General features: G+C 43.1%; 2 protein-coding genes and 1 pseudogene across 3 annotated transcripts; 2 read left to right on the top strand and 1 right to left on the bottom strand.

The window, feature by feature from the left end:
- Positions 1-29825: 29825 nt before the first annotated feature.
- On the bottom strand, positions 29826-75525 carry LOC132820316 (sodium- and chloride-dependent neutral and basic amino acid transporter B(0+)-like; annotated as a pseudogene).
- A 630-nt stretch (positions 75526-76155) lies between these two features.
- Positions 76156-88583, top strand: LOC132820187 (interferon-inducible GTPase 5-like). Its single transcript, XM_060832155.1, has 2 exons — positions 76156-76304; positions 87143-88583. The coding sequence occupies exon 2, from the start codon at positions 87150-87152 to the stop codon at positions 88380-88382; it is 1233 nt and encodes a 410-aa protein (XP_060688138.1). The 5' UTR covers positions 76156-76304; positions 87143-87149; the 3' UTR covers positions 88383-88583.
- Positions 88584-105043: 16460 nt separating this feature from the next.
- On the top strand, positions 105044-118590 carry LOC132820430 (thymosin beta-10-like). Of its 2 annotated transcripts, XM_060832557.1 has the most exons (4): positions 105098-105142; positions 108021-108148; positions 113404-113534; positions 118154-118590. In XM_060832557.1, exons 3-4 carry the CDS (start codon positions 113417-113419, stop codon positions 118195-118197), a joined length of 162 nt encoding a protein of 53 aa, XP_060688540.1. In that variant the 5' UTR covers positions 105098-105142; positions 108021-108148; positions 113404-113416; the 3' UTR covers positions 118198-118590. The 2 variants fall into 2 exon arrangements, with proteins under 2 accessions (XP_060688539.1, XP_060688540.1); XM_060832556.1 differs by lacking the exon at positions 108021-108148 and having other exon boundaries at positions 105044-105142.
- The last annotated feature ends 25589 nt before the right edge of the window (positions 118591-144179 follow it).

The raw sequence follows: 144179 nt of genomic DNA, 5'->3' as shown, positions 1-144179 counted from the left end.
CTATGAAATGACTGGACAGATAAAGATAGACTAGTTGCGACTCTACAGTTAGGGGAATGGACTGAGAAGTTGGGCCAGACTATTCAGGAGAGATGTTGTGTTTCGACACACAAAGATTGGTAAAATCACCTACAGTGTGGAAAGAGGCCATTTGGCCTATCAAGTCGGCACTGATCACCTGAAGTGCATCCCGCCCAGGCCCAGACCCCTATCCTCATAACCCCAGATTTCCCATGGCTAAACCACCTAGCCTGCACAATTTAACATTACCAATCCGCCTAACCTTCAAATCTTTGGACTGTGGGATGAAACTAGAGCACCCAACGGAATCCCACGCAGATACTGACAGAACATGCAAACTCCATGCAGTCACCTGAGGCTGGAATTAAACCCAGATCCCTGGTGCTGTGGGGCCCCAGTGTTAAACACTGAGGCACCGTGCCACTCGTAGATGCTTGGAATTCTATTCCACAAACAACAATGGACGCTGAACCAGTTGTTAACTTTATGTCTGAGATGAATCCATTTTTGTTAAGCAAAGGTATTAAAAAATATGAGCCAAAAACAGGTACGGGGAATTATGCCACAAATTAGTCATGATCTCATTGAATAGTGCAGCAGGCTCAATTGGCTGAATGGCCTACTCCTGTTTCTATATTCAAGCATTTGATGGATTCCAGAAATCAGTGATGACTGCAGAATTTAAAAGTTGGGAGTCACAGATTAACAAAAGGGGGTTAAATGCATAAAATTTAGGATAATTTATTAAGTAGACTATTAAGAAATGACACACGGTTTACCAGTTACAGAGAGTGAATGGAGGGACTGGAGCTGATTTCTGCTGTCCAGGAAATCATCAGATTCAAGAGGAATTTCTCGCATTAGAATTAATATCACAAATTAAGTAAAGCACTATGTTAATAAAATAACTTGCAGAATTTGCTAGGTGCAAAGTCATAAACAATTATACAGCATCACTGGCTGACAACCCACAAATAGGCATACAGAAAGAACTAAAAGAGACATGTTAAAAATTGCTGTTTTCCAAGAACTTTTACTTAAATCCATTTTGTCAATGACTGTTCATAACAGTTCAGCAACCTTGGTCATAATGGCCAAGTCAGGTTCTCCCAAAAGATAGCTCCTCTTCACCGGAAAAAAGCAATGAATTTATGTTGGGATTCTAAGTAAAAAGCGTTCTATCTGGATGCATCACAACGTTGTTTGGCAATTGTTTTTCCCAGTCCATCACACAAACCAGCCTTCCATCCATTGACTCTGTCTATACTTCCCATTGCCTAAAGCAACCAACATCATCAAAAACCCGGCCCAACCGGGTTATATTCTCTTCCATCAGGCAGAAGATATAAAAGTTTGAATGCATGTACAAATAGAATAAAGAACATCTTTTTTAGATTAGATTCCCTACAGTGTGGAAACAGGCCCTTCGCCCCAACAAATCCACACCGACCCTCCGAAGAGCAACCCACCCAGACCCCTATGTTTTTTTTACCCCTGACTAATGCACCTAACACTATGGGCAATTTAGCGTGGCCAATTCACCTAACCTGCGCATCTTTGCATTGTGGGAGGAAACCAGAGCACCAGGAGAAAACCCATGCAGACACAGTGAGAACGTGCAAACTCCACACTGACAGTTGCTCAAGGCAGGAATTGAACCCGGGTCCCTGGCGCTGTGAGGCAGCAGTGCTAGCCACTGAGCCACTGCACTGCACTCTTCTTCCCCCTTATTATCAGACTTTTGAACAAGCCTCTCAAATATTGAAGTTGATCTTTCTTTGCACCTTCTCCGTGGCTGTAACACTGTGTTCTGCACTCCATTCTGCTACCCTGATGCACTTTAAATGGTACAATCTGCCTGTATTGCACTCAAACCAACTCTTTTCACTGTATCTCGGTACATGTGACAACAATAAAGCAATCAAATCAAAGTGTTGTTTCCATATGATGATAATTTGTTTACCCTAATTTTTTTTAGATGGATTTGTTACACTTCCAAACAGAACTGTAACTTCACATATCTTTCTAAGTGTTTGTATAAAGCCTCTCTATTATCTCGAGACGTGTCAACTATTTCATTTATTCTTTCCTCTGACATACTGTAACCATTACTATAATGGATTCCAGGATTGATTCTTAGAACAAAATATTAGTTAGTAATCATCTTAAAGGCTGCAAAATTACAGTTAATGCCTTAAAGATCCAGATAACATTCTCTAGAATTTTAAAGTAAAAAGTTTTATGTACTGAGATAGCATAGGTCATCTGAGATGTTTTTGCTCTAATAAATCAAAGCAGTTATGTTTTATACTGAGGTATCTTTGGTGTCTACAAATTCCTGGGAGTTATTTTAGAACCAAGCTCATAGTTGGTAACAAAATCAGAAATTGCAGGAGAAACTCAGCAGTTCTGGCAGCTTCTGTAAAGAGAGGGAATGTTTAAGGTCCAGTGCCCCACTTCAGAACTGAACTCCAAACATTATTCCTGTTTCTCACTCCATAGCTGCTGCCAGACTTGGTTAGCTTCTTCTGCAATTTCTGTTTTTGTTAGAGAGTTTCAGCATCCACAGTTAATTGTTTTATTTTCGGTAGTTGGTAAAGCTGATTAAGTTGTGGTAATGATTTAGAATCGTACCTTGTTGAGTGTTTAATCAACAATAGGTTGGACTCAGTAAATTTGCTTTTGCATGAGGTAGGATCTTAGCAGTGCAGTTGGGGAATATTGTTTCTTGTCAGCTCTATTTGCTGCCTTTCTCTCTTTTATTGAGTTAACCGTTTTTTTTTATTCATTGATGGGATGAGGACGTGCTGGCTAGGCCAACATTTATTGCTCACCCCTAATTGTCCAGAAAGCAGTTAAGAGTCAACCACATGACTGTGAGTCATGTAGGCCAGACCAGGTAAGGACAGCAATTTTCTTCCTTGAAGGACATTAGTGAACCAGGTGGACTTTTCCAACAATCGGCTCATGGTCATCGTTAGACTCTTAATTCCAGATTTTTGTTGAATTCAAATTCCACCATTTGTCGTGATGGGATTCAAACCCAGGTCCCCAGAACATGACTTGGGTCTCTGGAGTAATAATCCAGCGATATTGCCATTAGGCCATCACCTCCCCCATACCATGTTGCAAGGAAACACTGTCTCCCAGTATTCTTTGTCTGAAGAAGACTTCTCAGAACGGATCATTTTGAAAAACTGTTTCCTGTCCAAACTTTTTTGCTCCTCTTAACAGCTAGAGATCATGGTCCTCAGCAATGATAACAGGGCCATCCACGTGATTTTCGGCAAACTGTTTCTTCCTAAGCTGTTGATAGCATTCAATACAGTCCATAAGATCTTGTAATGTTATTACACATAGAATTCTTATTCAGCAACTTCAAAATTACTTTAACTTTGGTTGCAACAACACAAAGTTCTCTCCTGTAGTATCTAATTAGCTATATTCCTTGACTAAAGAGTTTCACATTGTCCTGTTTGATGCACCATTTTCATCACATTGCCGTTGAAAAACATTCAAGTCTCTATTCAGGGTTCAACCATTTATCTGAAACTATTTGTTACAATTGTTACAATCTGCATTGCCATTTTTCTCACACTTATCATTGATTTAGGTGCCTGGCTTTTGAAGACTTCAGACAGTGTCCTGTACCGAAATGGCAAATGTATTAACTAAAAAAGAACAGAATGTGGTTAGAAAATGATGGATGATCAGGACTTAAGGATGTGAAGAGTCAGGAAGAATTGTCAGCCTGTGGCGAACCTTCAGTTGTCAGTAGCGCATTTCGTTAGAATTAGAATTACAATTAGATTTATTGTCACATTCTCAAATGAATACAGTGAAAAGTTTACAAGTTGCCACTTACTGCTCTATTTTAGGTACAAGGAGGTACGGATGCTCAAGTACAAATGCTTAGGGAAAAAAATAGAAAAGTAAAGAAATTAAAGGTTCAGCAACACAGGAGTAAATCAGAAAAATAAAGAAATAAAAAATTCAGCACAACAATCTTTCCAATCCAGTCCATGCCAGTGTCTTGCCCCTAGTCATTGATGGGCCTTGATTCCAGATTGCACAGGGCTTTATCTTGAGGTTCTCGAAGTTCAGTCTTCAGAATCTAAACTGTTGTGTAGTGTGACCTTTTTCTTAGATTTTATGAGGTCATCGTTCTGCTCCATGAGTCTACAGTTAGCAGAGAGCAATGAAGAAAGAGTCAGAACTAGATAAGTGCAGGCATCCTGGCGTGGTGCACAGCTAGAGCTGGTTATGGAGCTAGGGAGATGTGAGGCCACAGAGGGGTTGGAAAACAAGATTGTGAATTTTAATATTAACCTATTGCTTAAATGGAAGCCAATGCAGATCAGTGAGCATAGAGTGAATGGAGCTTGCTCTGAGTAAAATGAAGTCATGTTTGTAGAAGGTGGAGCATGATTAGCCACTGGTAGAGTGTAGGAATGATCAAGATTTGGACTGAACAAAGGCATGACTAAGGAAGCAGATGAGCTGAGGCAGAGGTGGAGTCAGAGGTGTCACTAGGTGGTCTGAGTGATGGGCATGGATGTACGGCTAAAGCTCACCTTAGTATCAAACATGACACCAAGATTATCACCTTTCTGGGTCAGTCTCAGACATCGCTGTGGGACACAATTGAGTTGGTTGTGATGGAATTGAGTTTGTAGTGAGGATTGATCAATCATCTTATTACTTAGTTGGGAGAAATTTCTGCTCATCCAGTACCGGGTGCCTGATAAGCAGTCTAATAACTTTGCAACTGTGAAAAATCAGGAAAGGTGGTGGTGGCAGAGTGAACATCATTAACATAAATTTGAAAAGTAAAAGTGTGCTTTTGGATGAGAGGCATAAAAGGAGAAATGGGGAGTCTGACTTTAAATATCTGGATATTCACAATTATAACTCCGTAGTTGATCTGCTTTTCTGGATTTTGGTTTGACTCCTGTTTTGCACCATCTGTATATTTAATAATGTTCTGCATTTCAGGAAACAATCAGAATTATTCCAGTCAGTTTTTTGCTGTGGTTTCTCATGCCAGGAGTTGGAACTTATGTATCAGCCACCAGTCTATTAATGACGAGAAAAATGAATGCAAGTCAGTCAGTTGGCTACAAAATACAGGCCTCAATGATTCGACTATTTTCGATTTGGAAATTATGTTTTTTTTTTGTGATTCTCCCTTTTACTGGTAAGGTACTTTTCCCATTTTCAGTCACCAGTACTTTTAGATCTCTCATGTCTTTCCCTGCCTTTTTCACCAGCCTTTGAAGAGAAGCATCATCCAGCCCTAGCCATTTATGGAAATTGCTCCAACCAGTATGGCAATGTTACAACTAAAGGGTAGTGCAGAAATTCCAATGTCCCAGAAAGTATTGCCATCATGCAAACACATTTCCTCAGCTCTTTCCTTTTCTTCTCTACAATCTCTACATGTGTTGCAAATGCTAGTCACAGTATCTATGCATAATCAGAATCTCATAAAACATTGCTTCTCGCTGGAGTTAAGGAGGTTGTGATCCATTGCCTCGAGCTAGTTGGTTATCGCTGTGATGGAAGCCGCGCCCCCATGCTCATAGTTCCATCACCACTATCTCCAATGTCCACTCATCTTCGGTCAGCCGCTGATGATCAAGCACCAAACACTGTAAATAATTTCCTTGTTATTGTGTTCAATGAAGGGAGTAGTCTGGGTGCTGTGTATACAAGAGATCAAATGGACGTCAATTCCCCTTCTCATATTATACCAAGCCAAGCAAAACTTTTCAACAACCAACTTGCTTGAGAGGATTCACACCTGAAATATTTCACTGTAACATCGGATTTCATAAACATTCAGGGTTAGACTTCTTTATCAGCTCCAGCACACTCAGTTATCGAAAGGGCAGGGTGTTCTAATCAGTCCCAAAAGCAGCCTTCACCACATACTGTGCATTGTTTGTAAGATCATCCAATACTACATTCAGCAGATGGTAGATCTGAAGAAATTATGGTCTTGCTCCAAAGAGGGCCTCAATGACTGGGATGGTGTAATGGATAACATCATTTACTAAAATGGAACCAGCAGTGATCCCATTCACTCTATTTCCAAGTAATTCTCTCATTATTCTGCCCCCAACCAAAGATGTTTTCGCCACTGCTTTCGGATCTCCTACATCTTTTCCTGCCTTTCTTGTCAGCCTTTGAAGAGAGGCATCATCCAGCCCCAGACATTTACGGAAGTGTGTAATTGCTCCAACCAGTATGACAATGTTACAACAAAAGGGTAGTGCAGGAATTGGCACAAATTCCACTGTCCCAGAAACTATTGCCAACATCCAGATCTTTTTCCTTAGCTCTTTCCTTTTCTTCTGTACAATCTCCAAACTTAAATTTGCAAGTGCCAGTATATGCACACTTCTCTTTATATTTGGAAGATTATATTCAAGGGTGCTACTGAAGAGATTAAATCATACAGATTCAGCTCAAGGTTTGAAAGCAGGAACACTCTGGGTGATGGGATCCCTGCTTCACACAACGTCCTGGCACATCTTTTTTAGTTCGGCTTTTTCATTACCATCTCTCCTTTGTTTTCTCAGTGCACAACAATCATTGTCAATTTTAGATTGAATGAAGTAGAATTTCTTCCCCAGCTGTTTAGAACATAGAACTTAGAACAATACAGCACAGAACAGGCCCTTCGGCCCACGATGTTGTGCTGAACATTTGTCCTAGCTTAAGCACCTATCCACGTACCTATCCAATTGCCGCTTAAAGGTCACCAATGATTCTGACTCTGCCACTCCTACAGGCAGCGCATTCCATGTCCCCACCACTCTCTGGGTAAAGAACCTACCCCTGACATCCCCCCTATACCTTCCACCCTTCACCTTAAATTTATGTCCCCTTGTAACACTCTGTTGTACCCAGGGAAAAAATCTCTGACTGTCTACTCTATCTATTCCCCTGATCATCTTATAAACCCCTATCTTATAATTCTTTGGCGAATTTTACATCATTTTCTCTGAATCGGCAATCTGAGATAATGATGAATGAATCATAGTTTTGAAAATTCATTTCCCTCAGGTATTTATGTGCTGGGAACTTTGTTGATCCAATTCCTGGCAGATCCCAGAAACAAACATTTGGCAGGTTGGAGTATCTACTGGGGATGTTCTGTTCTTGTTGTAATTGGAGTGGTGGGGTTCAAAGGCAGAGATGTGGAAAGTGGGGGTGATATGCTGGAGGGTATACCCCACCAATCTCCAGATACAATGCATCATCCTCCGACATTTCCACCACCTACAGTCAGACCCCACCACAAGAGATAGATTTCCCTCCCCACCCCTATCTGTGTTCAACAGAGATCATTCCCTCCTATGCCTCCGTCCCCTCCAGCAACCCACCCTCCACTCCTGGCACCTTCCTCTGCCATCACAAGTGGTCTAAAACCTGCGCCTCCACTTCCCCCACCCTACCTCCATCCAAGGCCCTAAAAGATCCTTCCATGTCCATCAGAGATTTTCCTGCATATCTAAACACCTCATTTACTGGGTCAGTTGGTCTCAATGGGGTCTCCTCTATGTAGGGAGACAGGGCGCCAACTTGCAGAATAGTTCAGAGAACATCTCTGGGACACACGTACTAAACAACCCTACCGACCCGTGACTGACCACTTCAACTTCCTCTCCCACTCCACAAAGGATATGCAAGTCCTGGGCCTCTTCCACTGCCAAATCTATGCCACCCGACAGCTAGAGGAAGAACGCCTCATTTTCTGCCTCGGCATCCTCCAACCACATGGGATCAATGTTGATTTCACCAGTTTCCTCATCACCCCTCCCTCCAACTTGGCACCACCCTCTTTAACTGTCCTACCCATTCATCTTCCTTCCCACCTATCTGCTCAACCTTCCCCTCCAACCTATCACCATCACCCCCTACATTCACCTACCTTCCAAGCTACCTTCCCCCCAGTCCCACACCCCCTCCTATTTATCTTTCAGCTCCCTTGCTAAACCCCACCTTCCTGATGAACAGCTTATGCCTGAAACGTCTACTCTCCTGCTCCTCGGATGCACCCTGACCTGCTGTGCTTTTCCAGTGCAACATTTGTTGACTCACTATTGAATGTTGGTGTTGGTGAGCTGAACCTCAGGTGCTGGGGTGAACTAGATCTTAGGGTACAGGAGGATTAGATACCAAAATGTCAGACAAGTTGGACATGAGGATCAGTGGCTATAGATTTAGAACTCAGGACAATGCCAACCTCTTTCAGGGAATAGAATGTTTGTCAGGAACAGCATCTCACTTCTCTTCAGTAGCCATCTTTGTAAGCTTACTTTGCTTCATTCTAGTCCAGTGCTTGGACGCAAAATGATTCAGTTTCTTACAGTAGGGCATGCTTTTCCCATAGTGGCCATCCTCCTACCTTATGTGGTTGGCCCTTACAGTATTTACATCCTTCATCGTTCTGCTGGCCTTTCTGTAAATATTTCTTATCTTACTCCATGGTTGCATTCTCTCTCAACATATCCATTCTGTCATTATTACTCTCTGGCTAATGATTGACAACTTCAAAGCTCATGTGTTGGAAGCATTCTTGAAAATAAATGGTGATAATCTTGCAAATGTCCAAATTCACAGGATTCAGGTCAATGTCTTTGTGCAAAAACATACTCATCGATATTCTCCCAATCTTCCTAAGGTCTGAAATTAAATCCATACTGTCCATAACTAACATCAGCAGAGGATTCCAAATGGGATTTCAAAACCTCCAATATTTTTCCCATCTTGATTTTCTGCTCCTTAGTGAGATCTAGGATACAATTATAACCTATGATTTACCATAGTGTCATGCCTCACTGAGAATGTGTTCTGGAATCAAGCCTTGCTATTCCCAATGTCATCACAAAAGTTAAACTATTTATCAAAACCTCCAAATTTACCTGTAGATCGGCCCTCCAGTTGTGTGTGTGTGTGTGCATGTTTATCCTTCAGGGGAGTTTTATAAAGAGGTTTTAGAATTTTGACAAGTAGAGTTATAAATAAACAGTTCAGGGTTGTTTACCTGCAGCTAGGATAATCCCTGGTGTTGTATATCATTGGCACAGTGTCAGCTTGTGCTGTTTGTGAAACACTGAGCTAGAAACTCAGGACCCTGAATATCTGTACTGGGATTTTACATCCTCATAAGAAATTCAATTTCATGTTGTGGAAAAGTTGAGACTTCTCAGGGAGATATAAACCAGATAATCAAGCAACATTAAATTCCAACACCCTATCCCCCAAATCTTGTGCAATGATATTCTAAGGACAGCATTGAGGTATATTTTGAACAACTCTCTTGATACAGTCTGCACTCCTGCATCAGGCAGATTGTTCTAAATCCCTCACACTGAGTTGGGTTGTGACTGTGAAAAATGAGTTATAGTGAGTTTACATTCACCAGATATTAATTTCGATTGGGCTCAATGAGTCAAGATGCAAACCAGTGATGGTGAATTAGCAGTTTCCTCACACCTTAACAACCCAGCTCAGATTATTTCAAATATTATCCCTTCTTCTGGATTCCCTCACAGGAGAAAACAGTCCCTCTTTATTTACCCCTCTTTATGAACACCACAATTAGATTACTATCAATCTTTGAAACTCAAAGGAATGTCAACCACACTGATGTAACCTGCCCTCTTAATTTGACTCTTTAATCACTGGTATCATCTTGACGAATCTGTGCCCCGCAGCTGTACTCCAGAAGGGGTCTAACCAAGTCTCTGTTTATCCTTCTCATTGCCAAATTCCAATCCCTGAAGATAAAGACCCCAAATCCAGCAGCCATTTTGATTCTGCTTTGTCTGGCTGCACTCAGTTCTAGAAGTACTGTGGATGAAAACCTCAAAGCCCTTTGCTTTGTCACACCTCCACGCCTCTTGTCCTATTTTGTTTCTTTTTGTATATGAAGTGCTCAATAGTGGGGGATAAATTAGTCAAGATCATATCCCTTTTTGATGCCGATACCACCATTCACATTAAGCCTTGATTAGCTGACTGCGACCAATTGATTAATGTCTCAAACTCAATGCTCACAGGTTTATGGATTTAAGATAAATATAAGAATAATCCAATTTTCTTGTCTTACCTAATGTATATCCTGTGGAGAGTCTATTGCTGCTAACACATCAACACCTTGATCAAGTGTCAGTCCTGTTGTTTCTGAGGAAAACAGTTATCCTGTTTGATTGGCTGATATCATACTTTCTCAGAAATGCAACTCCTGTTTTCTGATCAATAGGACTTACGAATAGAAGTTGTCGTCAGGGGGACGAGTACACAAACATTCTTCAATAAACAATGGTTAGCAATTCAAACTTATTCATCCTTCCACTTTCCCAGGAGAATAGTATTACCAGTTTTTTTTCACTCATTCACAGGGCTAGGGCATCACTAGCTAAGCCAGCATTTATTGCCCATCCCTAATTACTCAGGGGGCCGTTAAAAATCAATCACATTGCTGAGTCTGGAGTGACATGTAGGCCAGAACAGGTGAGGATGCCAGATTTCCTTCCCTGAAGTGATGTACATGAGCTTTTCTAATAACTGACAATGGATTCGTAGTCATCATTAGACACTTAATCTCAGATTCTATTTATTGAATTCAAACTCCACCATCTTTTGTGGTAGAATTTGAACCCGGGCCCCCAGAACATTCCGGAGTCTCTGGATTAACAATCCAGTGATAATAAAACTAGGCCATCGCCTCCCAAGATGCTGGGCATACTCAATGCTTTATTCACAAGATTTGTTTATAGAATGAGGAAGGTTTGAATTGTTTCTAAGGAGACTAATCCTCCTTAAATTACTCACACAGCATTGAAATTTACACTTCAACTTTACCTCAGCTGCTGTGCTAGCTATGGTTCAGTTATCACATGTTCCCACACATGAGAATGCACCTGGTAATTATGACTGACAGCTAGCTGCCAGATTCTGGTTGTGCTTTTAACGCAAGCTGGTTGACTCAAATTGCTTAGGGCAAAGCCCTGAGAAAGAAACCATGGAATTCCTGTCACTTATTTTGTTGAGTTGGAACAAGCGTAAGTGTGTATGCATGTTCTTTCTGTCCACAAAGTACAGGGCCCTGTGGATTAGTACATGTAAAGCTCAGTACCTGCAAGTGTGTTGATGTAAGATCAACTGACAATCCCTGATTGCTCTCAATATAATTTTTCACACACTTAGGATCATGTAGCGGGTGTGGGGTGTGGGGTGTGGGGTGTGGGGTGTGGGGTGTGGGGTGTGGGGTGTGGGGTGTGGGGTGTGGGGTGTGACAGCACCACACCCCACTGCACTGCACCTATGGCCACGCTCATCTTAAAAATGCCTGATCTCAAAAGTTAAGCAGACTCAGGTCTGGTTAGGACTTGGATGGGAGACTGCCTGGGAATACCAGGTACAGTAGGCTGTTTCTGCCAGCAGTGGCTGCTTGTGTCACCACTCTGCACTTTTGTTGAGCCACACAATGGAGTAGCAGGTTAATTTTCACTGTTTGATCACAAAGTATTGCCAATTGATGTGAAGGGCACTGCTTATTACTGGCCACTTCGATGTTTCTTTTCTTCCTGGAAACTAAATAAAGATTTGTACACCTTGTGTTTTTCACTGTGTCTCACACCTGCACACACACAACATGGGTGCGGGGAAAAATACGCACTACCGCAGAAAAGTAAAAATAAACAAGAGGGCTTCTGTTCATTCTGAGAGCTGGCTCTGAGGAAGCTGGGAAAAAAAACAAGTGTTGTCCTATTGCAGAGTCACATCTAATGATGTTCACTATGTTGCGAGTTTCGCTGGTTGGCTATGTTTAACATCTTGCTTATGGTGAACAGCTGGTTGGAAATACTGTTTCATAATGATCAGTTCACGTGGAGACTAGAGTCCAAATGGCTGGGGTGAGGAATTTGACAAGTTCCTTCAAGTTAGGGACAAGGCAAGTGGTAAGACTGCTCTTCTTGGAGTTGTTAATAAACAAAGGATATGTTTGTTTTAATGTGAATTCAAGGATCCTCAAAAGCTGGTGAGTTTTGAAGCAAGTGGAGCTCCTTGCCTGGAATCTGTTGCTTTCTTTGTCAGTGACATCACACTCAAAAGTTCAGAACATGTGACAAAAGTTCTCCAAAATTCTAAAGAGTTTCATTCACATGTTGTTCATCATTAACAGACAATGGGTGATTTAGATTCTGCCCCGTCAGATCTGATATAATATGGTTAATGTAATTTCTGCAGTTTCATGCATTTATACACACACACACACATTCTACTCATACATTCACACACACACATAACACACACACACACACACACACACACTCACACATAAACCCACATACATACACACACCTACACACACACACACTCACTCATACACATACACACACCTACACACACACACTCACACACACACACACAACATACACACACACACCTCACACATAAACCCACACACATACACACACCTACACACACCTCACACATAAACCCACACACATACACACACCTACACACACACTCACTCACACACACACACACTCTTGGTATGAGTGGGGTAATTTCTGTACTAAAACTGAGGTTTAATGAATAGAAGCTAAATTATGAAACTAATGATTGACTAGGCCATAATGAAGCATGAACTAGAAGTTACCTCTGTAAAGCCAGGAACATGGTAACCTTGGGCAAGAAACCAAGGAATGCTTCGATTAGACACAGAGGGCAAAATACAATGAAAGCTCTTTTCATGACATACACAAAAATCAATAAATGTTATAACTAGTAGAACATGAAGATACCAAATAGCAGAAATTGTAAAATAATATAACATTTTAATTAAAGAAATTGGCAGAGAAAAGCGTGAAATGCTTTAACCAATGGAATTGTCATTAATGATTTTTAATGTAAGAAAAATCCATAGCGTGAGATGTTTAAACCAATGAAATTATCACCAATGTATTTGAATGGAAAAATAATGTATAAGTATTAGTGCTGTAAAATCTTCCGTTGCGATTTCCGAAGTCTTTTTTGGAAACTCGCCCAATCTTCGAAGATTGAATAAACATCTGTTGCTCCGTTTGTGTGTGTCTCGCAGTATTTCGATTTGCCACAGGAGAAGTGATAGCCGGTGGGGATAAGGGCTGATACCAGTCAACTTAGAGTTCGCCTTTTTGAACTTAACCTTGCGGACAGTCTCCCTTGATACAAGGGTTAAAGGACAGTCTGCGGTTGGCAGAGTTCGGAGGCAGGACCCGGTTGTTCTGAATCAGATCCCTAGAGTTAGAATAGTTAGCCAAGTGTCAGGAACTATTCTCCGGAGATTCAGAAAGCCTAGACAGAAATCACTTATAACAAATTTGGGGGCTCGTCCGGGATCCTAAACAGAACTCCCACGGGAGGCTCTGAATGATTCTGGGACACTGTGACACACACAGATGTTTGAGCAAACGATGTGAATAGGTGGCGCTCGCAATAAAGTAAAAAGGTTGAAGCTTCGAAAAAGTAAAAAGGTGATTTTTTACTTTGAGTCGGACAACTCCGTGCACGGATCAAGGTAAGAACCTTCTCTGGTATTTGGGGTTTTCGCGGAATTGAGAAGGGTACACTGCCTTGTCGACTCGGTGGTTGTGACAGCTAACCGGGATACAAGGGTTAATTGAGTAACCAGAGTGTAGGTTAGCCTGAAGACCAACCATGGGTGGCCGAGGTTCCAGGTCTAAAAAGGAACGGGAAGACGAAACCCCAAAAATTCCCCTTGATAGTCCGCTGGGACGAAAATTGGGGAATTGGAGTCCCTACGAAAGTCGGGGCTTAAAGATAAAGGAAATGATAAAATACTGTTGTTTTGTTTGGGTAAAAGAACCCATCCGTCCGCCATCAGTGATCTGGCCAAAATTTGGATTGGACGAGGATTGGGTTTGTCAAATTTTAAATGATTATGTAAAGAATAAACAGTATCCAGGTTTAAAGGAGAACGAGTATGCTGCATGTTGGGTAGGGAACCTGACAGGAACTGCTCCAACCCCAGTACCCTTATATCCTTTAACCCCACTGAATGAGAGTAAGTGGGAAGTGTTAGAGAACTTACCCCCGCCTGTGGCACCCCCGCCATATGCTCTTCAGGAGGAACAACGGCAGCGGCCGTTGGAGAATCAGGGAGCGGGATCCAAGGGATCTGGCGAAGGGGACGTGGAAGCCACAGCAGCAGGGGCTGAGGGGGTGAGGAGATCTGCACGACTAAAGGAGAGAGAGATGAGGGGAAAAGGTGATAAAGAAGTAGTGAGACTGTGTCCCCTACGGGAGGTCCCGTTTGGGGAACGGACCACAGGATTTGTTGTAGCACCATTAAACTCAAATGATATAAGACAACTGAAGTTTATTTTTTACCAGCAGCTTGCAGTAAGACCGACAGAGAGAGAGAGAGTGCGAGAACTGCTCGCAAAACATTTAACCCTCTGTGATTCGGTTTGAATGCACATTGGTTTGTTGGTGATTGAATGAGGAAGTTTTATTCACTGGAGCTTGAGTTCCAGGATTGTTTTAAATGTGATTTTTATGTAAACTTAATATGATTTATTTTCAATATGTGAAGGACAGTTGTAGTTCCAATTCAACAGTAGACTGTCGGGAAAAAAAAGACGATAACTTCCATGGTTATTATCTGAGACCTTGGATTCGGCCATTAGAATTTTTTTTTAAACTTGAATTGACAAATTATTGTAAGACAGCTCTGATTATTTTACGACCTAAAGTGTTGTAATTGAGAAATAATTGGTCAGGAGTACATAAGAAAACTAATTTTGGATCTAAACTAGGGTACTAAATCTGGGTGATTACAGTGGATTTTAAAATTGGGAACTGTATGCATTTTACATTTTAAATATTAAATACTGAATAAATGGACGTAAATATATAAATATGTTTACAAGTTAGGAACAGGCTTTAAAGTTAGTCAAGCATGAATTAATAAGTTGGGGTTTGAGGATATGAGAAGCTAGGAACATTGCAATATTTCTTAAAAAAAGGAAGAACGTATCGACTAAAGTGCCGATAGGGGACAAGGAGATTGGGTTTGTGTGTGACCCCCTCACCAGTGGGGAGGTCGGAACATTTAAAAGGAAATGACGGTCCTGGATGAGAATCCGATAGGATTGTCAGAACAAATTAATTTATTTTTGAGGCCCAGTCTGTATATGTGGGCTGAGTTAATGTCTATTTTTGAATATACTATTTACTGGGGGAGAAAGGAGACTTATATGGGGATACTGGATAGGGAAAGTGTTAATTGAGATTAAAAAAAAACTAGTAGCAGTGCCGGTATTAAGCTTGCCGGACAATTTGGCATGAGAGGGGGATGGTTAGGGGTGAAGACAAATATCCCCTTCAGAACCCTAACTGGGACCACCACAATATAGAAGGGTGGAATAATATGTTAGACATGCAAAATTTGATAATCCAAGGGATACAAACTTGCATCCCCAAACAACAAAATTTAGCCAAGGTTTTCGACCTGAGGCAGGGAAAGGACGAGTCTCCCTGTGCATTCTTACACAGATTAAGGGAGTCGGTTAGGAAATGTTCGGGTATAGACCCAGATGGGGAAATAGGATGACGGATGGTAAAGGTTCACTTCGTGACAAAGGCATGGCCTGATATCCAGAAGAAGTTACAGAAGATAGAGGACGGGAACGGTAGAAATGAGTCGGAGTTGTTACAGGAGGTTCAGAAAGTATTTGTATAGAGAGACATAATGGCGGAGGAACGGAAGGCTAAGATAATGGTAGCAGTAGTAAGGGAGGACTGTATGAAAGACAAAAGGAGTCGGATAAATAAGGTGGTTATCTAAATCTGAATATTTATGTCTTTGTGGGCCGGCCCCCGATAGGAATTTTGTGTTGGTGAAGATTTATGTGTGTCTTTGTGTGTGTAAATTTGATTGTAAAAAAAAAGTCTCTGTGGATGTGAGAATTTGTGTTTGTGTATGGATTTTTTTTAAAAAGGCTTCTCAGCTAACAAGCAGTTTAACACTTTGTGCTCTGGCTTGAATTCATCTGTTTGTTAATGGTTTTATGTGTGAAACTTGTTGTTTGTCATTTGATTCAGTGTGCTATTTTTGATTGTAATTTTATGAATGCTCAACGTTATTTTTTTTTTCTCATGATATGATTTTATTAGAACTTAAGGAGGACCCTGATACTGGGAGAAAACAGCAGTATAGGTGGACTGTCTTAGCTGAAGGTTTTACCGAGTCACCAAACTTGTTTGGACAGATCCTAGAACAAGTTCTTGAGGGCTTGACTTTAAGACCAACTTTAAAGTTAATTCAGTATGTGGACGACCTCCTGTTGTCCGGTCCCACCCAAACTGACACACAGCAGGGAACCAATGATTTATTAAACTACCTTGCAGTGAAGGGATTGCGAGTTAGTCAGAACAAACTACAGTATGTGGAACGGGAAGTAAGATATTTAGAGCATTTGATCAGTCAAGGGCAGAAGAGAATAAGCCCTGAAAGAGTAAAGGGAATTGTAGAATTAGGACTACCCCGAACTAAGAGGGAACTCCGAAAGTTCCTGGGTTTGCTGGGTTATTGCAGACTCTGGATAGATAATTATGCTACAAGCAGTAGCAGCCACTGCTAAGCTAGTGGAAGAAAGCCAGAAACTGACGTTTGGAGCACCACTGACTGTGGTTACTCCTCACCAAGTCCGCACTATTTTTTTTTAGATTAGATTACTTACAGTGTGGAAACAGGCCGTTCGGCCCAACAAGTCCACACCGACCCGCCGAAGCGCAACCCACCCATACCCCTACATTTACCCCTTACCTAACACTATGGGCAATTTAGCATGGCCAATTCACCTGACCCGCACATCTTTGGACTGTGGGAGGAAACCGGAGCACCCGGAGGAAACCCACGCAGACACGGGGAGAATGTGCAAACTCCACACAGTCAGTCGCCTGAGGCGGGAATTGAACCCAGGTCCCTGGCGCTGTGAGGCAGCAGTGCTAACCACTGTGCCACCGTGCTGCCCTTAAATTCTGAATCAAAAAGCGGGACGATGGCTCACAGACTCCCGAATCCTGAAATATGAGGCAGTGCTCTTAGATAGAGAGGACCTTAAGATAGAGGTGGGTGCATGTTCAAATCCGGCTGACTTCTTATGGAAAGGAGGACCATTCATGAGATTGAGTGCAAGGTAGTAATAAGTTAGAACAATTCCAAATTCACACGACATGAGGGGTGGTATCCACCTTCAGGAAAATGAGGCAGGGGAGCAGGGGCTCCAGGGGCAAATGTACCCAGTTACACAGAGAGATAGGCTGCCAGTGAGGCAGGGGAGCAGTGGCTCTGGAACAGATGTACAAAGAAATAGGCTGCTGATAAGGCAGGGGGAAACAGAAACTCTGAGGGTAGATGCGAATTAATATGGGTAACTTGAGAGTGAGTTTCAGGACGTTGAGACAGTAAGTAGACTGTATTGCGCTGAGATTGTTCGTGGGGGCTATACGGCGTGTAGGGCTGCATTGAAAAACGGTAGGTAGGGAGCGGGAGCTCCGGGGGCAGATGCGCCCAGACACAGGGAAAACATTACATTTGACAACTGCGATGTGCTTGAAAGAATTAAAATGTTACTGACAACCGACGCTGAACAGTTCCCAGACACAGAATACAGTGACAGGCAGACATAGACAGAGAGACCAACACCGTATGAGAGAGAGAGAGAGAGAACGGAAGCTATTACATTTTGTTGAGTTTCTGGCTGAAAGTTATCTGTTCGTTAGTGCATGAATGTTTGAGTGTTTATCACCTAGAGCTTGAGTCATGAGATATGTGTATCTGTAAATATGTTGAGACTCTGGGCTTCGCTGTTTCTCGTTTACTCCACCAGGGATTCCTGACTCAGACACCACCTCTGGATTTCGCTGTGCACACTATTGAACCCGGTGAAGGGGTTTTGATCAAACATTGACAACAGTTAACTCTCGAACTTGTGTGGGACGGCCCGTTCCTAGTACTCCTCACCATTGAACGGCGGAGAAAAGCTGGCAAATGGCCAGTCACCTCTCCAGTTAAGAAAGGAGTCTGGACAGCCGAATCAACACGTGACCCACTGAAACTCAGACTGAACAGACTTTGATTAACTGACTATACTATGGCGACGTGAGTGCGGGGACTGATTCTTCAGAATTGTATGTTAATCTTGTTTTGTGCTTTGATATATTGTTTAAGTTCTTAGCACTAGTCAGAATTATGCTGCTATTCCTGTTACTTCTGAGTTTTGCTCATATATCTTTTTCAGATGTTGTGTTAATGATTTCTGTTTCGGAATTTCCACAAGTTATAAAAATTGATGCTTGCAGCCTAAGTAGAATGCCCAGATGTAGAGTTTCAAAGGGAATATCTTTCCTCCAAGATACTTCTTCACACCCTACCGAACCGCAAAAGCCACCGCCTAGCATCACTATCCATAGAGCCCCCTTTAGCCCAGCCCTAAACTGTTTTGACAGGAAGTGTCATCCTATATATATCTCACCATTAAAAATGCTTCCTCTGAAGACTCATTTCCCCATAAAAATGGGTCCCAACTCCTTAGTAAAGATTTAAAGATAGAGATGACAGTGTATGGGAAGCGTTTTGTGGGCTGCTATTTTTGAATTGGCGTCGGACGGGGACAGCCTTTGGGATTCCTTGATTCTAAACTGCAACCTTTAACCCCTTACACTGATCCAAAGTCACTGCAGATTATAGAGGTTAAAGACCTGAGACAGACTCTTGAAATAGAAACAGGATATGGATAAACAAATGCCTGGATTGAATGGGTTAAATATACTGTAAAAAGTCTGAACAAAAGCAATTGCTATGCATGTGCCTCCGGTAGGACAGTGTCTCAGGTAGTTCCCTTTCCGCTCGGGTGGGAGCGAAACAAACAGGGCATGGAACAGGCTCTCAATGTTGTACTTTTATTCCCAACAATACGGCCCCTGATGGCTCGGTGACCCGTGCCCTGGAAGGTCTCCAGGCACTGGCTGATGAGATAGCTGAGAATTCATGTGTAAATACTAATTGGACTGGCTGGCTAGAGCGGTGGTTCGATAAATGGAAGGGGGTGATGGTCTCAGTGGTGATTACACTTCTGTTGGTAATCGGGATTTTAGTTGCTTTGGGCTGTTGTATAATTCCATGTCTGCGTGGTCCAATTACCCACCTTATTGAGACTACTTTGATTAAGAGTGACCCGCATACAGTTGTGGGCATTCACCTTCAAGCTGATGCAAATGACCCTGAGGCTGATTGGAATAGACAGGCCACGATTATGTTGCAGAAATTACAGACTGCATAAAAAGACAGGGGGGATTGATATAATATGGTTAATGTAATTTCTGCAGTTTCATGCATTTATACACACACACACACACACACACACATTCTACTCATACATTCACACACACACATAACACACACACACACACACACACACCTCACACATAAACCCACACACATACACACACCTACACACACACACACTCACTCATACACATACACACACCTACACACACACACTCACACACAACATACACACACACACCTCACACAGAAACCCACACACATACACACACCTACACACACACTCACTCATACACATACACACACCTACACACACACACTCACACACAACATACACACACACACCTCACACATAAACCCACACACATACACACACCTACACACACACTCACTCACACACTCTCTTGGTATGAGTGGGGTAATTTCTGTACTAAAACTGAGGTTTAATGAATAGAAGCTAAATTATGAAACTAATGATTGACTAGGCCATAATGAAGCATGAACTAGAAGTTACCTCTGTAAAGCCAGGAACATGGTAACCTTGGGCAAGAAACCAAGGAATGCTTCGATTAGACACAGAGGGCAAAATACAATGAAAGCTCTTTTCATGACATACACAAAAATCAATAAATGTTATAACTAGTAGAACATGAAGATACCAAATAGCAGAAATTGTAAAATAATATAACATTTTAATTAAAGAAATTGGCAGAGAAAAGCGTGAAATGCTTTAACCAATGGAATTGTCATTAATGATTTTTAATGTAAGAAAAATCCATAGCGTGAGATGTTTAAACCAATGAAATTATCACCAATGTATTTGAATGGAAAAATAATGTATAAGTATTAGTGCTGTAAAATCTTCCGTTGCGATTTCCGAAGTCTTTTTTGGAAACTCGCCCAATCTTCGAAGATTGAATAAACATCTGTTGCTCCGTTTGTGTGTGTCTCGCAGTATTTCGATTTGCCACGGGAGAAGTGATAGCCCGTGGGGATAAGGGCTGATACCAGTCAACTTAGAGTTCGCCTTTTTGAACTTAACCTTGCGGACAGTCTCCCTTGATACAAGGTTAAAGGACAGTCCGCGGTTGGCAGAGTTCGGAGGCAGGACCCGGTTGTTCTGAATCAGATGCCTAGAGTTAGAATAGTTAGCCAAGTGTCAGGAACTATTCTCCGGAGATTCAGAAAGCCTAGACAGAAATCACTTATAACAGATCCATTAAACATTTCATAGACCATAAGAAATAGGAACAGGAGTAGTCCACTCAGCCCTCCAATGACTCCATCATTAAATAGGGTCACGGCTAATCCAGCATTCCTCACATCTGCTTCCCCATAACCTTTGATTCCTCTAATTAAGAATTAATCTCAGCCTTAAATATACACAAGGATTTTGCCCCCACCAATCTCCATGGCAAGGAATTGCAAAAACTCAAAACACTCTGAGGAGAGAAATTAGTCTGCATCCCAGTCTTAACTTAGAACCCTTTTAACCTGAGGCTAAGCCTTCTGATCCTCGACACTCCCACGTGGGGAAACATCCTCTTAGCATTTACCTGTCAAGCCCCTGAAGAATCCTGTACATTTCAATAAACCCTAGGGTTCATATAAACCCTAGTAAGTAGAGTCCCGACTCATTTAGCCTTTGCTCATACAACAGTCCCTCCATATCAAGAGTAATCTTAGTGAACACTTTCTTAACTGCCTCCAATGAAATGATACCTTTCCTTAAGTGAGAAGACCAAAATTGCTCTCTGTATTCCAAAGAAGTGCTCACCAGCACCTCGTACAATTGCAGTAAGACTTCCCTGCTCTTAAACTCCAACCGCATTGAAATAAGAGCCACCAATCCATTAGTCCTCCGGATTCCCTGCTACCTGTGTGCTGGCTTACTGTGTTTCACACACAGGTACTCCCAAGTCCCTTTGTCTCGTGGCTTTTTGCAGATTTTGTCCATTTAAGTAATATCCTATGTTTTCATTCTTCCTTCCAAGATGAACAAATTTACATTTTTCCACATTCTCCTTTTGTCAATTTACTTAAACGTTCAATATCTCTCTCTATGTCCTTCCCAACATGCCTTTCCACCTATTTTGGTGTCATCTGAAAATTGTGCTACAGTATATTCACATCCTTCCTCCAAGTCATTAATATGTATTGTAAACAGTCACGATCCCAGCACTGGTTCCTGTAACACCTCACTGGTCATGGATCACCAACCTGAAAAAGAACCTCTGATCCCCACTCATTATTTCTTACCCATGTGCCAATTCTGTAGCCATGCCAATATACTACCTCCAACACCATGGGCTCTCACCTTCCGACTTAACTTTTTGTGAGATATCTTGTCAAACACCTTTGCAAACACCAAATCTACTGATTCCCATCTATCCAATGTGTTTGAGACTTCCTCAAAAAACTCCAATAAATTAATCATCTTAGGAGATAGACCAAAAAGAGAGAATGCTGGAGAAATTCAATTGGTGTGACAACACTTGCGGAGAGAAAACAGAGTTAAGGTTTGAAGTCCAGTGTGACTCTCCTTGAGAACCCAGAGGGGCTGGAGAATGGAGGTTTTCTTTATACTGTCATGAGGGGAGGGGGTTGCAATGTGAGGAGAACAGATTGTGAGAATGCCAGAAGCAAAATATATAGAGCAAATGTTGGCAATGGAGAAACAGAGGTATAAAATAGATAAATGTGAAAGGGAGAAAAAGTGACGATTTACTGAAAGCAAAGCCAGTGAGACATGAACAAGAGGTGGGGCGGGAGTGGGATTATAATCAAATGGAGGACTGAATTCACACTCTGAAGTTGTCAAACTCAGTGGTGAATCGTAAAGGCTGTAAATGCCTCAGCAAAATTAGATGTGGCTTTCCCTCCAACTTGCATTAAGCATTGTTTGAACACTGCTGCAAGCCTAGGATTTAAACATAATACCCGAGTATGGTGGTTTGTTGAAATGGTACGCAGCTGAAAGATTGGACAGAGCAGAAATGTTCAGTAAAGCAGCTTTCGTTTGGCCTTACTGGTATAAAGGAGATTGAATTGTGAGGAGCAAATGCAGTAGATTACATTGAAAGAAATATAATTAAAGTGTTGATTCACCTGAAAGATATGTTTGGGCCTTTGGACAGTGAGGAGGGAGAGAGTAAAAGGGCAAGTGTTAGACTTTCTATGATTGTATGAGAAGGGGCCACGGACAGGTGAGGAGTTGTTAGGAGTGACCAACGAGTGGACAAAGAGTGCAACAAGGGTCCTGAGAAATGCTGATGGTGGAAGGGAAGGTATATTTGGTAGTGGCATCCTGCTGGCAGAGAGGAAATGATGGAGAATGATCCTTCCAATGCAAAGAATGATGGCATAGAAAGTAAGGACAATCAGAGCACTTGTTCTGGCAAGGAGGAAGGCAGAATTGTGGAAAATGGATCAGACATGGGTGAGAGCCCTGCCAGCTCCTGGGGTGGGGATCTGCAGTTGGGGAGAAAGAACCACCCCAATGTCATCAGGTGGCATCAGAACTGATGACATGGCAACAAAGAATGGAATGTCATAGAGTCTGAGTGTTACACAATGCAGAAACAAACACTTCTGTCCAACTCGTTCAGGCTGGCCAAGCATCCCATAATCTGACCTAGTTCCATTTGCCAGCATTTGAACCATATCCCTCTGTTCATACACCAATCTAGGTGCCTTTTAAATTTTGTGATTGTATCAGCCTCCACCACTTAGTTATAGAATCCTACAGCACAGAGATAGACCCTTCAGCCCAACCTGGTTCATGGTGACCAAAATGTCCATCCATATGAACACCATTTCCCAGCATTTGGCCCAGATCCTTCTAATCTTTTCCTATCCATTTATTTGTCCAAATGCCTTTTAAATGTTTATAATGTACCCGCCTCAATCACGTCTGCTGGCAGCTCATTCCATATACATGCCACACCATGTAAAAAAGTTGCCCCTCAGGGTCCCTTTTATTCTTTCCCCTCTAACTTTTAACTGATGCCCTCTCGTCCTTAATTCCCCAACCCTGGGAGAAAGACTGAGTGCATTGACCCTACCCATGTCTCTCATGATCTTATACACCTCTATAAGATCCTCCCTCAGTCTCCTACACTGAGTCCTAGTTTGTCCAACCTCTCCCTATCGCTCAGACTGTTGAGTCCTGGCAACATCCTTGTAAATTTATTCTACACTCTTTCCAGTTTAATAACATTCTTCCTGTAGCAAAGTGACAAAAACTGAACACAATACTCCAAGTGCGGTCTCATCCATGTCCCATACAACCGCAACATAACTTCTCAACTTCTATACTCAATATCCTGATTTCTTCACTGCCCTGTCCCCTGTGACTCCATTGTTTTGCTGCTTGTTCCATAGACACACCACCCTTTGCATGAAAACGTTACACCTTAAGTCCTTTATAAATCTTTCCCTCTCATCGTAAACCTGTGTCCTTTTGTTTTGGACTCCCACATCTTGGGTAAAAGATCTTGGCTATTCACCCTATCCATGGTCCTCATGACTTTATAAACGTCTATAAGATCAGCCCTCAGCCTCCAACAGTCCAGGAACTGGAATCCTTGTAGGAAGTAGGGAGTGAGCAGGTGTAACTGTGGGGTGTCAGAGAGTTAGTAGTGGATATAGGTGGACAGCCTATCCTCAGAAAAGGAAATGGTGAAATCAAGGAAGGGAAAGAAAAGTCAAGTGGACCAAGTGAATGTGAGAGAAGAATGGAAACAAAAAGTAAAACTGGATTATTTTTTCTAAATTCCGGATGAAAGCAGGACTGATTACAACAATATATCGAATAGAATTGTGGGTAGCGGTCTGTGTAGGACTGGAACAGGAATACTCCAAATGCCCCACAAAGAAACAGGTTTAGCTGGGGTCATGAAGGGACCCAACACCATACTTGGAGAAAATGAGATGTCTTCAAGGAGAAGTTGTTCAAACTAAGAACAAACTGAGCTTGGTGGAGGAGGATACGGTGGATGGAAATGGTTTAGGTCTCGTTTCAGAACCATCCTAATGGGGGATTGTGGGAAAAGATTTGCTAACCCACAATAGGCCCACAAAAGCAAATTGGCCAAATTGTACCAGGACACCCAGAATTCCCGAGCAGCTCACAAACTGGGTCAGATGGCACACAGATAATGGAATATGCTTTCAAGCTCCCATGGACATGACAGAGATCTCAAAGCCCTGAAGCAGTTTCACAACCCAGCAACAGCAAAGCCACACAAAGGGCAGGACAGACAAACAGGCACCACAGGACAATGGAAGCACCTCACCACTTCAGAAAAGACTTTAACACCTACTGGGAAGATAAATGGAACCATGATACTGTCAGGATGTTGCATTGTGTGAAGGTACAGGAATTTCATCCAATAAACTGTTTTCCAATTAGCATCTTTGCAACTAAATTACTCCATTCCCAGACACATTGTAGTTTCCCATTTCTTAATCAGTGTCATTGTGCAGCATTACTATAAAACTGGTCCTATCCTCAGCTCTGGGAGGAGAAATCAAATTCTCTGTGCAGACTGTCAGTTCTCTACTCCAGAGGAGCAAGACCAGCAGCAAATGGACACTGTTAACCTTGTAAATTGTTAAAATGGGGTTTAAAATTGCCAGCATCAATGTGTGTAGCATCAAATCGGCTACACGATGTGTTTCAACGATGGCCTTCCTGGTCAGCTTTAAAGCCGACCTCCTGTTTCTGCAGGAGTGTGGGATACCGCACCTCAGCAGCTACAGGAGATGGTCGAGCTTGTGGGCCCATGGGCAGTCAGTTTGGTCGGGAGGCAACGATAGCCGCGCCTCCGGCCTGGATATCCTGTTGCGAGGAAGCAACTTCACCATCTCCGAGGTTAAGGAGGTGGTGGGCAGGCGCCTCCTCGTCGCCAACGTTATGTACAAGAATGCTCCCCTGAGACTGATCAATGTGTATGCCCCAGTGGGTAAGAGTGAACGGCTGGCCATCCTGCAGCAGCTTCCACTGTTGCTGGCTACGTCCAGGCCGGTCATTCTGGCCGGAGACTTCAACTGTATCATTGATGCAGATGGACGATCCGGCGGGGGGGACAGTAAACTGGACGCCATGTCCAGAGCCCTGAGGGACACGGTAAAAGATGCCAAGCTGCACGACGTCTTCAGCACCCCTGCAGACGGAGCGCAGCGTAGATACACCTGGTCACGGGCAGACGGATCTATCCGCTCAAGGATAGATTACCTGTTTGTGTCCAGAATGCTCTTGGTCAGATCCACCGACGTCAAGCCGGTGTTCTTCTCTGACCACTGCCTCCTGCTGGCCAACTGTCACCTACAGGACGAACAGCGGGCGGGTAAGGGAACGTGGAAGCTGAACACTAAGCTGTTGACCTCAGGAAACACTGAAGAGCTCAAGAGGGACTACGCAGGTTGGAGAACCGTGAAGCCCCTCTTTGAGTCTCCAGCAGACTGGTGGGAAACAGTTAACGGGAACGTCAAGAGGTTCGTCATCCTCAAAGGTGTTCAGGAGGCGAGAGAGAGGCGGGGAAAACTGTCCCAGCTCCAGGAAAGTATGCAGAACCTGCTCCTGCTGCAGACGATGGGGGTCGATGTCACGGAGGACCACAAGGAGGTGAAGGGTCAGCAAGCCTCGCTCTTTTCCTCGGAGGCTTCCAAGATAATCTTCCGGTCCAGGGTCCACTCGGTGGCGCAGGGCGAAACGTGCTCACGCTTCTTCTTCCAGAAGGTGCACAAAGAGAGCTCTGTGCTCAGCAGCCTGAAGGAAGAAGACGGCTCGACAACGTCATCTCAGGCTGACATCATGAGGATCAGTAAATCCTTCTATGCCAGTCTGTATGACGCGAAGCCGACCGACAGCGCGGCGTTCCTGTCGTCTATCACGGAGGTCTTAGACGACAGAACACGTGGGAGGCTGGACCAGCCGCTATCTCTGGGTGAGCTGACCAAGGCCCTTGAGTCCTTCGAAAAGAATAAAACTCCCGGAAGCGATGGCTTACCGGTCGAGCTCTATTCCGCTCTGTGGGACTTGATTGGCCAGGACCTGCTGGAGGTGTATGTCAGTATGCTTCAGGCGGGTACCATGAGCGAATCCATGAGGAAAGGCATCATCACCCTCATCTACAAGTGGAAGGGGGAGAGGGAGGAACTCAAAAATTGGAGAACGATCACACTGTTGAATGCGGATTACAAAATCCTATCAAAGGTAATCGCCAACCGGGTCAGGTCTGCTTTGGGGTCGGTGATTCACCCTGACCAAACCTGTGCTGTGCCGGGCAGGAAGATCGCTGAGAGTCTCGCACTCCTCAGGGATACGATCGCCTACGTGCAGGACAGAGGGTTGGATGCCTGCCTGATCAGCCTGGACCAGGAGAAAGCCTTTGACAGGAGATCACACAGGTATATGAGAGATGTTCTCTCCAAAATGGGCTTTGGGGAGGGAATCTGCAATTGGATCAGACTGCTCTACACCAACATTGTCAGTGCAGTCTCAATCAATGGGTGGGAATCAGATAGCTTCCCAGTCAGATCTGGAGTCAGGCAGGGCTGCCCTCTCTCTCCTGCCTTGTTTGTGTGCTGCATAGAGCCATTTGCCGAGTCCATCAGGAAGGATGCGAGCCTGAGAGGGGTGACTATTCCGGGCAGCGGGGGCCTGCAGGTTAAGGCCTCCCTGTACATGGATGACGTCGCCGTTTTCTGCTCGGATCCGCTGTCCGAGCGCAGACTCATGTGCATTTGTGACCAGTTCGAACAGGCCTCGGGAGCCAAGGTAAACCGAGGCAAGAGCGAGGCCATGCTCTTCGGGAACTGGGCCAACCAATCCTCGATCCCCTTCACTGTCAGGACCGACCACCTGAAGGTGCTTGGGTATTTGGTTCGGGGGGGCTGGGGCGTGCACCAAGTCTTGGGAGGAGCGTATCAGTAAAGTGAGGCAGAAACTGGGCAGATGGAGGCTACGGTTGCTCTCCATCACGGGAAAAAAACCTGGTCATCAGGTGTGAGGCACTGTCATTGCTGTTGTACGTGGCACAGGTCTGGCCTATTCCCAGAACCTGCGCCGCTGCAGTAACCCGGGCCATCTTCCAGTTCATATGGAGTTCAAAGATGGACCGGTCCGAAGGGACTCACTATACAAAGATCTGGGCAACGGGGTAAAAAATACACCCAATGCCACCCTCACCCTGATGGCCACCTTTGTGTGTGGCTGCATCAAGCTGTGCGTGGATTCCCCGTATGCAAACACCAAGTGTCACTACGTACTGAGGTTCTACTTGTCCCCGGTGTTGTGAAGGATGGGTCTGGCCTCGCTGCCGCGGAACGCTCCGAGTAGTTGGACCGTTCCGTACCACCTGCCCTTCATGGAGAAATTTTTGAAGAAAAACACCTTTGACCACAAGTTCATCAGGAAGTGGTCAGCACGTAGCATCCTTGGGACCCTTCGGGAAAAGGAGAGGGCGGATCCTGTCGAGTGGTTCCCTGAGCAGACTGTCAAAGCAATTTGGCAGAATGCCTCATCGCCAGAACTTTCCAACAAGCACCAAGACATGGCTTGGCTGGTGGTGAGAAGGGCTCTACCTGTGAGATCATTTATGCACGCCCGGACTCTCAGCCACACCGCACGCTGCCCTCGAAGCGGCTGCGGGGGGGACGAGACTGTCAAACACCTCCTTCTGGAATGTACCTATGCAGAGGAAGTCTGGAGAGGAATGCAGTGGTGTTTGTTGAGGTTCGTCCCGAGCAGCGCCGTGACACGGGACTCCGTGCTCTACGGCCTGTTCCCCGGGACGCACATCGAGACGAACATCAACTGCGTCTGGAGGATCATCAACTCGGTGAAGGACACTCTCTGGGTGGTCCAAAACCTGTTGATCTTCCAGCTGAAGGAGTTGACCCTGAATGAGTGTTGCAGACTGGCACATTCCAAGGTCCAGGACTACGTGTTGAGGGACGCGCTGTAGCTCGGGGCAGCTGCCGCCAAGGCCTGCCTAAAGATGATCAGGGGGCCCATGCAGTCAGTTGGGCTCTACTGACGCCTCGACTCAATATATGGGCATATGAGTGAGAAATGCACAGACCTGTATGAAATAATGATAATTCTAAGCTGTGTATGTAAATGTTGACATATGTATGGCATTACCTAATGTACAGTGTATCAAATTATTTTATGAATATTTTACGAATAAAGTATATTTTTTGAAATAAAAAAGTCAGCTAGTCTGTTTTCTCCTCCAGCGATATTTCTTGCAATAAACTGTTTATTTCACTTCGAGCTGTGTTTTGGGATCTCTAACCTACTGGGCACATTTCTCCGACAGAGATGGATGTGTAAAAGAATCAATCATCTATGGTGAAGAGGTGGTGGCTAGTGAAAAAAAAACTGGAAAATGTGGAAACAGTGTAAAGTCTCAGAAAAATCATGAATTTAACTGGGAAGGGGCTGAACAAGAGGGGACAGATAAAGTCAACAGTGACTAAGTTGACTAAGTAAGTCAACTTACTATAACTAAACAAATAATTTCAGTGCAACAGACTGAAACTATGAGTCCTCTTTGTGGATTTTGGGAAGGAGGTAGAAGTGGGCTGTGCAGGGTTGAGGGACAATGAGGTGGAAAACTGTTGAGGTGAGATCTCCAGAGGAGATGAGACCAGTGATAGCCCTGGAAACTATTGCCTGCTGTTCATGGGGATAGGTGGTGGATAGTTACAAGATAGATTGTTGCTTTTAGCCTCTCTGTAGGCACAATGAGTCTTGTTGCTGAACAAAGCTCAGACAGCAGGAATTTGAGATCCCTTTCATTTGATATTTTGCAGAATGCTCACACAATGGCAGGTGAAGAATTCTACAAGTAAGCCTTGCAACCACCTCCCTCTGCAGTTCATTGGTAAACGCTTTGGGAACTTTGGCCAAGTTGTAAACCATTTGATCTAAAGATCCCACGCACAAATCAATAAAAAGACAGTAGACAGAAGCAGAAAACTGGTGAATGAAAAGTAGGCTTTCTATTGTCAACCAAGACTTACTTGCTTCCAAAAGGGAATTTTTACCTGATGTGGCAATGCTTCTATTAACTCCCACAGAAGTAGATATCATAATATTAAAGAATCCATCAGACACTTATAACACAAAAATTACACACAAACGTTAGATTTCTCTGAGTATTAAGGCTCATATTAAGCTGGTTACAACAGAGGATCAACAAACAGCTGGCTTCAAGTGATGCTGAGTAAAGATGGAGTTTGAAACTGTTACAGCTTCAGGTCACATGCCACAATACAAAGGTGATATCCTGAGAAAGTCTCTTAGTATACTGACATAATTATGACCATAAGATAGGACACAATATGTTACATACTTGCTCAATATTTATTAGAGTATTGATTATACAGTAAACTATTTACTCTACAGGGGAAACATCAGAAAAACGAAGAGTTGGCATATCTGTGAACCAGGAGGAAGTGAGGACTGCAGATGCTGGAGATCAGAGCTTAAAAATGTGTTGCTGGAAAAGCGCAGCAGGTCAGGCAGCATCAAAAGATCAGGAGAATCGATGTTTCGGGCATAAGCCCTTCTTCAGGAATATCTGTGAACCAGCCAAGCTGCTTATTCTTCTACAGAACATGAAAGAGGATGTACATCATAACAGTGGTGGGTTTTCAGAACCATTATTTATAAATTTTCTCTAAGATGATTATATCTCTGTTGTAATATGACATTGTGCGTAGTCTAGGACTTCTGTAGAATTGGGCCTATTTCTATATCTCTCCCCTTTGTGTTGTTTTAGGTACGGACCCCAGTCAGAAGCTGATGTGCAAGCAGCAGAAATTTTCTGTGAAAGCAAAAGTAAAATGTTTAATCATTCCTGCCTGATTTTTACCCATCATTAATATCCAACTACAGCAAAACCTGATTCTAATCTGTGTTCTGCTTCTTGTTTCAACAATGTCAAATTGTAAATGGGATTCAATTTACCCTAATACTTAATAACAGGGGAAAAATCTCACTCGGGGAGTTATAGAGCATTTGTTATAAACCAGAAGTATGGATTACTTTGGACTGTTTGAACTAATTTGCCATCCTTACTAGAACCAAAACATAGATTCAAACTAGCAGGTTGATCATAGAGAGACAGGAAAACAATACCGCAATTTCCAAAAGTATATAAACTATTTTGAGCATAGCAGCAAGTGTGAAGGAGGATGCAGTAAAACTCATAGGCTATAATTAACTAATAATGTTAGTGAGCTGCAAGCACACATTGGTTCATGAGATCATGCTTACGGAGCCTGACTCAAACGAGTGGGTTTTTAACATTTCTGATTAACAAGTAGTCATGAAGAGTAGAGTAAGAATAAAAGAAGGGGACAGTGTCAGTGTTGATTAAGAACAACGCTGTAGTTCTGAAGAGCTACACTGATCGCAAAATATTCACTCTGTTTCTCTCTTCACAGATGTTGCCTGAGTTCCTCCAGCATTCTCTTTACTTTTTTCTAAGCATTTTGCAGCTGTTTTACTCTGCTATTCTTTTGGCTAGTGGGGTGTTAACACTCCATTCTCTTTAATTGTTTCAAATTTTCTAGCATCTGCAGTATTTTACTTTTAGTGGGTGTGCCATGTGGTTCTGGGACCTCATATTTCCAGAGTCTTCTGATTTAAGGAATACAGTTAGAAAAAGATAGTGTTGGGAGTTCCAGTTTCAGACTAAGAAAGGAAATTGCTGGAAAAAGTTTAAGAAGTGAAACAAAATTGGAATTGTAATATTAGGCAAATTTAATTTCCTGAATGTAAAGAAAAACATGCTTCTGATTATAACGAAAGAGCAAAATTTCTCGTGTGTACAGAGTAGTTTCTTGATCAATATGTCACCAGTCTAACTTGGAATGAAGCTATATTGAATTTAGTTCAGGAAAATGAACTAGTTCAGGCAATTGTTTGAGTTACTATCAGGGATCAAAGAGCTAACAGTGACTGCAACGTAATTTAGTTTCCAGGAATTATCGAAAGCTACACTGAAAATATTAAGGGCAAAAATGCTCCATGAGAGATCATTTCAGTGATCTAAAAAGGGACCTAGCACAAGTAGATGAAAAAAGTGATTGTCGGGTTAATGCTGGATTAGATAGAATCTTGACTGGTGTGGCTGTCAAAAGTCATAGGAACGAGAAGCTGATATTGACCCTACAGTGATGAGCTTATCAAATAACAGAATATACTCAAAAGACAGAATGGGCTACTCCTGCTCCTAATTTATATGTTTGGATATTCATAAAGGAATCACACATCAATGTAGCATTCAGAAAGAAAATAATTCACGTACAAAGAATATTCCTTTGAAGGGAAAAGATAAATCATTCAAAGTTTATGCACCATGAAGAAGCACAAAGATAAATTATGATCAGACAAATAAATGAAGCTTGTGTTAAATGTCAGGAGGTAGTCTCAGTTAATAATGCTGAAAATTATAATGACTATTTGACAGAACTGAATTTAATATCAGAGGAGAAGAGCAGTCATGAGAGAAGATTAACAACAAACAATAAATTGAAATTGAAACCATTTTAAAAACATATAGGATGGGATTTTCATTCCCAGGTCAGGATCTGACATGAGTTGAAAAATGTAGCACTGGAAAAGAACAGCAGTTCATTCCTGACATAGGGCTTATGCCCAAAACATTGATCCTCCTGCTCCTTGGATGCTGCCTCACCTGCTGTGCTTTTCCAGTACAACGTGTTTAAATTCTGACTCCAGCATCTGCAGTCCTCACTTTCTCCCTGGATCTGACATGAGGATTACGCCCAAACCCTAACCCCTTGTGGGGTGTCTTTGGCACAGCCACATCAATGTTTAACAAGCTTCTGAATTCATGAGCAGAGAGGGAGCTCATCATCTCTCTAAGGGTGGCACGGTGGCTCAACAGTTAGTATTGCTGCCTCAGCGCCAGAGACCTGAGTTCGATTCCAGCCTCGGGTGACTGGCTTTGTGGAGTTGGCGTGGGTTTCCTCTGGTTACCTCCCACAGTCCAAAGATGTGCAGGTCAGATGAATTGGCCATGCTAAATTACCCATAGTGTTAGGTGTATTAGTCAGGGGTAAATATAGGGTAGGGGAATGGGTCTAGATGGGTTATTCTTTGGAGGGTCAGTGTGGACTTTTTGGGCAGAAGGGCCAGTTTCCATGCCATAGGGAACCTAATCACCACAGATAGGGGCTATGGGGTGTTGAAAAGGTGGTCCTGAAACCAATAGGACGCTCTTGAATCTGACACATAATAGACCTACCTACTGAAGTGGGATGGGCTAATTTCCCATGCAGGGAGACAGAGAGAGGTGCCTCAATACTGAAACACACTCTGCAGAAAAGGTCAGATTCAAAAGATGGCCATAGGTGGCTTATAAGTGTGTGGAGGGCCATACACCTTCTTAAGGTGGCCACAACTTTGACACAGAAATGCTGTGGGTCCAGAGGAAGAAGTCACACAGGATGTTTTTTATGGCCCCATCTGCCTTATCTATCATGCCTAAATCAGAAGAACTGTGTATAGTGCTGGTTACCATAGTTACATAGAGATATTAATGCACTGGAAGCAGTTCAAAGAAGGCTTACAAGACTAATACTGGATTGAGTGGCTTGCCTTATGAGGAAAGGGTAGAGCGGGTGAATGTGGAAAAGATGTTTCCCTGTTGTGTAAAAATCTCAAACTTAGGGTCACAGTTTAAAAATAAGGGGTCACTCATTCTCTCTCTCAAAGCATGAAGTGTCTTTGGAATTCCTTTCCTCGGAAAGCAGTAGGTACAGAATCATTTGGTATTTTTAAAGTAAAGGAGGATAGATTCTTGATGACCAAGTAGAAGAAAGATATTGGCGATATGCAGGAATGTAGACTTGTGGGTAAATTCAGATCAACTAGAATCTTATTGAACGTTGCAGCAAGACTGAGGGGTTGACTGGCTTATTTTTGCTTCTTGTTCTTATGTTCAGAAGCACTTTGATGCTTAAATATCAATAACGTTTCTAACTTTTCTCCATCCAGTTCTGGACTGCAGTGGCTGAGGATGCAGGTTAAGGCAATGAAGAAGCTGTATAGATTAAGCAGGAAGACACCGTGGTTATAGAATCTATCCCCTTCCTGATCCTGTGCACTGCAACTGATCCCGGAGCTGCTGTTGTCCCAGCAGAGATCACCAGTCCCAATGGAGTTGCTGGGTCTGATCAGTTGTTGGACATCTCATTTGAGTTGGGGCCCCTTCACCTGCAAAGGTCCAGAAGCCATGATAGATGCCTGATGTCTGATAAATGTTGAACTTTATTGAGGTTTTCAGAAATAGTCTAAGGTGACTGGACAGTTAATCTCTCACCTGGTAATATTATTGACATGTTTGAAAAACAGAGGATGATTGGCCACTGCCGGATTCTTGGACAATTGAATTACTTGTTAGTAATTAGTTCGGCATTGTTCTGTCACTTCATTATTGATGTAGAATAAAAAGCCATTGGCTAACGATTTAAAGGAGAAATGAAAAAAAGCCTTTTATTGACTCAGACAATTTTCAGGATCAGTAACACTCTGCCTGAAAAAGACAGTGTAAGCTGATTCCATAAATAATTTTATAAATAAGGCATTTGAAAATAGGGAACTTTTATGGACAAGTGAAAGAATTGAATTTGCCCTTTGCCACCTGACAAATCAATTTACATCCAACAAAGTACCCTTCAAGTGCAGCTACAGGAGTTCTGTAGGAGAAAATCTGTTGATGGAGGGATGCATACTGACTGGGATAATATGGAGAAATCCTGCTGTTCTTCAAAGTAGGTTTATGGCTCTTTCCTGTAGATTTCAAATGTCAAGCTTTAGAGTGTTTCAGTGCAGAAGGATCTGGGTGTCAAAGTGCATAAATCACAGAAAGCTAATATGCAAGTACGGCAGGTAATAAGAAGGCAATTGGAATTTTGGCATTTATTGCTCAAGGAATAGAGTAGAGATGTAATGCTGCTACTGTACAGAACATTTAGTATACATACAATGTTGGTCCTCTTGAGAGGGGATCGAGATGTATTGGAGGTAGTTCAGAAGAAAATCATCAGGGGCGGCCTAGTGGCTCAGTGGTTAGCACTGCTGCCTCACAGCGCCAAGGACCCCGGTTCGTTTCCAGTCTCAAGTGACTGTCTGTGTGGAGTTTGCACATTCTCCCCATGTCTGCATGGATTTCCTCTGGTTTCTCCCGTTTCCTCCACAATCCATAGATGTGCAGGTTAGGTGGATTGGCCAGGCTAAATTGCCCATAGTGTTCAGGGATGTTAGATGCATCAGTCAGGGGTAAATGTAGAGTAATAAGGTAAGTGGATGGGTCTGGATGAGGTATTCTTCGGAGGATCAGTGTGGACTTATTGGGTCAAATGGCCTTTTTCCACACTGTAGGGATTCTTTGAAAAACCCCTCACACTTCTATGAAATTAATTGCAGAGATAAAGGTTTGTCTTAAGAGGATAGAGTGAGCAGTTTAAGCCAACATTCTCAGGAGCTTAGAAGAACAAGAGGAAATCTAATGGAGGTATATGAGATGCTGAAGGGGATTGACAAAGTAGGCAGAGAGCATGTTTCTTCATGTACGGCAAATCTAAAATGCAAGGTTATAGACTTAGGATATGGGGTTACAAATTTAAAACAGAGATGAGAAGAAGTTATTTCTCTCAAAAGGTCATGAATTTGTGGAATTCACTTCCCTGGAGAGTGGTGGATGTTGGAATGTTGAGTGAATCTAAGAGGAGATAGAAAAAGTTGACGGGTTAGGGACAGTGGACAGGAAAGTGGACTTGAGGCTAAAATGAGATCAGCCATGATCATATTAAATGGTGGAGCAGGCTCAAGGGGCTGAACTGCCTACTCCTGATGCTAATTCTTATGTTCGAGCCTCATTTAGACCTTTCCTCTAAAAGGTGATAGCTTTAACAATGTAGCATGCAATGAGAGTGCCAACTTTGATTTTGGTGAGCATGTCATGGAGTCTTACTCAAACACATAACTTCCTGACTCCAGGAAGGAGTGCTTCCAACTGACAATTGCTGACTCATGCACTCGCAAAAAAAAAGTCCTCTAGAGTAAGCAGGAATGCTGTATGAAGGAGCAAGCTTATGTCACTGGGTTGAATGGTGTTCTTCTGACTTCAATTAGTTCAAAAAAATCATTGCCATTTTCCAAGTTATGATGTGGAGGAGCCAGTGTTGGACTCATTTCCTTTCTAAATTGACCCCCACCTTTGGCAGGTGATCAACTTGGAAGATGTTAAAAATCACACAACACCAGGGTATAGTCCAACAGGTTTACTTGGAATCACTAGCTTTCAAAGTGTTGTTTTGGGCTGAGGAGTGGCAGATGGAGTTCAACCCTGTCAAGTGTGAGCTTGTCCATTTTGGAGGACAAATAAGAATGTGGAACTGGTTTATTTAGAAACACTAGCTGGACAACCACCTGATGTAGAACATAGAACAATACTGCACAGAACAGGCCCTTCGGCTCACGATGTTGTGCCGAACATTTGTCCTAGCTTAAGCACCTATCCATGTATCTATCCAATTGCCGCTTAAAGGTCACCAATGATTCTGACTCTGCCACTCCCACAGGCAGCGCATTCCATGCCCCCACCACTCTCTGGGTAAAGAACCTACTCCTGACATCCCCCCATACCTTCCACCCTTCACCTTAAATTTATGTCCCCTTGTAACACTCTGTTGTACCTGGGGAAAAAGTCTCTGACTCTACTCTATCTATTCCCCTGATCATCTTATAAACCTCTATCAAGTCACCCCTCATCCTTCGCCGTTCCAATGAGAAAAGGCCTAGCATTGTCAACCTGTCCTCGTACAACCTATTCTCCATTCCAGGCAATATCCTGATAAATCTCCTCTGCACCCTCTCCAAAGCTTCCACATCTTTCCTAAAGTGAGGCGACTAGAACTGCACACAGTACTTCAAATGTGGCCTTACCAAGGTCCTGTACAGCTGCAACATTACCTCATGACTCTTGAATTCAATCCCTCTGCTAATGAATGCTAATACACCATAGGCTTTCTTACAAGCTCTATCCATCTGAGTGGCAACTTTCAAAGAGCTATGAACATAGACCCCAATATCCCTCTGCTCCTCCACCCTACTAAGAACCCTACCGTTAACCCTGTATTCCGCATTCTTATTTGTCCTCCAAAATGGACAAGCTCACACTTGACAGGGTTGAACTCCATCTGCCACTCCTCAGCCCAAAACAGCACTTTGAAAGCTAGTGATTCCAAGTAAACCTGTTGGACTATACCCTGGTGTTGTGTGATTTTTAACATCTTTCAAGTTGATCATCTGCCAAAGGTGTGGTTCAATTTAGAATGGAAATGAGGAAACATATCTTCAGCCAGAGAGTGGCGGGCCTGTGGAATTCATTGTGATGGAGCGCAGTGGAGGCCGGGCATTAAATTTTTTCAAGGCAGAGATTGATGAATTCTTGATCTCGCAAGGAATTAAGGGCTACATAGAGAGTGCGGGTAAGTGGATTCGAAATGCCCATCAGCCTCGATTGAATGGTGGGATGGACTTGATGGGCCAAAAGGCCTTACTTCAACTCCTATGTCTTACAGTCTTATGGTCTTAAACTGTGGTAGAGTGGGGAATTTTACAAAAATTTTGCCCGTGAACTTTCAAAGATATCAAGATATTTCCTCTTACCTGACACAAGGTGGAGCCCTCAGCTTGAACAACTCTAACTATGGCGATTATGGGAATCCACATTGTACAGAAAATGGTTATGCACCAACCCAGCACTACTGCCCAGTCAGGATATTCAACAGGTCCGTATGTTGGTGGGCCAAATGTGACTAAGGACCAGAATAATATTGCCTAAAATGAAACAAACACACAAAACTATATCAGAAATGTGATAAAATTGATTATCTGTTCAAAGATCATTTTCCGATTAAATCATCAGTAGATGTGACATCTCCTTACTGCCAACACACACGGAGTGACAAAAAGCCAACAGATTCTCCACCACAGCCAGAAGAGCCAGTTCTTTTCTCCAATCATCATCTCAATGTCCTTAATGAATCTGTTTATCCCTGTAAACAACAAGGCAGCAGAGAGACATAATCATCCATTTTGTCCTGTCTTCAGGGCAGTTAGGGGTGAAGATAGATTAAAAAAAAACCTTTTCAGGCATGCACCAGATCTCACCGGGACCTTCATAGACCCAGAGGGTGGGGTCACTTTGACTGCCACCACTTAGAGTAACATCTCCATCAGCAATTAACAGGAAGTTGGCTGCAATGAAACTTACCCCCAACAATAAGCAACACTACCTCACAGCAAATAGAGAGGTCACAGGGTGACTGATGGAGAAGACTCTGCCATTCTCAGATCACTGAAATCAGCTGGGAGAAAGTCTTTGAAGTGAGCACTTGAATTCCTACTTCACAGATACATAGAAAATAGAAAGTTCAGGGCATTCAGCCCCTTGAGTCTGTGCTGTCATTCAATATGACCATGACTCATCATCTAACTCAAAACCTTGTTCCCACTTTCTCCCCATACCCTTTGATCCCTTTAGCCCCAGGAACTGTATTTAATTTCTTATTGAAAACATTCAATGTGTTGGCCTCAACTGCTTTCTGTGGTTAAGGAGGCTGGTTAGTTCATTTGGCTGGTTTGGAATGCAGAACACCACCAAACAGTGTGGGTTCAATTCCTGTACCAGCTGAGGTTACCCTAAAGATCCCATTTCCCCAACCTCACCTTTCACATGAAATGAGCTGGCCCTCAGGTTAAATTCACCACCAGTCATTTCTCTCTGTAAAATCACAGTTCTCCAGGACTATAGTGGATTTAGGTACATGGTGGATTTTCACAGGCTTACCACTTTCTTAGTGAAGAGATTTTCCATAGAATAATAGAATCGTTATAGTGTGGAAGTAGGCCATTTGGCCCATCAAGTCCACACAGACCCTCAGACCAGCATCCCAAACACCTCCGCCCTTCTCTATCTCTGTAACGATTTCCCATGGCTAATTCACCGACCCAGCACACCCTTGAATACGATGGGCAATTTAGCATGGTCAATGCACACAACCTGCACATCTTTGAGACAGAAAACTAGAGCAGCTGGAGGAAACATACAGACACAGGGGGAACGTGCAAACTCCGCACAAACAGTTGCCCGAGGATGAAATCAAACCCAGGTCCCTGGCTCTGTGAGGTAGTAGTATTAAACACTGAGTCAGCACACTGCCCCTCAGCTCATTCTCATCCCTTTTTGCTTTATTTGACAGTATTTGTGATCACCATTAGCTTTTTAATCCCAGATTACTTTACTCAATGCAAGTTGAACATCTGCCATATTGATATAGTCCAGAGCCACTCAATTCACATGTCTTAATACCGCTGAATGTCCATGAAAATATTTCTTACAGTGCAATCATTCTATTTCAGTGTTTTCACTTACCATAGATCCAGCTCAGACCAATGACCTCCAGCAGAGCAGCTGTCAGAATGCCCCATCCAGCAGTGAAATGATCAATTAACTTGATCCAGTAAATTCCTGCCTGGAAGGTGAAGGTACTGCATATCAGATTATAACCCCTCCAATCAAAATAAGTCCAGCTTGTGCCAAAAGGTGTGCTCTCAGTTCTTTTTTAAAATTCACTCCAGGAATGTGGGCATCGCTGGCTAGGCCAGCATTTATTGTCCATCCCTAATTGCCCAAGGGCAGTTAAGAGTCAACCACATCACTGTGGTTCTGGAGTCACATATAGACCAGACCAGTTGAAGATGGCAGATTCCCTTCCCTGAAGGACATTAGTGCGTCAGATGGGTTTTCCGACAATTGGCAATGCCCTCAGTAGATTCCTAATTCCAATTTATAAAAAAAATTGAATTCAAATTCACTATCTGATGTGGTGGGATGCAAACCATATTCCCCACAAAAGCGGAGTTTCAGGATTAATAGCTTAGTACTATTGTGCTACTAAATTGTCGAGGGAAGCCTATGTAAAACAGATGAGGAGGAATGTCTTCTCTCAGGGGGTTGTAGTCTTTGGAACTTCTTGCCACAGAAAGCTGCAGGAGCAGAGTTCTTGTGTATATTTGTGGAAGCCATTTTCTTGGCTATGGCTTCCCTCCTGGTCAAGGAACCATTTTGCTTATGTGCCCCTCACCCCAGAACAATTTACTCGGCATGTTAGCTATGGCAGTCCTATATGCCCCTCACGCAGCCTCTCTGTTCACGGTGACACATCTTGTCTGCTCAGTGTTTCTCCACTGTGATGTTTTGCTAGGGCAACTAGCTTAGATGCTCAAGGGTGCTTAGCCCCGTCAATTAGTTTACGATGTATTGCCAAAGTGTGTGGCGCTTCTAATTAAGGACATTTGTTACAGCATGTTAGGTGATAACTTTCATTCCTGTTCACTTGTGGAATGTGTAGCATCTTTTAGGGCTGACCTAGAGAGCTGACCCCTTATTCAGTACCTCCTCTGGCCATCCTGACACCTTGTAATAAATGGTCAGCCTGTGCCTCAGCCTAGGTCTTGTTTCTGATATTCCCTGTAACTTTCTGCTGTACTTCGGAATTCGACCAAGCCACTGCTAGGACAGTTGGTCTCCCCATGATGCATCATGTGTTAAACTAGTCAATGCTCAAGATCTGCCTCTCGAGACTTTCTTCAACAATATGTAAGGGTAAAATAGATAGATTCTTGGAGAAAGTGAGGACTGCAGATGCTGGAGATCAGCGTCAAAATGTGTGGTGCTGGAAAAGCGCAGCAGGTCAGGCAGCATCCGAGGAGCATAAGCTCTTCATCAAGAATGTCTTCATGCTTGACCCATCAACTCTCCTGCTCCTCAGATGCTGCCTGACTGGCTGTGCTTTTCCAACACCATAGACAGATTTGTGATCAGTACGGAAATCAAAAGGTTATGGGGAAAAGGGTAGGAGGGTGAATAGGAGGGGGGTCAGATCAGCCATGGTCTTAGTAAATGGCGGAGGGGAGTCTACTCCTGTTCCTATTTCTTAAGGGCAAATTCTACACATAAACATCGGTGTCCATGCATTGAAGAATTTCCTGATGTACCCCAATTGTAGGTTATGGCCATAGATTTCTGCTCAGAGTGGTAACCATTACCAACTGAGTCAAGCTAACACTGAGGTGGAAACTTGATAAAGTTGTCATCTTTGCACCCAAAAGAGATTTCAAACAATATCCTTCATTTAGCATGTGTCAAAAAAAAAACCCATCTGGCTTAAGAATGCCCTTCAGGGAAGGCAATCTGCTGTGCTCGTTTGGTCTGGTCAACATGTGACTCCAGACCCACAGTGACGTGGTTGGCTTTTAGCTGCCCTCTGGGCAATTAGAGATAGTCAATAAATACTGGCCTGGCCGGCAATGTCCACATTTCTGGAGTGAATTAAAAAAGTCATGAGAGCACACCCTCTGGCACCAGACTTGACTTATTTTGACAGCCCATAATAAACTGAGGCCCATTCTTGCTAAGGCTGTTAATTCGGAGTTGAGGAAGGATCAGTTAGCCCCACTGCATAATACTAAGCAAATCATAGCATCCCTACAGTGTGGAAACAAGCCATTAGGCCCAACAAGTCCACACCAACCCTCCAAAGAGTAACCCACCCAAATTCGAAGGAAAAAAACACAAGAACAAAGATTCCATTTTTTATTAACTCCTGCGCAATTCCTGCTTTTGCAGAGTTATGACCAGAACTACTTGTGGAAAGGCAGCACAGTATTAAATGAATTACATACCTGAGTTACGCATTCAAGGCCAAAGCAATAAAACAACAACCAAATGACAGTTATCAGATAAAGGCGCTTTGGTCGTAGAAACGTAGGGAACTGGTCCACCAGGGCTGTCATGATTGTTTCTGATTTTAAAAAAAAAGAGTGAAATGTAATCAGTAACTAATTAACAATTCTCACAGTTACTGAGCACCTGCCAAGAGATTGATTGAATTTCTACAGTCCAGAAAACAGGTGAGGACAGATTCTTCTATTCATGTGTACACGCTCTGGAACATTGCAGCAATCTGGGTGGATTGTTAGCTCCTTTCTAAATTACAAAGCAGAATATTAACGCACAGCTTTCTTTCACTTAAACATCAGGAGGAATGATTTGACTAAGTGACCCTGCTGGATAGCTTGATAACTGCAGTGTCTAGCTGCAAATGTGTTGCTGGTCAAAGCACAGCAGGCCAGGCAGCATCTCAGGAATAGAGAATTCGACGTTTCGAGCATAAGCCCTTCATCAGGAATAAGAGAGAGAGAGCCAAGCAGGCTAAGATAAAAGGTAGGGAGGAGGGACTAGGGGGAGGGGCGATGGAGGTGGGATAGGTGGAAGGAGGTCAAGGTGAGGATGATAGGCCGGAGTGGGGTGGGGGCGGAGAGGTCAGGAAGAGGATTGCAGGTTAGGAGGGCGGTGCTGAGTTGAGGGAACCGACTGAGACAAGGTGGGGGGAGGGGAAATGAGGAAGCTGGAGAAATCTGAATTCATACCTTGTGGTTGGAGGGTTCCCAGGCGGAAGATGAGGCGCTCCTCCTCCAGCCGTCGTGTAGTTGTGTTCTGCCGGTGGAGGAGTCCAAGGACCTGCATGTCCTCGGTGGAGTGGGAGGGGGAGTTAAAGTGTTGAGCCACGAGGTGATTGGGTTGGTTGGTTCGGGCGGCCCGGAGGTGTTCTCTGAAGCGTTTCGCAAGTAAGCGGCCTGTCTCACCAATATAGAAGAGGCCACATCGGGTGCAGCGGATGCAATAGATGATGTGTGTGGAGGTACAGGTGAACTTGTGGCGGATATGGAAGGATCCCTTGGGGCCTTGGAGGGAAGTGAGTGTGGAGGTGTGGGCGCAAGTTTTACATTTCCTGCGGTTGCAGGGGAAGGTGCCGGGGGTGGAGGTTGGGTTGGTGGGGGGTGTGGATCTGACAAGGGAGTCACGAAGGGAGTGGTCCTTGCGGAACGCTGATAGGGGAGGGGAGGGAAATATATCCTTGGTGGTGGGGTCCGTTTGGAGGTGGCGGAAATGGCGGCGGATGATACGTTGTATGCGCAGGTTGGTGGGGTGGTAGGTGAGAACCAGTGGGGTTCTGTCTTGGTGGCGGTTGGAGGAGCGGGGCTCAAGGGCGGAGGAGCGGGAAGTGGAGGAAATGCGGTGGAGGGCATCGTCGATCACGTCTGGGGGGAATCTGCGGTCCTTACTTGCGGAACGCTTCAGAGAACACCTCCGGGCCGCCCGAACCAACCAACCCAATCACCCCGTGGCTCAACACTTTAACTCCCCCTCCCACTCCACCGAGGACATGCAGGTCCTTGGACTCCTCCACCGGCAGAACACAACTACACGACGGCTGGAGGAGGAGCGCCTCATCTTCCGCCTGGGAACCCTCCAACCACAAGGTATGAATTCAGATTTCTCCAGCTTCCTCATTTCCCCTCCCCCCACCTTGTCTCAGTCGGTTCCCTCAACTCAGCACCGCCCTCCTAACCTGCAATCCTCTTCCTGACCTCTCCGCCCCCACCCCACTCCGGCCTATCACCCTCACCTTGACCTCCCTCCCCCTAGTCCCTCCTCCCTACCTTTTATCTTAGCCTGCTTGGCTCTCTCTCTCTTATTCCTGATGAAGGGCTTATGCTCGAAACGTCGAATTCTCTATTCCTGAGATGCTGCCTGGCCTGCTGTGCTTTGACCAGCAACACATTTGCAGCTGTGATCTCCAGCATCTGCAGACCTCATTTTTTACACTAACTGCAGTGTCTACTCATTCTCTTGCCTTGAAAAATCCTTTTGCTGCTAGCTTTCCAGAGGTTGGTGCTGTTGTACCATTGAAGAGAGAAGACAATGGGTGGCACAGTGGCTCAGTGGTTAGCACTGTGGCCTCTCAGCACCAGGGTCCAAGGTTCGATTCCAGCCTCGGGCGACCGTCTGTGTGGAGCTTGCACATTCTCCCCATGTCTGCATGGGTTTCCTCCCACAGTCCAAAGATGTGCAAGTCAGGTGAATTGACCATGCTAAATTGCCCATAGTGTTATTAGTCTCATTAGCCTAAGGGAAATGGGTCTGGGTGGGTTGCTCTTTGGAGAGTCGGTGTGGACTATATGTGATTCTATGACAGATAGAAGTCTGCATAAGTTGTCGATGGCCTTACGCACTGCACAGTGAGCTCTGTCAGATTCTTAACAAGTCAAGAAATCCAGGGCAGTCGACACAGAGAGCAAAGGTGGTAGTACTGGTTAAAATGGCCATAAGAATTATTCTGGGCCTTTACACTGGAGTTTGGAATACAAGTAAGAAATGATGCTGAATTGCTTTAGGCCACAGCTGGAATATGTGCTGTGGCAATTCCACTGTCAGTCAGATCGTTGAGCCAATGAAAAATGACATAGAGATATCAATCAGATCCTGAAAGTCAAGACCTAAGGTTGAGAAGAAAGGCTAAAATATTTTGAAACCTTCTTCATTAGAATAGGAGCAATGTAAAGGCAGATTTCAAAATAATAACAGGTAAATTGTGAAAGAATGCAGCAGTGGCTGTTAACACGAGGATATTAACAGAGAATTTTCACTGAGAGATTGAAGGTCAGTGATGTTAGAGGGATTTATTTTGCTGGAAGTGGTGCCAAGAAAGTGATTGGGGGTCACTGAAAAAAGGAAATTTGTTCAATGGTTGGAAAGGACAAAGTTTTAAAGGAAATGTGCTACAGGCAATAGGTTACCTTGCGGTGCCTCCTGAAGCATGTAATTTCTAATTATAATTCACCCATAAATCAGTAAGGCAGGTAGACTGTGACTCTGACAAAATCTCTTGGGGAGCAAGGAGGCAAGATCAAGTCAGAGACCCTCTGAGAAGTAACTTCCTCATTTGGTACCCAGTCCCCACTCCAAACCTAGCTCTGTAGGAGCAGGAAATTTCCACCATGGAATGGGATGAGATCAGATGTCAACTGCTAAACAAGCTCTCACTGGCACAACTGGAATGGGCTGAATGGTTACTTCTGCCATACAATTGTAATGACTGAACATTCCACCATTTAGATTGGAATTGCCGAGTGTTGAGATGCCACAGAAGTCATCAGTAAATCTGAAAGGTCGAATGTGAGATTTGTTATCAGTGACATTTATAGGGAAAAAGCAGTGACGGTGTCTAGGAAAAGGAACAAAAAAGCCAGAATTCAACCCACAGACTCCCGATAGAGGCAGCGCCAATTGAGATGTAAACAAAACAAAATCTTCCAGATTATAGGTTAACATATGTTACTGTTTAAAGTGTATAAGGTAGATGGTGCATTAAGATAATGGGTAGACAATTCTAGGAAAGAAACATTACACATTTATCACAAATATTACGAAGAATTATTCTTCAACCTTGTAATAAATCAGAGACTTTATGGTGTAGAAAATTGCTGCTGCTACACATATTGAACAGAGAGTAGGTGAATGCATAATCATTATGGCTGATTGTGTTTTGTGCTCATTCAGCACCAGGGTGTGTTGCTACCATGTTAATCAAAGTTCCTAGTTAGGTGTTCAGGACCCTGTCTGAAACTGCCATTAACCTCTTTGATGAGGGGGAAACAGCTTCATTGCTGTTTGAACCTCATTTACACAACAAGATGCTGAGTGACCACAAAATGATCCAAACAGGCTGGAGTAATATTTGTGGACACTTGGAAATCAACTAGTGCTCATTACAGGGGCAACAAATAATTTTTCTTAATTGATATTAATCTTTTTTTTTTAAAAATCAAACTTAACAGGAACTGTAGGTGCAGGATTGTACATTCTGCTCTCATTGGTTTCTCATTCTCCCAGAATTAGGAGGCTCCCTTTGTTTCTAAAATGGGTGCAGACAATAATAAAATGGTAATAAATAAACAAGACTGGAGATTAATTTCCCACTATGCCAGAATTGACCCTTTTAGGAACAACAGAGTGGCTCAGCGGTTAGCACTGCTGGCTCACAGCACCAGGGATCCGGATTCAACTCCAGCCTCAGGCGTTTATCTGTGTGAACTTCCTCTGCAGCTGTACAGGACATTGGTTAGGCCACTGCTGGAAAATTTCGTGCAATTCTGGTCTTCTTCCTATCGGAAAGATGTTGTGAAACTTGAAAGGGTTCAGAAAAGATTTACGAGGATGTTGCCAGGGTTGGAGGATCTGAGCTACAGGGAGAGGCTGAACAGGCTGGGACTGTTTTCCCTGGACTGTCGGAGACTGAGGGGTGACCTTATAGAGGTTAAATTATGAGAGGCATGGATAGGATAAATAGACAAGGTCTTTTCCCTGGGGTCAGGGGAGTCCATAACTAGAGGGCATAGGTTTAGGGCAAGAGGGGAAAGATATAAAAGAGACCTAAGGGGCAACTCTTCCACACAGAGGGTGGTACATGTATGGAATGAGCTGCTAGAGGATGTGGTGGAGGTACAATTGCAACATTTAAGAGGCATTTGAATGGGTATGTGAATAGGAAGGGCTTGGAGGGATATGGGCTGTGTGCTGGCAGGTGGGACTAGATTGGATTGGGATGTCTGGTCAGTATGGACAGGTTGGACTGAAGAGTCTGTTTCCATGCTGTACATCTCTGTGATTCTATGGCCCTACATGCAGGTTAGGTGAATCGGCCATGCTGAATTGTCCATAGTGTTCAGGGATGTGTAGGTTAGTTGCATTCATTAGGGGAAATGTAGAGTAAGAGAGTAGTGGGAGGGGTCTGGGTGAATTACTCTTTGGAGGGCCGGTGTGGACTTGTTGGGCCAAAAGATCTATTTCCATACTGTAGGGATGCTATGATTCTAAAATATGTATATAATAGGCAACACTCCAATCAGGCACAATACCATTTCTCCATTCACATAACTCCCTTCTATAAAAGTGAAAAAGAGTTCAATTAAATAATATCTCACTTACCTAAACCTGCAAACAGAGTTTCAACTCCCAGAGTGACCAGCATGAAGAAAAATAATGTAGACCATAAAGGTGCCCAGGGTAATTGGCAAGGGCCTCTGGGTAGACAATGAAAGCCAATCCAAAACCTATAGAGCAGAGAGAATTAAAGCTTCCACACAAAGTGTCTTTTCTCTGCAAGATACAGGAACATCTTGGATTGGCAAGGTGGCTCAGTGGTTGGCCCTGCTGCTTCACCGTGCCAGGGACCTGGATTTGATTCCAGCCTTAGACAACTGTCTGTGTGGAGTTTGCATATCCAGTGTCTGTATGATTTGGAGTTGCCGGTGTTGGACTGGGGTGTACAAAGTTAAAAATCACACAACATCAGGTTATAGTCCAACAGATTTAATTGGAAGCACACTAGCTTTTGGAGTGGTGCTCCGAAAGCTAGTGTGTTTCCAATTAAACCTGTTGGACTATAACCTGATGTTATGTGATTTTTAACTGTGTCTGTATGCGTTTCCTCCAGGTACTCTGGTTTCTTCCCACAATCCAAAGATGAGCAGGTTAGGTGGATTGACCATGCTAAATTGCCCCTAGTGTTCAGGGATGTGTTGGTTAGTTGCATTGTTAGGGGTATATGTAGGATAGGGGAATGGGTCTGGGCGGGTTACTGTTCGGAGGGTCAGTGTGGACTTGTTAGCCGAAGGGCCTGTTTCCACACTGTAGGGAATTCTTAAAAAAAATACAATAAATTTATTTCTGCATGTACCTGACTGTGCAATGTCTGAAACAGGCTTATCTTGCAGATGAGCCATGTGTCCAAGGATGGAGAAGATGGCAAAGCCAGAAAATATGCTTGTAGCAGAATTAACAATGCAGACAATGATGGTATCTCTGTAGCAGTTGTTGTGGAACTTGTTGTAGGATGAAAGTGTTATTAAGCTCCCCCAACTGATTGATGTTGAATAAAAAATCTGTATTGCGGCATCTTTCCAGACCTGGGAAAGAGAAGTGACAATTAGTCAGCAATAGAAGATTTCAACAGGCACCATGCCATGCTTTTGTGTGTCCTCTTATATGTCACAGAATTAGAATGAAATGACTCTCAACTAGGGTTGGTCCATACTTTTAACTGAAATTTACATTGTTTAACAGGCAACCATTTAGAAACAAGAATCAAATGGCATGGGTAATAAGTTGCAGATGATACCAAAATTGGTGATAGTGTGGACAGTGAAGGAAATTATCTAAGGTTACAAAGGGATTTTGATCAGATGGGCGAATGGGCTGAGGAGTGGTAGATGGAGTTTAAGTTGGATAAATGTGAGGGATAGCATTTTGGTAAAACAAACAAGGGCAGGACTTATATAGTTCGTGGCAGGGCCCTGGGTAGTCAAGCTGTGTGTAAAGATTTGTAGCTCGTGTGCCAGTTGCAGTTGTTGTGGGTATGTTCGCCGAGCTGGGAACTTGGTCTGCAGACATTTTGTCCCCTTTCTAGGTGACATTGTCAGTGCTGCTGAGCCTCCTGTGAAGTGCTGCTGTATTGTGTCAGTTGGAATGTATTTGATTTCGCTCCCGCTGCTTCTGGATGCTGGTTCTGGTTGTTTGTTGCAGTGGTCGGTATATTGGGTCTCAGTCAATGTGTTCATTGATGGAGTCTGTGGATGAGTGCCATGCTTCTAGGAATTCTCTGGCTGTCCTCTGTTTGGCTTGTTGTTGTGTTTCCCAGTCAAATTTGTGATTCTGGGTAGTGCTGTTGAACACAGAGACCCAGGGGATTCTGTGAAACTTGCATCACAGGTAGACAGGTGGTTAAAGGGAATTTAACAAGCTTTGCTTCATTGTTCAGTCCGTTGAGTTGAGACATCATGTTGAGGTTGTACAGGATGCTGGGAGGCCACTTTTGGAGTACTGTGTACAGTTCTGTTCACCCTACTATAGGAAGAGAGTGTTATTAAATTGGAGAGGGCTCAGAATAGATTTACGAGTGTGTTGCCGGAACCAAAGGGCTTGAGATATATAGATAGGATGGGACATTTTTCACTAGAGCGTAGGAGGTTGATGGGTAACCTTAAATAGGTTTATCATCATCATGAAGGGCATAGACAAGGTGAATAGCAATGGTCTTTTCCCTAAAGTGAGGGAGTTCAAAACTAGGGAGCATTTTTTTTAAGGTGAGAGGAGAAAGATTTAAAAGGGACCTGAGGAGCAGATTTTTTTTCTTTTATAGAGGGTAGTTTGAATGTGGAATGACCTTCTAGAAGAAGTGGTAGATACAGGTACAGTTACAACATTTAAAAGGCACTTGGACAAGAACATGAATAGGAAAGGTTTAGAGGGATATGGGCCAGATGCAGGTAAGTGGGACTGGTTTAGTTTGGGTCTGTTTCCATACTATATGACTATATATGCAGTTTCTTGGACATACACAAAATGAATATTTAGGGTAAAAAGAGACACAGTGTTAAAGCTTTTTGAGTTGCTCACTCAGAAGAAAATTGCAAGAATGTCAAATGTCAGAGAACACCAAGTTACACTGCATAAGATGATGCTGGTTGGTTGGCAAGTGGAATTCAACTGGTAGAAATAATGCCACAAACAAGTTAACAGGGAATAATAAACTAATTGAGGTTCTATTTAAGTTTGAACCAAACTACTATGATTGATGAAAACTGGTGCAATGCAGAAGGCACCAGTGTATGTTTTTAATAAGTGGAAAATCTCTGTACATTACTTCCTTGGCAACTAAATAAAAGCTTCAGTAATGGTACATTCCCCATGGCAACACTTTGGCCATTCAGAGTTGACTTGTCTGGTTTGAATTTAAACAGAACATTGGCAGATAACTGTTGCATGCACTCTCAATGGCAATATCTTTTAGAATAAGAGTCAATCTGTATCTACTATCCATGTAGTGCAAATTGTTGTTCCCTTTGCAATTTGGTATTCTTGTGATTCTGCCCTGATTGTGTGTAAGAAGAAACATTTTGATAGCATGTCTGATCTTTTCAACAAATCTCAACTATGAAAAAGCAAAAACAACACAGCTAATGCATATCATGAACCTTTGACATTGTTTTTTTCCCACCTTGCCCAATCCCACCCTCCACCATCAAGCTGGTGATTCAATTCTAGCTCATTGTATCTCATCACATCTTATTCCATTTTAATCCTTTCTATCTGCTACTTGCCTGGAAGCCAAACATCATAAATTAAACAGCCCCGTCTTATCCCAAGGAATGAAGTGTCACTTTCTTGCAGTTCCTTGCACCAAACATGATTGATTAAAAGCTGACCAATAACTAACAAACCCAAAGCAATGCTCAGGCCTTCAACGTTTTGCCTCAGACATCCTGGAGATAAATAAATAGGAACCTGAATCTGTTTGTCAGAAATTTACGGATAACTTCCATGGATTCCTATCATATTTACCTCAGCATCAGCCAGTCTAGAGAAATCTGACTGGCTTCCAATGTAGAATTCGATTCCTTTATGGGCTCCCTCCAGGGTAACCCCGCGGATCAAGAGTGCAGTCAGAACCACATAAGGGAATGTTGCAGTGAAATAAACCACCTGAATGTGGAGAGTTCCAGGTTAGATTTCTCTGTATCGCTTGTGTAATATTGGATGGTAAAATAATATCATCAAGGAATGATCCAAAAGACAATTGGGACAATAATAACTATGTAATGTTCATATTTAACACTAGGCTGTGCATTGTAACAGCATTTAAGGAGCGCCTTTGAGTTATTTATGTCTCCCGTTCAGCTAAGTTTAAACATTAAAATGGAATAAGATGATGAACAAATGGCACAGTGGCTCAGTGGCTAACATTGCTGTCTCACAGCAGCAGGGACGCGGGTTTGATTCCAGCCTCAGGTGACTGTCTGTGTAGAGTTTGCACATTCCCCCCATGTCTGTGTGGGTTTCCTCTGGTTGCTCCAGTTCCTCCCATAGTCAAAAGATGTGCAGGTTAGGTGGATTGACCATGCTAAATTGTCCACAGTGTTCAGGGATATGTACAGTAGGTGCATTAGCCAGGGGAAATGGGTCTGGGTGGGTTAGTCTTCGGAGGGTCAGTGTGGACTTTTTGGGCAAATGGCCTGTTTCCACACTGTAAGGATTTTATGAATATGTTTTAATACTCACATTTACTCAACTTTCTTTCTCATTCCTCAGACAAATCTGACTTCAATCAAATAAAGCCCTTCATCTAACAGTAATCTACTCAATCACTTCACCCTGTAGTACCCAGTCTTCCAGAGTTATAGGAAATGACCCCAGAGACCCTGTATCCCTTCAAACTAGGGACATAATTACAGGGATTTGGTGAATTCACTGCTGTTCCTTCCACAACACCAGAGAAAGATCTTTAAATCTTCTTCAGAGCGCTCTTCACCTGCATTGCTCATAAATTATGAATCTCACATTTCACAGCAACAGAAGTGTGTCTTTATTTGGCACCTTTAATTATTAAATAAGCAAAATGCTTCTTCACACAAACATTAGATAACAAGAAGTGACACTGAGTCTGCATGGGAGAGGAAACCAGGCTTACCCTCTTGCTGGACAGTCAGGGGGTGTAACAGCCTCTACACTGCTAGGAATGCCCAAGCTGGTTTTACTGCCAGCAGGCCAGGTACTGGATCAGAGGGCTTTTACCTGAAACGTCGATTTTCCAGCTCCTCAGATGCTGCCTGATCTGCTGTGCTTTTCCAGCACCACTCTAATCTCAACTCTGGTTGCCAGCATCTGGAGTCCTCACTTTTGCCCAGGCACTGGATAAGGCTGAGACTTCCTATGTCCAGCCTTTGAGATCTCCTGGCCAAACAAATGGGAACGATGGCCATTTCTAGAGCTGCAGCCAGTATCTGGAAAGTCTGTCATCAAGATAACAGGAGGGGGTGTATGATTTTGGATAGTAACTCCTGTAATTGGAAAAGCAGACAAGTACAGACAGGTAATGTCATGTAACAGTATTGGGGGCTGTGAGGGCAAACACCTCCATTGGACAAATTGGCCCAGGCTGGGAAAGTGCCCATTCTCCACTCACATAACAGAGTGTGAGCATCCTTTCCACACTCTCCAGTCATTTCTAACACCACCTGTGCAATGAACAAACCCATGGATGTGATGTTCTAATTTTACTGTTGCAGCAATCTGTCCTTTATGTCAACAGTCCAATCCGTTTCATCACTCGTCATTTTACCTTTCCTGAAGATTTGATTCCTTTGGATAGCACAGTTCCAATGATCAGCCAGGCCAGAAGCAGACAGAGGGCTAAATACCAAACCATCTCCCCTGTCTCATCTATTGAACTAGTCCGACGTAAAGCCACTTTACTGAAGAACAGAATGACAAAAAGCATCTTTGATAGGACTCAGAATGTAGACAGTATTTAAGCAAATATATCCAGTTTTGAATGATGTCTAACTCAATCAGTTCGACTTTTGGAAATGGAATTTTGGAAAAGGTTGGGTTATATTCAACACTATTTAATTAAAACAAAGATAAAATTTTATGTTTTTATGATTTTGCTCTCTACTTTTACTGATTTGATTAACAAAGTTAAACAGAGAAAGCATATCAAATTCCCTGGAGGATTGATTGGATTTGAAGGCATTCCTAACCATGTTTCATTGACTTTCTTATATTAGCCCAGATCTTCACATACCAGACACAGAGCCAAAAGTGTACATTTGGAACCTGTGGGGTCACCCTGCTGCAAGCCTATACATCTACCTACTTATCCAAAATATATATTCACTCAGTCATGCACTCACCCCATTCAGTGAAACACCAGCCCCACACTGGACTGTGAAGTGTACCTGACAGCAGCTAATGCCATTAAAATGGAGCATGGTCAGTCCACCCACAACGGTGCAGCACCATTATGTGGCTCTTTGACAGACTCTGTGCTCTGTGTAAGTGAAGAAGCTGGGCTTGCAAGACTTGGAGAATGTAAAGCAGTATTTAGGTGAAAACAAGTTCAAGCAAAACAGCAATCTCATGATGATTAGTCAAAACATCTACACGGTGGCAATGTTAAAGCACAGTACTGTTCTCCATTCAGTTCGAGCATTATGGGTTATTTAATTAAACAGAGATAATTAGAACCAATTCTCATGGTGAATCTGTTCCTTGATTAATAAATAGAAATGTTCAATAAATGTTTCACTATGCAAACGTTGTTAAAATAAGCCTGCAGTCTTAGAAAACAGGAAACTGTTTACAAATGAAGGACTCCTGTTGCGATGTTATAGTTTACCTGGAGTATGATATAAATAAAAGCTCCATTGAAATCAAACAGCTTCCCTTTCATTCAACAGGACATTCACCAACTAACCTTTCTACGAGGAGTTACTGGTCCAGCTGCACAGGTTATAGGTGCAGCTCTCTGCAGCAATGTACTTACTCCCAGTATTGCTCACTCGGACCCTGGTGAGGAATGGAGATTACTGATCCATTTGGACAACTTTCATTGTTTGTCTGCAGCCATGTTGTGTTAACAATTTTAAAATATCCATCGTCCAGAGTGAGATTGCAGAGTGGATCTGGAACATGTGGAATGTGTTTAGAATTGCAGCGCACCAGGAACAAAGCTGTTATTTCTAGTGATTAATCAGGATCACTGGCTCACTGTGACTGATTCAGCTTGATGGTTACAGATGTGTCAGAGAAAAAGAGATACAGTCTCTTTCAGCACTGTCATCCTTTCTGTGCACTGGTGCTTTTATTTGACAGAAACTAGACTTCTGCTAAACAGATTAAAGATATTAAATTACAGGGTTCCTCCAGTGAGTGATTATTATTATAAAGCTTATCAATATGCAAAGAAACACACTGTGCTGATAGAATCGGGACTCCTTTATGCGAATTCTTTCAATTACTGATATTTCCACTGAAGTTAGAGTTCTCAGAGTTGAAGTGATATCATAATAACACAGAGCCAAAATACAACACATGGTCCTGTTGTTATCCATAGCCCCAACTGATTAGAATTGTAATTTTCAATGGATTGTAATATTTAACTCAGTGTAACACAGTCTAATTGTAACAAATGATTCAATTATAATGCACTGCCCCATTTAGTATGTCGTATGACAGACCTTGAGACAACACACAATAGAAATATGGAAAATAGGAAAGGAATCAGTCTTTTGACCCAGTTTGTCCAATCTAACATTCAGTATGATTATTCACAATACACCATCACAATCCCATGCTTCACTCTCTTCTCATAAGCCTTGGTTCTATAAACCCATTTCTTTCTTAAATATATTGGGTGATATGCCCTCCCCGGGTTCGCTATCTTATAAGTGAAGGACTTTCTCTTATCTTGGTCCCCTAGCCAACTGAGAACCCTGAGTGTGAGGCTCCTTGGCCATGGATCCCTGCATCTGGGCTGTCCAGTTCTGTCAGAATTGTAAATGTGGCAGAAATATCCCTGTTCATTCTTCTGAACTTGTGTGCACATACCCAGTCAAATCAATCTCGATTCAAATGACAATACTGCTATGCCAGGAATCAGCCTGGTGAACCTTCATTGTTCTCCCTCTTCGCAAGGAGTCGAAAACAACATACTTCATGTGTAATTCTGAAGAAGGGTTCTGATGAAGGTCATGATTATACCCAAAACATCGATTTTCCTGCATCTACGGATGCTGCCTGACCTGTTGTGCTTTGTCAGCAGCACACTCTGATCTCCAGCATCTGCAGTCCTCACTTTCTCATACTTTGTGTGCAGTAAACCATCCTCATTCCTGTATTCAAATCCTCTTGTGTTGACAGCCAAAGTACCATTTCTCCTGCTTACTGCTTTCAGTGAGTAGTGTACAATGACATCCAGGTCCCTTCATGCAACCATGTCTCCCAATCTATCACCATTTAAATAATATTCTGCCATTCTGTTTTTCTGACCAAAATAAACAATTTCACACCTGTCCACATTATACTGCACCTACCGTGCATTTGCTCACTCACTCAACTTGTCTAATTCACACTGAATCCTCTTTACATCCCCATCATTCATAATCCTACCTAATTCTGTGTCATCAGCAAATGTGAAAATAATATATTTGATTTTTTTTCATCCAAATTGTTGATCCTTACTGGGAATTGCTGGGGCCCAAGCACTAATCCCTGATGTACATCAATTGTCACCACCTTCCACTTCAAAAATGACCTAGTTAGTTTTCCCCAGTTTTCCGAGTGCAATTTCTCAATCCATTAGATTGCACCACACATACACCTTTCTCCTGCGCCCCCTCCACTCCCTGCCATCCCATGTGCATTCATTTTTTCTTGGGACTTTATCAAAATCTTTCTGTAAATACAAATAAGGTTCTCCCTTATCGATGAGTTATATTCCAGAAAACCCCCAACAGGTTTGGCAAACTAACTTCCCTTTCAGAAGTCTGTCTGGACTTTGTGTACTTCCATTGGTATTTTGTAAGTGAGCTATTAACCTATCCTTTATAATAGACCCTGACATTACTACTGATTTCAGGTTAACCAGTCTGAAAATTCCAGTTTTTTCTTTCCCTCACTTTTAAATAGCTGAGTTACATTTCCCATCTTCTGATCTACCAGGACTGTTACAGATTCAACAGAATTCCACAGATTTAACAGAGTTTTGGAAGAAAGTTATCCCCACGTCCATTATTTCCATGTCCACCTCCTTTAGTTCACAAGCAGGATATTATCAGGCCTGGGGATTTATTAACTTTCGATTCTATTAATTTCTCCAGTACTAGTGTTTTGCAAATACTAATCTCTTGCAAGTTAATATTCCTTTAAATTTCTGGCAAGTTATTTGTTATCTATGAAGACAGATGTGAAGTAGCTGTTTAATTACTCTGCCATTTCCTATTTTCCATTATCAATTCCCCTGTGCCAGACATTGAGGGTCCTACATTTGTTTGCACTAATCTTGTTCTTTTCAAATACTTATGATCTTACAATCTGCTTCCATGTCACTTGCCGGTTTACTTTCATACTTTAGTGTCCCCCTCTTTATCAATCTTCCAAATTCTAAACTTCTCCAGTTATCAACATTGCTTCAAATAACATCTGCCTGAGTTCCCTTGAACTTTTGCTACCATCTAGTCTTGCTGGAAGGCAGTAACTGCGAGTGCCAGGGGCTTGTAAAGGTGACAACCTATCATATTTGGCAGATATCCTTCCAGTTGGAGGGGGTAGGGTGGATTAATATGCACAGAGTATAAATGGATTGTTTGAAATACATCCTTCCCTCCAACACAACCTGTTAAATTATCCACATGGACTGTATCATGGAAACAAACTGTAGCCCATCAACTATCATGATATTCTACATAAACACTATGCTGTAAAACAAACTGTCCAGACAATCAACAAACGAAGTGGGTACTGTGGAATTTGTTGCAATAACATCTGGCCATTTACTGCATAGAAAGTGCAGCAAACCTTGCCAGCACTTCTCCAGAAAAAAATTGTTTGTAGCTGGTAGCATGGTTTTACTGGTCCTGAGTTAGAGATTGCAGGGTACAGAGTAACAGATTGCTCACTGACCGTATAAGCTACATACTTGCCAAAGGTTTAAACATAGAAAAATAGAACCAAAGTAGGCCATTTGGCTCTTCAAGCATGATGTGCTATTCAATATGACCATAGTTGACCATCCAAATCCATCCCCAGTTTTCTTCTCCCATACAGTTTAGCCATACAAGGTATTTCTAACTTCTTCATGAGAGAATCCAGAACTAGGGATCATAGTTTAACAATGATGCCCAATTTTTTTCAAACAATTGCAGATTGTTATCAAAGCCCATGTGGTTTATTAGTGCCCTTTACAGAGAGAAACTGCCATCCTTACCTGGCCTGGCTTAGAGTTCACAGAGATGTAGAGCATGGAAATAGACCCTTCGGTCCAACCCGTCTAAGCCAACCAGATATCCCAACCCAATCTAGTCCCCCCTGCCAGCACCCGGCCCATATCCCTCCAAATCCTTCCTATTCATATACCCATTTGTACCAGCATCCACCACTTCCTCTAGCGTCTAATTCCATACACATACCACCCTCTGAAAATGTTGCCCCATAGGTCTCTTTCATATCTTTCCCCCCTCACCCTAAACCTATGCCCTAGTTCTGTACTCCCCAACCTCAGGGAAAAGATTTTGCCTATTTATCCTATCGTGCCCCTCAATTTTGTAAACCTCTCTAAGGTCACCCCTCAGCCTCCGATGCTCCAGGGAAAACAGCATCAGCCTGTTCAGCCTCTCCCTATAGGTCAAATCCTCCAACCTGGCAACATCCTTGTAAATCCTTTTTGAACCCTTTCAAGTTTCACAACATCTTTCCGATAGGAAGGAGGCCAGAATTGCACGCAATATTCCAGCAGTGGCCTAACCAATGTCCTGTACAGTCGCAACATGACCTCCTTGTACTCAATACTCTGACCAATAAACGAAAGCATACCAAATGTCTTCTTCACTATCCTATCTACCCGTGACTCCACTCTCAAGGAGCTATGAACCTGCACTCCAAGGTCTCTTTGTTCAGCAACACACCCTAGAACCTTACCATTAAGTCCTGCTAAGATTTGCTTTCCCAAAATGCAGCACCTCGCAGTTATCTGAATTAAACTCCATCTGCCACTTCTCTGCCCATTGGCTCATCTGATCAAGATCCTGTTGTAATCTGAGGTAACCCTCCTTGCTGTCCACTACATCACCAATTTTGTTGACATCTGCAAACTTACTATCTGTACTTCTTATGTTCGCATCCAAATCATTTATGTAAACAACAAAATGTACCCAGCACCGATCCTTGTGGCACTCACTGGTCAAAGGCCTCCAGTCTGAAAAACAACCCTCCACCACCACCCTCTGTTCTCTACCTTTGAGTCAATTCTGTATCCAAAATGGCTAGATCTCCCTGTATTCCGTGAGATCTAACCTTGCTAATCAGTCTCCCATGTGGATCCTTGTCGAATGCCTTACTGAAATCCATATAGATCACATCTACTGCTCTGCCCTCATCAATCCTCTTTGTTACATCCTCAAAAAACTCAATCAAGTTTGTGAGACATGATTTCCCATGCACAAAACCATGTTGACTATCCCTAATCAGTCCTTGCCTTTCCAAATACATGTACATCCTGTCCCTCAGGATTCCCTCCAACAACTTGCCCACCACGGAGGTCAGGCTCACTGGTCTATAGTTCCCTGCCTTTTCCTTACCACCCTTTTTAAACAGTGGCACCACGTTAGCCAACCTCCAGTCTTCCAGCACCTCACCAGTGACTATCGATGCTGCAAATATCTCAGCAAGGCCCAGCAATCACTTCTCTAGGTTCCCACAGAGTTCTAGGGTACACCTGATCAGGCCCTGGGGATTTATCCACCTTTAACTGTTTCAAGACATCCAGCACTTCCTCCTTTGTAATCTGGACATTTTGCAAGATGTCACCATCTACTTCCCTACAGTCTACATCTTCCATATCCTTTTCCACAGTAAATGCTGATGCAAAATACTCGTTTAGTATCTCCCCCATTTTCTGCTGCTCCACACAAAGGCTGCCTTGCTGATCTTTGAGGGGCCCTATTCTCTCCCTAGTTAGCCTTTTGTCCTTAATGTATTTGTAATAACTTTTTGGATTCCCCTTAATTCTATTTGCTAGAACGATCTCATGTCCCCTTTTTTGCCCTTGTGATATCGCTCTTAAGTATACTCCTATTTCCTTTATATTCTTCTAAGGATTCACTCAATCTATCCTGTCTATGCCTTACATATGCTTCCTTCTTTTTCTTAACAAAACCCTCAATTTCTTTAGTCATCCAGCAGTCCCTGTACCTACCAGCCTTCCCTTTCACCCTGACAGGAATATACTTTCTCTGGATTCTTGTTATCTCATTTCTGAAGGCTTCCCATTTTCCAGATGCGAACATCTGCCCTCAGTCAGCTTTCAAAAGTTCTTGCCTAATACCTAATCCAAAATAAGGGGATGTAAGATCATTAGGATCTGCAGGAATGTAGAGTGGAGGTTAAAATCAGATCAGCCACAATCTTATTGAATGACAGAACAAACTCAAAAGGCCTAGCGGCCTTCTCTTGTTGCTGGTTTGCATGTTTATATGTAAATGATTTTTGGTCATAATGGAGTGAACACAGGAGGTGCCACTGTGACGATGCTGCCACTTTAAGAGATTATTTTGTCCTTGTTTTTGGAAGAGAGGTTGTAAGGCAGAGATACCAAACTGTCTCTAACAAAGTGAACAATGAGAGGCCTTGGGTTTTATTTTAAGTTGGAAAAATGAAAGTAGTCTGTGTGTAGCCACCTCTCACAGCTCAGGCTTTCTAGTTTTCAGCTTTATAATTTTAAGCAGGAGCCTTTGGGGTCTCAACTGAGTTGGGAGCTTCATGAACTTTCTCTGAATTTTCTTTTGATCTTTTTTTCCCTCCCGAATCGGAGAACTGCATGCGAGAATCTGTGTCTGAATTTCCCTTTTTACCAAGGGATGTGTTTCTGGGATGTTACTATTTTGGAACAGTTAATCAGTAATGGATACGATATTTACTATTCAATTAACTGTTCTAAAAGTTAAGTTATTCTAAATTCCATTTTCTTTTGTTTGTATTTTAAATATAGTGTTCAAATAAATTGTGTTTTGCTTACCATCGAGTCATTTGACCAGTCACATTGCATCTGGAGCATGGTACTTCACATCTGCCTTCAATATAAGAAAAAGTTAAGGTCCCGGCTACCTTAAAATATTATCAGGGAGTCTGGTCAGGTCTATACACCACTCATAAATCAACATCCCTCCAGACTCAACCCAGAGAAGTTAGCGCAAGTAAGTAAGAGATCAAGTTCATGATTGACAATGACATTATTGAACAGAGTCTTATAAAGGTGTGGGTTGCTCAGCGTGATGGTGTGAACACCAGGCAGATCACAATGGCTGGATAAAGTATCACCAAGTCAATATTATGGAAATGACGAATTTATATTGATTCTGACTGGAGGAATATACAGTATTGGAGAGGATTAGAAAGACACAGTTTGTTATAAAAATGTATTCATTAATGGGATATTGACAAGTTACTTTGACCAATAAAGCCTCAGAAATATCAGCTCCATTAACCCCAATGGAATTTATCAATATAAATACATGCCCTTCAAGTTGAAAAATGCATCAGCAATATTTCAATGATTAACCAGCAAGGCCATCGGACAATTATGCAACTGTGTGGTATTTATTATGATTTGGTCAAAATCAGCTATGTCTGGGAGGAACATATATACCACATGAACAAATGGAGAAATTAAAAAGCTACTTTGTCCACGGTCTTTTTCAAAAGTGAATTTTCTAAAGCAAAAATAACAAAATCATGGGACAAAGCCAAGTAGCACCAATAGAAGCAAAAATAAGCAGTCAGAGGATATAAGAAGAAATATGCAGTGGGTAAGTACTACCATAGGTTTGTTCAGAATTTTAGCATATGCTGCTTCCTTTGATAATTTATTTAAAAATTTGCAAGAGATATGAATGATAGTGTGATTTCAGAATACGTTTGACAGGTTGAAAGTTGTACTGACTGTTGCACCAATTTCAGCAGCACTGAATTATGCATTACCATTTAAACTGGTAGTTAATGCCAGTGACATTGGCATTAGTGCAGCTTTATTACAAGCTGACAAGATGGCAATCAAACAAATAGTCAGCTATTGTTTTATGCAAGTAATATTGAACAATGGAAATTGGTATTGGCTATGCAACACTTTTACATTGACATATACAAAAACTCAGACTTATTTATATAGATTACAGCTCTCTAATTTATCTTGCAGAATTTTCCAACAGAACGGAATTAGGTTTTTGTTAAAGTGTAATGCTATAATCAGCCAATTCAAAAATCTTTATGTCAAAGCAAGAGACAGTATCATACTGAATGATTTATCAAAAGCAAACATGGAAGGAAACAGGATTTTTCGTCAAAACGGATCAAAGCGTATATACACTGTAAGACTATAAGACATGGGAGCAGAAATTAGGCCATTCAGCCGGTCGAGTCTGCTCTGCCATTTGATCATGGCTGATAAGTTTCTCCATCCATTCTCCTGCTTTTTCCCCACAACCCTTGATACTTAAGAACTTATCTCCATCTTAAATACAGTCAATGATCAGGCTTCCACAGCCTTCCGTGGCAATGAGTTCCATAGATCCACCACTCTCTGACTGAAGATGTTTCTAATTATCTCCATTCTAAAAAGGTCTTCCCTTTACTCTAAGGCTGTGCACTTGGGTCCTTGTCTCTCCTACCATTGGAAACATCATCCTCACACCCACTCTGTCCAGCCAGTTCACACAGGTATGCAGTTAACGTCAAAGTAAAATCAGAATTGAATTAATCTAATCATAAGGAAATAATTGAAAATTAAAATCCTTTTACAAGTACATATACTGTATTTTTCCATGGGGAGCTGTGAGGTGGGATGAAGTTTCATAATATGTTATTACTTCTATTTGAGATTGCAGAATTGAAGTTGGAAGCAACTGCATTTTCTTCAGAAAGGTCAGATTGCTATTTTGAACAATGAACTCAAAACAGCATTTTCAAGAAATTTTACAATCTCTGTGAAATGATGAGCAAACTATCTTGAGGAATAATTGAAAAGCTGTCTGGTGACTTGTGGTTTGCAGTACAATGTAGGGGAACAGAAACAGATTCATTCAGAAATTCAGGCAACATGGCAGAAGTGCTGATAGTATCCATCAGCAATAACAGTCAAGGCAGGGCTGGGCAGAGGTCCTTGATTACAGGACAACACCAGATGCAGAAGGCTGTCAAGCTATCAGAGGACACATCCTCCAAAACATGAAGATACGAGTTTAAGGAAATTATTTTCTATAGTAATAGTGAGCTGAGTTAGAGGCTTAGGGAGAGACATGAACTGAACATAATAGCTTGACACCATGTGTAAATGATCATCAATTTGCCAAAACAGAAATCACTTGCTGCTGGTTCAGCTGAATTTTAGTGTGGTGATAGGGGTAACCCTTTCCTGAGGTGTTGTTGTGTTAAAAGGGAAAAATAATTCTCTCAGATATTAATCATGAATTCATTTCATAGTTCCAGTATGGTGTAATATAGTTTGTATTTTTTGTGTCTTTTACTTCCAACATAAAAGATTCAAATGAGGAACATTTCAAATGTTTTGATCCCAGCTGATGGGAATACTGGACAAATCAGTTCCCACAATGAAACCTGGATTGTTAGACCATAAAAGTTTATTTTTGGAGCTGGTTACTTTTATGATTAGTTACTGAATGCATTTACACAAAGCTGACAATGTTCAAAAACACAAGAATGCAAATTTATAATAAAGAAATTTCAAAATGTTTTGTATGGAGATGTTAGATTTTAACATAAGCAGAAAAACAAAAGTGTCAACATTTTCCTGAGCAATATCCTTTATGGATCCTCAGCCCCAGAGAAATATAATTCCTGTTTTAACACTTGGCTTTTTAATTAGCATTTCAATTTTCCTGTTGTTAGACTTTTAAGACTGCCTTTTAGTTCTGATGGTTTGAAGGTCCTTTCAATTCTGATGGTCTAACCCCTTTCTCAGTTCTTACATCTTAAAAATTTGTGTACTAACTCTCCTACTCCAACTTCACAAACTAAGACCCTTCTCTATGGTGTCTATTCTCCTAAACTGAAAACTTGATTCTTCTGCTTCGAGTCAACTGTTCTCTTGAACTTCTAATTCTTCTGAACTGAAATTAAACTTCCATTCAAGGAATGACTACAACATTGTGGGGATATAGAGGTGTGATTAGTATGTTCAGTACATCTCAGTATAAACATGTTGATTCATCCCTGATCAGTACACAAACACATAAGCTACCTATCTTATACATACAGTATCCATGTGTTCTTGGTGTTAAATGGACATGGAGTAAAGCTTTTGGTATTATTTCTTTCTTACTTTTCAAAATGATTTGTCTCGATTGTTTTGTACCTTTGAGGTTGTGCGTGAGGTGAACAATACGGAAAGTTTGGTCATCTGAATTTTGCCTTTCACTTTGGTTTACATTTGTGCACCTTGCCTTACTGCCATCTTGCTGCTCCTGTGTTTTGATCTGGGATCAGGCTTAACCTTTGGAACCAACTGCCTGCAAAATCTCTCATTGTCACATGCTTCAGTGATTAAGAAAAGCTGAACAGCTTTTGGGTAGATGTGACAAACCACATCTGTAAATTTTGTTGGTTGATTGTGCTTTGTTGACTAGAGCAAGAGTGTGCTGGCTGAACACAGTGAGGTTGTTCTGCTGCTGTAGCTTCACACTTGCATCAATCATTAAGGAATGCCATATAATGTCTGGCCCTCTCTCTTACTGGAAAATTCCTCTCTTCAGGCTTTAAGTGTTGTCAAACTCAAAGAACTACTCTGACAGTCCCACTTCAGAAAAATCATACTCATGCCAACAAATTGGTCAGTAGATTGTTGGGTCTGTTGTCTGTATACCATGAGTTGGATTCTATTCATTCTGAACTTTAGTTTTAACTTGAGTTAACCTTGAGAACCTTCTATGCCATTATTGTGTCTTTAAGATCACCCATGGAAAACACACTTTGCAAATTTTGTAATTTTTGTGAAAGTACACTTTGCTTGGATTTTACAGCTCTTTTTTCAGGATCATCTATCTTTTGGCAGATAAAGTATAATTTCCTAGCTTGTTTAAACAGTTACAATTCTGTAAATGTGTCACTGGATGCCCAAAGCCTTATGAGATTTCTGCTATCCACGAATCAGCCTTTAAAATGTTGCACTGTACCAACATAAGACAACTGTTCCTTATAGTATGTCAGCATATGTTAAAACTGCTCTTTCCTTAAGAACAAAGTTCTTGCCGTTGTTCTAAAAATCTATTACTTAAACATCAACTCTCTGGAGCAGAGCATCCAGCTTTCGAGCTTTCTGTACTGCACTTGGCTTCTGCTCCATTCTATGTGTAGAATTTAGCTTTTTTGTTTTACTTTTAATTAAGGCAATCTTAAAAAATTATTTTGTCTTAAAAGTTCATACATTCTTATCAAGAAGAAAGCAGCTCTGTTGTCTTGATCATTAATGCTTAACTATAGATTTCTGTAGTTGCATGGACTCTCAGAATCTGAATCACGATGAGCTACTTTCTCATTGTTTGAATTTTCTGTTGTTTTGCAAATATCGGCCAATATACTGGAGTACTTCACAGATAGTAACTTCTGCTATCATGATTTGTATTTACCACTAAAAGGATAACTTATCTCATGTAACAATGTATTTGTCACCTTCTGTAACAAAGGCCGCTGGTCTTGAATATTGTGGAATCAAAGAATCCAACAGACATTTACTGCAAGGTGTGTGAAGGTTTGTAGCTCAGGTTGAGGTTTAGGGTGTAGGTTTGCTTGCTGAGCTGTAGGTTTGATATCCAGACGTTTCATTACCTGGGTAGGTAACACCATCAGTGGCGACCTCCAAGTGAAGTGAAGCTGTTGTCTCCTGCTTTCTTCCTGTTTGTCTTACGTAGTGTTTGTGGCAGTCCTTGCATGAAATTTAGCCCGAGGATACACAAACACCAGCTCGCCACAAAAAGGCACGACCCTCTCTCCCTCATAGCCCTGCACACGGATGAAAAAAAACCACCATTTCGACAACACATCTATCCTGGGACAAGCTAAGCAAAGACATGCCAGAGAATTCCTAGAGGCCTGGCACTCCAACCACAACGCCATAACAAACACATAGATCTAGATACCATCTATCAATGCCTCAGAAAATGAACATGAAATGACATCACCACAAACCCCAGGAACCCCATCCAGGAAAAAGATATAAATAGAAATAGAAATAATAATACCCTAGACATTTCCTACAACTAACTATTTTGTAGAACATTATACTCAAATGTGTCTATGGTAATATTAAGCCAATAGGTGACAACAGAGCATATGTTTCCAGTAGAATGTCCTGCTTCAAGTGATCTTGGGGAAGATGGATTGAGACATTTTTGCTGTCAGATCACATGCCATAATACAGTGATGATATCATGAGCATATTTCTTAAAAGTATATTAACATACCGATGAAAAGGCAGAACACAGCCTACTCTGGTACATATTGTTGCAAAACAAAATCCCCAAAATCATCAGGAAATTCATACCTTTCGGGTATGTGCAAATCTGCTTCTCCAAGTTTATGTCAAAGTCGTAATCACCCATTTGTAAACCTCTGCCTTCACTAAATGTTTATCTAACTTTAGCAGAGAACACAGCAAGATGGCACCGGATATGATCGACTCCTTGTGAGAACCTGAATGCAGATCTAAGTTTCCTACTTCCTATAATCACCCTACACTCTTTAAACTTAATAGAATGCATTTAAAAATTACTAATAACTCTGTTTTCACAAACTCTTAATATTCGCCTGTACCTGTGATTTTGTTTTGCCGCTGCTTACTTATTATTTACTATCTATGCTACTTAACTGCATTGCTTGCAAGACAAAGCTTTTCACTGTGCCTCAGTACACGTGACAATAAATTCAATTCAATGTGGACAAGTTCCACTTCACAGCCACCACCAAGTCATAGAATAAAGAGCTCCCTCTACTGTCTTAGACTGGGAGAGCTGTCGCTCAGATGAACCCAGTAACAGCCTCACATTGTTATACTCTCAGAACGATACTCAACAGCCGATATCCCACACAGCAAGATCATCACCAAACTCTCTTCCATTGACAGGGAAGATTCACCAGAGAGTATATTGAGTATAGAACATAGAACAGTGCAGCACAGTACAGGCCCTTCAGCCCACGATGCTGTACTGAGCATTTATCTTAAACTACACACCCCTCAATTTACTGCCATCCATGTGCTTGCTCCACTGTCGCTTAAATGTCCCTAATGACTCTGACTCTACTATCACCGCTGGCAATGCATTCCATGCACTCATCTCCCTCTGCATAAAGAACCTACCTCTGACATCTCCCCTATACCTTCCTCAATCACCTTAAAATTATGAACCCTCGTGACAGCCATTTCTGCCCTGGGGAAAAGTCTGTGGCCATCCACTCTGTCTATGCTTCTCATTACTTTGTACACCTCTATCCAGTCACCTCTCTTCCTTCTCTCCAGTGTGAAAACCCTGAACTCACTCAACCTCTCTCCATAAGATAAGCCCCCCAATCCAGGCAGCATTCTGGTAAATCTGTGTACCCTCTCTGAAGCATCTACATCCTTCCTGCAATGAGACAACCAGAACTGGCACAATATTCCAAATGTGGTCTAACCAGGACCTTGCAGCTCTTAAACTCAATTTCCCTGTTAATGAAAGCCAAAACACAATATCCCTTCTTAACAACTCTATCAATTTGGGTGGCAACTTTGAGGGATCTATGGACATGGATCCCAAGATCTTACTGTTCCTCCACATGGTCAAAAATCCTGTCTTTAAACCTGTATTAAGCATTCAATTCGACCTTCCAAAATGAACCACTTCACACTTAGCCATCTGCCACTTCTCAGCCCAGCTCTGCATCCTGTCAACATCTTGTTGTAGACTGCAACAGCTCTTGACACTATTTAAAACACCACCGATGTTTGCGTCACCAGCAAACTTATTGACCCACCCTTCCTCTTCCAAGTAATTTATAAAAACTACAGGCCCAAGAACAGATCCCTGGACATCATTGGTCACTGACCTCCAGGCAGAATATTTGGAATATTTTCCATCCACTGCCACGCGCTGAATTCTTTCAGCCCCCCAATTTTGTACTGGACAGCCAGCCTACCGTGGGGAATCTTATCGAAGGCCTTACTGAAATCCATATACATCACATCCACTGCTTGAGCTTTGTCAACTTGTCTCATCACATCTTTATAGACTCAATAAAGGCTTGAGAGGCATGACCTGCCCCTCACAAATCCATGTTCACTATCTTTAATTAAACTATGTTTTTTCCAAACAGTCATAAATCCTATATGCGTATGGTATAGTAGTTAATAATACACTGCACTTACAACAGTCAGAATTAACTCTTGCTCTCAAATATTACATTTGAACTTTAGGTACAGATATAAACAATACCCACAAATGTCTATGATATTTCATTGACATGATTGATCTGTGCGATCAAAGTAATTATTAATATATCATTGCTTATATAAGAAGATAGTAATGAGAGCAGCAATTGGCTATTGTATCCCCAAATCCAAGATCTTGTAACATAGGTCATGTTTTAACACAGCTCTATTTTATCCCCCATTCCCTCATCTTTTAGCTCCCTAAATGCCCAAACTAATCTGTCTTTCTCAATCTCAGAGTTTTCAAGTGGACCTTGGCCCCCACATAGCCCTTGTTCCCACCTTCCTGATCTCTTAACCTTCTCTGCACTCCTCAGACCCCAGATGCACCTCAAGACCCAGTGGGTTAACAGTGGGCCACTGCACAGGATACATGACGATGAGGTTCAAGGCCCTATACTTGTGCAACAGGATGTTAACACTGAGTGAGGATGCACATGTTCCCAATTTAAATCCTGGTAATCCATTGAGCAGAAGTGAAGAAAACAAGAAAATATTCATTGAGACACAGTTACAGAAAGAAAGAGCTACTCTATGGGAGGCAAACTAGTTCTTGCAAACCACTTTTGTTCATAAACCTTTATAGCTCACTATCCTGCAATTCCAGTCACTCAATAACAATTAGTTGGATATTTTACACTACTGCGTTATTTTGGGTTTGGGGAGAGCGGTAGCATCATGCAATATAGGTCGACAAGCTAACCCTGCAGCTCCCCACACATCCCAACGCTCACCACCACCACACACCCCCCCCCCCCCACCCCGCCCCCACCATGAGGCAGAGGGTCAATGGGTACGGACATCAGTAACCTGTGCACTAAGTGCATTTAAGACATCAGACCACAAGATATGGAAGCAGAATTAGGCCATTCAGCTCATCAAGCCTGCTCCACCATTCGATCATGGCTAATGTTTTTCAACCCCATTCTCCTACCGACTCCCTGTAATCCTTGAACCCTTTACTAATCTATGTCATAAATACATTCAATGATCTGGCCTCCACAGTCTTGTGTAGCAATGAGTTCCACAGAGTCGCCCTCTGTCTGAAGAAATTCCTCCTCAACTCAATTCTAAAGGGTCATCCCATCACTCGGCAACCTTGCCCCCAGATCAGAGTCTCTCCAGCTGATGGAAACATCTTCTCCATGCCCATTATCACAAATACTTGCAGGTCCATTTGGCTCGTTTAAAAACTCAACTTACCACAAAATACCTGTCCCATACCATAACACAGTTGGCACATGCAGATGGCTGCTGGATTTGGAGGGTGCCTTTTTGCTGATCAAGGGAACCCTAGCATCCAACAACAAAAGACAAACATCTCTTTCATTCCTATCCACCTGCACTTCCAAACCCAACAGTGCCACCCTACTTGTCATTCACATCTCTCCCTGCCCAACAGTCATAGCTTCCTCTGGCACCTGGATCTGTCTATTTTGATTTACAGCCCCAGCAGTAACCACAGTGGAGCGCTCTTACAGTCAGGTCGATTGAAAAAGTTGGCCAGCAGCTTCAGAGCTTGAGATTCTCCACTGAGGAAGGACAATTCCAGCTTTCTACCTGTTTGTAGTGCCGACTGCATATTATTTCAGTGGGGCTGACTAAACTGCCCATTAGGCGGAAGTGGGTACTGACAATGTTGGAGATTAGAGTCAAGATTAGAGTGGTGCTTTTTTTGTTTTTCCTGCTCCTTGAATACTACCTGACCTTCTGTGCTTTTCCAGCATCACACTAATCTGAACAGCCCACTCCGATGTACTCCTTGTAACATCCAGCCCAATGTTACTGTTGCTGATTTCTATCAGAGTCTTTCTGCTGCATGATCACAGTGAAGATGGTCACTAATACTCCTGCCCATTTCTCTCATTCATTCAGACTGGCAGAATGAACAGTCAGTGACTATAGTTTCCCCAATAGAAGTACTGTACCTTTGGGAGTCCTGCTGCATGTTTCATCTGCTCCCCACCAACTGAAGCAGTCTGTCCACGGCAGGGGTGATTGGAAGGAAGCAAACAGGTAGTACAGGCTGTAGGCGAGGATGCTGCAGTACGAAATGTTGCCAATTGCTCCGAAAAGGATCATGGTTATACCCACACCTTTAAAACGGAATGAGGAAGAGGCAGAAACTACTAATTTGAAATAAATTCTTGGACAAGGATTCAGATGGTCAAGAAAAATCAATCTTATTTCATTGTAAAAATTGCTGGAAAATCTCAGTAGGTCTGGCAGTTTCAGTGGAGACAAATCCGAGTCAACGTTTCGGGTCCAGTGACCCTTCCTCAGAACACCAGATCCAAAACATTCACTCTAATTTCTCACCACGGATGCTGCCAGACCTGCTGAGATTTTCCGGGAACTTCACTCTTTGTTTCAGATTTCCAGCATTCACAGCTCTTTCAGTTCTTTCATTACCATTAGTTACTGTTATACTGATATCTACAATTCTCTAAGAGTTATTTACAATGTGATACAAGTTACATTTCATTTTATATATATTTATATTCACCAGCCTTCAGATGTCACAACGTGGATGATATAAAGCAAATTGGAGAAATAATCTGTCAGTTATTGTTCCTCCTGATTGTCTGAGGTGTGTGCAAAAGTCATGCATTCACAACCAGGTGAAAAGTAGGAAGCAGTGGTGGTGTAGTGGAAATGTCTGGTAATATTCTGGGACGATGTGGAGATGCCAGTTGGATTGGAAGGGACAAAACCAGAAGTCACATGACGTCAGGTTAAAGTACATCAGGTTTATATAAAATCACAAGCTTTTGGAGCGTTGCTCCTTCATCAGGTAAAGTGACTTCACTTGAAGGATCAGTGCTCCAAAAGCTTGTGAGTTCAAATAAACCTGTTGGACCATAAGCTTTTGTTATTTGATTTCTAATAATGCTCTGGGGACATGGGTATGTGAAATTTCAATTTTATAAACATCAAGAATTAACGCTCACCTAGCTGATGATTGTTGTAAAATGGTTCTTTAGGGAAGGAGATCTACCAACTTTACTGGGTCAGTCCTACATGTGACTCCAGATTGTGACTAACTCTTAATAGCCATCAAATGCCCTCGAGAGCCATTCAGCTCAAGAACAATGAAAGATGGGCAATACTTAATGGTAAGGTCCTAGGGAGTGTTGCTGAACAAAGAGACCTTGGAGTGCAGGTTCATAGCTCTTTCAAAGTGGAGTCACAGGTAGATAGGATAGTGAAGGTGGTGTTTGGTATGCTTTCCTTTATCGATCAGAGTATGGAGTACAGGAGTCAGGAGATCATATTGCAGCTGTACAGGACATTGGCTAGACCACTGTTGGAATATTGCATGCAATTCTGGTCTTCTTCCTATCAGAAAGATGTTGTGAAACTTGAAAGAATTGAGAAAAGATTTACAAGGATGTCACCAGGGTTGGAGGATTTGAGCTATAAGGAGAGGCTAAACAGATTGGTGCTGCATTCCCTGGAGCGTCGGAGGCTGAGGGGTGACCTTATAGGAGGTTTATAAAATTATGAGGGACATGGATAGGATAAATAGTCTTTTCCCTGGGGTCGGGGAGTCCAGAACTAGAGGACATAGGTTTAGGGTGAGACAGGAAAGATATAAAAGAGACCCAAGGGGCAACTTTTTCATGCAGAGAGTGGTGTGTGAGCTACCAGAGGAAGTGGTGGAGGCTGGTACAATTGCAACATTTAAAAGGCATCTGGATGGGTATACGAATAGGAAGAATTTGGAGGGATATGGCCGGGTGCTGGCAGATAGGACTAGATTGGGTTGGGATATCTGGTCGGCATGGATGGGGTGGACCGAAGGGTCTGTTTCCAAGCTGTACATTGCTTTGACTATAACTCTATAAATGTTGCCCAAGCCAGAAATGCTCCCATCTCGTGAAAGACTAAAGAGGAAAAACAGGTTATAGAGAGGCAATCAATCATTCTCAAAATGTACCTGTGTAGAGTTTTTTTTTACCCATCTGGCCTTAACAGGATAAACTAAACAAAATTCTGTGGAGCAAAGTATGCAGTAGGGGCAGATGGGTCAAGTCTCTGCTTCTATACAAGAGTTTGCTATCTGACCACTGTGAGCAATGCCACAGAAAATGTGCTTCTGAAAATAATGTATGCTAAAAACAATTTATCTGACTTTTTAATCTTGCATTAATGCTCAAAGACATAATGGAAAGGTTAACTGCTGAGAAGTGAATAAAAGAACTTTAAACTTGGAATGGGAGCACTTTTGTATAGAAGCTTTGTGAGGCAGTGGGCAGTGTCTCCACCATTGCATCAGAAGCTCTGGGTCCAAATCCAACTGCAGGACTTGTTGGTAGCTGAGGAACATGGGAGCATAAATACATAATTGTCAACTTTTCCCATATGGTAAAAATAGGAGACAACCCAGATATTGTTTTCACTCAAGTTTCAAGAGTTCTAAATAAACAACAACGGTGGAGTAATGCAAGATTAGCCAGCAGCTCCATTCATTCCTCTCAGCTTTTCCCTGGTCAAAACTCAAGCCTAGCCTTAATGGACACTCGCCTCATTGAAGCAAACTTCCTAATAATAGCATGCTCTATTATCATTCAACACCACCTTGTTCTGCAAGACTGGAAGGAAAGTTCATCCTATGATCTGTAAGGAGCTAAGCCTCCAATCAGAGATTCTGTCTCTCCTTTGTTCCCCCAATCACAGATTCCTTCCGACCCTATCCCTGCCGCTCCTCCAGAGATCCTGTCTCATGAGGAGCAACAAAAGTGGGAAAGAGGGAGTCTGTGATTGGAGGAGCGAGACAGAGTCTTTGATTGGAGAAGCAGCTCCTCATTGATCATGGGGTGAACCTTTTCTGATTGCTGGCCCTCATGATCGAGTTTTCAGAGGGGGTTTGGGCTGACCTCTCCCTGTCTGGCATTGTCATGGCAGAATGATGGTGCAGCCAAGATAAAACCATCTAGGTATTCCATTGTTCCTAAAACAGCTTTCCCCAAGCCCAGAGTTGTGAACTAAACTGTGATGAACTTTGACCTTTTGTTTCATTGTCATGTATGATTTCTGTCATTAATAAAAGTGCCATGGTAGGTCAACTTATAAAACTTTTCACTTTACATAAAAGTACACTGAGGGCAGATTTGTCTGATACACATCCTGCTCTGGACATTTTGAATGTTGTTTGTTGACCAGATGAGTGCTGGACATGAAGTCAAAGAACGCTGGATGTGAACTGAACATGATATAATGCTCTCCTCTCCTGACCCAATGAAATCATTAAACCTTTCCATCATCCAAGTGTTCCATCGTTCCTAAATTGGCTTTCCCCAAGCCCAGAGTCATGAACTAAACTGTGATGAACTTTGACCTTTTTTCAGAGAGTGATTAAATAGGCATTTAGCATGCTTGACTTCATTGCTCAGTCTTTGAGTATAGGATTTGGGAAGTCATCTTGAGGTTTTACAGGCCTCTGCTGGAATATTGCATCCAGATCTGGCCACCTAGTTATTGGAAGAATATTATTAACCCAGACAGGGTTCAGAAGAGATTGACCAGGACATTGCCAGGTTTGAGTTACAAAGAAAGGCTGGATAGGCTGGGACTTATTTCTCTGGACTGTAGGAGGCTGAGAGGTGACCATATGGAGAGATACAGGTAGGGTTAATGAGAGGTGTTTTTTCCCCTGGATGGGGAATTTAAAGTCTAGAGGGCACATTTTTTAAGGCAGGAGGAGAGAGATTTTTAAAAGGCATGCAGGGTAAATTTTTGCACAGAGTGTGGGTTCATGTGTGGAATGAACTTCCTGATGAAGTGATGGATGTAGGCACAATTACAAAGTTTATAAGACATTTTGATAAGTAGATGAGTAGGAAAGGTTTGGAGGATGAGTCAGGAGCAGCAGGTGGGACTGGTTTAGTTTAGGATTATGTTCGGCATGGACTGGTTGGACCAAATGATCTGTTTCTATGCAGTGTGACTCTATGACTATGGCTCTACAATCAGATGATAGGCTCTCAGTGCTAAACTCCTTGCTAACGGCAGCCCCCACCACTTCTAGCCAGGTATGTTTCATCATTGCATCTGACCTCCCTCCTGTCCTTCAGGCAAGAGTCAGAGACCAGGGGCAGCCTTATTCATCCACGTGCTAGACTCCAGCACTTTCCAAACAGTGACACTGAAACCATTATCGATTGTTGTAAAAACCCATCTGGTTCACTAATGTACTTTAGGGAAGGAAATCTACCGCCCTTACCTGATCTGGCCTACATGTGACTCCAGACTCATAGCAATGTGGTTGGCTCTTAACTGCTCTCTGAAATGGTCTAATGAGATTCTTGGTTCAAGGGCAATGAGGAATGAAATGGTGGTGGTTGCTGTTAGCAAGGAGTGTGGTGCTGAGAACCTATTATAGATTTAGATTATAAAGCCACAATCATACAGTCATACAGCATGGAAACAGACTCTTCAGTCCAACCAACCCATGCCAAATATAATGAGGGATGAACAATGAATGCAGCCCCAGCGAGTGGCATCAACATCCCATGAATCCCTACCAATGACATCAGGAAACCCCTGTTGCTGCAATTGAAAGAAACAAAATAGTCAACATCCCATTTAGATGAAAACAGCATCAGTATTAAGAACAAAATGACCAGAGAGTTCTAGAGGTGCTCAGTCTAAATCTGATTGCATTTGAAATGAGGGAAGAGCCATTGCATGTGTCTCTTTCTGTAAGGTAAATGATAGATTCTGGACAGTACAACAGCATTCTGATCATAAAATTACAAACAGGATATTAGCATGATTAAACACTAAAGCTGCAATTTTCACTTTGCACATGACTCTAAAATATGTGGTATTAATTCAGATTACTCCCCAATTACTCAATTTAATTGTTGCCAACCTTATGATGCTGAATAAACCCTAACCTTGCAACATGGGCACAGCTTTCCAGGCTGCAACAGGTCCAAGGCTGGCAAACTGCCCAAAGGAAGATTCCAGAAAAAACATTGGTATGCCAATGAGTGCCAGCATGAGTGTGTAGGGAATAAGGAACACACCTGGAAAAGAGAGGAAATGAAAACTGACAAAGGCTGTATTAATGTTGGACTCACCTGTCTTGTTGACAGTTTTGGAGTGGATGTTAAGTAAAGAAACAAATGGCTCCATTTTATATTAACATTAAAACCAGAATGCAAGGTTATTCAGCATCTAAATTCAAAACAAAAAAAAGTGGTCCATTTCAGCATAGTCAAACAGTTTACAGGGAATTTGTGTGAATGTATGAATTAGGAGGAAGACCGTTTAACCTATTATTTATTTCAGACTTCCTGTGAGGTTGCTAGCTTCTGCAGTATTTTGCTTTTATTAGGCTATTTAGCCCCTTGACTGTGCTCTGCCAATCAACTAGTTTAGTTCAGGAAATTGTCAGCATTGACTAGATGGACCAAAGTGTTTGTTTCCATGACTCAATTGACTCTATGACTCTATAACAAGATTATGGCTGGCTGTTTGAAATCTGAATTCCATATTCTCATCTACCCTCAATAACTCTTGATTCTTCTGCTTAACAAGAATTCAGTTCATTATAGATCATTGCTAGGGTGAAAATACAATCCGTAATCCTGGCACAGGCATCGTACAATGATAACGTTCCTGAAAATGGAGAGTTCATTGTTTCTTTGAAAATATAGAGTTTCAAATGGGACATGATGACATCAAATCAGAAATGTGGGCCATCAAATTACACAGCACTCCTGAATTTTTCTCCTCTATCAAGGTTTAGGGTTTGTGTTGCAAATTTCCCTGAAGTTAGTTTTGGAGTGAATCCTACCTCATCATTTTCTGGCCATTTTCTCTCCCCCCACCGTGCGGTTATTGATGAGAGCCCAGGCCAGAGTTTCCTGCACCTTTTACAGTGTTCAAAATAAAACTGAACTGAAATGATATGAGTCTCAATTCCAACCCTACTGCATTCCTGCCTTACAAGCAGTTTCACTATTATTCCTTTTTGGTGATTGTTTAATACCTGACTAAGCAAATATCAGTGGCAGTGTGATGTAACACATGACGGCAGAGAGATGCTGAAAAAAGAAACAAGCGTCTCGACCCTGGGCTGATTCAAAAGATCCATTCTTACTGAAAAATGAATTGTTACTTTAGGAAGTCCTTAGACTCTTGGATCCTCTCTTTGGTAAAATAGTGTTTCCAACCTCCCCCAAGAATATCCACACAATAGACTTTTTTTTTAAAAAGGCTACCCAAAAAGTGATTAAATTATCAATTGACAATAGTTCACATTAGAGTGTCAGTGACTGACTCACTAACATCCACCTGGTGAAAAGGGCACCAGCACCCAAGACTGGTTTAACCTGCAATTTTCTCCAGTCTCAGCCTCTACTTTCCTCCTCTCAAAAATGGGTTGTAATTAGCACCTGGTTATATCTTCCACATGACAACACAAAATATATTGCTAAACACAGAATAGATTCTGGCTGGTACTCCAGTCATTATTCCCTCTTTCAGCATTATCCAAAACCATACCATTTATCTTGTTGAGTAGATTGAATTTAAATTCTTTATCAATCCCTTCATTTACTTCTGTTTGCTTCCCCCCGCCCCTCTGTATTGTGGACCTGTCTACAGTACCTCCTCCGTTTCTGTAAGCCAGGTAAGGGAACCTCCAGACATTGCCCAGACCCACAGCACAGCCGATCATCGACAGTAAGTAATCGGTCTTTAAGGACCAGTTACCTCGCTCCACATTCTCATCACCTTCCTTCCCAGGATCATTGGTGGCAGCGTGAGAGACAGAGAGGAAAGTTAGACATTCTAAGATGAGAACGCACAGTTTTGTCCCACCACAGGAACACTGCAATGGTCTTCATTGGCAATGAATTGGTAGTTTGGAAATGTACTTAATTTCACAGTGACACTCTGCAATTAACAAAAAGAAATCAAAATCCTCAATTCATTGGCACCTCTCAAGACTTTTATATCAACAAGTTGGCTTGTTTTGACAAAATGCTCACCTCGTCCTTAGGACGGCATGCTTGATAGCGATTCTCTGCGAACCGCGTCAAATTCAACTCTACCTTGTCCATTTGTGGGCAATGACAAACGCTTCTTGCTCAGGGGTTGAAATTTGGGGGATGTCTGAACTTTGTCCAGCTCCAACACACTAGTTAAGAATTAATAAATCCTGCGCCAAGCAGTGACCTCTCCACAATCGTAATTTGGCCTTTTAAACTGCAGTTGTTTGCTGAAGGTTTCAGGGATACAGACCGAACCTGGTTATTTGAATGATCTTCGCAAATGGAAACAAAGACCATTAAGCTCCCTGCAAGGGAAGCTGAATGCTGTCATTTTGAATATGCGCATCCCTCATTAGTTAAAAGTGCAAAGAATAAAAACTCCAAGTGTGTTTGCTTAAAAATGGAAGCTTGAGTTCTCGCTGTAACAGGATAAATTCTTTCATAGAAATTCAGACTGTGTAATATTCAACAGTGACCATTCTCCTAGTTCAGCCAATAACAAAGACGTGAAAATAAAGCTCATAAAATAGTTGTCCGAGTTGATGTCCACCTAATAAAAATGTAAAATAAATCTTGATCTTTTATCGCTAATGATATCTGAAGGTGAGGCACACGATTTTTAATTATGGAAAGTGTTACTGCGCCTATGAACAGAGGGCACTCCATTTCCTGCCCGGTCCGTTCTGAGCCCTCCCCTTTGCCTTTGAAAAATTCTTCGGTTGCAGTTTCGTTTTCTCCAAAAGCTCCTACAGCTGCTTAATGTGGACTAAAACATCGCCATTTTAGGTGTCCGTGCTTCAAAAACACCCTGAATCTGCAGAGAAAAAGCAGTGGAGGAACAGTACAAAGTAAGTATTTTCCTTTTCCACCCAAGGGTCAGATCTCTGAGTGGAATGTCCGTGCACTGTTCAGTTCCTTGCCAATAATTTGCAATGCTGAAGTGCAGAGTTCAGAGAAAGTACTGGATCGGCCCTGAAAAAAAATACAGTCAGTGAAAGTTACAAAATGACATTTTAACTCCTTTCTCTTCTGTTCCCCTTTATCTCCAAGTTCAGCTTGCTCCTGCTGCCTCAGTCCTGTTCTGGTTGTCTAACTTCCGCTCATCTCTCCCATATTATTAACTGTTCCATCTTATCATTGGGGCTGCCACTTTATCCACCATCCCCACTCTCCTTAAAAACCACCCTTAACTCCATTTGTGTAAACTAATGTTCCATTTCCAACTTTCTAATTATCTCTAAAGTCCATGACCATGTTGCCACTTCCCAGATCCATGCTCATATTCCTGGGACTCCACTTCTGGATCCCTCCATTGTAATTTAGTATGGGAATAGCTCTTGTCAGTGGCACGATGACTATGTGACCATGACATGCAAATAGACTTGGAAAATTGTCTAGGTATGTCATGTGCACAAAAAGCAGGTAAAGTCCAACCTGGAACAATTAAAAGTCCCATTGCAAGAACTGAGTCTTTTTATTTTGTGATTTTATCTCTTCAGTCTGTAGTTTTTAAAGAGTTATTTTAAAATTAGTGTTTGAAAGGGTGGCTGCAGTTTTTAAAATAATATACAGGATACCCACACCAAGTATCATGCATATGATCGTTTGGAAAAGTAGTAATTACAGAGAACTTTGAGCTGAGGGGATGTACAGAAGCAACTTTTGCTAACAATAGGAAGATGATTGATCAATGTGTTAAAGACCAGTTATTGATGACAGAAACTCCCAACTGAATGATTGGTTCCCAGGTAACTGAACCACTTGGGCTGAGAACAAGTTACAGAGAGAGAGCTAAGCGTTTAGATCTTCCCTAGCTCAGGAACAGCCTGTCTATTCTCTGCAGTCAAAACTTACTGTAAGCCTGGAGAAAACCAGTTTCTCTTTCCTGCAACAGTTGCCTTAAGCTGTGACCTTTAAGTGATAAGTCAGAAACCTTTTAGAACTGAGCCAGCCACCTTGTATCTCTCACTAACTGGAGGAAGCTTCAGGAGAAAGATGACTGAGGCAGTGTGCTAGCTAACAGAAGAACCACAAGGATTATCTCAGCAATAGAACCTAAAAACAAAGACTCCCTTTCCTGTTGTTTTCCTCCATCAATAACTATTTTACCCTGTGTGTGTGTTTTGCATGTGTGTCAATGTTTATGTATGTGGGTGTGTGCCAATAGGGGAAGTTAATAAGTGAATTTGAATTATAATTTGCTGCATTATATACTGTGGGTTTATAACTATTGCGCTGTAGCTAGAATCTAATTGATTGTAATAGATAGTGATTCGTATTCAGAAGAGAGACCTGATTGGCGCTTTATCTGTAATTTGGGGATATTTGCATAGTTTTGAAAGTTTTTAACTTCCATGACGACTCAGGAATATCAGGACTTTATTTCCAGAACATTACCTCAGTGAGGTATGAAATAATCACCAAAGTGATGGGAGGGATGGTTGACAATACTATCAGATGTGCCAGAACACCCAAGTCTGCTGTCAAATTGTTCTTTAAAAGCAACTCTGACAAAAACTGTTCATAGCCTTTAAAAAAAATCACTCGGCGAAAGGAGAAAGTTGGACCAAATTTGCCGTGGTGGCAGTGTCAGTACAGAATCGCTTCCTAAAATCAATGTGATTACATTGACTCTTTTGAAAATTATAAATGAATACTCCCAACTATAGGGAAGGGATCCTTTCAAACATTAACCTTGCTGGTGACCAACTGAGAGTGGCAAGGGGAGCTAGTTTGTTGAAATGGCAGGCAAGATCATTCTGTGCACAGAATGTAGGCGTTCTACAAAGTGGTCACCCAGCCTGTGTTTTATCTCCCCAATGTAGACACGACCCAACTGTGAGCAGTGAATACAGTAGACTCGATTGAGTGAAGTGCAGGTAAAGTGCTGCGTGACCAGGAAGGTGTGTCTGGAGTCTTGGGTAGTGAGGAGGGAAATGAACAGAGTTTTGGGAAGGGTGTGGGAGGGAGATGTTGTGAATGAAGGAGAAGTCAACTCTGACAGCTAATCACACTCAAACCTGTTGTCAGCTACTAATAGACCCCAATTCATTCTTCCTGGCTGACTTTACCCAACCTTTTGTCTACTCCATCCTTTTTCCTCTCTCTCTGGGCTCTATCATTTATTCTTGCCCCCATCTACCACCTCATCTTTAGCAGGTATACCAAATTTAACTGCGCTACAATCAGTTCTGCTTCCTCTCCACAGATGGTGCCTACCTGCTGAGTTTTTCCAGCAAGTTCAGATTAGATTACTTACAGTATGGAAACAGGCACTTCGACCCAACAAGTCCACACCAACCCTCTGAAGAGTAACCCACTCGGACCCATTTCCCTATTTACCCCTGACTAATGTAACTAACACTATGGGCAACTTAGCATGGCCAATTCACCTGACCTGCTCATCTTTGAATTGTGGGAAGAAACCAGAGCACCCAGGGCAAACCCACATAGACATGGCGAAAGTGTGCAAATTTCACACTGACAGCCATCTGAGGTTGGAATCAAACCTGGGTCCCTGACACTGAGGAAGCAGTGCTAGCCACTGAGCCACCGTGCTGACCCATGGGGTTTTTGTACAAGAGACTTGTTTGACCTCAGCTGGACTGCAGTCTACAGTTGTAAGCACTCTGTTAGAGGAAGGATGTGAACACATTGAAGAGATTACAGAAGCAATTTACAAGAATGGTTCCAGAAATGAGAAACTGCAATAGTGAGGATAGATTGAAGGACTTTGACTACTCTCCTTGAAGAGGTTTGATGAAGACTTTCTGAAAAACCTGCACAGAGGTTGGGTATCCAAATCACCAAGTCAGTTACATTTACTTATGCACAGTCCACTGGCAGTGGCCAGCCAGCTCAAAGTCAGTTGCTTCAACGGAGGAGATTCTAAATCTCCTGTTTATATATTTTTTAAAGCCCCACATGACCACCTAACAGCAGTAGTGCTTATTAATTCCCCAGCATCCACATCATATGCAAGTGTAGGGCATATTGAAGAACAAGTGCATAAAACTTTATTCATATTCTGCCACCAGAAATGGCCAATGACAAGCAGATACCCTTCTCATCAAAAGGGCAATGTTGTGTGATCAAAAAAAAGTGCAGGGGGTCAGGGATTAAATTAAGAGAGAGGTGGAGGGGAATCTCCTGTTTACATTTTTTTTCCTCAATAAAGAAGGAATTTGTTAACAAACTGGCTCAATAATTCAGCCAGTTCAGGATTCAGGTTCCCCCCCCCCCCCCCCTTCCAAAAAAAAAGCAGAAACCAATGTAGAGTAATACACAGACTGTGGCCCAGCCAGCACAGAGTCAGTCCCCTAAACTGAGGAGACACTAAATCTCCTGTTTTTTTTAAAATATTTTATTAACCAATGCAAATTACAAACAAACAGTTAACATTAACAGCTGTACATAAGAAACAGCAATTTACAGGGGAAAAGGAGCAGCAAGGTCAGACCCCCAAACCCCACAATCTGTTCACAGGGAAACAAGGATGAACCTCAAATCCCAGCTTACATCAATCAAAAAAGAACCATTCGACGCAATCACACGCAGACAGTCTGATAAACCCAACAACAAAACTGGTGCATATAACAGACATTCCTGGCAACCCAGCAAACCACTTGTCCCTTCCACCTTCTGGCCTCTCAAAGGCAGCCCGTCCCTTCAACCCTTCCAGCTCTTGCTCCACCCTGACATCTTCTGGCCACCTCTAGGGCAGCCCGTCTTGTTTCCACAACCCCCCCACCCCACCCACCCAGGACGACAGCGATCAGGACAGCCTATCCACCTCTGGCTTCCCTAACCACCCTTCGCACTTTCCGACCACAACTAGGATAGAACATAGAAAAATACAGCACAGTACAGGCACTTTGGCCCTCAATGTTGCGCCGATCCAAGCCCACCTAACCTACACTAGCCCACTATCCTCCATATGCCTATCCAATGCTCGTTTAAATGCCCATAAAGAGGAAGAGTCCACCACTGTTACTGGCAGGGCATTCCATGAACTCACGACTCGCTGAGTAAAGAATCTACCCCTAACATCTGTCCTATACCTACCTCCCCTTAATTTAAAGCTATGCCCCCTCCTAATAGCTGACTCCATACTTGGAAAAAGGTTCTCATTGTCAACCCTATCTAAACCCCTAATCATCTTGTACACCTCTATCAAGTCACCCCTAAACTTTTTCTCCAATGAAAACAGCTCCAAGTGCCTCAGCCTTTCCTCATACGATCTTCCTACCATACCAGGCAACATCCTGGTAAATCTCCTCTGCACCCGTTCCAGTGCCTCCACATCTTTCCTATAGTATGGTGACCAAAACTGCACACAATACTCCAGATGAGGCCGCACCAGAGTCTTATACAACTGCAACATGACCTCAGGACTCCGGAACTCAATTCCTCTACCAATAAAAGCCAGTACATCATATGCCTGCTTCACAGCACTATTTACCTGGGTGGCAACTTTCAGAAATCTGTGTACATGGACACCAAGATCCCTCTGCTCATCCACACTACCAAGTATCCGACCATTAGCCCAGTACTCCATCCTCTTGTTACTCTTACCAAAATGAATCACTTCACACACTTACCTACGTTGAACTCCATTTGCCATCTTTCTGCCCAGTTCTGCAGCTTGTCTATATCCCGCTGTAACCTGCCACATCCTTCCTCACTGTCAACAACTCCACCAACTTTCATATCATCCGCAAACTTGCTCACCCAACCTTCTAGCCCCTCCTCCAGATCATTTATAAAAATGACAAACAGCAATGGTCCCAAAACAGATCCTTGTGGAACACCGCTAGTAGCAGCACTCCAAGACGAACCTTTACCATCAACCACTATCCTCTGTCTTCTTCCAGCCAGCCAATTCCTAATCCAAACCTCTAACGCACCCTCAATGCCATACCTCCGTATTTTTTGCAGTAGCTTACCATGGGAAACCTTATCATACACCTTACTAAAATCCATATACACCACACGCTTTACCCTCGTCCACCACCTTAGTCACCTTCTCAAAGAATTCAATCAAGGTTTGTGAGGCACGACCTGCCCTTCACAAAACCATGCTAACTATCCTTGATCACATTATTCCTATCCAGATGTTCATAAATCCTATCCCTTACAATTCTCTCCAAGACTTTGCCCACAACAGAAGGGAGACTCACCGGCCTATAGTTACTAGGGTTATCCCTACTCCCCTTCTTGAACAAGGAAACCACATTTGATAGCCTGCCCTGGTACCTGCCCAGGGTGACAGCACTGAGGAAGGCCTACCTGCCTTCCAGCTTTTGGTCTGCCCCTATGTACCATCTGGCTCTTGTCCACCCCAATGTGCCATTTGGCCTGTGTACTGCCCTGACCCACCTTCTAGCTACCTCTAGGACAATTCGTCCCCTTCCCTGAGATGACGGAGCACAGGTCATCCTATAAGCTTTCTGATCTCAGCCTACCCCTATGAACCTTTTAGCTTTGGCCGTTGCAACTCACCTTCTGGCCACCTGTAGGACAGTCCATTCCGATTACCCTTTTTTGGGATGATAGCACTCAGAACAGCCTACCCACATCCAGCTCTCAGGGCGACCGGCGTCAAGGTGTCCTACCCCCCCCTCCGGCTTTTGGGACAGCCTACCCACCTTCAGGTTCACAGGATGGCCTACCCACCCTCCAGTTCTCAGGATGACAGCTTTCAGGACGACCCATGAGCCTTCCAGCTCACTAAGGCATGTCAGACACAGGGACACAAAACAGTGCAGGTGATAACTTAACAAGCAACAAGACAAATCAATTACCAACAAACAATCCTTTCTAATACACAGAATCCATTACTAGAAACAGTTGTCTTCAAAACAGAGTCCATTACCAGTAACAGAGTCCACTCCTGAAGGCAGCAAATATACACCCTCAGTACACACACAGGTGTTCAGTCTCCATGGAGACCAGGTGTATCGAGAAAGCACCAACCCACTCAGATGAACAGTGCATTGTGAAGTTGCATTTAACTGAGGGGTTTGGTACACGCGCGTGCACACACCTCGTCCAAAAGGCCAGCTCATCAGGAAAGGCACAATTCCTCACAGGGATTCAGCCCCAGTACCAAAACCCTGCCATAAAAGTCAGTTTTATCCTTTTCCCAAAGTAAAAGGAAAGAGTAACACAGGCTGTAACCAGCCAGTGAAACAACAGTTCCCTAACGAGAACTATTACACCTGAAACACATTGCCTGATCTACACAGTCAATTTAGAAATCAGTCCTCAATAAAAGGAATACCAGCCAGTTTTGGAATCAGGTTGTCCCAACAAAACCCAACAGCAGCAGCAACATTCTGACTGTAACCTAGCTAGCACAGAATCAGTCCCCTAAACCTCCTGGTTATCTTTGTTTTCCCCCCACACTACTGCCTAATAGTGGTTGTGCTTATTTTCCCCCCCAGCACCCATGTTGTGTGTGTGCAAGTGTGAGACAGCGAAAGACAAGGTGTACAAATCTCTATTCAGTTTCCACCACCAGGAAGAAAGGAAACACTCGAGTGGCCAGTGACAAGCAGTGCCCTTTATGTCAACGGGCAATGTTGTGTGATCAAACAGTGAAGAGGAGGGCAGGGACTAAATCAAAATAGAGTTGGAGGGGGAAATAATGCACTCCACTCCCTGCGGCACTCACCTCTCCCTGGACTAGAGCGTAATATCATGTTTATATTGTTTTTTTTATCTCCTGATTATATAGTTTTTTCTTTTAGAAAGTCTCCTCAGTACCAGCAGGAACAATCTCTGGTTATATTATATTAAACAATTACAAAAGAGTTTACAGAAAAACAGTTCACATTTACAGCTGTATACAACAGATACCTTACAAGGGAGTGGAGCAGCAGAGCTCAACCCCAAACCCTACCGTTTAACCAGTTTACAGGGAAGTGAGCACAAATCTCAAATCCCAGTTTCAAACAGGAAGAGAAATCAACAATTTGTACATGAAACAATCCAGTTACATAAAAAAGTGCAGACAATACAAGCCTCCATTCCTCCCATCTTCTGACCACTAAGGCAGCCCGCTCCTACACACCTTCCAGTTCTCAGTCTGCCCTGACACACCTTTCAACCACCTCTAGGACAGCCCACCCAATCACGCCTGGTCAGGTGGGCAGCGCTCAGAATGGCTTACTCACCATCTGGCTCAGGGCAACTGGCATCAGAGTGGCCTACACACCCTCCGGCTTTCAGGACAGCCTACCAACCTTCAGGTTCACAGGATGGCCTACCCACCCTCCAGCTCTTGGGGTGACAGCTTTCAGGATGACCCATGAGCCTCCCAGCTCATAGTAAGACCTGCCAGACCCAGGGACACACAAGATAGTGCAGGTGATAACCCCAACAAACAACACGATACGGTTAAATTACTGAAAAACAGAGTCCTTTCTGGTACACAGTCCATCTATACAGAGCCTTCAAAATGTAGAGTCCATTTCCAAGAACAGAGTCCACTCCAGTATACAATGTGCATTATCATAAGTAGAGTCCACTCCAAACTGCAGAGTCCGCAATCAAGGGCAGAGTCCACTCCTGAAGGCAGCAAATGTACACCTCACAGCACACAGGTGTTCAGTCTCCATGGAGTCCTGGCCCAGCCTTGGAAAACCAGGCCCACTCACAGGAACAGTACATTGTACAAGTGCAGTTAACTCACAGAGGGTTTGGTCCACTCCCAAAGGAAAGGTCTTCTCCCAAACTCCAGGATATAGCAAGTGTTCATCTCCCAGCACACACAAAGGTGTTCAATCTTCAGAGGCCCAGTCCCAGGGCTAGGCCTCCCCACAGGAACAGCTCCTCTGGTAAAATGTATGTCTTCCATAAGGGCTCAGTCCAAACACCAAAAACAGTGACGATACATATAAAAAAAAAGAAAACTAGAGTCCAAGGGCTAAGCACTACCACAAAATCCACATTGTCCTTTTCTCAAAAGTAAAAAAAGGAGAGAAAAGAGTAACACACAGGCTATAAACCAGCCACTGCAACAACAATCCCCTAATGAAAACTGAGTTACACCTGAAACACATTGTGTGCATCAGGAGTTTAACAATCAGTCCTCACTAAAAGGAATACCAGTTAACAAACTGGCAAAATAAATCAGCCAGTTCAGGAATCAGGTTTCCCCCTCCAAAACAGAAGGGAAGCCAAAACTAACAGTAATACACGGACTGTAATACCAGCCAGCACAGAGTCAGTCCCCTAAACTGAGAAGACCTCTGAATCTCCTGTTTATTTTTTTTTAATGCTGTGTGATCAATCTCCTGTTTTTTTTTGGAGGGACACTTGTTTTTTTTAATTATTTTTCCCCCACACTACCCCCTAACTGTGGTAGTGCTTATTTTTTCCCCAGCACCCATGGTGTTTGTGTGCAGGTGTGAGACGCAGTGAGAGACACAAAGTGCACGAATCTTTATTCAATTTCCACCACCAGGAAGATAGGAAAACACCCGGGTGGCAATCTCCTGTTTATATCAGTCAGTCAGGGCTTCCTGATTGTCCGAGGCTAACAATCACAATCAAGGACCTCAAGATCACTACACTTTCAAAATCACAAGTGAGCTAGGTTGAGTAAATTGGGAGAGCTGTTCTCACACTTAAAATGAATAAAAATGAAAGGGCATAGATATAAAGTGATATGCAAACTAAACAAGGGTGAAATGAGAAAAACAATGAGAAAACTACTCAGTGAGTAATGAAGGTACAGAATGCACCGCTAGGAAATGTGGTAAAGGCAGGTTCAACTGATATTGAAGAGGGCATTAGATGGAAATAGTGCACAGGGACATGGGGAAAAGGCAGGAGGTTGGCATGAGGTAATACAACTGATGTAAATATGATGGGCTAAATAGTCTCCTCTTTTAATATTGTGGGCCAAAGGGCCTGTTCTGTGCTGTACTTTTCTATGTTCTATATTTGCAGGAACAGTTTCTGTGATTGTATAATCCCTTGTCTGACATAACCACTTGGATAATGGAGCAGAAGTTCTTAAATTCTGGGCAGCACGGTGGCACAGTGGTTAGCACTGCTGCCTCACAGCGCCTGAGACCCGGGTTCAATTCCCGACTCAGGCGACTGACTGTGTAGAGTTTGCACGTTCTCCCCGTGTCTGCGTGGGTTTCCTCCGGGTGCTCCGGTTTCCTCCCACAGTCCAAAGATGTGCGGGTCAGGCGAATTGGCCATGCTAAATTGCCCGTAGTGTTAGGTAAGGGGTAAATGTAGGGGTATGAGTGGGTTGCGATCTGGCGGGTCGGTGTGGACTTGTTGGGCCGAAGGGCCTGTTTCCACACTGTCAGTAATCTAATCTAAATTACAGGAGGATTTTAATGGATTGGGCAGATGCACTTTGGAAGATGTAATGAGACCACAGCATACTCAATGAACAGCAGGACACTAGGAAGCTCAAAGGAACACTGCAAACTTGGGATGGTTGTCTGATGATAATAGGCGAGGTTAATAGGGTAGTTGAGAAGATGTACAGGACACTGGCCTTTAACAATCACATGATCTGAGGGGATTGAGATGGCAATGCTTAAAATAATGAATGACGGGATGTGGTCAATGGGAGCTGGGTTGCTTTGAAAGATGGAGAGCTCAAATGCCCAGAACTGTAAAGAAAAGCTGACATGTTAGAGATTCAGACAGTGATCAAGAGAAACATTTTTACATCGGGATTTGTGAAAACGAGGGATTAGCTTCCAGGATTAGTGACTGGAGCACAAAGTTCAATAGTAGCAAAAATCAATTGATTATAAGAGCAAAGAGGTTATGTTGGAGCTGTGCCAAACTTTGGTGAGGCCACAGCCTGGAATACTATCTTCAGTTCTGGTGACCACACTAGAGCAAGGATGCGATTGCACTGGAATGGGTGCAGAGGAGCTTCACCAGAATGTTCCGTGGGATGGTGTAGTTTAGCTGTGAAGAGAGGCTAGATAAGTTCAGAAACAAACACAGAATTTACTGAAAGAAGCTCAGTGAAGAGAAATCAGAATCGAGTCCGGTGACCCTTCCTCAGAACTGGTTTTGAGGTGTGTGAGATTATGAAGTGCATGGGCAGGATGAATAGAAAACATCTGAGTCAAAAGGTCAAGAACAAGAGGGAGTAATTTTAAGGTGATAGGAAGGAGGTTTAGATGGGATTGAGGAAACCTTTGTTTTAACCCAGAGGGCAGTGAGGGTCTGGAATGTACTGCCTGAGAGGTATGTTGATGCAGATAACCTCACAACCTTTAAGAAGTAATTGAATGAGCACTTCAATTGTCATAACATTGAAGACTATGGGCTTTTCTAGATGGTGTGACTCATGTAGATTTAGTTGGACAAAAGCCCAACTATACTGTATGATTCTACAGTTCGACATCAGTGTTCGCATCATTGATTCACCAAAGAACAATTTCCACAACACAATAATAATTTCAGCCTGTCATTATCAGTTCAGAGTTGGATTTTCCCATGATTAATCTTTATCAAACGTTTCTAGTGGAGAGTCTTACTTTTTAGACAGCACTACTTAACATGGGGACAAGACTGAACGGTTATCAAAGGGACAGTATATCATAGAGGACAAATAATAATCTGTAAAAATTTGATACTTCTCAAATATTCGTGAATTCATGAATACATAACATTTGTGTATTGATGTTCTTTGCAGAGATCAAATGGCCCAGTCTACCCTCTCCAAGTTCTTCACTCCTCAGGAGAGCAGGAACCTACAGTGTCTGGACAACATGGGGGATTTGGAAACTGTGATTCTTCAGATGAAGAATAAGTCTCACAATTTAACCAACATGCAGCTGAACATTGCAGTGATGGGGGATGTGGGGTCAGGGAAGTCCACCTTCATTAATGCAATGAGAGGACTTCGGAGTGATGACCAAGGAGCTGCTCCAACCGGGAATGAAGAAACCAGGATTGAGCCAACCGGGTATCCTTATCAAGATCTGCCTAATGTCCAACTCTGGGATCTTCCAGGAACAAATTCCTTTGGGTTTGAACTAAATCGTTATCTAAAGAAGGTGAATTTTGAAAGCTATGACTTTTTCATTATTATTTCTCAGGCTCGATTCAGAGAGAACGACGCAGATCTTGCCAAAAAGATTCAAGAACAAGGCAAAGAGTTTTACTATGTCCGGGCCAAAATAGACAATGATGCCCGGTCACTGGGGAGACAAGGTGCTGACCTTAATGAAGGCTGGGTCAGAATCCGCAAGGACTGTATCAGTAACTTCCAAAGTGTCGGGGTTACACCACCTGCTATTTTTCTGATCTCCAGTTTTGATCGAGAGGAATATGACCTTCCTAAATTAAAGAACACGCTCGCCAAGGATCTCCCCAGTATTAAATCAAACATCTTCACGCTGTCAATCCCAAAGATTGTGATGGAAATTGCAGAACCCAAAACAAAGATGTTAGAGAAGAGAGTCAGGATGTTTGGCATTCTTGCTGGAGCAGTAGGTGCATTACAATTACTATTACGAGTTCAAATGCCAGGATCATTGCAAGTTCGAATACCAGTGCCAGTGTTGTCTTTTATGACTACCACTGGATTGACACTTGTTGGGTGGATATATCTTCAGAAACAGCTGAGAATCCGTTATAAGTTGCTGCAAAGTTTGTCCAGCAAAATCTCCAAGCCCAGTTCCATTCTGAAAGATGAAATGAATCGCCAGTTGTCAAGCAAGATACTACCAGCTGTTACCAATACCTTCTTAGGAATCAGCCTCATTGCATGCATGATAACTGGGATCAGACGTAACTTCAGTCCGATGACTCAGTCTATCTTCGGAGCAGTGTCATCCTTTGCTTTTACCTACACGTTGTTGAAGAATTCACAGAGACAACTGTTGGAAACCAAACAACAGTTAGTGAAGAGTGCATTGACTACAGATTGACATGCCCCCTGGACATTTCACCAATCAACGTTATTGCTCAGATTGTAGAGACTGCAATGGTATTTAATATAGAATGTGACAGTTTAATCTGAACAATTGCCAGGTCAAAATCGTTGTGTGTTCTGGGCATAATACGTATTCCTGGTCTTTGTAGTTGTTATTACACTTTACTAAAATAAGAATAAATGAAGATAAACTATATCGATGTTTGCTTGCATTTAGATTTCATTCACTGCTTTTTCAGCTCCTTTAGCTAACACCGATTACCATCAGCCATTTTACCAATCTTTGGAGCGAATGATTTGAATGAGGTCGATCCAGGATGAAAACGTGAAAGTCACTTGCCACTATTGAACTTTGTGCTCCAGTCAATAATCCTAGAAGTTCATACCACAGTTTCACAAATCCATATGTTAAGATGGTTCTCTTGATCACTGTTTGAAATCTCTAACACTTCATCTTTTCTCTACAGTTCTGGGCATTTGACCTCTTGATCTTTAGAAGCAACTTTTTTCTATCAAACATATCCCATCTTCCATTGTTTAAACATTGCTGTCTCAATCCCCTCAAAACATGTGTTCAATATGAATAGAGTGAGCTCTGACAGAGAGGGTACAAAGTAAAAATGAGCTGAAGAAATAGAGCTACCTACTTTACTGGACAGGAACACGCTGGTCTTGTCTGATATCCCAATCTTGATCTGTTACACAATCACATCTCATTGTCTCAGTGATTAGTTGGTGTAAACTACAGGCACAGATCACACTTGTCTATGCTTGTTTTAACTATCAGTTCTCCAGAGTGAGGAGGAAGGGGAAAGGAGGGTTTTCCTTCCCACAGGAATCTGCTTGTAATACTCTGCAACCTTTACTGTTCAAATAAAGTATCTCTCTTCAAACATCTGCCATGATTCATTTGGAGAATATTTTCTCCCCAGTCTGAGTGACAACAATAACATGCATTTATATGGCATCCTTAATATAGTAAAGCATCAGAGTGCTTTATAGGAGCATTATCATAGAAATCCCTCCATCTTTTGGCCCAACAAGTCCAGACAGACCCTTCGAAGAGTATCCCACCCAGACCCACTCCCCTACACCTATTACTCTACATTTTCCCTGACTCATGCACCTAGCCTACACATCCCCGAACACTATGGGCAATTTAGCATGGCCAATTCATTTTTGGGTAGTTATTATCAAATATAATATGGCATTGAGTCACAGAGAAAATATTTGGGCAGATAAATGCAAACTTGATCAAAGAGGTAGATTGTAACTGAGCATCTTGACAGAAAAAGTGAGGTAGAGGGTGGTGGATGTTGATTTGTTTATTGACTGTTTTAATGTCTAGTCACTGAATGGTGGATAATTAGATACTGAGGCAGAGAGGCAGCTGGTTATTATCAATGTCCCAAGTGGGACTGTATTTATCATCTCTGGCACCGAGAAGCAGCAAGTAGTTAAGAAAGAGGAAGAAGTCTTGGATGGTTTCTTGGAAAACTATTGAAAACGCTCCTCAACAATTTCATCAGTTTCAGCACTTTTCATGAAATATGAAGAAATGGTTGGACACACTGGGTACAGAAAAGGCTGTTGATGCAGAAACCATCTAGATATGCTGTTGATGACTTGCATTCCAAACACCTTACAACCTTGGTCCAAACACAAACTGAAGAGTTGAAATCCAGAGATAAAGTGAAAGCAACTGCCCCTGACATCAAGACCATATTTGACTGATTTGTGGCATCAAGGAGCCTCAGGTAAACTGAAATCAATAGGTATCATAGAAAACTCCACAGGTAAGAGTCGTTTCTGGTACATAGGAAGATGGTTGTGGTTGTTGGAGGTCAGTCATCTCAGCTCCAAGGCATTTCTGCACGAATTCCTCAGGGTCATGTCCTGGAACGAAACATCTTCAGCTGCTTCATCAATGACCTTCCCTCCATCATAAGTGGGGATGTTCACTGATGATTGCACAATGCTCAGCACCATTTGCAACTCCTCAGATACTGGGGTAGTCCATATTCAAATGCAACAAGATCTGGAGAATATCCAAGATTGGACTGACAAGTAACACAAGTGGCAGCACAGCAGTTAGCACTGCGATTTTTGACATTCTTCCCGTGCCTGCATTAATTTCCTTAGGGTGCTCTAATTTCCTCCCACAATCCAAAGATACGCAGCTTAGGTGGATTGGCCAGGCTAAATTGCCCATAGTGTCCAGGGATGTGTAGGCTAGTTAGGTTAGCCATTGGAAATGCAGGGATGGGAAGAGGGGTAGGTGTGGGTGGGATGCTCTTCAGAGGTTTGCTATGGACCAGTGGGGCTTTTAGTGTGCTTTCACACTGTAGGGATTCTATGATTCTATGAACATTCATACCACATAAGTGCCAGGCAATGTCCATTTCAAATAAGAGACAATTTTACCATCGGCCCATGACATTCAATGGCATTAAAATCACTGAAGAATACTATCAACATCCTGGCTTTTACCATTAGCCAGACACAGAATTTGACTAGTCATTAAATAGAAGAGCAGATTAGAGGCTAGGAATCCTGCAGGGAATAAGTCACCTCTTGTCTCCCCAGAACCTGTCCACTATCGACAAGGCACAAGTCAGGAATGTGATGGACTATTCCCCACTTGCCTGGATGAGTGAAGCTCCAACAACATGCAAGATGTTCCAGGCCACCCAGGGCAAAGCAGACCACCTGACTGGCACCCTACATATCACTTTCAATACACAGTCACTCCAACAAAGGTGGACAGAAGCCCACACAGAAAACATGTTCATTAACAATGAGGGTTTCTTCAATCTGAGTCCTCTACTACAAGGGCAGCAATTATATGGGTACATGACCAGTTTCTGGTTCCTGTCCAAGTTACACACAATCCTGGTTTGAAAAATACCATCATTCCTTCCATCAGAGGAGGAGTTAAAAACATGGAGCTCCTTTTTTTTAATAATAATGTGGGTGTCTGTACAGGGGTTGCAGAATCATTATCACAGAACCCTACAGTGTAAGAGCAGGCCATTCAGTCCATCAAGTCCACGCCAACCCTCCAAAGAGCACCCTCTCCCACTCCCACCATCCCTGTAAACCTGCATTTCCCATAGCTAACACACTTAGCCTGCACAACCCTGGACACTATGGGCAATTTAGCATGGCCAATTCACCTAACCTGCACATCACTAGATTGTGGGAAGAAGCCAGAGCCACAGAGAAAACCCATGCAGACGTGGGGAGAATGCACAAACTCCACACAGTCGCCCAAGGTTGAAATCAAACCCGGGTCTCTGGTGTTGTGAGACTGCAGTGTTAACCACTGTGCCACCAAGAAGATCGCTCTCCAACACTTTCCCAAAGGTAATCAGGGATGGACAATAGATGGAGGTCTTTAGAGCAATCCAGTAAATAATTGACCTTCTGACCCCCCAAAGCCTGTCTACTATTGATAACGCATGAGTAATAAATATGAACGAATAAAGATACACCCCTAAAATTACATTGGATACAGTATTTGAGGGAAATGACAAATGAACCAGAGATCCCAGGAGGAAATATTCTGAATGGATTGAATTCTTATGATCTAGGATGCAGTGAATGAAAAGAGCAGTGGAAGCAAATTCAATAATAAATTGCAAAGGGGAATTCAATATCTGCATGAATATTAGCATTCAGCAGGGATGGAGTAAGAATGGAAGAGTGAAACTAATCAGATATTCTTTCAAAGAGCTGGCAGAAAGGTGATGGGCTGAATAGAATCTTTCTGTATTTTAATCTTGCATCAATCAATATTATACATTGCATTCCCTAATTCCAATATTCTAAGTCTTAACATTCAAATTCTAACACCATAACTCTTCCATCCTAGACTTAACAGCTATCTCTGTAACATGCACTCGAACGTGCTCGTGTCTGATATGCAAACTTATTGAAAGCCTTCTGAAAGTCGAAGTAAACCACATTCCCTAGTTACCCCTTATCAACTCTACTAAAGATTCATAGAATTTACAGTAAGAAAGAGACCACCAAGTCTGTATCACCCCCCAAAAGGTTGATCTCACCATCAACATTACCTAACACCTTAAGTCCCAAGAGCTCTTCATGTGGGGTCACACAAAGTTCAGAGCAAAGTTGTGAGTCAAAACAAATTGATTATCCTGGAAATCTCCTGTTGAAATTTCCAGAAACATTAGATTTTCAGCATGATCTTTTCAAGAAAGTCGTTTTGCTGTTGGAGTCAAGTGAGCAAAAACCTAGCAGAGTTTCATCATCCCAACACATACTTGGTAAACCATTTGGTCTAACTGAAACCAGATTCATACCATGTTTCTAAACTGTAAGGAGTACACTGATGTACTGACTTAGCTTCCTTTAAAATCATTCCTTCCAGTGTAAAGCGCAAGCAAGATTTGTCAAAATTGACGACGTGGTGAAAAATTCCATAATGTCTTTGATCGCCATTGAAGCTCCTAAAGTGCTTCATGGTCAATTTGAAGGTGTAGTCACAAGTGTTGGAAGGTGTTGGTTTCAAGCCTCACTCCAGAGAATTGTGTACAAAATCTAGTCCAATTTTCAAGTGTGGGACTGACAGAATGCCACACTGCCAGGGATATACCTTGGATGAGACAGTAAAGCAAAACCTCTTTGGTATCCTGGTTGATATTTGTCCCTTAAACAACATCATTAAAAATTAATTTATTACTGTTTATGCAAACTTGCTGTGCACATATTGGCTGTCTGTTTTGCCCTTTGTTACAATAGTGACAGCACTTCAAAACTAAAAACAAAAGACAGTATTTATAATTGCAGAGCACATGGAGAACAATGACAGAGTCAGAAACAAAACCAAAAATTGCTGGAAAAGCTCAGCACGTCTGACAGCATCTGTGAACAGAAATCAGAGTTAACGTTTCAGGTCGAGTCACCCTTCCTTAGAATGAGTAGAGGTGGCACAAATTTGCAAAAAGCAAATCATGCCCGTCAACTCTACTGGAAGTTTTTGAGAATGTCACTACCTGGGTAGACTGTTCAGGAGGTGGTGCAGACTCGATGAGTCTCCTTCTAACTGTAAAATTCTATGATTCTATAGTAGAGTTGATAAGGAATAAGCAGGGAATAAGGCTTACTTGGACTTTCAGAAGACTTTCAATAAGATTGCATATCAGAGACTACCATGTACAATTAAAGTGCATGGGATTGGAATTGTTTATAGATAGTGCGCTTTTCCAGCAACACATTTTCAGCTCTGATCTCCAGCATCTGCAGTCCTCACTTTCTCCTAGAATCATTTATAGATAACTGGTTGACAGATAGGAAACAAAGAGTCAGAATAACCAGGTCTTTTTTCCAAATCACAGCCAGTGACCAGTGGAGTTCCACGGGGATCAGGGCCTGGACATAATATATTAATGATTTAGATGAGGGAACTAAATATAATATCTCCAAGTTAGCAGACAACACAATGTTGGGTGGTAATTTGCAGTTTTGGTCTCCTTATCTGAGGAAAGATGTTCTGGCTGTGGGGGTGTGTGCAGTGAAGGTTCACCAGACTGACCCCTGAGACGGCAGTAATTGGAACCGTTAGGACTATATTCATTAGAGTTTAGAAGAATAAGGGGAGATCTCGCAGAAGCTTTGAAAATTCTAACCGGACTTGTCATGTTTATTGAGCTCTTAGGAATAGGATTTATACACATTTGTAAAATGATGGCCTAATTAGGGACAGTCAGCATGGCTTTGTGCTGGACAGGTCATATCGGACTAACTTGATTGAATTTTTCGAGGAGATGACGAAGGTGATCGATGAGGGTAGATCAGTGAATATTAGGATAAAGTGAGGACTGCAGATGCTGGAGATCAGAGCTGTAAAATGTGTTGCTGGAAAAGTGCAGCAGGTCAGGCAGCATCAAAGGAGCAGAAGAATCGACGTTTCAGGAATTCCTGAAGAAGGGCTGATGACCAAAACGTCAATTCTTCTGCTCCTTTGATGCTGCCTGACCTGCTGCGCTTTTCCAGCAACACATTTTTCAACATCAGTGAATATTGTCTACACTGATTTTGATCAGGCTTTCGACAAATTCCTTCATGGTCAGCTCATCCAAAAGATTAAGTTGCATGGGATTCTTGGCCACTTGGATTCAGAATTGGCTTGCCCATAGAAGGCAGAGGGTATTGGTGGAAGACTGTTTTTCTGGCTGGAGGTCCATGACTAGTGGTATTCCATAAGGATCCGTACGGAGATATCTGCTGTTTGTAATATATAAATGACTAAGATGAAACCGTAAATGGGTGGGTTAGTAAGTTAGCAGACGATACAAAGATCAGTGCAGTTGCAGATTGTGTAGAAGGATGTCAAAGGATGCAACAGAATATAGATTATTTGCAGATATGGGCAGAGAAATGGCAGATGCAGTTCAATCCACATAAGTGTGAGGTGCTGCACTTTGGAAGATCAAATGTTAAAGAAATGTATACAGTTCATGATAGGATCCCGAAAAGCATTGATGTATAGAGGGATCTTGGGATTCAACTCTTTAGCTCCCTGAAAGTGCCTTTATTGTTCAGAGAACTGAATACAAGAGTCAGGATGTCATGTAGCAATCTTTTAAGACCTTGATCAGGCTGCATTTAGAGTATTGTGTTCAATTCTGGTCACCACATTATAGGGAAGATGTGAAGGCTTTGGAGACAGTGCAGAAGAGGTTCACTGGGATCAAATTGTATGAGCTATAAGGGTTAGGGTGAAAGGAAAGGCTGGCAGGTGAAGGGAATGCAAGATGACTAAAGAAATTGAAGGTTTGGTTAAGAAAAAGAAGGAATCATACGTCAGGTATAGACAGGATAGATCGAGTGAACCCTTAGAATACAAAGGTAGTTGGAGTATACTTAAGAAGGAAATCAGAAGGGCAAAAAAGGGACATGAGATAGCTTTGGCAAATTGAGTTAAGGGGAGTCCAAAGCATTTTTACAAATACATTAAGGATCAAAGGGTAACGAGGGAGAGTTAAGGGCCCATCAAAGATCAGCAAGGCAGCCTTTGTGTGGACCCTCAGGAGATGGGGCAGATCCCAAACGAGTATTTTGCATCAGTGTTTACTGTGGAGAAGGACATGGAAGATATCGAATGTAGGAAAATGGAGGTAACATCTTGAAATATGTCCATATTACAGAGGAGGAAGTGTTGGATGTCCTGACATGCATAAAGATGGATAATCCCCAGGATCTGATCAGGTGTACCCTGGAACACTGTGGGAAGCTAGAGAAGTGATTGCTGGGCCCCTTCCTGAGATATTTGTATCATCAATAGTCATAGGTGAGGTGCCGGAAGACTGGAGGTTGGCTAATGTGGTGCCAATATTTAAGAAAGATGGTAAGGAAAAGCTAGGGAACTATAGACCAGTGAGCCTGACATCGGTGGTGGGCAAGTTGTTGGAGGGAATCCTGAGGGACAGGATGTACACATATTTGGAAAGGCAAGGACTGATTAGGGATAATCCACATGGCTTTGTGCATGGGAAACAATGTCTCACAAACTTGATTGAGTTTTTTGAAGAAATAAAAGAGAGTTGATGAAGGCAGAGTGGTGGATGTGATCTATATGGATGTCAGTAAGGCTTTCAACAAGGTTCCCCATGGGAGGCTGGTTGGCAAGGTTAGGTCTCATGGAATACAGGAGGAACTAGCCATTTGGATACAGAACTGGCTCAAAGGTAGAAGACAGAGGGTGGTGGTGGAGGGTTGTTTTTCAGACTGGAGACCTGTGACCACTGGAGTGCCATAAGGATCGGTGCTGGGCCCTCTACTTTTTATCATTTACATATGTGATTTGGATGTGAACACAGGAGGTACAGTTAGTTAGTTTGCAGATGACACAAAAATTAGAGGCGTAGTGGACAGAAAAGAAGGTTACCTCCGAGTACAACGGGATCTTGATCAGATGGGCCACTGGGCTGAGTGGCAGATGGAGTTTAATTTAGATAAATGCGAGGTACTGTATTTTGGAAAAGCAAATGAGAGCAGGACTTATACACTTAATGATAAGGCCGTAGGGAGTATTGCTGAACAAAGAGACCTTGGAGTGCAGGTTCATAGCTCCCTGAAAGTGGAGTCACAGGTAGATAGGATAGTGAAGAAGGCATTTGGTATGCTTTTCTTTATTGTTCAGAGTATTGAGTGTTGGATTTGGGAGGTCTTGTTGCAGTTGTACAGGACATTGGTTAGGCCACTTTTGGAATATTGCATGCAATTCTGGTCTCCTTCCTATTGGAAGGGTGTTGTGAAACTTGAAAGGGTTCAGAAAAGATTTACAAGGATGTTGCCCGGGTTGGAGGATTTGAGCTATTGGAAGAGGTTGAACAGGCTGGGGCTGTTTTCCCTGGAGTGTCGGAGGCTGAGGGGTGACCTTACAGAAGTTTATAAAATCATGAGGGGCATGGATAGGTAAATAGACAAAGTCTTTTCCCTGGGTTCGGGGAGTCCAGAACTAGAGGGCATACATTTATGGTGAGAGGGGAAAAATATAAAAGAGACCTAAGGGGCAATGTTCTCACGCAGAGGGTGGTATGTGTATGGAATGAGCTGTTAGTGGAAGTGTTGGGGGCTCGTACAATTGCAACATTTAAAAGGCATCTGGATGGGTATGTGAATAGGAAGGATTTGGAGGGGGGCTGGGTGCTGGCAAGTGGGACTAGATTAGACTGGAATATCTGGTCGGCATGGGTGAGTTGGACTGAAGGGTCTGGTTCTGTGTTGTACATCTCTATGACTCCATGGGAAGCTAGAAAATCTCAGGTTGTGTTGTCTGAAATTGCGGAGGCTGAGGGTTGACTTGATAGAAGTCTTTAAATTATGAGATGCATAGATAGGATTGACAGTCAGAATCATTTTCTCAGAGTTGAAACATCTACTGCTAGGGAGCATGCAAGAGAGGGGGAAAGTTCAAAGGAGATGTGGGAGGCAAGTTTTTTACACAAAGAGTGGTAGGAATCTGTAAGATGCTGCCAAGGGAGATGGTGGACAAAGACACAATGGGGCATTTAAGGGACTTTTAGTTAAGCACTCGAACATGCAAGGGATGGACCAAGGATAAACAGAAGGGATTTGTTTAACTTGGTGTCATGTCCGCACGACACCGTCGGAAGGACCATTCCTGTGCTGTACTGTACTGTAATTCGTTCTCTGTGTTCTCTGGACAAATGCAGGAAATATATTACCAATGACCAGGGAATCCAGAACCAGGGGTCATAGTTTAAGGATATAGGGTAGGCCATTTAGGACAGAGATGAGGGGAAATTTCTTCACCCAGAGAGTGCTGAGCCTAGAGAATTCTCTGTCACAGAAATCGGTTAATGCCAAAATTTTGAAAGGGGTCAGGTGAAGTTCTTAGGGCAAGAGAGAGAAAATGTTATGGATGAAAAGCAGGAGCAGGGCCATGGTCATGTTCAGTGGGGAAGCAGGCTCGGATGGACGAATGGCTTACTCCTGCTCCTATTTTCTATGATTCACCCTTCACAAGCTCAATATCTCCCAAAGCATTTTTCAGCTTTAAGTTTCAAGAAGCAGTCATTGTCATATCATAGGAAGCGCAACAAAAATAAAAATGCAGCAAGATCCCACAAGCAGTAACAAGATATTGAACAGATAATCTGTTTCCGTTATGTTGTTTGAATATTAAATATTGCACAATGGCAACTTGCCAGCTCTTCTTCCAAATAGTTCCACTAATAGGCACTTCCATCAGTGCAGCTTTCAATCAGTAGTACGCTGGGGTTTCAGCTTCAATTATACGCTCAACTCTCCAAATTTGATGCAGAACTCAAGATGTCATGACTCAAATGAAAGAATGCAACCTGCTGACCCAGGGCTGACAGCAAGACTTATATGGTTAATTGCAATTTTGGCTGCTAACTATTCTAAACTAAAGGAACTTGAAATGATCTCAAAATCTTGTTTTTGTCAGTGAGAAGGCCTCGACTCCAGTCATAACTATGCGGTCATTGTGGAGCCTATTATCACAAGTGCATGAGTGGAAGGAACTAAATAAGGAACAAAGGGATCTAGGGATGCAGGCTCATAGTTCCTTGAAGGTAATATTGCAGGTAGACAGAGTAGTGAAGGAAGTGTTTTGCCTTTATTGGTCAGTGCGTTGAGTGTAAGAGTTGGGAGGTCATGTTGTGGCTGTACAGAACATTGGTTTGGCCATTTTTGGAATATTACATTCAATTCTGCTATAAGAAAGATGTGGTTAAACTTGAAAGGGTGCAGAAAACATTCACAAGAATGTTGCCAAGATTGGAGGATTTGAGCTATAGGGAAAGGCTGAACAGGCTGGGGTTGTTTTCCCTGGAGCGTTGGAGGCTGAGGGATGAGCTTATAGAGGTTCATAAAATCAAGAGGGTCATGATGGGGTGAACAGACATCTTTTTCCTGTGGTATGGGAATCCAAAACTAGAGGGTGTAGGTTCAAAGTGAGAGGGGAAATATTTAAAAGGGAACTAAGTGGCAACTTCATCATGCAATTGTGATGCATGTATGGAATGAGCGGCCAGAGGAAGTGGTGGAGGCTGGTACAATTCCAACTTTAAAAAGCATCTGGATGGATACATGAAACAGGAAGGGTTTTGAGGGATGTGTGCCAAATGCTGGCAAATGGGACTAGATTAATTTAGGATATCTAATCGGAATGGTCAATTGGACGGGTCAGTTTCTGTGCTATATAACTCAATGACTCCTCCATTATTCTATTGGGTGGCACTGTGGCTCAGTGGTTAGCACTGCTGCCTTACAGTGCCAAGGTCCTGGGTTTGATTTCAGCCTCAGGTGACTGTCTGTGTGGAGTTTGCTCCACTTTCCTTCCACAATCCAAGAGTTGTGCATGTTAGATGAATTGGCCACGCTAAATTGCCGATAGTGTTCATGGATGGGTAGGTGGGGTGGATTAGTCAAGACGAAGTAGGCTTGGTTGGGATACCCTTCAGAGGATTGGTCTCGACTTGTTGGGCTGAAGGGCCTGTTTCCACACTTTAGCGATTCTAGTCTTCACTTCAAGAAAATATCAGTGTTAGAAATGTAGGGCTCTTTAAGGGTCAAGCATAACAACTTCAAAGTTGATTGAGACCTGTCAATGTTCAATGAATTTTGTATTTAAGCATCCAATCTTCCCCATTCAACTCCATTTTGATTTAATCCTCATTTTTGATGGTAATGCATTGTGTTGGTCAGGATTTGCATATAATTTGATTCATTGGAAACAGAAGTGGATTTAATTGTGATGGATAATAGGTGATAAGAACCACGGATGATTTGGCGATGGGAGAAGAGAACGTCCCAGTTGTATGCAAGAGCACATCTGGGTATAGACAAGAAAGGAAATGTACTAAATCTTTAGGAATCTCATGATGCAGTGTCCCTACCTCTGACCAAGGAAGCTTAGATTCAAGTCACACTTGTTCCAGAGGTGTGTAATAAAGTCCATTAACTGTTTGATTTAAACACTCAGTCACAGAATCATAGAATTTTGCAGTACAGAAGGAGGACATTGTATCTGTACTTGCTCCTGAAAGAGGACTCTTGTGGTGCAGAAGATCTGGTTAAAGCTTCAGTCTGCCCCAGAGATGTGCTGCAAAATATTTGAACTGGTTCACTGTTTTTCAAACTAAAGGGTTAGCTTCTTCCTTAGTAGAAGGTTGGCTTTTGGACAGGGAAAAATGTAGAAGCTGATGTTTGTGTTAAATTATAGGTTTGGAAAGCTTGTAAATCTCCAATGGTCTTTTGCTGCCTAATTCAACTAACAGATACTGATCTGTTAAACAGGACATTCCAGAGTTACCTTTCCTTGATCATTCCAGTCCTCTCCAAGCTTCCCACCTTCCAGCCTCCACCCAGAACTCTGTACACAAACTCTTATCGAATTCCATTAGCATTGTGGTTATGGATCTACTTTGGATCATTCTCTGTCAGGGCCTCAATTTTAAAATCCTCATCCTGGTTTTCAAAATCCATCCATGGTCTCACCCTCACCTTTCCCTACCTTCCACCCCATGACCTACTTCAGCCCTGTAACCTATTCCTCTAACCTACTGCAGCCCTATAACCTACTCCAGGTCCTCTGAATTGTCTGTATTCCTCTTATGCTGGTCTCTGCTTTGTTCTGGATTTAGTGCCAACTTCATTGGCTCGGCCTGTAGCTAACCAGAGTCTAGATTACAGTGGTGCTGGAAAAGCGCAGCATCCGAGGAGCAGGAAAATCGATGTTTCGGGCAAAAGCCCTTCATCAGGAATGAGTTAGAGAGCCTCTGCGGTGGAGAGATAAATGGGAGGGGGGGGTGTGGGGCTGGAGAGAAGGTAGCCAAGAGTACAATAGGTCAATGGAGGTGGGGATGAAGGTGATAGGTCGGAGAGGAGGGCGGAGCAGATAGGTGGGAAGGAAGATTGGCAGGTAGGACAGGTCATGAGGATGGTGCTGAACTGGAAGGTTGGAATTGGAGTAAGGTGGGGGGAGGGGAAATGAGGAAACTGGTGAAGTCCAACCTGCCAGCTCAGCACCTAGTGAGAGTAGGAATAGGAGAACTGGTGTGAGGGAGAAGGGTTCACATTTTTGGATCATTGGAATCTCTTCAAGGGTAGAAGTGACTGTATAAGAAGGATGGATTGCACCTGAATCGGAAGGGGACTGGTGGGAAGATTTGCTTGAGCTGTGTGTGTGTGTGTGTGTGTGTGTGAGTGCACATGGAAGAGAGAATGAGAGAGAGAGAGAGACACCCAGGGAGATAGTGACTGAAGTGATCAGTCTGAGACTGGTACAGTTGGGGAAAAGAATAAGTCAATCAGACAGGGGAGGTAACAAAGCAGAGAATGAGGTCAGACTGATAAGTTGACCTGCTTTTATTTCAATGCAAGAGGAATAACAGCTAAGGCAGATGAACTCAGGACATGGTTACGAACATTGGACTGGAAAATCATAACAATTACAGAGATGTGGCTCATGGATGGACAGGCCAGGCAGCTTAATGTTCCAAGATATAGGTGCTACAGGAAGGATTGAAATGGGGGCAAGAGAGGAGAGGGAGTGCCGCTTTTGATTAGGGATAACATTATTGGTCTATTTAGGAAGGATATCCCTGCGAATACATCCAATGAAGTTATTTGGTTGGAACTGAGAAATAAGAACGCAATGATCACCTTATTGGGATTGTTTTATTACAGACATCCTCCAAAAGTCAGAGGAAAATTGAGAAACAAATTTGTAAGGAGATTTCAGTTATCTGTAAGAATAATAGGATATTGATGGTAGAGGTTTCTAACTTTCCAAATATAGACTGGGACTAGGATCTTTAGCTATAAATTCTGTGTCCTATGATCCTATTCCACGAGCTGCCTGACAAAGGAGCAGTGCTCCAAAAGCTTGTAGTTTGAAATAACCCTGTTGGACTATAACCTGGGGTTGTGTAATCTTCTTCCAATGGTCTTGGAGGTATCTTCCTTTCTGTGGTTATTCTCGAGTTACCGCTCCTGAGGGTGGCGTTGCAAGGATTCTTATTCTTATTCTTGAGAAACAAATTTGTAAGGAGATTGGGAGGTCATATTGTGGCTGTACAGGTGAAAATGTGTTGCTGGTTAAAGCACAGCAGGTTAGGCAGCATCTCAGGAATAGGGAATTCGACGTTTCGAGCATAAGCCCTTCATCAGGGCTCAGGAATAGGGAATTCGACGTTTCGAGCGTAAGCCCTTCATCAGGCTCAGGAATAGGGAATTCGACGTTTCGAGCATAAGCCCTTCATCAGGCTCAGGAATAGGGAATTCGACACTTCGAGCATAAGCCCTTCATCAGGCCTCAGGAATAGGGAATTCGACGTTTCGAGCATAAGCCCTTCATCAGGTGTACAGGACATTGCTAAGGCCACTGTTGGTATATTGCATGCAATTCTGGTCTCCTTCCTATCGGAAAGATGTTGTGAAACTTGAAAGGGTTCAGAAAAGATTTACGAGAATGGTGCCAGGGTTTGAGGATTTAAGTTATAGGGAGAGGCTGAACAGGCTGGATCTGTTTTCCCTGGAGTATTGGAGGCTGAGGGTGACTTTATGGAAGTTTATAAAATCATGTGGGGTATGGATAGGATAAATGGACAAAGTTTTTTCCCTGGGGTGGGGGAGTCCAGAACTAGAGGGCATAGGGTTGGGATGAGAGGGGAAAGATATAAAAGAGACCTAAGGGGCAACTTTTTCACACAGAGGGTGGTATGTGTATGGAATGAGCTGCCAGAGGATGTGGTGGTGGCTGATACAATTACAACATTTAAGAGGCATTTGGATGGGTATATGAATAGGAAGGGTTTGGAGGGATATGGGCCGGGTGCTGGCAGGTGGGATGAGATTCGGTTGGGATATTTTGTCGGCATGGACGGGTTGGACCGAAGGGTCTGTTTCCGTGTTCTACATCTCTATGGCTCTATGACTGTATGGCATCTGGATGGTTATATGAATAGGAAGGGTTCGGACAGAGGTCTGGTGCTGGAGGGAATATCTGGTCAGCATGGACAAGTTGGACCGAACGGTCTGTTTCCATGCTGTACATCTCTATGATTCTATCTGGAGGAGCCGTTATTGAACAGGGGTGAACAAAGTTAAAAATTACACTACACCAAGTTATAGTCCAACAGGTTTATTCAGAGGCACGAGATTTCAAACTGCATAACCACCTGATGAAGGAGGTGCAGCGCTCCGAAAGTTAGTGCCTCCAAGAAAACCTGTTGGACCTGGTGTAGCGTGATTTTTAACTTTGTCCATTCCGGTCCAAAACAACGCCAGCTCGAAGTATGTTTCTCAAGTTCGACTTCTATCCACAAGGTAGAAGGTATCTCGGGCAACCGACTCAACACAGACATCTACTATAAACCGATTGACTCCCACAGCTACCTGGACTACACCTCCTCCCACCCTGCCCCCTGTAAAAACTCCATCCCATATTCCCAATTCCTTCGTCTCCGCCGCATCTGCTCCCAGGAGGACCAGTTCCAATACCGTACAGCCCAGATGGCCTCCTTCTTCAAGGACCACAGATTCCCCCCTGACGTGATCGACGATGCCCTCCACCGCATCTCCTCCACTTCCCACTCCTTCGCCCTTGAGCCCCGCCCCTCCAACTGCCACCAAGACAGAACCCCACTGGTTCTCACCTACCACCCCACCAACCTCTGTATACAGCGTATCATCCACCGTCATTTCCGCCAACTCCAAACGGACCCCACCACCAGGGATATATTTCCCTCCCCTCCCCTATCAGCGTTCCGCAAAGACCACTCCCTTCGTGACTCCCTCGTCAGGTCCACACCCCCCACCAACCCAACCTCCACTCCCGGCACCTTCCCCTGCAACCGCAGGAAATGCTAAACTTGCGCCCACACCTCCTCCCTTACTTCTCTCCAAGGCACCAAGGGATCCTTCCATATCCGCCACAAATTCACCTGCACTTCCACACACATCATATATTGCATCCGCTGCACCCGATGTGGCCTCCTCTATATTGGGGAGACGGGCCGCCTACTTGCGGAACGCTTCAGGGAACACCTCTGGGACGCCCGGACCAACCAACTCAACCACCCCGTGGCTCATCACTTTAACTCTCCCTCCCACTCCACCGAAGACATGCAAGTCCTTGGACTCCTCCATCGCCAGAACATAACAACACGACGGTTGGAGGAAGAGCGCCTCATCTTCCGCCTGGGAACCCTCCAACCACAAGGGATGAACTCAGATTTCTCCAGTTTCCTCATTTCCCCTCCCCCCACCTTGTCTCAGTCGATTCCCTTGAACTCAGCACCGCCCTCCTAACCTGCAATCCTCTTCCTGACCTCTTCGCCCCCACCCCACTCCGGCCTATCACCCTCACCTTGATCTCCTTCCACCTTGACCTCCTTCCACCTATCACGTCTCCATCGCCCCTCCCCCAAGTCCCTCCTCCCTACCTTTTACCTTAGCCTGCCTGGCACCCTCTCCTCATTCCTGATGAAGGGCTCTGGCCCGAAACTTCGAATTTCCTGTTCCTTGGATGCTTCCTGACCTGCTGTGCTTTAACCAGCAACACATTTTCAGCTTCTATCCACAAGGTGGCAATCTCTACAAAGAATCAAACCCTCTCTGGGATCTCCACGTAAAATTAGCTGGATAAAGTGGGTCTTAATCTTTTTCGGCATTACGTTGCATCTGTCTGAATAAAATAACTTTTTTTGTTGTGGTGGTTAATAGAATTCCTTCTGCTGTACCTCTGTGTATTTAACTGCATAGTCCTGACGAAGGGTTACACCTAAAATGTCAACTTTTCCACCTCCTGATGCTGCCTGCTTGCTGTGTTCTTCCAGCCTCCTGCCTGTCTACTTTAGATTTCAGCGTCTGTAGGCATGATTTGGAGATGCCGGTGTTGGACTGGGGTGTACAAAGTTAAAAATCACACAATACCAGCTTACAGTCCAACTGTATGTGCAGTGTATTTTTTATCTCTATCAATGTGTAGCAAAGATACACTCGGTACAGTGCATCCTAATCTGCAGGCAGGAAGGTGCAATGATTGACATGCCTGAGGTCCAACTGGAACTAGGTTTTTTTGAGCACCTCCTTATAGGGGGCGGGGGAGAGAAATGCTTCAAGTTAGGTTGAGCTGCAGGGTCTGAATAAAAACGACTGAGCGGGGAGGCGTGGGATAGAGAGAGAGAGAGAGAGAGAAGGAGGAAAAGACAGCAGCACCGACGTACACAGGTAAGGATAAGGAAACTGATGATTGATCCTTACAGTTCAATTTATCAACAATAGAACGAAAAAAAAATCCGTAGCTTTAAAGTTGTTATGCTCTAAATTTACCACAAAGTGAATAGATTTTGCAATATGCATTTTTCTCCCGATTTTACAATGCAAAGAAAAAAAAGTGGGGTGGGGATCGTGGAGATAAGTAAAAACAAATTTGTTTACGAAATGCTGGAAATATTTTCTATGGCATTCAAGCTCTGGAGATAACATCTGGAATTTCAATCTCATGTTCCAATCTGATTGTGTCGAAAACACTGAGCTGCAAGCTGTTGCAAGACTCTGAACACTGTTATATTGTTGCAGCTGAGGATGAAACTAGCTTTATTGAAAGCAACATTTCAAACGTTCTGATGGAAAGTTTTTTTTAATATTGCCGCTCTCAGAGATTCCAGCTCAATTCACTTTCTGACCCTGGGGCTAAAGAGGACAGGGATTTGTCCAGGCAGTGTTGAATTTTTTTTTACTTGTTAAAGCTGTTAAGGATTGGCTGCTGGAACGTGTTTGAATTAATTTTGATCTATTTCTGATGAAAGTTTGATGCTCTTGTAGGATTTTGAAGACGGGAATGTCTTGGGTGTTATTACTACGTATTAGCCCTAGAATGTGAATTGTTCCAGCGTGAGCAAGGAAACAGCTCAGTACTTTTAGCAAATATGCAGCCTTTAAATCGAGATTTGCAGCCTTAGTACCTCACTGTCACTGCAAAGGAGGCATCTATTTTTCATCTTAATTTCATAAGTACCCGTCCGCTCTCTAGTCAGCATTCACAGTTACTAAGTCTGAGTGAAATCCATTTGGAAGAATAATGGGTTAAGTACATTTGTTGTTTTCAGTCCTTCAGCCAGTGACTGTGCCCATGGTAATCAAGAGTCTTTCAGGAAATTGGAGAAGTTGATTATTTGGCTTCTACACAATCTCATGCTTTGTCAACCCTCCTCTCTCTCTCTTGCCTTCTCCTCCCCCTCCCTACAGTGCCACTCCCTCCTCTGTTCCTTCAATCACTCCTTTCCTCTTTAATACCCCAATTTTCTCCTCCTCAGTCCTTTCCTCACCCAACCCTGCCTTATTACAAAGTTGTTCAATATCACTAGTTTCTATGATTAGAAACTCCCCTTTTTACTGGCCTCCAACATTGTGAGGCTGTTGGAGAAAAAGAGCCACACCCTCATACGCTTAAGCATACTCTCTCACACACACACACTTGCATGCACACTCAGCCCTACACACACATCACCACACAACTATTCACAGCCACCCATGTGTGCACATGCAATACCCAGACACACACAAATGCTTGCATGTGCAGCCCAATGCACACAAATGGGCACCCAGCATATCCAAACACACAAATACAAGAAGCATGCAGATGCACTTATGCATGCACACACATTCATACAAACATGCATGCACATAGACATACATACACAATCACCAATACCCACCCATGCAGGCATACATACACATGTACACAGATATTAACATAAATAGACACAGGCACACACATAGAAGTAAATGAAATAGTTTCCCAGTTTCAGAAAAACTGATTTAGTTCACACCATGATCACCTGTATACATTGCACAGTTAAGATGGTGAACTTTCACAAGGTTAAGAATCACACAACACCAGGTTATAGTCCAACAGGTGATGAACCACCTGATGAAGGAGCAGCGCTCCGAAAGCTAGTGCTTCCAATTAAACCTGTTGGACTCTAACCTGGTGTTGTGTGTTTTTTAACTTTGTACACCCCAGTCCAACCCTGGCACCTCCACATCATGGCAACATTCACAAGAGGGTAATAGGCAACGTTCGACACTAAGTCGAAGAAAGTGACCAGGTCTCCGTGTTGGTTGTGAGAGACAGATTAGAGTAAATGAGGGCCGAGAGTGGTTTAAGGATGGCAATCCCGAAATTCGGTAATGAAGGAACATTCCCCACTGTTGCCGTGATTGCATTATAAATGACCAGATCAGTTTCTGATCTCCTTCCCCACAATCATAAGGTGTGAGAAAAACACTTTAGTTTACCAACTCCTTAACTTTCTTTATGCTGCACCTCACTCTGCCTAAGCTGGTCCAGACTTTTAAAACACAAAGAAGCATCTTTATGGTGACATGGTGGCACAGTGGTTAGCACTGCTGCCTCACAGCACCAGAGACCCGGGTTCACTTTCTGCCTCAGGCGACTCTCTGTGTGGAGTTTGCACATTCTCCTCCGTGTCCACGTGGGTTTCCTCCATGTGCTCCGACTTCCTCCCACAATCCAAAAATGTGCAGGTTAGGTGAATTGGCCATGCTAAATTACCTGTACTATTATGTGAAGGGGTAAATGTAGGGGAATGGGTCAGGGTGGCTTGCGCTTCAGAGGGTCAGTGTGGACTTGTTGGGCCGAAGGGCCTGTTTCCACACTAAGTAATTTAATCTTGATGATGGACAGCTTGTGTCAGTGGTGGACAGAATGCATGCCAGACAGAGCTTGAGTGAAAGAGAGTGTACGTGGCAAAAGAGATAACAGAGATAGGCAGGAGACAGTGGGATTCAGATCGTTATAGGAAATCTACCTGAGAATCCTAGAGAGTGAGATGGGGGGGAAAAAAAAGAGGAGTGCATGTGTGCAGGAGAGAGACAGAAAGTAGAACCGAAAAGAAAGAGTGGGCCAGAGGGAGAAAACTAGTGTCGTAGGCAACGTGAGTGCTCGAAAGAGAGGAAGAGTGAGACTGTACCAAAGAGAGCGAGAGAGAGAGTGGGAGGAAGTATGAATCAGAGTGGTGTGCACACCACTGACTCCACTGACTGAGAAGAGAGTTCTTAAGTTTTGTAACATCCCGTGCAGGCTTGCAGGTAGCCAGAACTGAGGAATGTAGACCTGTGGAAACTGGAGAGATAACACGGCGGGGATTGAAGAGGGAAATCCAGGGGAACTCAACATTGGAGTTTCGGGGAAAAGATGGTTCGTTCAAGGTTAGTTGACTTCGGGAGGAAGGAGTCTGGTTCTTGGGAGTTTGGGCGTGGGTGAGTGGGGGGGCAGCATTTCCCAGGAACTTTCAGTAAAGAAAGTAAGTGTGAACAGTACAGAGAGGATCAATGTCTAGATAGGAAAATCCTCTCATTCCAGCAATCAATGAGAAGAGTTGAATAAATAATATACTCCCTAGAGTTGAGAAGAATGAGAGATGATGTCTTTGAAACATTAAGGAGTATTTCATAGGGTGGTTACTGACTGGATGTGCCAAATGACTAGAGATTTGAGAACTATGGACCCAGTGTTTAGTTGCAGGGTTTACTGTTTAGGTGGTCAGATTGCTTGATTGAATGCACTAGGCATCTAGAATAAACATCCTTAACTGGAAGAGGGCTAATTTCTGCAAAACAATAGGTGACCTGACATGGGTTAGTTGAAGTATAACATTGGTAAGCTGAAATGGAAGATAACAAGGTCAGACTTGAAAGAGAAGGTAGAATGGATAAATCGAGGTATACCCCAGAAAGGAAGGGACTGCAACCAGAATCAGAGTTTGTTTGTCTGCTTCATGTTACTCTAGAACAATGAGGGTGTATGACAAATACCAGATTGCTGACAGAAAAGGGACGAAATAAACACTAGGGACTGTGAGAATAAACGACGCCTGTCACAAAAGGAAACCTAGATGTTTTCTGTGGATATATTGTCAGAGGCAGTTTCTACTCAGGATCAAAATGGATGTCTGTTTTTGAAGCAGCAAATATGATTGATGTAAATGCAGACCATTTGTGTTTATCAAAGGAGATGACTTTGCTGAGGCTATGATACTGAGGAGACAGTCCGGATACGAAGGATTAACATAGATAAGGTGGAAATATTGTGATGACCCTATTGCTCCACTCTATTGGCATTCTCCCCTCGTAACCCTCTCCTAAGTTTTCCTCCGCTGTTCCCTTCCTTCAGAGCTTTTTACCTGTTTACTTCATAGGATATGGAGGTCACTGACAAGACAAGCACTTTTTGCCCACCAATGAACTGAGTAGTTTGCTCAGCCATTTCACAGGCTTTCATTTAAAAAAAGATTAATCACATTGTGTGGGTCTGGAGTTACCAGATCAGCTAATGATGGCAGATATCCTTCCCTAAAGGATATTAGTTTCCCATGTTGATTTTACAAGTATCAATAATAGATTATAGTCAACCTACTAAGACTAGCCTTTCAATTCCAGATTTATTAATTTAAATTAGGAGCTGGAGTGGCTCAGGGTTAGGGTTAGGGTTAGGGTTACCTCTGAGCTGAAAAGTATTGAGTTGATTTCCCACCCCAGGAATCATAGAGTCATAGAGATGTACAGCATGGAAACAGACCCTTCAGTCCAACTCGTCCATGCTGACCAGATATCACAACCCAATCTAGTCCCACCTGCTAGCACCCGCACCAAATCCCTCCAAACCCTTCCTATTCATATACCAATCCAAATGCCTCTTAAATATTGTAATTGTACCAGCCTCTACCATTTCCTCCAGCAGCTCATTCCATATCCATACCACCCTCTGCGTGAAAACATTGCCCCTTAGGTCTCTTTTATATCTTTCCCCTCTCACCCTAAATCTGTGCCCTCTAGTTCTGGACTCCTCCACCCCAGGGAAAAGACGTCGCCTATTTAGCCTATCCATGCCCCTCATGATTTTATAAACCTCTATAAAGTCACCCCTCAGCCTCCAATGCTCCAGGGAAAACAGCCCCAGCCTGTTCAGCCTCTCCCAATAGCTCAAATCCTCCAACACTGGCAACATCCTTGCAAATCTTTTCTGAACCCTTTCAAGTTTCACAACATCTTTCAGATAGGAAGGAGACCAGAATTGGATGCAATATTCCAACAGTGGCCTAACTAATGTCCTGTACAGCTGCAGCATAACCTCCCAACTCCTGTACTCAATGCTCTGACCAATAAACAAAAGCATAACAAATGCCTTCTTCACCATCCTATCTACCTGCGACTCCACTTTCAAGGAGCTGCGAACCTGCACTCCAAGGTCTCTTTGTTCAGCAACACTCCCTAGAACCTTACCATTAAGTGTAGGCGTCCTGCTAAGATTTGCTTTTCCAAAATGCAGCACCTTGCATTTATCTAAATTAAACTCCATCTGCCACTTCTCAGCCCATTGGCCCATCTGGTCCACATCCTGTTGTAATCTCAGGTAACCCACTTCGCTGTCCACTACACCTCCAATTTTGGTGTCATCTGCAAACTTACTAACTGTACCTGTTATGCTCATATCCAAATCATTTATGTAAATGATTAAAAAGTAGAAGACCAGCACTGACCCTTGTGGCACTCCACTGGTCACAGGTCTCCAGTCTGAAAAACAACTCTCCACCACCTCCCTCTGTCTTCTACCTTTGAGCCAGTTCTGTATCCAAATGACTAGTTCTCCCCGTATTCCATGAGATCTAACCTTGCTAATCAGTCTCCCATGGACAACCTTGTCGAACGCCTTACTGAAGTCCAGATACATTTCATCAATCCTTTGTTCCTCAAAAAACTCAAGTTTGTGAGACATGATTTCCCACGTACAAAGCCATGTTGACTACCTGTAATCAGTCCTTGACTTTCCAAGTACATGTCCATCCTGTCCCTCAGGGTTCCCCCCAACAACTTGCCCACCACTGAGGTCAGGCTCACCAGTCTATAGTTCCCTGGCTTGTCTTTACTGCTCTTCTTAAACAGTGGCACCACGTTAGCCAACCTCCAGTCTTCTGGCACCTCACCTGTGACTATCAATGATACAAATATCTCCGCAAGAGGCCCAGCAATTACTTCTCTAGCTTCCCAAAGAGTTCTAGGGCACACCTGATCAGATCCTGGGATTATCTACCTTTTATGCATTTCATGACATCCAGCACTTCCTCTTCTGTAATTTGTACCACCATCTATTTCCCCTCAGTCTATATCTTCCATGTCCTTTTCCACAGTAAATATTGATACAACATATTCATTTAGTATCTCCCCCACTTTCTGCGGCTCCACACAAAGACTGCCTTGCTGATCTTTGAGGGACCCTACTTTCTCCCTAGTTACCCTTTTGTCCTTTTAATGTATTTGTAAAAACCTTTTGGATTCTCCTTAATTCTATTTGCCAAAGCTATCTTATGTCCCCTTTTTGCCCTCCTGATTTCCCTCTTAAGTATATTGCTACTGCCTTTGTACTCTTCTCAGGATTCACTCGATCTATCCTGTCTATACCTTACATATGCTTCCTCCTTTTTCTTAACCAAACCCTCAATTTCTTTAGTCATCCATCATTCCGTATACCTACCAGCCTTTCCTTTCACCCTGACAGGAATATACTTTCTCTGGATTTTCGTTATCTCATTTCTGAAGGCTTCCCATTTTCCAGCCGTACATTTACCTGCAAACAAAGACTTATCTAATGGCACAGGCAACTTAGTGTGTGACAGAGCTAGTCCTGGGCCTGGATCAATGGGGTCTCTGCAATGGAAGGACATCTGGCTTTAATACCGCCCGCCAAATCCAAGAATAGCATGTGGCATGATGAATGATCCACCAGCATTGTTGCCATCCCGTGTGATGTGGTAAATGTCCAAAGGGAATGGATGAAATAAGTGAATTAATTTTAACAAGTTTAAAAATGACACACCAGGTTGTTGTCCAACAGGCTTGTTTGGCAGTCCACCACTGGCACCTCCAAATCTTAATTTGTATCAGCTACAATGCTGGGATTTGAACCAATATGAGTCCCAGACTTGGTTTTGGATGATGAATCTAATGTTACTACTACCTTCTCCCTTGCATTGTTGTGCATGTACCTGTACCAATTGAATCGCAGAAGTTCAGAAAGACAACTCACTACTGCCTTTTCAGGGCCATTTAAGGCTGGCTGACAAATGCTTGCCTTTTCTGAATTACCAGAGCCTCGTGAAAGAATGTAAATACCCTAACAATGTTGGTGAAAATTCTAAGTGAACTCACACAAAATAAGACAATTCTGGTAACATTGGTTGAATTCATGTGAACGGATATCATGTGGTCGGAAATCCGTGTTATGCAAGGAATCTTTCCATATCCAGGTTGATAGAGTTGTTAAGAAGGCATATGGTGTCAGCTTTTATTGGTGGAGAGATTGAGTTTTGGAGCCATGAGGTCATGTTGCAGATAGAACAGTACAGCACAGAATAGGCTCTTCAGCCCACGATGTTGTGCCGAAACTCTGGTGCAACTGTACTTGGAGTATTGAGAACAGTTCTAGTCGCCCCATTATAAGAAGGATGTGGAAGCATTGGAAAGGGTGCAGAGGAAACTTACCAGAAGGTTGCTGGTATGGAGCCAAGGTCTTATGAGGAAAGGCTGAGGGACTTGAGGCTGTTTTCATTCGAGAGAAGAAGGTTAAGTGGTGACATACACTAATAGAGACATACAAGATCATCAAAAGATTAGATAGGGTGGACAGTGAGAGTCTTTTTCCTCAGATGGTGATGCCTCGCACGAGGGGACATAGCTTTAAATTAAGGAGTGATAGATATAGAACAGAAGTCAGAGGTAAGTTCTTTAGTCAGAGTAGTAAGGGTGTGGAATGCCCTGTCTGCAACAGTAGTAGACTTGCCAACTTTAAGGCACTTAAATAGTCATTGGGTAAACATATGGATGACAATGGAATAGGGTAGGTTAGATCGGCTTCAGATTGGTTTCACAGGTTGGCGCAATATCAAGGGTTGAAGGGCCAGTACTGCAATGTAATGTTCTATATCCCAGTTAGTGTTGTCAGACTACATGGTTCTGACTGTGCAAGTCACTCAGTTTATGGAATCACAGATGTGATATAGTCCAGAAACAAGCCATTCAGTCAATGGCCTGATAAATCATCACCTCCTGCTTTTCTCCATTTCCCTACACATTCACGTGCTCTGTTGAATGCAACAATTGAAGCTGCCTCATCACATATCCAGGCAATGCATTCCAGCTCCTACTCACTTCCTGAAAAATGTTGTAACGTAGTTGCAGCTTTGCTTAGAAGTCCAATATGAATTTTTTTTTAAATCCAATTTTCTGCCTTCCTGTCTTCTTTGTTTTTTGCATTTTTGATTCTCTTTGTTTCATTTTTGCTGCCAATTCTTGCTGTACCTGCTGTTTCTTTTCCCAGTTGCTTGATTCAGGAATTTCCTTCTCCCTAGCACTCAGCCCTTCTTGGGAATGTTCTTGTGAAGAAACTGGAAACTGTTTTCTTTTTACAGTTAATTGTAAAACATGCCAGACAAACCAGAGGAAGATCAGAAGAAAGACATGTCAGAAGTCAAATCGTTTAAAAAGAGCAGCCTAAAGAAAACGGAGACTCAAGAGAAGAACACACTGCCAACAAAAGACGGTATGTACAATTCGAATTCCGTTGTTCCACTTTACTGTTTCCCATTGGGCTGTATCTTCCAAGTATCTATGTCTGACCTAGAGATTGTGGGGATATGTAGGAGAGGACGAACTGCTGTGCTTTTCCAGCAAATTCAAATATCCATCAAAGTTTTTTACCTGCACATCCCGATGCGGTCTCCTCTACATTGGGGAGACTGGATATCTCCTAGCAGAGCGCTTTAGGGAACATCTGTGGGACACCCTCACCAGTCAACCACACTGCCCTGTGGCCCAACATTTCAACTCCCCCTACCATTCTGCCTAGGACATGGAGGCCCTGGGCCTCCTTCACGGCCGCTCCCTCACCACCAGATACCTGGAGGAAGAACGCCTCATCTTCTGCCTCTGAACACTTCAACCCCAGGCCACCAATGTGGACTTCAACAGTTTCCTCGTTTCCCCTTCCCCCACCTCACCCGAGTTCCAAACTTCCAGCTCAGCACTGTCCCCATGACTTGTCCTACCTGCCTATCTTCTTTTCCACCTATCCACTCCGCCCTCCCCCCTAACCTACCACCTTCCTCCCCTCCCCCACTCACCTATTGTACTCTATGCTACTTTCTCCCCATCCCCACCCTCCTCTCACTTATCTCTCCACCCTTCAGGCTCTCTGCCTGTATTCCTGATGAAGGGCTTTTGCCCGAAACATCGATTTTACTGCTCCTCGGATGCTGCCTGAACTGCTGTGCTTTTCCAGCATCACTCTAATCTACAATCTTGACTTCAGTTGCAGTGTTAAAATCTGCCTTTGAGAATAGTTTGCTGTGCCTTTGGCTGCAGGTCAAAAAAAGTGTCTAGTGTTCTGGAGAGCCCTTCGTCTTGATTTTCCTCTGTTGCATACTATTTTATAACTCAACGCTTGTCCCTATACCGAGCTTGCCCTCATACCATGTTTAATGTTTCCATGATTTGTTGAACTCCATCTAAATTGTTGAGTTTCTATGGTGTTGACAATGTGGGTTTTTTTTTGTATGTAAGTTGCCACAGTCAGAGCACACCAATCCTAAACTCTGACAAGGGCGGCATGGTTGTTCAGTGGTTAGCACTGCTACCACACAGTGCCAGGGACCTGGGTTTGATTCCACCCTTGGGTGACTGTCTGTCTGTGTGGAGTTTACAAGTTTGCCTGTTTCTGGGTGGGTTTCCTGTGGATGCTGTGGTTTCCTCCCACAGTCCAAAGCTGTGTAGGGTAAATGGATTGGCCATATTAAATTGGCCATAATATCCAGGGATGTAGATTAGCCAGGGAATGTGCAGGGTTACAGGAATGGGATGGGTTTGGTTGGGATGCTCTTTGGAGGGTCAGTGTGGAAATGAGGGGTTGAATGCCCTGCTTTCATGCTGTAGGGTTTCTATAACATTATTTACTTACAATTTGGAAAATTCAGAGGCAAATTCTAAACACACAGTTGGATGAATAGCCTTAATTTTAGTAAGGAGGTGATAATGACCAGTGCATAGAGAGACTATAGGGAGATTAGGAGCTGTGAATGACCAAGGCTGAAGCCAGTGCTATTTGGGGGATGGGGGGTGGGGGCAGGGTGGAGATGGGTGAAGCAGAGGCAAAATGGAAAACAGGGGAGAAGGGTAGCAAAGGGGGAAGAGGAGAGGAAAAAGGTGATGACAATCAAGAAATAAGAGGTATAGAGCAGTGAAAAACATGATAAATAAAATAAATGAAATAAAATTACAGAGCAGAATGAAAACAGAGGGGTTGAGATGGGATAATCATCTGAAGTTGTTGAATTCAGTGTTGAAGTGGCAAGCTACAGGAAGGTCCGGGACCTGATTGCGTACAGACCAAAGGTCTGATGAAGGGCTTATGCCCGAAACGTCGAATTTCCTGTTCCTTGGATGCTGCCTGACCTGCTGCGCTTTTCCAGCAACACATTTTCAGTACAGACCAAAGGTGCTCAGCAAAGCAATCACCCAGTTGGCATTTTGTCTCTCCGTTATAGAGACCACATTGGGAGCAACGAATACAATAGACCAAATTGAAAGAGGTATAAGTGAAACATTGCTTAATCTGAAATGAGTGTATGGGGCCTTGGATGGTGATCATGGAAGAGGTACAGGGCAAGTGTTGCACCTTCTGCGATTGCATGGGAAGGTGCCGTCTGTAATGGGAGAGGAGGAGTGGACTAGGTTGTCCTGGAGGGAACCATCTCTGCGGAATGCAGACAGGGGGAGGGAAGGGAAGATGTGTTTAGTGGTGGCGTCGTGTTGGAGTTGGTGAAAATGGGGGAGGATTATTCTTTACCTGTGAAGGCTGATGGGGTGAAAGGTGAGAACTAGTGGGACCCTATACTTGTTCGTGGAGGGGGTGAGGGTCATGGCATGGGATATGGACCGCATGCTGGCGAGAACCCTGTGAACAACCGTAGGTGGGAAGCCACGGTTGGAGAAGAAGGAGCACATTAAGAGCACCACTTTGGAAAGTGGCCTCATCGGAACAAAGGTGCTTTGCTGAGCATCTTCGGTCTGTACGCAATCAAGTCCCGGACCTTCCTGTGGCTTGCCACTTCAGCACACAATCCTGCTCCCATACCCACATGTCTGCCCTTGGCCTGCTGCAGTGTTCCAGGGAAGCTCAACGCAAACTGGAGGAACAGCATCTCATCTTCTCACTGGGCACGTTACAGCCTGCCGGTCTCAACACTGAATTCAACAACTTCAGATGATTATCCCATCTCAATCCCTCTGTTTTCATTCTGCTCTGTAATTTTATTTCATTTATTTTATTTATCATCTTTTTAATTTTTTTTCCCTGTTCTGTACCTCTTATTTCTTGATTGTCCCTCTTTCTCTCGCTCCCCACTCTCTCATCACCTTTTTCCTCTACTCTTCCCCCTTTGCTACCCTTCTCCCCTGTTATCCATTTTGCCTCAAATATCAAGAAAGATGTCAAAATTCTTAGGAAAGGATAGAGGAGATTTATAAGAAAGGGTTAACGACCTTAGTTTAAAGAGACTTTGAAGAGGGTCGAATCATTTGTTAGAAAGATTAGTGAGAAATTTATTAGAGCTCTTCAAAGCCATTCAGGATTTTGATAGAATAAAAAGGGAGAAACTGTTTTTTGTATAACCAGAAAGAAGTAAGAGAAATCAGACCTAGGAATTCATCATTAGACCTGTGTACTTAGATAGGCATCAGCTGATCAAAGAGTGTCAGCACAGAATTATTCAGAGGAAGCTACATGTAATCAGTCGATTGACCTTTTTGAAAAGGTCACTAAATGGTGAATAGCATAGTGCCTGTATAGAGTTTCAGAATTAAGTTTATCAAGTTCTACACAGTGGACTGCTGACAAAAATGACAGTACATGGAATAAGAGACAAACCTTAGAAATTAGTCGAGATAGTGGGAACTTTCTCTGACTTACAGGGACTGCAAGGTCACATTTCCCAGAATGCACCTTGATTTTCACCATGGATATAACACAAACAACAAAGGAATTGATATCCAAGTTTTCTAGACTCTAAGCCTAGCAGTACAGTACATTGTGTGGAGGTGAAGAGGAGATAAGTGACACACTATGTCAGTGAGAAAAGCTATGGCAGAAGTAAATCAGCACAGCAAACTTGTGAAATGGATGCTACAGGCCATTGCATCATTGGAAGGTCAAATTGATAAGAACTCAGATATACCAGAATGATACAAAGGTTTAAAACGTTATAATGCAATAAAGGCTGGCCTCAACCCATAGTCCCTTAAGAGTGGAAGAGTGATCTGATCATCAGACCAATTAATGTTGAAGATTGGATATGTGCAAAGCTATCATGTGCTCTTGTAAAGGAACCAAGAATAAACTCGACCAATTCAGTTCAGAAGTAAAATCAGGAAGCACTAAAATCTGAGATACAAAGAGAAAGGATGTCTAGCTGTGAAATAAATTTTCCAGATGAACCATTAATTGCCAGTACTACTTTCATATAACATAGGAGAACTTGCGCTAAGGTTTTCTGGGTTTTGGGTCCAAATTAACCCCACAAATTAAGAAAGAACTGTACACCAAATTAAAACATATATCAACACATTTATATATCTGTAAGTAAACTATGTAATTCTGCATCAGAATTGGCTTGTGAATTTTAGCAGATTGCACTTGTTTAAAAGACTTGTTGAAACCAACACCACACAAAACTTTGGCATTTCATTATCAACATTGTGGCACCAGGTTAGTGCACTGCCCCATCACTAGTACTTGCTGTTGTTAAACTTTGAGGTGTTTGAGTGACATGTGTCTAGCTCTCATTTTATGGACGGCTCGATGGCTTACTGTTTAACACTGATGCCTCACAGTACTGGGGACCCAGGTTTGATTCCCACCTCGGGCAACTGTCTGTGTAGAGTTTTCACATTCTCCCCATGTCCGCGTGGGTCTCTTCCGGGTGCTCCAACTTCTTCCCACAGTTCAAAGGTCTGCAGGTCAGGTGAATTGGACACGCTAAATTGCCCATAGTGTTAGTTGCATGAGTCTGGGTGGTTTCTCTTCGGAGGGTCGGTGTGGACTTGTTGGGCTGAAGGGCCTGTTTCCACACTGTAGGGAATCTAATCCAATCTAAATTGTCTTTGCAGTAATCGAACAGGAAAAGAAGTCTGCAATGGAACAAGCATCCTGAAATTGGCAGCTGAATTGCCCCTGTTTCTACAATGCCGAACAGTTTTTTTTAATATACGTATGGCACGTCAATAATCACAACATGCGCCTTGAGGGGAGAGGCATTGGCCCACTGACCCCTCAATATTTCAAGACACTCTGCTTGTTTATGGTGATTTTATTCTTTATGTTTGCTTTTGACACAGCTTTGAAGGTAGTGTGTAGGTTGGGGATGGGGTTTGTCTAATGGTATGGGGTGAGGGTGGGAGACGCTGAATAATTGAGCTGTGGACCGTGGCTGAATTTATACTATGTAATGATGATGCGTTGCCAATTGTTTTTGTCTTCCTATTAAAAGAAAACCCACTGAAAAATTTTAATATAAAAATGAAATAAAATATACATTTAAAATAAACTGGGCCCATCTCTTATTTGCTAGCAGTTTGTAAACCAGTTCCAGCACTGTAGATCTGGAACAATCATAATCGGTTTGGTGGATGAACAAAGCAGTGCCATTTTCTTCAAAGAAGTGTTAAGCATGTCTGCCCTCGTGGATAGGTGTCAAAGATCATGCAGCACGTTTCGAAGACAAGCAATTACACTTCAGTGTTGATATGACAATTGTGATCACAAAAGGTTCTATACGAATGTAGTCTTCTTTGACTGCGATGTGGGGCTGGAGTTTAGCACCCTAGTTATTCACAAGATAGGTGAGTGGGATCAAACAAAGAAGCTATCTCTGGAAATACTGTCTGTTTAGGGCTAGCAAATGTTTGGCGAGACAGGGAAGGAGATTCTGTGCTGCCGATTGCATATGTCACCAGTAGTCATAGATTCACACAGCATACAACATTGCACCACAGTACAGGCCCTTCAGCCCTCAATGTTGCGCCGACCTGTGAAACTAATCTGAAACCCATTAACTTACTTTATTCCATTATCATCCATATATTTGTCCAATCATCAATTAAATGCCCTGAAAGTTGGCGAGTCTTACTACCATTGCAGGCAGGGCATTCCATAACCTTACTACCCTCTGAATAAAGAAACTACCTCTGACATCTGTCCTATATCTATCACCCCTCAATTTAAAGCTATGCCACCTTGTGCTAGCCATCACCATCCGAGAAAATAAGCTTTCACTGTCTACCCTGTCTAACCCTCTGATCATCTTAATGTGCCTATTGAGTCACCTTGTAACCTTATTCTCTCTAAAGAAAACAGTCTTCAGTCCCTCAGACTTTCCTCCATACCAGGCAACGTCCTGGTAAATCTCCTCTGCACCCTTTCCAACGCTTCCACATTCTGACTGTAATGCGGTGACCAGAGCTGTACGCAATGCTCCAAATGCAGCCGCAACCAGAGTTTTGTACAGCTACAGCATGACCTCATGGCTCCAAAACTTAATCTACCAATAAAAGTTAACACACCGTAATTCTTTATGGCATCCCAATCAACCTCGGTGGCAACTTTCAGGGATCTATATACGTGGACACTGAGATCTCTCTGCTCATCCATGCTACCAAGAATCTTATCATTAGCCCACTGCTCTGTGTTCCTGTTTCACCTTCCAAAGTGAACCACTTCACTTTGCCACCTCTCAGCTCAGCTCTGCAGGTTATCTATGTTCCCCCTGTAACGTGCAACATCCTTCCGGACTGTCCACAAATCTGCCTACCTTAGTGTCATCGTAAATTTACTAACTCCTCTTTCTACACTCTCATCTGCGTCATTTATAAAAGTGACAAAAAGCAGTGGCCCCAAAACAGATCCTTACGGTAGACCATTAGTAACTGAACTCCAAGATAAACATTTCCCATCAACCATCACCCTCTGTCTTCTTACAGTTGGCCAATTTCTGATTCAAACCACTAAATCACCTTTAATCCCATGCCTCCATATTTTATGCAATAGCGTGCTGTGGGGAAACTTATCATGTGCTTTACTGAAATCCATATATACCACATCAAATGCTTTACCCTCATCCACCTGTTTCGTCACCTTCTCAGAGAACTCTATAAGGTTTGTGAGGCACAATCTATGTTGGCTTCACAAAACCATGTTGGCTATCCCTAATCAAATTAAATTATTCCTTTCTAGGAATGGAAACAGACCCTTTGGTGCAACTCGTCCAGGCCAACCAGACATCCCAATCTGACCTATTTGACAGCATATGGTCCATGTCCCTCTCAACCCTTGAATGTTGCAATTGTACCATCCTCCACCATTTCCTGTGGCAGCTTGTTCCATACCTGCACCACCCTCTGTGTGAAAACGTTAGCCCTCAGGTCATTTTTAAGTCTTGTCCCTCTCACTTTAAACCACTATTTTTGGACTCCCGCACTGTCAGATAGAGACTATTCACCCTAGCCACACTCCCTACCCCCCCACCCCCACCCCACACACACACACACACACACACACACACAATGATTTTATAAACCTCTATACCTCCGATGCTGCAGGGAAGAAAACCCGGCCTATTCAATCTGTTCCTCTGACCAGTCTCGGCAATATCCTTGCAAACCTTTTCCACACTCTTTCAAGTTTAACACCATCCTTTCGATAGAATGGCAAACAGAATTGTACGCAATATTCCGAAAGTGGTCTCACCAGTGTCTTGTACAGCTGCAATATGACGTCCTAAATCCATGTGGTATTTGCAGTGTGAGCACTGCTGTGGTATATAGAATAACAGAGAGAGAAAGGGGGTTGAACTAGAGGCATAAAAGACCTGGAAGAAATGACAGCCATTTCTTCACTGGCAGCATGAACCCTGACATTAATCTCCAGCTTCTGCCTGCAGTTGACATCCGCGTATGTCAATTAGCACCTTTAAAAAGCAGATTGCATTCTAAAGCCCAACCTCTCAGTGCCCAAGCACCTATTTTGTTATCTGACAAAGTATCAGCACTGCAGTCATTCTATGTTCAGCTGGTAAATTCCATTACCTTGGTAAAGCTACTGTTAAATGTTTCCCAATCAAACCTTTCTGTCGCTGCCAAAATTGCACTTGGTCTGCCTCTGGGAAAAGTGCCCAGAGGTAGATATCCTTTGTCAACTCAACCAGGCATTTTGTTCAGATTGAGTTTGGCAAATCTGTTGCCAGCAACCCCTCCTCCTGGATCTGGTTAAATTTCCCCTAACAGTGGAGACAGACGTTTAGTGTACAGAAGGAGACCAGTCAGCCCATTACTTCCATGCCAGAGATAGTAAACATTAATCTTACTGAGTACAGATCCATGTGCTTTATAAATATCATTGAGTTTAGTCTCTTGTTCAGATGGAATTAGTTGAGAAAACATTAAGATATTGTGAGAATAAATCATCTCAGTACCCAGGGGAAATTAGGTCATGTTGTCCTAAGGATTGCACCAGGAAAATCTCGCATATCACATTCAGGAAGCAATTTAAATAGAACATTCTGGAAAATGCATTACAGACTTACTGAATAAATTTTTGTGTGTGTGTGTGGAGACCTTGCCACATTCATATAGGAGTATTATCTGAAGGTTATTATTAACATAAGGAGAGATGGAGTCAGAAGGACAAGGACAGCAAATTCATGGGAACGCCTTCCCCTGTAAATTCCCCTTCAAGCCATTCATCTTGGAAATACGTCAGTATTCCTTCAATGTTGCTGGGTCAAAATCCTGGTATTCCCTTCCGAGCGGCATTGTAGTTCAGCCTACAGGACATGGCCTTTGGTTGCTTACGGAGGCAGTTCATCACCACCAGCTGCTCCTGTGTAATTAGCTGTGGATAATACATACAGAGTTAACCTATGATGCCCCCATCCAATGGATGAAGTTTAAAAAGGAGATTTGCATATTCACCCTCCCCTTACTGAATACACAACAATCTGATCTAATACACCATGTATCCAGAGGACATTTGTACGGTCCAAGGTCATTAACTGGGCCATTGTGGGTGGTCTGTGACACAGCCCATTAACTTGGGAACTTAAACAAATTCATGTGGAGAAGGAGCTTGTGATTAAACTTCACAGTTTGCCCCTACAGATGTTGAACACTATTTGTAGATCAGAAAAGTGGGAGCATTGCACGGAAAGTATTTGAGTGGTTTGAATACGTTAGCCTCAGTTTGAGATTGAGGTATAGAACGAAGCAGATTTTCACACATCCGAAAGCGCTTTATTACCAGCGAATAACTTTTGAAGAGCATTCACTGTTGTACTGTGGAAAACACTGCAGCTAATTTCTATATAGCAAGGTCCCATAAGCAGCAAAGAAATAACACTGTTTTCATAAGAAGTGGTAAATATATTGCCCAGGAGAGCAAAGGGACCTTCCCAACTCACAACTTCAAATAATGCCATACAGACATATGCACACATACCCCGGAGATAGCTGGCAGGGTTTGATTTTACTACCCTCAATGCCACACTCTCTCGATACTGTATTCCATACCTAGTTTTATTAAGTGCTGTTGAAGTTGAGCTGGAACACATTACTCAGAGGCAACAGTGCAAGCACTGGGTCAAGCTGACACTTGTGGAGAGCAGAGTTTTAATAGCCTCACCCAAGTTGTTGGTTGTGCATATTGGTCTCAGTGTTACCGTTTTCCCTGCCTAGTGACCTGCTTTTGGAGAGCCCATGTCAGAGTGAGGTTCAGTCTGGGCTCCATTTGTTTATTCTTCCACTCTAATTTGAGCAGGTTGTAAATTATTTGACTTCAGTCCCTTCTGCGCCCTCTGATTTTCAGCACTTGGATCTTGTAGATTTTTGGAACCTCACCAGGATCCTAACCTTGCCCTATATCTATGCAGCAACTCTCTCGGGTCCAGAACGTAGTTCTAATGAAGGATCACTGGACCCAAAATATTAACTCTGATTTCTTTCCACAAATGATGCCAGGCCTGCTGAGTTTCTCCAGCAATTTCTGGGTTATTTTTGATTTCTAGCATCCATCTTTTTTTTAAAGTTTTTTCCCCATAGTCATGAACTGTCTTAACGTTCACACGCAACAATGGTGTGGAGTAGGGTTGGTGATGTTGTTTTGGCCAGGGAAGCAGGTTCTCTTTTCCAAGTAGTCCCATTAGATCATTCATGAGCACCTGAGGAAGCAGATGGGAACTCAGTTGAACATGACATGTAAAAGATTGATCCTCAGAGATTAAACACTCTCTTGATACCACAACAGCCATATCAGCCTAGATTTCTGTGTTTGGGTTTAGTGGAGTAGGGCTTGAACCCACAGCCCTCTGGCTCAGACAGGAGAACTACAACTGGTCAAAAAAAATCACAATGTTTGGAAGGTGCTGAAATATCAGGATGAATCAGCAACTAATTTGAATGAAAATGTGATTTCCTCCCCATATTTTATCTAATGCATGTGTGCATGTGTGGCTAAAGGATTGATGATGTCTCAAAACAGCAAGTTCTCATTTCCAGGAGGTTCCAGTGAACTTCTACATTATTCTTTTGCTTCCTATTTTTCTCTCTGCAGAAATAAGTCAATTACCATTCTTGGGACTTTCTGGCTGGTGGTGCAGTTTATGCAGAATGGATGAGTGAAAGAACATAAACAGTGCAAATTAATTTACTAATATCCAGAAGATAGAAAGGGGATAAAGAGATTATGCTCACTGCGTGTCACTCATCTGTTGTATTCTATGTTTGTAACCACAGGTCAGAGTGTTAGACAGGTCATTTAGCTGGTCATTTCAATCTTTGTGTAATGCATTGATTTTCTCGGCTAGGTTTCCACTGCCTGAAAGCAAAGGCTACGATCATAAGGATCAGAGAAAGATAAGCACTGCCCATAACCATCAGCTCACCAGGGAAGTGTTGGGACTTATTATTTCAGATACAACCAATAAATTTGTCACTAGCAACAGAATATAGCCAAGTAAGACCAGGCAACCAGAGGCAGATTGACGAATGTGCACAAATGTCCCTGTGCACCCAACACATACAATTTTATCAACATATCCACACACACTATCTATATCAAAAGTTCACATTTGCACACACTCTCAATGTTCAATTCTGTGTGTATGTAGAATTCTGCATATCAGACGTATATAAAGAACTGTTTGTGATGTTCCACACTATTCTTAAACTCAACTAACACAATTCTGTACATACCCAACCCACAAAATTTGATATACACCCAACACACAAAATTGAGTCTACACTCAATATTCTGTATATACAGAGTTGCACGTAGTCCAGACCAGATGATGTGGTAAAGATTTCCTTCTCCAGATGGCATTAATGAATTTGATGTGTTGCTATGGACAATTGACAGTGGTTTCATGGTCACCAATAGTATAGCTTTTGCTTCCAGATTTTCTTTTAATTCAAATTTCATCAACTTGCCCCAGTGGGATTTGACACCACATCCCTAGAAGGTTAGAAAGTTTGGATTTACTCACCTAGTCAGCCTTGGGCAGCTGCAAGCTGATCCTTTGGCCCTGACGAGAGTACCAGTTGGTTAGCAGCCATGCTGCCCTGTCTGCCAGGCCCATGTCTGCAGTCAAGTTGAAGGTGGGAGTCTGACCTCCTCATGTCGGCAGAGCTTACCAGAATTTGAAACAGGACTTCTCTGTGGCGATTATGGATTAAAGGTAGCATCACAAGGTTGTGTGATAAGTTCCACAGCAGACACTACAGCACACAATTTAGGTCAGTGCACCCAGTGCAATACAGAGGAACTGCACCACTGTCAAAGCAACCATCTTTCAGATGAATTGTTAAACCAATGCCCCATCTAGGATTGGCAAAAAAGATCCCATGACACTGCTTGAAAAATAGAAAGGCTCTTCTACTTTATCTTTTAGTTTCAGCCAATTTGGCCACCTGCACATTGCAACATTAGTCTGGAGTCTTACAATCATCATGGCCTATAATACTGATAAAAGCCTTTATCCCATTGTGTCCTTGCTGGTAATAAGCTACCATCTAACCATTCTAATCCCACTTTCCAGGATGGCCCATAACCTTGTAGTCTTGGCTTTGCAAGTGTAAAAGTTTTCAATGTTATGAGGGTTTCTACTTCTACACCCTTATGTAATTTTATACATCTCAATCATGTCCCCTCTCAATCTCCTCTACTCTAAGGAAAGCAATCTAAATCAGTCCAACCTTCCTTCATAACTGTAAGTCTCCAGCCCAGCCAACATCCTAGCAATTCTCCTCTGTACAGTCTCCGGTGCTGTCACATCCGTCCTATCATGTGGATTCCAAAACTGCACACAATACATCTAGCTGTGGTCTAACCAATTCTTTTATACAGTTCTAGAATAACCTCCCTGCTCTCAAACGTTATGTCTTGACTGATAAAGGCAAGTAAACCATAAGTCTCCTTAACCACTTTATCTACCTGTCCAACTACCTTAAGTGAGGGGTTAATATGGTCCCTTTGATTTTTGGTGCTTCTCAGGGTCTCCCACTCGCCTGTGAGTGTCTGCACGTACACTGTCCCTAAGGCTATTGTTCCTAATCACTAAGTGAAGTTCTTTGATTCCTTTTGGGCTGTAGCACTCCCTTATTTATATCTGTACACAGAGCAGATTATCAAATACAGCTGTCTTAGGTAGGGTCTTTTCACATCTTATTCCAGACTAGATTCTTTTCTTTCTCTGATGTCAGAGTCATGTGATCATTTATGTCAGCATAATTTACATGAATCTCATTATCCCACATCCCCTTCTCTACCAACCTCACAAAACAGATTTTCAGATCAGTATCACTTTGTTGCTGTGAGCCCTTGCTATGTTCAAACAGGCCACTGCTTTTCCTGAATTACAACACTTCATTGGCTGTTCAGCACTTTGGGCATGCTGAGGTTATACCTAAGTGCAAGATTTCATTTCGTGGTTGAATTTTACAATGCCTTGTTTGTATTCCTGTTGGAGTTGGCATCAAAAGCTCCCAACTGGTTTCCATTTCCCTAGCTCACTAAGGTTAGGGACAGGGTCAAGACAGCCATCTTAGACCAGCACTCAGCTGAAAATAGCATCAAAACTTTCCACTTTCACAACAGCCGGCTGTTTAGAGGAAACAACCCTACTGCTCAGTCTGGCCTGGGTTCAACTTACATTGCTTCGAGAAGCTTCTGTGTCAAACAAAAGACAAAGAACTTAATTCCCTTATTTCTTTACAGTTGAACATAAAGGATTAAAGACAGAGAAGTATGGATGTATGGCATGTCAAGTCAGTGTACATATTGGGAGGATTTATAGGAATCTGTAAAAGTGAGGACTGTAGGGATGCGAGGTTGGTCGAGTGTAGATGTGATGGTTTTATTACCCAGGACTAAGTTGAGGCAGAGATATAATCAACAGTGTATTGTAGCATGTCTAGACTCATACTGGCTGGTGGAAGGTGTGCACTTAAAACACGTTTTCATGCTATGATTAATCAGCTTTAAACTGTCATCGGCATAGAGAGTTTTCCATTTAATACAGTGGGAAGCAGGGGAAATTAAGTAGAATGATATCTGGAATGGTAAGCTGTTAACAAATTGTCAGCCTTTGTTTAGAGTCATTGTTTTGATAATTTAATAAGAAATGACAACAACGATAAGATGCATTGATAAAACACCTTTTACATGTTACAATGCCTCTAGCTGTTTCACTGGACCATAATGAAATAGAGACTGAGGCAAAGAGAGGTTGTTACCCTTGTGGGAGAATCTAGAAAGATGGGTTATAATCTCAGAATGAGGGGGTCAGATGTTTAAGTTACAGATGAGCAGAAAATTCTTCTCTCAGAGGGTCGTGAATCTGTGAAACTCCTTACTGCAGAAGGCTGCTGAGGTTAGGTGTTTAAGTATATCGAAGGCTGAGATAAACAGATTTTTAGTTGAGAAGGGAATCAAGGATTATGGGGAAAAGGCAGGAAAGTGGTTTGTCAGGTCAGCCATGATCTCATTGGCTGGTGAAACAAGCAGGATGGACTGAATGCCTCACTCCTGCTTTTATGTCCGATGGTCTTAAAATTGGAGACATGAGTTAAGTGACCAGTAGCTTGATCAAAGAGGTGGATTGTAAGACATAAGAGAGCAGTGGAGGGTGGAGACATTTAAGGAGGATCCCAGAGGTTTGGGCTGAGACAGCTGAAGGCACAGCCACCAATAGTGAAGTGATTAAAATCAGGAATGTGTAAGGATCCAAATTAGAGAAATGCAGATGTATCGGAGGATTGTGGAAGTGGAGGAGCTGACAACAACAGGGAGGATTGTGGCCTTGCAGGAAGTTGAAAGTAAGGATGAGAATTTGCCCTTGGTTATGTTGTTAGACTGGGAACCAGTGTAAGTCAGTGAGCAGGGAGGGCTAAAGGCTGAATGAGGTGTATATGAAATGGACATCAGCTGCTGAGTTGAATCAATAGAAATGGGAAGGTCAGCCAGGCAGTCACTGAAGTAATCAAGTCTATCAGCTTGAAATTGCTTCAAACGAAAAGACTGAATCTGGGCTCACAATTGAACAATGTCCCTTGGGATGATTTTAGATTGTGTTTTGAATTAAAGGAATGTTTACTGCATGTTTGCTTTTCTCTGTTTTGCTTTGTATCATTATGTAATAATCATTTTATTAAAACAATTTGGTAACCATCACCATCTTTAATAGCAACAAAATGAACAGCCATTAACCACATGAGCAAAACTAAAGTCAGATCCTAACCTCAGCCTAGCTCCTGGAAATATTGAATAACAAGCCAGACTTTGTGTATATACCCATGATGATATAAAATACAGAGTAGTCATTTCTCTTCACTGAATATAGCTCCAAGATTGACAAATTGATTTGGGGAACCAGCGACTGTTTTGTCATATCGCTGAGTTGTCATGTCAGCATAGCTTTAAGTGACATGCTCATGATAGCCTTACTGCGCTATAACATTTTATCGGAAGCTAGAAAGAGCTCAGATTCTATCTAGCCCTAGATTCATCTGAAGCATGACACTCTACAGGAAGCATGCTCACTTGTTGTAACTGAATAGCCTACTTTTAGCCCAGACACTGATGTGCCCTTGAATGTAATATTGTACATAATCACTGGATGTAGTGAACATCTGCTGGATTCCTCAATCCCATGATGTCCATGCCCACTTTCTGAGGTTATGAGGATACCATAGTCATTTTTAAAAGGCCACTGTGCACCCAGATGAGCACTAACATTCCAAAGCTGCCCTGCTGAGTAATGGCAACAATGCAAAGATATCAGAGAAGAGGAGGATGGCGCCATGATTCTCCAACAGGAGCCTGAAGTCCTGATGGATGGGGTGGTGCAAAAGAGGAGAATATTGAGCATTCTATCAACACCATTGCCCCTCCTGGTGGAACACCTCAATTCATTCACTTCCCTCTGCACTGCTGTGAATGAAATGGTCTTTGATGTTTGGAACAGGGAATTTTGCACCACACATGTGGTCAATGCAATTACGATGGCTAGGGACTCAGGAACTTGCTGGTCTGTGCTTTGCACTGTGCATGGCTCCATCTATAATGTGGTTCCCCATTAAAAGCCCTTATCCCTTGTAGGTTCTGCAGCCGCCTATCCTCACAGGCTGAGACACTTAACTCATCCTTTCCAAGCATGGCCCCAGCCATTTCCCTTCACTTTGTGCATGTTCGAATTCCAGTAAGGAGTGAGTGTTCCTCCACCAGTGCTTTTAGCCTTGGTATGTGAATGAGCCCCCTCACACCCAGATCTGCTTCCTAATAACCTTTCCAATGAATCCCCCAGGTTTTGCTTCTATCTAAGCCCCCACTCAACCTGCTTACACGAGCTGTACCTGGCTGTCTTTCCATCCCATAGTCATAGAGTCATAGAGATGTACAGCATGGAAACAGACCGTTCGGTCCAACCCGTCCATGCCGACCAGATATCCCAACCCAATCTAGTCCCACCTGCCAGCACCTGACCCATATCCCTCCAAACTCTTCCTATTCATATACGCATCCAAATGCCTCTTAAGTGTTGCAATTGTACCAGCCTCCACCACATCCTCTGGCAGCTCATTTCATACACATACCACCCTCTGCATGAAAAAGTTGTCCCTTAAGTCCCTTTTATATCTTTCCCCTCTCACCCTAAACCTATGACCTCTAGTTCTGGACTCCCCGACCCCAGGGAAAATATTCTGTCTATTTATCCTATCCATGTCCCTCATAATTTTGTAAACCTCTAAAATGTCACCCCACAGCTTCCGACGCTCCAGGGAAAACAGCCCCAGCCTGTTCAGCTTCTCCCTATAGCTCAAATTCTCCAACCCTGGCAACATCCTTGTAAATCTTTTCTGAAGCCTTTCAAGTTTCACAACATCTTTCTGATAGGAAGGAGACCAGAATTGCATGCAATATTCCAACAGTGGCCTTAAACAATGTTCCTGGTATATGAGTGTGTGCATGTGAATGAATGAAGATGAATGCTAGGGTGCATGTGTTTTTGTGTACATGTATGCACCTATTTGTCTGTGCATGTGTGTGAGTGCATGTGTGTCTTTGTATATGTGTGTGTATGGGGCCTTAAATATCTGTATGAAGCTGTATCCTTTACATTGCATTTTAAGAATTCTTTTTCTCTAGTTCAACAGGTAATAAATTTCCTCTTTATATGATTCAAGCAAATTGGACCCTAATTTTTATAGTAAAATATAATTTGGTACATTTTTAATTTCAGAGAGCTATAGTCTGAACCAAAAAGAACTTTACCCTTTGATGTGACCAACCAAACAAGTTCAATCAAGGGCAGCAATTTCTTATGAATCACAACAAAAGCATGATGGATCATGTCCTCTCGGTGTGTTTCATAAACAGCAAATTCTTTAGTTGCAGCAAACATTAGGATTCAGAATGAATGTTGACTGACCTGGTAACTCCTGATACAGCCAAGATTAGGCAATACCTCAAAATGATAAATGTACCTATGATGGAGTGATATCAAAGTTGAACTGGGATCCATTGAATGACTTACGAACTATTGCAACTCATGTTTGCTCGCCCTGTTATACTACCGTTTTTACTAAGCAATGCTGAGGTTTTCCATCACATTCTTCAAACTATATTAAAAATAGCTAAGCTATATTAAATAACCAATATGTACAAATGACTACTGCAGGTTAATTAGCCTGCATGCAGCATGTTTGCAGTGTAGCAGGAATTAGACCATCAGTGTTTAAGGGAGAGGCAGATCTGCTGAGCCCGGGAGAGCCAGGTCACTCTGTGTCTGGGAGAGCCAGGCCCCGCTGGGTTTGGGAGAGTCAGGCCCCTCTGTGTCTGGGAGAGTCAGGCCCCTCTATGTTTGGGAGAGCCAGGCCCCTCTGTGTCTGGGAGAGCCAGGCCCCTTTATGTTTGGGAGAGACAGGCCCCGCTGGGTTTGGGAGAGCCAGGCCTCGCTGTGTCTGGGACAGCCAGGCCCCTATGTGTTTGGGAGAGTCAGGCCCCTCTGTGTCTGGGAGAGTCAGGCCCCTCTGTGTCTGGGACAGCCAGGCCCCTCTATGTTTGGGGGAGACCCAGGCCTCACTGTGTTTGGGAGACCCAGGCCTCACTGTGTTTGGGCAGTCAGGTCCTGCTGAGCCTGGGTGAGTTAGGTCCCTCTGTGTCTGGGAGAGTCAGGCCCCTCTGTGTCTGGGAGAGTCAGGACCCTCTGTGTCTGGGAGAGGCAGGCCCCTTTGTGTCTGGGAGAGTCAAGTCCCTCAGTGTCTGGGAGAGCGAGGTCCCGTTGATACAGGGAGAGCCAGGCCCCTCTGTGTCCGGGAGACTTAGGCCCCCTCTGTGTCCGGGAGAGTTAGGCCCGTCTGATACTTGGAGAGTCAGGCCTGTTGATATTTTGAACAGCCAGCCCCTCTGCTTTTTCAGTGGTTCCAGTTAGGGCCTGATAACATTCCACTGTACACTCTCCTCCGAGACACATCATTCTGATGTGGAAATATATCTTCGTTCCTTCACAGTTGCTGGATCAAAATCCTGGACCTTCTTTCCCAACAGCACCACATGAACACACATCCCAGCAACTGCAGTGGTTCCAGTAGGCAGTTCACTACCACCTTCTTCAGGACAATTAAATTGACTTAGCCAGCGATGTCCAACATCCCATGAATGAAGAGAACAAAACACAGTTTAGATTAGAGTGATGCTGGAAAAGCACAGTAGGCCAGAGAGCATCCGAGGAGCAGGAAAATCAATGTTTCGGGCAAAAACCCTTCATCAGGACTGAAGGCAGAGAGCCTCCAGGGTGGAAAGATAAATGGGAGGGGGGAGGTGGGGCTGGAAAGAAGGTAACAAAGAGTACAATAAGTAGATGGGGCAGGGGATGGAGGTGGTAAGTAGAGAGGAGGGTGGAGTGGATAGGTGGGGAGGAAGATAAGCAGGTAGGACAGGTCATGAGCATGGTGCTGAGCTGGAAGGTTGGAACTGGGGTGAGGTGGGGGAAGGGGAAATGAGGAAACTGTTGAAGTCCACATTGATGCCATGGGGTTGGAGTGTTCAGAGGCGGAAGATGAGGCATTCTTCCTCCAGGTGTCGGGTGGTGAGGGAGCGGCGGTGGCGGAGGCCCAGGACCTCCATGTCCTCGGCAGAGTGGGAGGGGGAGTTGAAATGTTGGGCCAGAGGGTGGTGTGGTTGATTGGTGTGGGTGTCCCGGAGATGTTCCCTAAAGCGCTCTGCTGGGGGAGACGTCCAGTCCCCCCAATGTAGAGGACACCGCATCGGGAGCAACGGATACAATAAATGATATTGGTGAACGTACCAGTAAAGCTTTGATGGATGTGGAAGGCTCCTTTGGGGCCTTGGATAGAGGTGAGGGAGGCGGTATGGGTGCAGGTTTTGCAATTCCTGCAGTGGCAGCGGATGGTGCCAGGACGGGAGGGTGGGTTGTAAGGGGGCGTGGACCTGACCAGGTAGACATGGAGGGAATGGTCTTTGCAGAAAGTGGATAGGGGTGGGGAGGGAAATATATCCCTGGTGGTGGGGTCCATTTGGAGGTGGCGGAAATGTTGGCAGCAAAACACATTGTCTATCACCAACAGCTATACTTACCTTTTAACTGCAGGATATTCTTCGTCCAGATTCAAAATAAATTGTCAGTTACTTTTGCTCCAATAACTAATAAAGATACTGTGTCAATTTCCGAGCACTGACCCATGCCTCCAATCACGTACACTGGGTTAGAAGAAGTGGAACAAGGAAGAAGGAATTTTGGGGTCAATTGTCGACACTGAGGCACAATCTGTGAAATTCTCAATTCCCTTGTCTTTCACAGACAGGAATTTCCCTTCTCAGATTCGATTGAAGGAGTTGAACAGCTTTGCAGAATTAGGATCTGAATATCTTAATTTGTAACATCCAAACAACGTTATATTAAAAATCCTGCTGCTGTTTTCTTCTGACAATAGAACAGGAAGTCAGCTGCAGGAAGTCTTGACTTAAAATGTTATAGTTGCTGTCAATTAGTTTTTTACAGACTAATCTTTGCTGTGAGATTGGGTGGTGCGTGCTTCATGTACTTTTCTGCTAATCACTGATAGCTTCTCTTTACCTTCACATATATTCCTGGGCATATTCTTTGTAGAGACACTTGCCCCCTAAGTCACTGCTCACCCCCTTCTCTCTCACTGAGAGCTGCAGGTGGAACTGAAACTAACTTGCGAAAGGGTTGAGAGGCAGCCCCTTCACTACAGACACCACATTCCCATCAGTGGATTCACTGATTGTTGGAATATTTAATCTACTCACTCTTGAAACACTGTTAACTACTGCATCCCAACATGCTGTGTTCTCTGCTTCTCAACACACTGCTCTCTCTGAATCCCAGCGCTTTGGATATCAATGCTGGGTACTAATTGGATACAACCATACTTTACACATGTGATGTGCTCACTGAATTCCAAAACTACTGAACTAAACACACTGTAGCCACTGGATCAAACACTTTGTACCAACTGGTTCCTACCATACATTCCCAACTGAATCCTAACTGGATCCAACGTATTGTATACCAGTGGAATGAACATACAGTACCCGCTGGCTTCCAGAGCACTACGTACTGGATTCTAGCACACTGTGCCCACTTTATCTCAATGTAATGTACTCACTGGATCAAATACAATGTAGTAACTGATCACAATGCTCTGTACCAACAGAACACTGCACTAACAGATTATTGCACAGAACATTGTATTCAACATACTTTATCCACTCGACCCCATATGTTGTTCTTGCAGGTCTTCCAACACCTTTGTTCTCATTGGATTCAAACACATTGAATCCCAGCACACGCGATACACTTGAACTAAAAAAAATAGGTCCAGTGGATCATAACACACTGTACTCACTTGATCTAAATGCAAAGTTATAGCAAAAGTCTGTGTCTTACAATCTTATACTCCACAACCAGTGCTCCGAAAGCTAGTGCTTCCAAATAAACTTGTTGAATTATAACCTGGTGTTGTGTGGTTTTTAACTTTGTACACCGCATTCCAACACCAGCACTTCCAACTCATGATCCAAATGCAGCATGTATGCTGGATCCCACTACACTATACTTACTGGATCCCACCAGTTTCTACTCATTGGATCTGACCATGCTGTACTCACTGGTACCCAATACAATTTGCTTACTTCATCCCAATGAACTGTGCATGCTACAGCTCAACACATTGTACTAACTAAATTCCAATGAACACGGGATTCTAATACAGTATATCCAATGGTCACCAACATATTGCACCCACTGGATGCTAACACACAAGATTCACCCGATTGAATGCACTTTACCCATTTGTCTCTCATGCACTCTGCGTACCAGAGCCAAATATATTATACCAACTCGATGCCAACACAATGTACACACTGGATCCCAATACATTGCATCTATTGGATAATAAGATTCTGCACTCATTGGATACTAACATGTTGTGCATACTGGAACGTAACATGACATACCACCTGGATTTCAATTCACTGCAAATAATGGATTCCAATGCACTGTATCTGTTGCATTTTAATGCATTTGCAGTCTGAATCCCAAACACAAAGGATCCACACTGCACCGTTGTACCTACATGGTCATACTTGACCAAACTTAAATCCCATTGGATCCCAACCCACTGTATCCAGTAGAATGCAACACACTGTACTTTCCCCATCTCAGCACTGTATATACACAGAATAACAGTGCACTAGATCGCAACATAATCTAGTAACTGGATTCTAATACATGTTACCTATTAGATTCCAATGCACCAAATCCACTGAATTCCAACTTACTGTGGTTACTGGATGCTAATTACTTATACACACTGGGTTTCAACATACTGTACTCACTGGATCCCAATGTATTGTGCTCACAGGTTTCCACCATACTGTACTCACTGGTTCCAAGTGCACATTTTTAAGTGTTCTGTTACCCTTCTGGGTTATATGAAATATCTAAACAGACAGGAGGTAATTGGCAGCTATCTATAGAACGTGGTGTCATAAAAATACAAGCAATTCCCATGCGGGTTCATTTCTGGAGAGATTTTTTTATGAAATAAAGGTTCCACTGAAACTTTGATGAACAAAGGTGAGATTACTACACTGCTGGGAACCCTTCTGGTCTTGACATTCACAGAAGGGATTTGCAAAAGCTGAAGAGGGAGGTGTAATAACATCAACAAGGATGCTACCAGAACTAACAGGTTATAAATATCGAGGGAAGCTGAGCAGTCACGCAGAAAGAAAATAAAATAAGGAAAAGATTGGGTTAGAAATTTGAGTGTGAGAGAAACTCTGTGTTTCTGCATGGCAGGGCTAGGAGAAGCATTGGGAAGGGCAAGTGAGTAGGATGATCTCCAGGTCCATTCTCAGATTTGAGTGTCAGTGGACGGCCACAAAAATCAATTCTTGCAGCCCAGCCCCAGGGACCTAGTTGTTCAGTGCCAGAAGAGATCTAATAACTTGATCCCAGTCAGGGCAGTGATGCTCATTTATAAGATACTGCCTGCTCAGTACAGCATCAATCTCGTAGAAGGCCCACACACCCACGCTCTCCACTGTCCCACACCTCCAACACTCACATAGTAACAGCCCCTGGTACTCAGGACTCACACCCAATCACCAAGTGTTCCATTGCACCCTCCTCTATCAGTCTGACATCTACTTCCCATTGGGTTCCATACCTCCGGTAATTGATATGGCAGGCACACAAGTGGAAATGGGGCTCCCAACCAGTCTCATTCTGTCCCAGGGTGCGGCAATGGGAATCAAGGACAACTGCATCTCCTGAACCCGGCATAGGAGATAGTTCTTAGCATCACCAGGCAGTTTGGGGGTAGGATCAGAGATGTCCAGTGTCACTGGGGGGTCCTAAGGTTGATGGTCCTCTGGCTGGCTGATTGGCTCAGTGGTTAGCACTGCTGCCTCAGAATGCCAGGGACCTGGGTTCAATTCCAGCCTCGGGCAACTGTCTGTGTGGAGTTTGTACATTCTCCCCGTGTCTGCGTGGGTTTCCTCTGGGTGCTCCGGTTTCCTCCCACAGCCCAAAGATGTGCAGGTCAGGTGAATTGGCCATGTTAAACTGCCCATAGTGTTAGGTATATTAGTCAAGGGGTGAATGTAGGCGAATGTGTCTGGGTGGGTTGCTCTTCAGAGGGTTGGTATGGACCTGTTGGGCCGAAGGGCCTGTTTCCAAATTGTAGGGAATCCAATCTAATCTAATCTAATCTTCCTTCCAAATCCTTTTCCTTGAACCAATTTTGTCCACTGTTCTTAGTCACCAAAGTCCAGCTATGGCTATGCTGCAAAAAGGAGAGAGGGAGAGAGAGAGAGAGAGGGAGCGAGAGAGAGAGAGAAAACACGAGACAGAGAGAGAGAGAGAGAAACTGAGAGACAGAGGAGGGGGGGGAGGGAGACAGAGAGAGAGAGAGAGAGAGAGAGACAGACAAAGAGAGACAAAGAAAATGGCATGGAACTGTTCGAGGCCTGGTGACACAAGTGGGCTTCAGCTCTGCTTCTAGGCCATGTTTCTCTGATTGGAAGGGAACAGGGATGGCACAGAGGAGAAAAATGGCTGTCAGGTGACATGCAGCTGATGGTACTGAGGAAGTGAGCAGAATGGTTGGGGGGAGGAAGATTTTTGAAACAGACTTGTTCTGATGGACATAGCAGGCTACACTGTGGTGGGCTCATTCAGAAACATTCTCTTGAGTGTTTGAAATCTCAGTGAAGGAGGTGGAGATTGGCAGCTGTCAGAACAGCTCCTTGGAGACGAGGACATGTCACCAAGGCAGGTAAGTTTTAAATGGTAATGGCCTAGAAGTATTACCGTAGAAGCTCAGCTAATATTCTGGGGACATCCCATCATGGTGGTTAGTAGAACTTGAACTTAATGAAGAATCTTGAATTAAGGGTCTAATGATCTCTATGCAACCATTGCCAATTGTCGGAAAAACCTACCTGGTTCAATATTGTTCTTTAAGAAAGAAAGTTGTCATCCTTACCTGGTCTGGCTTACACGTGACTTCAGACCCACAGTGATGTGGCTGACTCTTAAACTGCCCTCTGGGAAATTAATGGTGGGCAATAAATGCTGGCCTACTCAGAAGATGCCCACATTTTGTGAGTGAATAACAGAAACTGATTTTGGAAGATTAATGTGCTTGCCCCTCATGTCTAATCACAGGGTGGTGGGGATGATGGGGTGGTAGGGTAATCCTGGACTTGAAAAAATTGCCACATTCATCCTCCTAGTATTGCTTAGTTACTGAGGCAGGGTGCAAGGCCACATGTACCCTATCTGGTCACAACAGACAGCACTGCTGGAAGTGGGTGATATCCCCTCAGACAATGAAGCCGTCGGATGTGAAAATCCAGCAGAAGCCTGCCCAGGGAAAGGTCAAGCCTCTGTCATCAGGAAGGCCAGCAGGCAGGAACAAAGCATACCAAGGGGGGAACGAGACACTACACTGAATGGAAGAGCTCAAGGGATGCTCAATGTGGGAGCTCAGGGACACGGCTGATGTTCCTGACTCCTTCACGTGCAGGAAGTGTGTCCAGTTGCAGTTCTTCTTAAACCCCATGATGGCTCTGGAGCTGTGGTTGGAGTCACTTTGAAGCATAGACGATGCTGAAGGGATCATGGATAGCACATTTAGTGAATTGGTCACATCATAGATTAGGATTGCTGATGGAAAAAGGGAATGGGTGACCAAAAGGCAGTGAAAGTACAGGAAGGCAGCGAAGGTGTCCCCTGCGGTCATCTCCCTCCAAAACAGGTAGGCCATTTTGGATACTGTTGGGGGAGATGGCACACCAGAGGAAGGCAACAGAAGCCAGGTTCATGGCACAGTGGCTGGCTCTGCTGTACAGAAGGAGAGAAAGAAAGTGGAAGGGGTATTGTCACAGGGATGTAAGATAGGTAGAACTGTGGTTGAGAACAAGACTCCCTAATATTATGTTGCTTCCCAGATGCATGGGTCAGGGATGCCTCAGATCAGCTGCAGAACATTCTGAGGGGGGAGGGTGAACAGCCAGTTGCCATAGTGCATACAGGCAACTGTGATAGAGGTAAAAAAAAATGGGATGAGGTGCTAGAAGCAGAATTTAAGGAGTTAGGAGCGAAGTTACAAAGTAGGACCTCAGAGGTAGCAATGTCAGGATTGCTACCAGCGCCACATCCTAGACAGAGTAGAAATGAAAGAATGGACAGAATGAATGCGTGGCTTGAGAGATAGTGCAGGAGGGAGGGGTTCAGATTTTTGAGATATTGGGACCGGTTCTGAGGGAGGTGGGGCTATTACAAATTGGATGGTCTACACTGGAGCCCATGTCCTTGGGGTGCTTTTGCTCAGGCTGTTGTGGAGGGTTTAAACTTATGTGGCAGGGGGCTGGGAACCAAATGAGGATGTTGGTGGACAGTAAGGAGGTAGTAACTCAAGCCTGTAAGGAAATAGGTAATGAAGTCGGCATGATTAAGGGAAAGAGTAGGCAGGGAGCAAATGATGAACACAAAGGGATTGATGTTCTGAGGTGCATTGTTTTGATGCAAGAAATGTTGTAGGTCTGGCAGATGAACTTCGGGCTTGGATTAGTACCTGGGAGTACCTAGTATCTAGAATGATGTTATTGCTATTACTGAGACTTGGTTGAGGGAAGGGCATGATTGGCAACTAAATATCCCAGGATATAGATGCTCCAAGCAGGATAGAAAGGGAGGTAAAAGGGGTAGAAGAGTTGCATTACTGGTCAGGGAGGATATCACAGCTATGCTGAAGGATGGCACTATGGAGGACTCGAGCAGTGAGGCAATATGGGCAGAGCTCAGAGATAGGAAAAGTGCAGTAACAATGTTGGGGCTGTACGACAGCCCTCTCAACAGCGGATATGAGATAGAGCTACAAATATGTAAACAAATTCTGGAACGATGTAGGAGCAACAGGGTGGTAGTGATAGGAGATTTTAATTTTCCCAATGTTGACTGGGTTTCACTTAGTGTTAGAGGTTTAGATGGAGCAGAACTTGTAAGGAGCATCGAGGAGGGTTTTCTAGAACAGTACGTAAATAGTCCAACTCGGCAAGGGGCCATACTTGATCTGGTGTTGGGGAATGAGGTGGTTGAAGTTTCAGTGGGGGATTATATTGGGAAACGTGATCATAATTCCATAAGTTTTAGAATATTCGTGGACAAAAACGAGAGTGGTCCTAAAGGAAGAGTACTAAACTGGGGGAAGGCCAACTACACCAAAATCCAGCAGGAGCCGAGGAATGAAGATTGGGAGCAGCAGTTTGAAGCTAAATCCATATGATATCTGGGAGGCTTTTAAAGAGACATTGATTAGAGTTCTGGAGAGATATGTTCCTGTGAAAATGAGGGACAGAACTGACAAGATTAGGGTACCATAGATGACAGGTGAAATTGTGAGATGAGCTCAGAGGAAGAAGGAAGCATACATGAGGTCTGGGCAACCAAAGACAGACGAAGCTTTGGAAGAATATCGGGAATATAGGACCAATCAGAAAAGAGGAATGAAGTGGGCTAAAAGGGGTCATGAAATATCTTTAGTAAACAGGGTTAAGCAAAATCCCAAAGCCATTTATTCATATATAATGAGCAAGAGGGTAACTCAGGAATTGGTTGGCCCACTCAAGGACAAAGGGGGAAAGATATGCATGGAGTCAGAGAAAATGGGTGAGATTTTTAATGAGTACTTTGCATTGAGATTCACCAAGGAGAGGACCATGATGGATATTGAGGTTAAGGATAGATGTTTGATTACTCTAGATCAAGTCGGCATAAGAAGAGAGGAAGAGTTGAGTATTGTAAAAGGCATTAAGGTGGACAAGTCCCCATTTCTGAATAGGATCTATCCAAGGTTACTGAGGGAAACGAGAGAGCAAATAGTTGGGGCCTTAATCAATAACTTTGCAGCATCCTTGAACACGGGTCAGGTCCAGGAGGACTGGAGAATTGCTAATACTGTCCCCTTGTTTAAGAAGGGTAGCCAGGATAATCCAGGTAGTTATAGACTGGTGAGCCTGACGTCAGTGGTAGGGAAGCTGCTAGAGAAGATACTGAGGGATTGGATATATTGCCATTTGGAAGAAAATGGGCTTATCAATGATAGGCAACATGGTTTTGTGCAGGCAAGGTCATGTCTACCAACCTAATAGAATGTTTTGAGGAAGTAATAAAGTTGATTGATGAGGGAAGGGCTGTAGACATCATATACATGGAGTACGGTAAGGCATTGATATGGTTCCCCATGATAGGGTGTTGAGAAAGTGAAGTCGCATGGGGTCCAGAGTGTACTAGCTAGATTGACAAAGAATTAGCTGGACAACAGGAGACAGAGAGTGGTAGTGGAAGGGAGTTTCTCAAAATGGAGAAATGTGACCAGTAGGTTTCACAGGGATCCATGCGGGACCACTCTTGTTTGTGATATACATAAATCATCTGGAGGAAGGTATAGGTGGTCTGATTAGCAAGTTTGCAGATGACACTAAGATTGGTGGAGTAGCAGGTAGTGAAGGGGACTGTCAGAGAACACAGCAGAATATAGATAGATTGGAGAGTTGGGCGGAGAAATGGCAGATGGAATGCAATCTGGGAAAATGCAAGATGATGCATTTTGCAAGATCCAATTCAAGAGCGAACTATACAGTAAATGGAAAGGCCCTGGAGAAATTTTGATGTATGGAGAGATCTGGGTGTTCAGATCCACTGCACCCTGAAGGTTGATAGAGCGATCAAGAAGGCATATGCAGCATGCTTTCCTTCATCATGGGATATTGAGTACAAGAGTTGGCAGGTCATGTTACAGTTGTATAGGACTTTGGTTCGGCTTCATCAGAAATACTGTACAGTGCTGGTCGTCACATTACCAGAAGGACGTGGATGCTTTGGAGACGGTGCAGAGGAGGTTCACCAGAATGTTGCCGGGTATGGAGGGTGCTAGCTATGAAGAGAGGTTGAGTAGATTAGGATTATTTTCATTAGAAAGATGGAATTTGAGAAGGGATCTGATTGAGGTCGACAAAATCATGAGAGGTCTAGACAGGATGGATAGTAAAAAACTTTTTCCTAGAGTGTGGGCAATTACCACGCATCATGAGTTCTAGGTGAGAGGGGAAAAGTTTAAGGGAGATAGGAGTGGAAAGTTCTTTATGCAGACGGTGGTGGGCGCCTGGAGCGCGTTGCCAGCGGAGGTGGTAGAGGCAGGCACGATAGTGTCATTTCAGATGTATCTGGACATGTGCATGAATGATCAGGGAGTGGAGGGATACAGATCCTTAGAAAATAGGTGACAGGTTTAGATAGAGGATATGGATCGGCACAGGCTTGGAGGGCCGAAGGGCCTGTACCTAAGCTGGAATTTTCTTTGTTCTTTTTCTTTGTTCTTTGTTGTTGTTCCAAACCACCTGATGAAGGAGCGGTGCTCCGAAAGCTAGTGTGCTTCCAATTAAACCTGTTTGACTATAACCTGGTGTTGTGTGATTTTTAACTTTGTACACCCCAGTCCAACACCGACATCTCCAAATCAGTACAGCATGGTAGCATTTAGCAGATTAGTTTGTTAGTCAGGACACATCTGAAAGAGTGTGTGCAATTCTGGTCACTACTTTATAGGTAGGACTGCACTAGACAGAGTGCAAAAAAAATTCACCAGAATGTTACCTGGGATGGAAGTGAGGACTGCAGATGCTGGAGATCAGAGCTTAAAAATGTGTTGCTGGAAAAGCGCAGCAGGTCAGGCAGCATCAAAGGAACAGGAGAATCGACGTTTCGGGCATAAGCCCTTCTTTAGGAATGAGGAGGGTGTGCCAAGCAGGCTAAGATAAAAGGTAGGGAGGAGGGACTTGGGGGGGGGGCGTTGGGAATGCGATAGGTGGAAGGAGGTTAAGGTGAGGGTGATAGGCTGGAAAGGGGGTGGGGGAGGAGAGGTCAAGAAGAAGATTGCAGGTCAAGAAGGTGGTGCTGAGTCTGAGGGTTGGGACTGAGAAAAGGTGGGGGGAGGGGAAATGAGAAAGCTGGAGAAATCTGCATTCATCCTCCATCTGTAATGTGTCATGACACCTAGAGGAAGAGCGCCTCATCTTCCACCTAGGAACCCTCCAACCGCAAGGGATGAATGCAGATTTCTCCAGCTTTCTCATTTCCCCTCTCCCCACCTTTTCTCAGTCCCAAACCTCAGACTCAGCACCGCCTTCTTGACCTGAAATCTTCTTCCCGACCTCTCCGCTCCCACCCCCTCTCCGGCCTATCGCCATCACTTTAACCTCCTTCCAACTATCGTATTCCCAACGCCCCTTCCCCAAGTCCCTCCTCCCTACCTACCTTAGCTTGCCTAGCACACCCTCCTCATTCCTGAAGAAGGGCTTATGCCCGAAATGTCGATTTTCCTGCTCCTTGGATGCTGCCTGACCTGCTGCGCTTTTCCAGCAACACATTTTTAAGCTGTTACCTGGAATGGTATGCTTCTACTATGAAAAGAAATTAGGTAGACTGGGATTATTTTCTTTAGAGCAGTGAAGGTTGATAGGGACCTGGTTGAGGTGTATGCAATTGCGCGGGATGTAAACAGTGTAGATAGGAAGACACTTCTCTATTTAGTAGATGGACCAATATCCAGTGGTATTGCTTTAAGGTGAGGAGCAGGAGAGTTAGAGAGGAATTGAGAAAACATTTTGTATAAAATGAATTGTAGGTATCTGGAAATCACTGTCAAAAAGAATAGTCAAGGTGAAATTCATCACATTATTAAAGGAATATTAAGATGAACAGTTGAAATGTCATCTCATACAAGGCTGGGAAATAGGACTAGAGTGCTTGGTGGCTTGGCATGGACATATTGGGCCAAAGGGCCTTTACTTATGTTGTAAAACTTTATGACCCCATAATCTCCCCTCCATCATAAGATCAGAAGTGGGGATGTTCACTGACAATTGCACAATGTTCAACACCATTCGTGAATCCTCAGAAACTGAAGCAGTCTATGTTCAAACGCAACAAGATCTAAACAACATTGAGGCTTGGACTGATAAGTGACAAGTAATATTCATGGCACATTAACAATAAATATCTCAAACAAGAGAGAATCCAACTATCATTCCTTGACATTCCATGGCATTATTATTGCTGGATCCTCTGGATGACCACTGAACAGAAACTGAACTAGGTTGGACATATAAATACAATGGTGTCAAGGCCAGATCATAAAGTGGGAATACTGCGGTGAATAGTTCACTTCCTAACTCTCCAAAGCCTGTCCACCATCCACAAGACACTAGTCAGAAATGTTATGGAATACCTCTTCACCTGCCTAATTGAATACATCTCCTACAATATTCAAGAAGCTCCACTTCATTCATGCCAAAGCAGCCCTCTTGATTAATACTCGATCCACTACCTTAAATATTCACTCCCTCCTGCACTGAGGCACAGCTGGAGCTGTGTGTACCCTCCAGAAGATGCACTGCAGCAACTCACCAAAGCTCCTACAACATGTTATTGGATGACCGATCAGACTCGATGGGATGAATGGCTGACTTCTGCTTCTCCATCTTATGTTCTTATGGTGTAGTGCCGTCTCAACTGTGCTGTGGGTGCTCTGCAATAGATGAACAGTTCAAGAAGGCAATTGGGCACTACCTTCTCAAGGGCAATTAGAGAAGAGCAATAAATGATGGCCTTGTGAGCAACATCCACCTACGAAAGAAGAATAAAGCTGTAATTAAATACTCCCAAATAAATCCATGGGATTCGGGAGAAGCCATTTTTACCCAGAACTGGTGAGAATGTGAAACTTATTACACATGGAATGGTTATTAGCCAAGATGCTTTTAAGAAAAGAACAGATGAACATGTGAGGGAGAAAGGAATTTGAAGACATACTGATGCTTTGAAAGAAGTAAAAGAAGAGGGCACTGATGGGGAGCAAAATATTTTGCCAATTTATTTTTTCAAGGGATGTGAGTATTGTTGATCAAGTCATTGTCTCAAAATTGGCCTGGAACTGAATGGCTTGCTTGGCCATTTCACATTGCTGTGGGTCTGGAGTCACATGACGAGCAGGCCAGATGAGGATGGCAGATTTCCTTCCCAAAAGGACAAAACGAATCAGATCTTCCAGGGTCATCTTTTCTGTGATGAGCTTCCACTAATTATAGTTTAGATCTCACCAGTTGCCTTGGTTGGATTTGAACTCATGTCCTAGACTTCTGTGTTAGTGCAGTAACATTGCCACTCTCTACTGCTTGAATACACAAGGTAAAATAATATATAAATAAAAGCAAAAGAGGGAGAATTGCCATCCCAGCCGAGAGATTCAATTACAGGCTTAGAGTCTGTATGTGCAAAAGTGGAAAAATCCTGTTTGAAGGTACAATGACTCAGGACTTCCTCAGAAATGTACCAGCCTTTATTCTGAGAAGGCTAAGAACAATCTTCCATTCATCCATAAAGAAGGAAGCTTTGTTTTCCCTGGACACTGTCCCCCACTGTATCAGGAGGCTGTGTCACACACTGTAATGTCCTTGACGTTGTCAAAGAAATAT

Source organism: Hemiscyllium ocellatum, chromosome 11, assembly GCF_020745735.1.
Source record: "Hemiscyllium ocellatum isolate sHemOce1 chromosome 11, sHemOce1.pat.X.cur, whole genome shotgun sequence".
In the NCBI taxonomy this organism is placed as follows: Eukaryota; Metazoa; Chordata; class Chondrichthyes; order Orectolobiformes; family Hemiscylliidae; genus Hemiscyllium; species Hemiscyllium ocellatum.
Note: the sequence above shows the minus strand (reverse complement) of the source record. Positions and strands in the feature narration are given on the sequence as shown.

Excerpts from the sequence above, each read along its gene's own strand:
- LOC132820187 (XM_060832155.1), top strand. The coding sequence starts at position 87,150 with ATGGCCCAGTCTACCCTCTCCAAGTTCTTCACTCCTCAGGAGAGCAGG.
- LOC132820430 (XM_060832556.1), top strand. The coding sequence starts at position 113,417 with ATGCCAGACAAACCAGAGGAAGATCAGAAGAAAGACATGTCAGAAGTC. Across the intron at positions 113,535-118,153 it reads CACACTGCCAACAAAAGACG|TAATCGAACAGGAAAAGAAG; the intron begins GTATGTACAATT and ends TTGTCTTTGCAG.